This window comes from Mixophyes fleayi, chromosome 3 (assembly GCF_038048845.1).
Source record: "Mixophyes fleayi isolate aMixFle1 chromosome 3, aMixFle1.hap1, whole genome shotgun sequence".
In the NCBI taxonomy this organism is placed as follows: Eukaryota; Metazoa; Chordata; class Amphibia; order Anura; family Limnodynastidae; genus Mixophyes; species Mixophyes fleayi.
In genome coordinates this window covers 267,312,905-267,457,083 of record NC_134404.1, presented here as the reverse complement: position 1 = coordinate 267,457,083, position 144,179 = coordinate 267,312,905, and the positions used below count along the sequence as shown (strand labels likewise).

General features: G+C 38.1%; 1 protein-coding gene across 1 annotated transcript; it reads left to right on the top strand.

Moving 5' to 3' along the window:
• The first annotated feature begins 34,131 nt into the window (after positions 1-34,131).
• On the top strand, positions 34,132-90,679 carry OPRM1 (opioid receptor mu 1). Its single transcript, XM_075203577.1, has 3 exons — positions 34,132-34,659; positions 84,901-85,253; positions 88,431-90,679. The coding sequence occupies exons 1-3, from the start codon at positions 34,376-34,378 to the stop codon at positions 88,955-88,957; spliced, it is 1,164 nt and encodes a 387-aa protein (XP_075059678.1). The 5' UTR covers positions 34,132-34,375; the 3' UTR covers positions 88,958-90,679.
• Positions 90,680-144,179: the final 53,500 nt, after the last annotated feature.

Sequence of the window (144,179 nt, the reverse complement as noted above, 5' to 3'; positions counted from 1 at the left end):
ACTGCTATTGAGATTCTAGGGGGTTTGGCACGCCATATAAACTTTAAGAAGGAGGAATGCAAATCTTTAAACACGGAGTTGGGAACCCTCATCGGGAGGGTTTGAAAAAGATCTAGAAGTTTCGGGACCAAGTTCATCTTAACAGCGATAATCCTCCCCAGCCACAATATGATATAGCTCTTCCAAGTCTCCAAGTCCTGTTTGATTTTTGACAGGAGGGGGGAAAGTTTTCCCGATACAATCTATCATAGGTCGAGGTGATATAGACTCCAAGATATTTGATCTTACTCGCCTGCCAGCGTAGTGCAAAGTTAGTCTGTAAACTGTTCCTGAGGGATGGGGAAGCATGAAGGAGCATGGCCTCTGGCTCCTGAGGATTCATCAGAGAGAGAAGTATGTAGTCCGCGAAGAGAGAGACCTTAAATTCCCGCGGCCACACTGTCACACCTGAAATCGACGCCAACTGTCTAATCATTGCCGCCAAGGGTTCTATCACTAGTGCAAAGATTAAGGGCGATAGGAGGCAGCCCTGTCTCGTCCTATTGGAGAGCGAGAGAGGGTTAGATAAAGATCCGTTAACCAAGAACCTAGCTGAGGGGGAGTTATATAGGGCGGAGACCCCGGTCAGAAATTCAGCCGAGAAGCCGTACGCCTTCAGAGCAAGGGTCATAAAATCCCAAGAAATTCGGTCGAACGCCTTATCGACATCCAGTGAGAGCATTATGGCCGGGAGACGTCTTTGGTTAATGATTTGAACCAGGTCTATCGCGCGGCGAGTATTATCCCTAGCCTGGCGACCCGGGATGAACCCCACCCGATCATAATGGACCAGACCCGGAAGGACTCCGTTCAAGCGGGTGGCCAGGATCTTTGCATATATCTTAATGTCAACATTAAGGAGGGAGATGGTACGATAGCTTGCGCAGTCGCTAGGGTCCTTCCCCTCCTTATGAATGACTACAATACGCGCCTCTAACATCGATTTAGGAAAGGGATCTCCATGTAAGACAGCATTGAACAAGGTGCGTAGGTGGGGAACCAGAGTCTGGGAAAATCTTTTGTAATAAGCTGCTGAGAAGCCATCAGGTCCCGTAGACTTAGAGGTTTTTTGGGCCTTGATGACTGCTAGTATCTCTTCTGACGTGATCTCCTCATTTAGTTGTGGAGATAGGTTACTAGAAAGGGTAGGGAGATTCGCTTGTCTCAGAAAGGCTGCTATAGTGTCCGCATTGGGAGCACTCCCGGGATTTAGAGCATCCAAGTTATACAATGAGGAATAAAATTTTTGAAACTCATGCCCTATTTGGTCAGGATGGTATATGGGTGAGCCTGAAGGAGACTTTAGAGCCATGACATTGTTTTGAGATCTCTGAGCCTTCAGACGGGTGGCTAATATTCTATCGGCTTTATCTCCCCTCTCGTAGAATGTCTGTTTCAGCCGTTTCAGGGCCATAGCAGTGGATTCAGAGAGAAGGAGGTTCAAATCAGATCTCACCTTTAGAAGTTTGGTCAGCACTTCTTCATCTGGGGATAGTTTATGCTGTCTCTCCAGAGTCTGGAGTTGAATGGTTAACGATGCACGTTTGGAAATGGCCAACTTCTTACGGTGTGAGGCCATGCTAATAAGATGGCCCCACACTACTTCCTTATGGGCTTCCCAGAGGGTCATGGGGGAAGTATCGGGGAGGTCATTAAAGAGAAAATACTCCTCAAGAAGGGTCCGGAGCTCTAGGGTAAGTGGCTGATTGTGGAGAATGGAATCATTAATATGCCATGTAGCAGGGCGAGAGCAAGATGCTATGTCTGAGAGGTCGGCAGATATGGGAGAATGATCGGACCAAACCATCGGATGTATATGGGCCGCCCTGACCTTCAATGACAGATCGTGGCTAAGGAAGACCATGTCTATTCGTGAATAGGTACCATGAACCGGGAAGTAAAATGTATAATCACGAGATGAGGGTTCCCAAAGCCTCCAGGAGTCAAAGAGGAGGTGATGGGAAAGAAGGGACACCAAGACCTTAGATTTACAGGACTCTGAGCCACTGGCGGGCGGGAGCAAAGTGGACGATCTATCTATAGTATCATTTACTACAACATTAAAGTCCCCTGCCATAATCACTTCTACCTGGTGCACCTGAGAGAGCAAGTAGTCTAGTGCAACAAGAAATGAGCTCTGGTTTTGATTTGGGCCATACACATTAACTAGGGTGCATAGGGTATTATTGAGTTTACCCACGAGGATTAGAAAACAACCTTCGGGGTCAGGATGAGATGTCAAAAGCTCAAAAGTCACGTGGGATGCAAAGAGCGTAGCCACCCCCCGTTTTTTCTGTCTAGGGTCACAAGCATGAAAAGCAGAAGGGTACTGCTTAGACTTCAGCTCTGGGTGTGAATGTCGGGTAAAGTGTGCTTCTTGCAGAAAAACTAGATCTGCTCTATGTTGTTTAAGTGTGAGATAAAGTGTTGTGCGCTTTTGTGGGCTGTTCAAACCTTTGACGTTCAATGAGAAGATCCTAAGTTCCATCGAGAGGTGAAGACAGGGCCGCCTCAAGTCCCCCAGCGAGGACCGGTCGCGCTACAAAGGAAAATAAGAACAGTTTCAAGTTAACACAGATGTAATAAGAACAAGAAGTATGAAATAGTGCCTGAGGTAGAGAGAAGTAGGAAGGAAAGGAGAGGGAAAAAAGGGGAGTAGGGTAGTGGACAGGGCCAGTGTGCAGGGACACACCTGGTCCATGATGCCGGCCAGGAAAGGTAAGGGGCAATGCCAACGGCAAAGGAGGGCCGGGCAAGGGCATTATGCCCATTGTGGGTGAAATCTCAATTTTTTAATAATTTTCCTGGCGTCTAATGATAAAAAAAATAGACCTACATTTTAATCTTTTGGTTTGTATTTTGTCTAAATATTATGCAGAAATTGAAAATAGAAACATATTGTTGTTTGTGATTACACTGTTAAATCAGTGCACTGAGTCAACATAACTTAAAACACTAATGTCCATACACCAAAATTACAGTTTACAATACAAATGAACCAGCAATGTGTTTGCTAAGTCAAAATAAATTGATGATTGTTTTCAAATTGTTGGCAAGAGTGTAAACAATCACAAACACAAGCATCCCCCTATCCACACACACACACACACACACACACACACACACACACACACACACACACAAATACCAGCAAAATCCAAAGTACATTCTAAATGCAAATCACTAATTTAGGGCCCTCAAATTGTTTGAGGCACAGGGACAAGTGTGTAAAGTAAGAGTACACTAGAACTTTGAAAAGTGAGAAGCATGGATGCTTAATTGCGGCATTTCTTTCAAATAAAGATACATTTAGAGTAGAGATGAGCGGGCTCGGATATCTGAAATCCGAGCCCACCCGAACGTTGCCGATCCGAGCCGGATCCGAGACAGATCCGGGTATTCCCGCCATTTGCTAAACTGAAACCGAAGCTCTGAGTCATAATCGCGCTGTCGGATCTCGCGATACTCGTATTCTATAAATTCCCCGCTAGCCGCCACCACCTTCACTCGGGCATTGATCAGGGTAGAGGGAGGTTGTGTTAGGTGGTCCTCTGTCCTGCCATATCTAGCAATGTGCTGTGCTTTTCAAAATAAATCCAAAACCTTAAATCCGAACCAAAACCTTTCGACAGGTGTTTTGCGAAACAAATCCGAACCCAAAACCTCAAGCAAATCCGAATCCAAAACACGAGACACCAAAAGTGGCCGGTGCACATCCCTAATTTAGAGCTGTCAGTTCCTTATTGTGAGGTCCATAAATATGTGTGTATCTCTTAATGTAGAACAAGCAAAGGTTTTATTGACCTGGGGTCTGTGTTGCATGTACAGGGTTTTTTATGTGGCTAATTAAGGAAAGAAATGATTGAATCTGCAGTTTAGGCAAAACATGTTGCATTGGAGTGTGCTTTAAATTACAATGTGTTGTGCAAATGCTTAAAATATTGTGTGAATTGTGAAAAAACAGACATACTGTATTTTTTAAACAAAATAGAGTACTTATTTGTACCACTTGCAGTGTAGTTTATTTTTTTAAATTACTTGTAGTAGATTTTTTTTATAAAAAAAAAGCTTTAGGAAATCCTGGGAAGATTTTGAGTAGGGTTAGGGCTTGTCCTAGTATAATTGTATCTATCTTAGTTTGGTGTTTTAGGTGGGCTGCGTGAATATATTAGCATTGTTTGTTTATTTTGTTTGAAATAGCTTATTTTATTCACCATTGCTTTGAGACATGGTTGTGCAAAGTTTCACTTTGTCAGATTGGTAGTGCTTTGCTTTCCTTTACAACTCAGTCCCACTTGGTCATAGCATGGCCATGCAGCCAGGCCATATATATCTCACCTAGTAGTACTAGTGCTACTTAGGTAAAACCGGCCCATCCTTGGATCTACACTGCACCAGTGTGAAGTTTCATTATTACATTATTTTACTACACACACACTGCTTAGTGAAGGACGATATGTTAAAATGCACATGGTTGTAAAGCCCTATGTGTAGGGGAGGTGGAGGTTTCCAATCTCCATAGGGAATGTGTTGCAGTGGTGAGTACTCAGGGCTTGTTTGTCATTCTGAAGGGTGGACACTATGCTGTATGAGGACACTTAAATTGTTGTATGATAATATAATAATGGTAATCAATTTGCAAGTTGGTTCCAAACTTAAAATTTGAACACATGTTGAAGCTGGGTTTGGTATTCCAATGGTAACATGTTGCCCTAACTATTATTTACAAACAAAGTTTCAACTGATGCTTGCAGATATTACCATCCAGATTCTGCATTAAGTGTAAAGCATTGATATTTCACTGGACAATCTCTATGTTAATTTGTAATAAGATCCATTTCCACTACTGGTAAAAATATCCTATATAAGGGCTGTGTTTATTTACATTCAGCATGTACTAACAAACTGGTCATGTAATCCGGTTTAAACGCTAATACTGTATATTGTGGCTGGTAAAATCCTTTCCACTCTTAACTGAAAAATAAACAAAGACATATAAGGTACACCCAATACAAGCAGACCAGACAATAATGGTCATTAACCACATGGATAATTGTATCTACATAATAATTGACTACGTGTAAGAGACAAACTACAGTTTGGTTGTGATTTCATGTGGTTTACCGTAACAATATTCACCAAAATGCTAAGGTTAACTGTAACACAGAATTTTTATCACCAAGATACAGTTAAACATATGACTGGTGTGTGCAAGTCGTGACAGATAACGATGTGTCTACCGCCACCATTTAGTATGTTTTGAAATATGTATATATGTGTGGCATGAATGGAACATGGCCTAAGCTTCCATAATTCAGTATTGCAGATGTTGAGAAATGGCAAATTTTATGAAGCAGGTGAAATTTCAAAATGGTGCATAGTGTCAGTGCTTTACTGGTGGACTCAATTGGACTGTGAGAAAATTGGGGTGTGAGGAATAAAACAGAGGGTGGTCTTGCATTTGACACTATCTGGAACATTTTTGTGTGGAGTTTGTGTTTTGGATTGACCCATGCACAAGTTTGTTAGCAAAGTGCTGACTGTAACAGGATTGTCAATATTTAAATGTGGTTTTAACATATCCTGCCCTAGGAAACGTTGCCACATACAATTCTAACATTTAATGAGCCTACTTTGTCCACATTTACTGCGGTCAGGTGAAGATAGATAGATTTGATTAATATCAGCTGACATGTGGGAGTAGAGACAAATTCACCTAATGCATTGCCCAAGATAAGAGGTGTTAAATACTAATTTCAAAAATATATCTACTACAAGCAAATTTGGAACCACTAAATATAGTGTGAGTTAAGAGGTGTTTGTTGCTCAGTCCAAACCAATAAAGGATGTGTAAGAGAGATAGTGAGTCTAAATGTCTCCCAAAGGACAATGGAGTTAATGGTGTGTATGAGAAGAGGATGTACAGCAGTGTACTAAGCAGCAGAGAGATCATTAGGAATGATTGCTGAGACTAGTGCATACATTTTTTAATCTATATGATACATTAGTAAGCAATTAAATTACAATACATAGAAACTAAGACAGTGCTATTTGTTATTTCATTCCTTGGGTGATGACCAAACAATAATGACTAATTGAAGAAAAATATAGGCAGGGTTGTTTGATTTTCAAGGTAGTTATATGTATGATTGTTGGGATTGTTGGGAAAAAAAACAAAAAACATTAAATAAACTCATAAATTACTTTAAGGAATGTACTTTCTATACCCATTTGTACAGAAGAAGGTGCCTAGGGAAACATAACATGTAAAGTCTAGGATTACGATCAACACAGCAGTATTCAGAATAGTGGCTGGTGTATATATTGTTTTGGAGTGTTGGCCGTGGTGGATTGTTTTAAAAATTGATAATAGTGCCATCATATATTAAATCCGGGCAGGGACTGATGTGAATGAGTTCTCTGTACAGCGCTGCGGAATCAGTGCCGCTATTTAAATAAATGGTGATGATGATGATGAAACCTGTGGATTGCTTAACGTTGGCTAGGTGGAGAGACCAATCAACATCTGAATCCTACAGATTTTGAAAATGCCACTTGAATACTAGTCCCACACTTTTAAATAGGATTAAATGTTAAATGTAAACAAACAATAGATACTTACATTCTTCAAATGGTTCCTACTCCATGGCTACCTCCTCAGACTCCAACTGACAGTGCTCCATGCCCTTCTCCCTGCCAGCAACTTCATGATGGTGCATGTGGGTTATAGAGGCTGTTAAAATGGTCACACATTATTTCTTTGACTAATGTTGCATGCTTCTCATTTACATCAAAACATTATCAATATGTAATTTTTTTTTGCATTAGTAACACTGTCATCATTGTGTTTGGTAAAAAGTGTTAGCAATTAATTTTTCAAACATGTCATTGTCATTGCCTGCAAGTAACAATTTGAGATTTAATCAATTGATATTATAAACATAGCATATGGGTAATGAAACAAGATTTGCAAGCCTAAGTCTTTAAAAAACATTCAACATTAGTGAGATCATAGCTTGAAAAAATACATTAAGTTATTTGGTTTGTTTTGGGGTCAAAGTGCTTGTAATAATAAACTAATCTGAACTAAGGAAAAATTGGCAAACATGTTTGAGTTGGGTAGTAAAGCTTGTCTCGCCTCACACTCTTTTTTCTTACATTTATTATGGATTCCCTTTCATTCGGACAATAACACATGTATGATTTGTTATACGTTTGAGTCCAAAATGTGTATTTTTAAAATGTTACTTTAGTCATTTTAAACTTGAAGAGTATTTGTGTATCATACATTTGACATTTGAAAGGAAACACATATGCTAAATTTTACTTACATTAAAAATATGTGTCAATCACATATTGCCTGAAGTTGGCACCCTCATCTGTCTCCTGAGGTCTATATTCAGGCTTCCCCACCTCGTTCATCCTAGCAACCTCGTCCTCCACCCCTGGAGCCCCACTCCGGATAGCAATATTGTGAAACACCACACACAGAGCTATGATGTCGCATATTTTACTCGGCCCATACATCAGTGCACCACCAGACCGGTCCAAGCATCTGACACGTGCATTTAGAAGGCTAAAAGACCGTTCAATGACCGATATGGTGGCTGTATGAGCCAGGTTGTATGCAACCTCACGCTCTGTGTGTGGGCTCAACATTGGAGTGAGGAGCCAAAGGCATAAGGGATAAGCGTTATCTCCTATCTAAGCTAAAAAGAAAGACAGAAGAACCACACGTTAATGCACTCTTAGACTAACAAATGACAACCTTCAAATGCTAACATAGAAATATGTAACAAGTACATTAAAAACTTGACTTTAGCATATGTCCTTTATTAAAGTAATTCTATCATTTTAAAATAAGCATTGCTTAATCAATTGTATGTGTGTCCAAAGCACATGGTGGTTTATTTTAGCAGATGTAAATAGTCAACAATTCAATACGTTAACATATTATAATACAGTACAGTACAGCACAGCCAATACCAAAAGTTACATACATACATACCGCTGCAATCGCTGTGCTTCCAATGGAACAGTGTATCTGTTAGATAACTGTGGTCAGAGTTGACTGACCCTGATGGGGGATGCAGCTAATATATACAGTCAGTGTTTCATTGTGAACAATAGAGATGACGTAGCTTGCTTCCATAGGTCCAGGCACAGGGTGGCTTCAGGGTAAACAGTTCATAGGCTGATTCAATCTAAGGAATCCAAAGGAGGGGGTCGTCTCTCCAGGGGGTCTGCTCCGTTCATAGCCAGCATCATACAAAGGTTTATTCCCTAATATCAATAACTAAAGTATGCAATGTGCAATCTCTTCCCCGACTGCACCGGACAGCTGCTGATGATTAGGGCTTCAATATGACATAACACCTTTCCTATAACCTAAACCTTTAGTAACACTAAAATGTACATATAATCATATTATATAAACTAATAATAAACCAAATGCTATCTGCTCATAAATTACAGTGTAACGGAACCAATGTGAATTGTATAAATAACTAAATGTTGTAATGCGAGTGTGTGCGTGCGTATTTTACCGTGCGATCGCATCACGCCACGTGTTACGTGGCGTACGCTTCGCAACACGCATGGCAAACCAATATTAAACCAATATACTTTCGTTCATCCAATTATACGACTTCAACACCTTCTAGAGTTTGTTAAGTTTGCATAGAGATTCCAAAGTGGCAATTACAAAAAAACACGTAACCTTAGATGTGATTTATCTGTTTACTAAATCATGCTACATTAACTGGAGAATTTACAAACGTTTTCAAACAAATCAACCAAATTTTTTTAAAACAATTAAAATAATGGCACATGCTCTATATGACCCAATGTTCAAACATAACATCCAAGGACAAAGATCACATTCAGAGTGCAGTCACTTCGAATTTTAATGATTGTGAAAAAAAGGTTAGCGATAAATTTAGTAAATATATTATTTTAATTACAAAGAAGCCAAGCGTCTCTATGTGGCCTTGCATCCCCTTGCCTCTCTTGCAATCTGTGCCACATTCTAGTTCATGCCTAGTTCAAGCAGAATTTAGTATGGCAGATACTGCATGTGGTGTATAGACAGTTGAATCATGTCCTGTCCTAGTACTACGTCCTCACTCTTACTTACCAGAAAAGCAGTTGCTGCTACACTTCTTAAACACCTAGAGAGAGATTTTGCCACAATGTCCAATTGTGCACTGTAGTATGCTACGGTCTAGCATCAAAATGTTTCTTTGTCATGACACCTGTTGCACAACCATCAGCTACAGTATAGTGTAACTCAAAAGGTTTTTCATAATCAGGTATTCCCAGACAAGGTGCTTTAATCAGACTCTCTTTAAGGTTAAAGAATGCTTTCTCTGACTCTTCAATATGTGAAACAAGCTCAGGCATTGAAGATGAGACTAACTCCTGCAATGATAAGGCCAGAGTAGAAAAACCTGGGATCCAGGATCTACAGTACCAACACATCCGTAAGAAGGTACGGATCTATTGCCAATTCTGCGGCAGTGTCATGACTGGTATGGCCTGAATCCTGTCCTTTGTCAGGTGTCTTAGCCATTGGGTGAGACAGTGTCCCAAATATTTGACTTTGGTCTGACATGGCTGTAATTTCTCCTTGGCAACCTTGTGCTCTGTCCGTCAGAGATGAAATAACAACAGTTTAGTATCAGACACTTGTAACTTATATATACGAATCAGAACACAGCAATAAATTGTCAACATATTGAATTAGGACAGACCCATTGCTTGGTTGGAAGGATTGCAAACAGTCATGCAAGGCCTGAGAGAAAATATTGGAACTGTCAATGGATCCCAGGGGTAATCTTGTCCATGCCTTTTATACCCCTTTATAGGAGAAAGCAAAGAGGTACTGACAGTCAGACATGTAGAGAAACAGAGAAGAAGGCAGAAGAGAGATCAATTACCATGAAATGACTGGCAGATAAGGACGGCAGCTGGATTGGGCATTACGGGGATTGGCTCTCAACTACTTTATTAATTCAAGAAATGTTTGTTTTACACCAGAGACATCAGCTGTCATTGGTTCTTCCTTGAGATTTTCAGTTAACCTAACTGTTTGTAGGATACAGGTTTGACTTAACCCATAGTGATGATTATTATTCTCCCTCAAAGCATTTGCAGCTATGATGTGTGCGGGTAACTAATGGGAAACCTCAGAAAAGAGTTTATCTCCTTGTTGGTGTCTATGTGATTCTTTTCTGGGTGGCCAAAATTTTCCAGTGTTTTTATTTTTCCCTCTATTTATTTATTTACAGTTCTTTGCTATGTGTTCCCCTTTAAAACATCTGAAAAACCTCACTATCTCCTACCGCTTTCATTTTCCATAATATATTTTGCGGGTCTTTGATCATGTATTTAGTCCTTCTACTGCCTCGATACTTAATATCATTAACCTCTCACTATGTACCTCCCTCCTTTTACATATATTTTTATCATGTTCCACAGCAGATGCACTAAGAGTGTCTACTGTGATCCCTCTTCAGTTGGGTAATGAGGTTTGTTCCCTGGTTTTTAAATTCTCCTTGAGGCCATCCATTAATACTGAAACAGTTACTTCTCTGTGATGCATTACATCTTTTATATCTGATAACCCAGTGTATTTAGTCATTGCTGTCAGGGCTCTGGCAAAATAAAATACTGCAGATTCACTACCCTTTTTTATAATTGTAAAAATATTGCTCCAGTCCACTACTACTGGAAAAGTTACACCCAATTGGACGGTTATGCGTTTTATATTTGCTTATCTTCATCTGTTAAGGACTTATTATCCTCCAATTGACAATCCTTAATACATTTTTGCATGCCAATATAAGAAGGAAAGCAGGTCCTCAACAACACTCGCCAATTTTTATTAGTTGACTCATGGGCATTACCCAAATCTTAAATTTCTGAGATTTGGCCAAATCTTAATTTGGGTCTTGGAAATCATATATAATTAAATGCAATTCAGATCTAGTCCATAGACAATGCATTGCTACATGTCTAATGGGAACTACACTTTGTCCGCTTTCCCATTAGAAAATGCTATTGTACAAACTTTATGTAATGCCACCAAAACACTAGTTTCAGAACTATTTGCTGGAAGCACTGTTTCTGTACAGTGGATATTCCTCCGCCTATTGACTTCTACACCAGTCTCACTGGATTCAGTCACTGCCCCTGTTATTGGGACCAGTCCCTTTCCTTGCCTACCTGGCACTTCTTGTATATTAATTGCCACGGTTGAAACAACAGTGGGTTCATCTTCTTCTGAAACATTACCCGTATATATCTCAATATGGGATACAAGTTGCTTGTGTTATTTTTATTATTTTTTTGTATCGGTTATACTTTTCCCACCGTCCGCATATGGCAGCGGGGGCGCACTTTCACTCGGTTCCCTTTGCTTCACAATGCTACCTAGCGCTGCGCATGCTCTCTCTTGCCACATACTCTCTTACTGTTGCCATAGTTTTAAACAGTGTGTTTAACCTCAGTCTTGCTGATTTTAAAACAAATTTTATCTCTAACAGTACTCAATACCACTAGAACAAAACTACCAACTTTAGAAAAAGGTTTCACAAATTCAGCAGTGATTTTTATCCATTTATCACAGTGCGCCATTGCATACGCACCATACTTTCTATTAATTATGCGCTTTGCCGATCCTATTTGACCTGTACTCTCATAAGCCATCTCACACTTTTGTTTAGCGTCCATTTGGAAATGGACTTGTCAATGATTCGCAGTGCTAAAATTCCTGCTAGAGATGTGTTTTTGGCTGAGGACGAATTCTATAAGCTGTGTCCACTCACTTCTTCTCTACTGTGTACCACTTAACAATTTAATAATGCAATTTGAAGCATACACAGCAAGGACCCTAACACAGTCATGTTCAACTGAGAGAACGTAAATATCAATGTTCAGCGCACTTGTGAGTACGTACTCTTCACCACTTTGCAGCAGAAAACAATACACCGACTTTCCAGTGGATTTCCTGCTGAGTACTTCACCACTAGGAGCACTAAATATTGAACTCAATAATACCAGCCTTTTCAGCAAATTTCCTCTTACCATCCACAATTGCACAGCTCCAAATGTTGGTAATAACGTCTCAGAGGTTTTAACAATTTCTTTCATTATAAAATACAACAGTAATATCTATCAATATAAACATTTAAACATGGGGCAATATAGTACAGGGGATATGTGCATATGCTATGCAAAAAAACCCACGTATTAATCGCAAGTGACATGAAAATTAAACAATTTTACAAAATCAGATATTCGGTTTAGCAACACTGGATGATAAAAGGTACAGAAATATTTGCGATCTCACCTGTTTATGATGTGTCTCCACCCTTTGTTTTTTGAAATCCGGAGGTTTTGCAAATCCTTGAGTGATGTGGCATCAAATTGTAATGTCCGTCACTCTTGTCACCAATAAACATTGTCCAATGTGATTAGTGTGGTTGCAAAACACAAGAGAGATTTGATAGCAAAAAGTATAACAAAGTATTGCAAAGTATAACTGATACATATGCAGCGCACTGTGTGTTACTCTGTAACCTAGGGTGGAATTCATATGACTTTAAAGCATAGCCCTGCTCTCACAGGCTTAATGACCTGACTCAATGTGTAAAATGTGAGGCCAGTAATACTGGCTTGTTTTTATTCTGTGACCCTGCAGACTCAAGAACTACAAGATAGCTGAACAGCTTCAAAGATCTTATGGGGTGAGCTATATCCTCGTATCTGAGTGTTTTTTGGCACTAAAGAGACATCAAGGAAGCATCCTCGTAAGGGGTTTTATGCAAAGAGACAAGGGCTCGGTGAGCACATGATGTCTTGCTATATTTTATATAGACAAATGTAATTCCATTTTCAAAATACCATTTACAATCTATATAATAAGTGATCAACCACATATTCATAAATAGTATGATGAATGGCAACCCATATGTCAAATAAAGCTCTCTGTCATGCAGTGAACAAGAGGGAATGGGTATCAGCTCAACTATTTCAGTTGACCTATCTCTGTTTGATATCTGATTGGTAAATTTGTATTGAATTTATTAATGAAAAAACGGATCTGTATGACACCCCTCAGAAAATGGGTGTTACATTTAATAATTGGGGATTAAACAGGAAAGATGTAAATTGTGGCTGGAAAACTTTGCCACAGGCCCCCACTGGAGAACACTCCTAGTAGGAAGGGAAAGGTGAACAAGTGTCATTAAAAGATGAGATCACTTACAAAATACTGTCAATCAATATTTATTAGCTGTCTTCCAAGCCAATTTCCCTTGGTGTAGATTATATGTAAGTTTATACTATTAAACTTTTTACTTTTTATTTTATGTTTTGCTGTATGTTATGTCATCTTTTATTAACCGTTTTTAGAATATGTAAGAAATGTACTCTCTTTGATTATTAAATTCCAATTTAATAAGTGCTGTCCTTATGCTTTAAATGAATTCACTGCCTTTTAAAAGAGGTTAATTGCTTGGCTGTGTTAACCTTTTAATTACCAGTGATGGAAGTGTTAACTTTTTAAGCTATCAGAGCACAGAGTGTACACAATTGGATAATTATGTCACTGTCTTATATGTAGATGATGGCAGTTGAGAAGTGTGGAAGTAGATGCCTTTGTTGGGGAAGGGACCAGTTAATTCTGTAATCTTAGGGATAGGTGAGTGCAAGATTGAGTGCTGGAATCCTGTGTGTCAACTTACAGTAAACTTCCAAGTCACAAATTCGCAAAGTGTGGTTTGTGACAGTTAAAGTTTGTCAGAAGCTGTTTCCTTACAAAATAGAGGTGATATATTTTTTGAAACAAAAAATGGTGACATATGGCACCTAAAGGAAGTTGGCTTATGAGGCACTCCTGTCCCTCCCTACTCTATATAAAAAAACATATTTTATTGGTATCAAGTTAAAAGTATGTTATCCAGGTATTGATAATTGATTGATTATTTGGGAATACAACTCTGGTTGTCAATCTAAGCGGAAATCAGCCTAGACTGCTTAGAATTGTGTTTAGTTAAATATGTTATAGTGCAGGCATGCATTATTATGTAAAAAATAAATAAATAAAATAACTATTTTTAAAGGTGCAAAAATGCAACAGTCATCATTATGACTGGCATAGCATTGCTAAAGCAACATCGTTATGCTATGGCCACATTTATACCCTTTATATATATATGTATAAACTTTATTTATCCTTTGCGTCCATGTGTATTTTTTTCTGCTATAGAGGAACTGTCCTTAAGATGCATATAGCTCAGAAACACAAGTGTAGAATTTTTGAATAGACATTCTGGAGGCATTATTGCAGCCAACTGTAACCTGTAACTGTAAACTGAGATCTAGAGCAGTGATAAATTTCTTGGTATGGTATGTGGCAAAATTCAAAAAAAGTGATACAAATTGTACAAGGACTACAGGTCCCCAAGACCAAAACAGAGACTTGACATTAATTAGAGTGGTGGAGATTTGCTCCTCATCTAGAAGTGATTTTGAGATCCCTTTATAATGTTACCTGTAAAAAGACTGACTTAGGGCCCAACACAGCAAACTGCATTCATGGCAATCAGGGATGCCATCCTATAACGTTTAGGATCTATGAGGTCTGAAGCTCCTTTTCAACTGAACGTAATGGAAAAGTGTAATGTGATTTTGTGGAGCTTTTAGCAACTTGGTGAGGATAAAGTCCAGTTAGCTGTACCAATAGACTTCTGGTCCAAACAACTGTCTGGGACCCAGAGGAACTGCATACCTACTGTTTACATTGAATGCTGGATTTCGACAACCTTAAGCATACAATTGACAAACTGACCAAAGTGGGTGGATTGATAGACCCTGCTTTATTAAATCTAAACAATTGGGAGCACATCTAGTCTGGGCACATAACACGGTATTCTGGTGACTATGGGCAAAACTGTAACTGCAAACTGATCCACCTGTGGTGAGACCAAACAAGTGGTCCTTTACAAATGTATCAGAGCCAGACATGTGTAGAGTATATATGTATTGTGACATGGGCAACTTTACATGATGCATGCACGCACAAGTTCTTGATGTACAAGTAGTAATGTTATTGTTCTATCACAATACACAGCTTACACTTTCATCATGCATAGTAACACAATACAGGTTTTTAAGTTTGAGACTCCTTCCACAGCCTTAGCTTGATGGAAAGGTGATGTTCCCATCTTGCCTTTAAAAGGGAGTTCTCTGCAGGTGTTCTGTAATTGCTCTTAAATGCAGACAAACCCTGTCAGCTTCTTCTCCACAGTAGGTTTCTGTCCTCCCTAAACTCACCTCAGGACACCTGCATTATGGTTTTACAGGTGTACCACCTTAGTCAAAATCCCCACCGGCTAATGTCCTCGGAGCAGGGTGAAAAAAACACTTTCAAACCAATTTCATAGCAAGTAAGTTGTCAGGCGCCGTCCTCACGCACACATTAGTTGCAAAGGAAGGCTGCCTGCCTTGTCCCCCGTGCATCCCATTGCTAAGCAAAGGGTACTACTTCCGGTTTTTCGGCCGGAAGTTCAGGCGCATGCTAGACAACGGAGACGCCAGCTGCGCTTCCTGTCGGTGGTCAGCTCTTCTGACTGCCGATTCCATGTCCACCAATGACAGGCCACTATCATCTATTTAAACCTGACTCTGGCGTCATTAGGGTGTCAAAGTATCTAGGTCTCTAGTCTCCAGCACCTTGTTTGTCTCCTGCATGCTTGTCTCCCAAGATTCTGACCCGGTTCTGCCTGACTACTCTTTTGGATCTTCCTCTGGACCTATACTGATTTCCTGGTATTGACCTTTGGCATTCTGACTCCGCTCCTGCCTGCACCTTTGGTTCCTGTATTGTCGGCACGGTTTGACCTTGGACTTCATGGCTACTCTTGTTCACCCTACACTTCGCTGGTAGCTATCTGGGAGGGCCGCGACCTGCACGTCTTTCTCCAAAAACTCCCTTGCGGAGATCCCTGATGAAAAGCAGAGGCATGTTTAGACTCCGCGCCTCCTAGCTTAGCAGCGTCAATACCGGTAGGTAAGACCTTCAGTGCAAATCTGTTTGTTACAGTATACTCTGGCCATGTTCTCTGAAGGCCCTGGTGAACCATCACCCCGTGATTTGTTGTTCCACTTGGCTCATAAGGTCGATCAACACGACACCAAGCAGGCCTCTTTACTCCAATGTATTCAAGGGATAGCCTCCTGTCTGGACTCACTCCAGGCCTCCTTGCCTGTCTCCCAGCCTGCTGTTGTCTCCGCTTCAGGGGATGGTCCGCCCTCTTTAGCTCCTGCGACAGTCTCATCCTCCTCTTTGCGGCTGCTGACACCGGAGAAATTTGATGGAGACCCTAAAAAAATGCTGGGGATTCCTGAATCATTGTTTAATTCATTTTGAATGTAACTCTGGATCTTTTCCCTCTGAACACTCCAAGGTTGCTTTCATCATCTCGCTACTCTTCGGAAAAGCCCTGGCATGGGTGTCTCCCCTATCAGAACAAGATGATCCCCTTCGACAGAACATCTCTTCTTTCACCACACCGTTTCGGAAGATATTTGGTGAACCGGGCCGGGTTTCATCCGCAGCCTCCAGCCTCCTATCCCTGCGCCAAGGTACCCAAACAGTTGGAGAATATGCGTTTAAGTTCCGCACCCTGGTTTCTGAGATCAAGTGGAACAATGAGGCACTTGTGGCAACATTCTGTCAGGGACTCTATGATCGTATTAAAGATGAATTGGTGTCCCGCAAACTCCCTGCGGACCTAGTTACCCTTATTTCCCTATGTAATAGGATTGATCTTCGCTTCCGGGAACTAACTCAAGAGAGATCTTCTGCCAGACACTTTGTTCCATGCCTTGCTTCTCATATCCAGAACCCGAATCCTGTTAAAAACAGGCATCCTCTTCCCCCTTATTTCAGAACTGTTCGATTGGATCAGTGGCTCAAAGATTATATTGAAATTAGTTCTACGGGGAGCCTATAACTTAATCTGAATTTGTGAGGGGGACAAATGAAAGACTGCCTTTAGTACTTGGAATGGGCACTATGAGTAACTCGTCATGCTCTTCGGGCTTTGTAATGCTCCTGCAGTGTTTCAATCTTTTGTTAACAAAATCTTCGATACCTGCTCTATAAATCATTGGTAGTATATCTGGATGATATATTAATTTTCCTGCCTGATCTCATTTCCCATCGTTCTCATGTAAAAGAAGTCTTGTCTCGTCTACGTCAGAACAAACTCTCCTGTAACCTCGAGAAATGTATTTTTGAGGTACTTCAAATTCCTTTCCTTGGATACCTAGTCTCTGGCTCAGGATCGCAGATGGATCTGGAGGTTTCTGCCATTACTAATTGACCTCAACCTCTGAGGCTGAAAGTTATCCAACATTTTATTGGGTTCATTAATTTTTATAGACAATTCATCAATCAATTTTCAACACTGATTGCTCCCATCATAGCCCTCACCAGAAAAATCTGTGAACCCTAGGGTGTGGTCCCCCGAGGCATTATCAGCATTTTCCTCCTTGAATAATGCGTTCTCTTCGGCACCTGTCCTGACTCAACCTGACCAAGGGAAACCATTTTTTCTAGAAGTGGACGCTTCTTCGGTTGGGGTCGGAGCTGTCCTTTCACACAAATCTTCCTCTGGAAGCAAGTACTGAATTAGTGACAAAGAATAACTTGCCATCAAGTCAGCTTTAGTAAAATGGAGCCACCTCCTTGAAGGAGCCTTTGACCCGGTTATGGTCTTCACTGACCACAAAATTTAATCTACCTCCGGAACACTAGCTGCCTGAATCCCCGTCAGGCGAGTTGGTCCTCTTTCTTTGCATGCTTCAACCTGAAACTCACCTTTCACTCTGGCATTCTTGAGCGGATGCTCTATCTCGGTCATTTGACAAATCTGATGTAGCTCCTTCCTCTGAACCTCCCCCTATTCTCGAACCTTCCAGTATTTTTGCACTAACCAGGGCGTCTTTCTGGACACCTCCAGTTGGATGTTCTTATCTGGAACCTCATTTTCGCCTCTAAGCCCTCTGCTGAGCCCATGCTACTAAATTTGCTGGTCACGCTGGGTTTAAAAAGTCCTTCTCTTTGTTGTCCCAAGGCTATTGGTGGCCCACTTTCCGGACCGATCTTAAAGAATTCTTAGCTTCTTGTGAAATATGTGCCCAAAACAAGATTCCTAGGCACCCTCCGTCAGGTTTGAAGATAGATTCTGAAAGATGGCCCATTTTGTCCCCATGAAAGGGCTTCTATCCGCTTCCAAACTCGCTCAAGTCTTTATAAAGGAGGTGTTCCGACTTCATGGCTGTCCACAGGAGATTATATCTGACCGTGGGGTACAATCCAGATCACGATACTCAAGAGCCTTCTGTAAAATTTTAGGAGTTGACCTAAAGTTCTCCTCAGGATATCATCCGCAGAACAATGGCCAGACGGAACATGTAAACCAAGACCTTTAGCTATTTCTCCGCTGTTTTTCCTCTGGTAATAAAGATGATTGGTACAACTTACTTCCATGGCTGAATTCGCCCATAATAGTCATATACATGATTCCACTTGATACTCCTCCTTCTTTACTGTTTATGGCTCCCACCCCATCCTACCTGATATCTCTCCTCCTTTGGCGCCTACTGTTCCGGCCGCCCACTCTCTTGTTCGAGACTTCGCTCTTATCTGGACCTCAACTAAAGCAAATTTATTAAAAGCTTCACAATGGTATAAACTAGCTTCAGACCGTCATCGCAAGTTGATTCCCATTCTTTATCTGGGTGATAAAGTGTGGCTCTCCACACAGAATCTTTGGCTCCGGGTGCCATCCAAGAAATTGGCTCCACGTTTTATTGGACCGTATCCAGTGAAACATATCATCATCTTGGTAACTTACAGACTGCACCTTCCTCCCTCTCTAAAGATCCACAATACTTTTCACATGTCTTTGCTGAAACCACTGATCCTCAATAAATTCTCTTGTAAATCTTGACGTCCACGGCCCTTGTTGACGGCCTCCGCAAACGAGTACAAGAGCAGTCACATATTGGATACCCGCAGCCTGCATTGGCATTCCCGGTACATGGTCCATTGGAAGGACTATGGACCAGAAGAGCCGTCATGGGTGTATAAGGAAGATCTCCATGCTCCTTGTCTTGTGTCTGATTTCATCAAAAAACAAGCCTTGAAGGACAATTCATTCAGTGGAGAGGAGGGATACTGTCAGACGCCGTCCCTGCATACACATTAGGTGCCAGGGACGGCTGCCTGTTTTGTCCCCCTGTGCGTCCCATTGATAAGCAACGGGACGCTACTTTTGGTTTTCGGATGGAGGTTCGGGCACATGCAACAGAGATGCATCGGCACTTCCTGTCTGCGGTCAACTCTTCTGACCACCGATCCCACATAGCTATATGGGAGGGTCGCGACCTGCACGTCTCTGCAGCGAACCCCAAACTCCCTTCGCCAGGGACCCCGCAACCACTACTACCTGGTTGAACTCCTACATCCTGGTTTATCTGGGAACTGTTGGAAAAATTTATTTTAGTTATGCTGCATGGAAATGCATTTTAGGGATGCAGGGTCTCTCCTCAGGACCTTAAACTTTACAGTGGACTAAAAAATACATCCGAGTAGCGGGACTTAAATCTCTTAGAAAAGACAATGGGTTTGACAGTGGAAGGTGTTTGGCATTTTGGGTGAAAGAGTCTGGATAGCCAGACTCTTTTACTCACCTTAAAGAGACATCTCCTACGTTGATCAGCAAAAAATTTAGAGTGAAAATTTAGGGGAAACTATTGGAAGGTATTTTAAGGGACAGTATTCAGGATTACTTGGTACGCAATAAAATTATTAGTGGGAATCAACATGGATTTGTGAGGGATAGGTCATGTCAAATTAATCTAATTAGTTTCTACGAAGTTAGTTTTCTAGGAAGTTAGTGGTAACTTAGACCAGGGCAGCACAGTAGATGTGGTCTACTTAGATTTTGCAAAGGCCTTTGATACAGTGTCACACAAGAGGCTGGTTTACAAAATAAGAGAACTGGGTCTAGGAATCAACATTTGTACTTGGATCAAAAACTGGTTAGAGAATAGGGAACAGAGAATAGCCTGAAGCTTACTAGGATCCATGGGAAATGGAAGAGATCCATGAGAGAGAATAAGTGATGCTCCCAGAGTCTCAGCAGGACCTTCTTGATGTGTAGCTAGTGTAGCTCTAAGGATTGTGAATAGAACAGGAAATCAACCACATATACAACAATGAACTTGCCCAAAAAATCTTGGAGAACATCATTAATTAAGTCCTGAAAAAACGCTGGAGCATTCCATAGCCAAAATCATCATGCCTATACTGTACATCATACTTACAAACTCTCCCGGGATGTGCGGGAGACTCCCGAATTTCTAGTGAAGTGGGCATAATTAATGCCGCAATGTCGTGATTCTTTAGGGAATCGCGTCATTTTGGCCCTGCCCCTGCTGAAAATTGACTTGTTCGCTGCATTATATCAGAAGGCGGGACTAAAATGACACAATTTTCTAAGCCCCTCCCCCTCCAACCATACTCCTCCGGGAACTGCACCAGAAAAAGTAGGCAAGTGTGCTCTACATGGCCTACGTTAGATCACCTATGCCCACCCAGTAATTTCTAGTTCCTTGGTAAATTGCACATGAAGTAAAACACTACCTAAAAAAACACATTGAAGAGCCAAAAAAGACTCTGTTTCTGATGAATGCAACAATCCAATCACTCCATCATCTTAAAAGAACACATTCACCAAAATAAAAAATAAAAAGCCTTTTAGAAATTAAGAGAGTTTTGCTTTTCTATCTATGAATGTTTGTCTAAGCTAAACTCTATATTTAGTGATATATTTCTGGCATGGATTTTTACTAGTCTATTTTTCTGCCCACATTGTAATCTTTAGTGCCTTTTAGCAAAAGCATAATGTAAAACAACTAGAATAAGTACACCTTGTTGTTTATTTCATCTTATAGTTGTAGAAGAACTGTCAATGGGGAACGGTAAGCAGCTAATAATAGAGTAATGGCAAACCTACAGAGTTTACAATCTGAACCAGAACACTATTTGAAATGGATGCATGAATGAATGTCAGTATTAAAACAAATACATATATTGTGTAAGTTCACATAAAAATAGAAGAAAGGAACACATATTGAGAATTATGTACCATAGACTAAACAAAGAATTGGAATATACCCTGAGAATTACATCTACCATTAAAGTACCCTAGTGTGTGAGATAATTAAATATGGATCTATACCAAGTATTAAATTGTTTTCTCTATTTATTTTTTCCACAAAAAACATTATAAATGCAACTTCCCTATAAAGTGGACAAGTCTCTGTAGCATGCAGTATCTGCATAGCTTGATTGTTTTTGTGTGATAGGGGAGGATCCTGTTAGCCGATAAGCATTAAGAACTGATAAAAACGCTGTACTTTTTTATTAACACAATCGCTTCTGTGGTTACATCACATAAAAATTAGTCTTTGTCTTGTTTTGACTCAGGGAGGTATATTTACTAAACTGTGGGTTTCAAAAAGTGGAGATGTTATCTATAGCTACCAATCAGATTCTAGATATCAAATATTTAATACATTCTACAAAATGACAGCTAGGGCTAAATTTATCAAGCTGCGCGTTTGAAAAATTGGAGATGTTGCCTATAGCAACCAAGATTATAGCTGCCATTTTGTAGAATGTACTAAATAAAAGATAGCTAGAATCTGATTGGTTGCTATAGGCAACATCTCCACTTTTTCAAACACGCAGCTTGATAAATTTACCCCAGGGTCTCTTATATAGATCCTGGTCTGGGCTCCATTTGATTGGAATTCTGATGCAATCAGATGCAATGGAAATAATTTTTTTATTTTAGTCCCTTTAAGGCAGAACTGTGTTTATATATGAAAAAAATCTCCCATGCAGATGCAAAACAACTGGCAGTTTTTAGTTGTATATGTTGGTTACTGAGCTAACATGCATTTGATTTTTTTTTAACGCGAATGGTGAGCATTGACGTCTCCATTGTTCTAGATTGATGCCCATTCTAATATGACAAACATTATTTGGTGTTCACTTAAGTAAGTAGAGCCTTTTCCGTGGCCTAGTTTAATATGTAGGGCCTTCTCTGTTACCCTGTTTAGTATGTAGGGCCTTCTCTGTTACCCGGTTTAATATGTAGGGCCTTCTCTGTTACCCGGTTTAATATGTAGGGCCTTCTCTGTTACCCGGTTTAATATGTAGGGCCTTCTCTGTTACCCGGTTCTATATGTAGGGCCTTCTCTGTTGCCTAGTCTAATATGCAGAGATTTATCTTATTCCCTGACTATATTAGGCAGCACTTTCATTGGCCTCTATTCTAATAAGTAGAGCCTTTTCTGGTGCTCACCTTAAGATGCTGGGCACTATCTGATATCTACTGTAATATGAATAAGTATATGTGCAGAGCAGTGCTTTTCTTCCAGCAGTGGCTATTACTAAAAGGGAGGGTGCTGATGCAGGTGTAGATTTTAGGTGCCCTAACTCTGTACAGAGTTTACAAGGTGTAAAGTGTAGTGCTGTGTGCTAAACTGGAGAGTTGAGTTAAGTCTAATTGCCTAAAGCTATTGTAGGGAACATAAAGCCTTCCCATATTTGTAGAATAATAGATGTAGAAAGAAATGATCACACATGCAGTATGTAGTGTAATATCAATCATAAATGTACTGAAAAGATTTGGAATAACAGAGTATCTGTGCACCATATACATGAACAACAATGCAGGTCGAACCTGTTAGGGACAGCCACCCACCAATACTATTCTACACTCCTGTACTTTTCATTAATATCATAAGCTATATAGCTGAGCAATTATTGATGCAATGCTTTGTGATATCATTGTTAGTAGCGCAAAAGCTCTTGTAGCAATCTTATCAGAGGACATCCTCCACTGTACGAGGGGTTTTATTGTTGCTGGAGTCATAGTTACTTGACTCAGTAGCAGTCCCTGATAACCATACCCAGGTCCACCGTGAGCACCTTTCTGAGGTGTTGATGGAGTGCAAACTCCCCCTCAACAGCACTACATAGATTGCAGGCAAACGTCGGTGAGGACTTCAGAGGCTATACTGGCATATTTCCGCACTGGTTGAGCCCTGAAGGGAGCAAAGAATATACAGCAAACACAATCCAGTGATGCTAATGTCCAGTGATGCTGTAGAAGCGGAAGCAGCAGAAGATAGGATTCCTGTGATAGTGATCCTAAATTGCAGAAGTATCCTAATTAGGCTATCACAGAGAGCTGTCTTTGTCAGACACCAGAGCATAGGGAAATCTGCAGCTGATGATGCATACACTTCTATCAAAAACAATGCTTGCAGAACTACATGAATTATTCCTATGAGTCATCACTAGCAATAGTGGTGGGAAAGTCTTGACACTGTCACAAACTTGCAACAAGGTAACGGCATTACCTGATGATGTTGCCATCCTCAAAATTAGGACTATCAGATTTGAAAAGCTAAATTACTTGAAAGATCCTGAGTCTGTTTTCTGCTGTGAGATTAAATGCTTGCAGCAGCCGTAGGTAGCACAGCACATTGGCAGATGGTATAGTAGCACTGCTGTAGGGAGCATCAACAAACAACACTCAATCTGTCTAACCAGCTTCTTCGCGACGACCTCTAACTTGAGCTGAGGGAACATCTGGCCAATAGCAAAGAAGGCTCCAAGTTAACATCTGCATACTTATAAAAAAAACTACACTTATACAAAAAAAAGAAATAATGCAGAAAAGAAAAAAACTTTATTACCTTTAAACTACTATCTAAAGAAAAACAAACATTTCATTTTGTAATACATACAAAACTTAATAAAATAACAACAAAAACAATAGACTTCTCCAAATACATACAAAACTTAGCTCTAAAATGAAAACTTAACTCTACTGAAAAAAACTAATTAATAATTTTCAAGCAGCTTCCTTTGTTCCAAAATACTATTTTCTGATGCCTGCTTTGACAAAGGGTGTTAGATAACTGGAAGGATGCAGTGACGGGCTAATCAGCATTGGGATTGATGAATCAGAACAAATCACCAGAAGTTTCAATTTCACTGTTAGAAATAGAACAGGAATTATGAGACTGGATTTTGGAGTGACAAAGCAAATTTGGGAGAATCATAAATCTTTAGTGTTTACTTCTGACAAGAGTGTCCTGTATGCATAAATTATGAATTACCACTTTCCCATAATGCAGGCCTTTAATACATCTGGGTACCTTTCCAGTGAATGGTGACGTGACCATCATTTGGAGGCCTTCCAAAAATAACTGTGATTCACTTTTTGCTGGTATCAGAGGAGGGAAAGTTGGCTCCAGCTGCAGTAATATGCTGAAATGCAGCCAAGATAGAGTGAAAAGTCTCAGGGTGGTAGTGATGCAGTCTCTTGACTTATAGCAGAGCACAATTAACATACACTTATATAGAATATTTTCTTATACCATACCTCCCAACTTTTAATGTTGGGGAATTAGTATGATGTGCACATGCCCCCGTGAAGTGCACGAGAACAAGGCGCAACGTGCACACCAGTGGTAGCTATCTAGGATAAACCTACTGTGCAGAGACTAAGGGGAATTCCTACCTTCTTATCTTGAAATTTAACACACTCTATGTAGACTAGGCTGTATCCAGTTACAATTACATTTCTTCAGTCCTCCCAGGCACTCCAAAGAGAAAGTTTCTGTCTATCTCGCCCATTTTTCAGTCTCTGTGGTGTAACTACCAGTATTCTATGCAAAGAACCAGGACTAAGATCAGTGAGCAAATCATATTTTCATCTATCTAGAACTCTTGTGAGAGTTCACCTCGTGTTACAACACTTACCACCTAATGACTCACTATTTCTGATTGATACAACAAGTGAGTGCACATATAATTATTTGATATATGGATACTATCCTAATTTACTAAATAATCCTACCACTTATATAGTATTTGATTTGTTCCTTACACTGAGGGACTGCATTTAAAAGACTTTCAATGTGCATACAGACAGCATAACATTACTTGACAGAAGTAAGCATGGAAAAAGGGAACTAAGCCAGTCCAGATATTTTAAGCAGGAGAGAAGGGAAGGAGTAACTATGATATAGCAGGATTTTTTTTTGAAGGAGTCATTCAGATGTACAATGGCAGCAAAATTGCTTTGGTAGTTTCACCTTATGGTGGTCATTATTCAGATAAAGCATTTTCATTTTAGACATAAGGTGCAATCGAGTACCAGTCCTGTGGTACATAAATCATGCTGTCCATGTTTAAACCAGCTACTCTTGATATATCAGAGGGGGGTAGATTTATTGCTGCAGAATCTGGAGCATCCTCCATGCTTCTATGATCATGAACTCATGCCATACACATAAAAAAAATGTTCCATCTGTAACAAGGCATGATTTAAGTAAATAATCAACATTATTTCCACACTCCCTATACACAAAAACACAAGAGGGATAACCATTTCAAATATGTCAGTCAAATGTCCAAGCTCAGCTGACCATCCAAAAACTAATAAGAGTAGTAGTCCAGTGATTATGGACATGAGTGGGGTAATTATGAACATGAGGAGGGTGAGTATAGACATGAGGGGAGTGATTATGGACAAGGAGGGGGTGATTATGGACAAGGAGGGGGTGATTACGGACAAGGAGAAGTGATTATGGACAAGGAGGGGGTGATTATGGACAAGGAAGGGGCGATTATGGACAGTGTGATTATGGATATGGAGGGGGTAATTATGGAAATGGGGGGTGGTTATGGATATGAGTGGGTGATTATGGACATGGAAGGATGATTATGGACGTGGAAGGGTGATTATGGACATGGAGGGGGCGATTATGCACATAGATAGAGTTGCAGAGTGCCAACCCAGGAAGGGAAACTACGCTGATGAGAAGGAAGTTAAAGATACTAAGTAGGTGGGGAATGAGGAGTGAGAGGGAAGAGAGAAATGCTTAATACGGAAGAAGGATTTAGATGAAGAAGGGTATTGAGGAGTGGGATGTAGGGATATAAATGGAACACAGAGATGTATGATGTGCTTACAACTAGATTTTCAATTAATTTTAGACTTTCTCTCCATGCCATAGGGAAGTAGCATTTCTAAAAGTGGGCATTATGGAAAAATAACTAAATTACCACCACTAATGCCATTAGGTTTCCTCCTCTGGACATACTTTATTTGGAAATGCCTAACAAGGCCATGTAAGAATTGTAATATGCCTCCATGCTAGCTCTGTTGCCTTGCCACAAATCTAGGCCTACTAGTGCTTTGCTGGACTAGGCTGGTAGGCATAAGCAATATATACATACATGTAGTAAGGTAATTTGATAGTTATATTTGTCACTTGACTTGAAGGAGATTGAGTTGTCCAGGTGCAGGCTGCAAGAGAGGCTAACAGAAGAGTCTGCCTCTCCCAACACAGCTCGAATGTGTGAGGAGAGGGTTCTTAATGTAATGTGGGTAGAATGTGGGCTATTAATTTACTTGTAGAATGATGGTGCGGTATCTAATATGAGTCTGAATTTGAGGTGAAGGAGGGATATTTATTAAATGTGAATATGATTGACCTTATACACTGCATTAACACCTCCAAGACCCCGGACAATGTGCTCTCTTTGGACGCTGAGAAGGCCTTTGACCGTCTCAGTTGGCCCTTCATGTTGGAAACTCTCAGGAGGTTTGGATTTGGTGGTAACTTCTTGCATGGGATCCAGGATCTATATGAATGGAGTACTTTCCTCCTTATTCCCAATTCTAAATGGCACCCGACACGGGTGCCCATTATCACCATTTATGTTTGCTCTTGTAATAGAGCCCCTGTAGGTGAGAAATCGACTTTCTCCTGACATTAAAGGTGTTGTGGTCGGGTTTGATGAATATAAACTCAGCTTATATGCAGATGATATCCTCCTTACACTGACCTTAAATGGCAAAAAATTATAATTTTTTGACAGAATTGTCTCCCTCAAAATGAACATACTACCTCGTTTACTCTACCTATTTCAAACACTTCTTGTGAAGGTACCCAAATCCACTCTACTACAAATGCATTGTTGGTTTTCCCGATTTGTCTGGCGCCATAAACCTCCGCGTACCAGGTTTGCAACTTTATGCAGAGCTACACATAATGGAGGCAGGGTCTTTCTGGACATTAACCTCTACTATAGCGCTACCCATCTGGGCTGGGCTATAGCATGGGTCTCAGAGGACTTGTCCCATGGTGTATAGACTTGGAATCCTCCTCTTGCAGGTTGTCATTTTTGGGCTCATTATTGGAGATGCCAGTGTGTGATTGCCGCGCGTCCCCTCCTCCCCTCCGATGAATGGATCTGCCGATGACTGTCACACGGGACGTGCACCATGTGATAGGTGCCATCCCATTTGATAGAAGACACTACAGAGCGCGCCGCAGAGCGCACAAGGTAAGAGGGGGGGGGTAGTTTGTGTACAGGGGATCTATGATAGGTTTTGTGAGTGTGACAGGGGATCTATGGTATGTTTTGTGTGTGTGACAGGGGATCTATGGTATGTTTTGTGTGTGTGACAGGGGATCTATGGTATGTTTTGTTTGCAACAGGGGATCTATAGTATGTGTGCGACAGGGTATGATTATAGTGTGTATGTGTGTTACAGTGTAACTATAGTATGTTTTGTGTGTGACAGGGTATGACTACTGTATGTGTGTGGGGGCAGGTGTATGACTATAATATGTGAGGGGCGAGGGTCTTAATATAATGTGGGAGGTAGGCTATTAATCTAATGGTGAATTGCAGGTAGGGGCTAATTATTAGGTGCTATTTTATTTGTGGGGTGATGGTGGGGCAATTTAATAATGGGGCCTAACAATTTAAGATGGGGTGATTGGATTTTTTATTTAATGCTGGGGTGGTTTGGGAGCTATTAATTGAATGTGGGGCTGTTTGGGGAAAATGAGGTCTATTTATTAAATGTGATTATGAGTTAATGCCTGGGGTGGTTGTGGGAAATGGATATATTTATTAAACGTAAATGCTATTTAATTTCTTGCTGGAGTTGTTTGGAGAGAGGTAAATAGTTTTATTTTCTAAATGGGAATACTATTTAATGTCAGGGCTAGTTGGAGGGAAATTGATGTATTTATCAAATGTGAATACTAGTATTTTAATGTTGGGGCAGGAGTGATGCCTAATTTTAAAACGTGGATGCTATATTGATTTAACACCGGGGCTAAATTTCATGTACTAATTTTTTTTTCCAAATAGGGCATCCAACATTCCAGGATCCAGACAAGCAGCAACTGATCTAAAGACACCAGCAGCCACAAGTGGTGACAATGACAAGACAGGTAGGAGAGACCAGGACAGTCTGCCAACTGTTCTGAATTTGGTGGGTGACTGTCCCGCTTAGTCAGGATTTGGTCTGACTACAAGTACAGTTGGGAGATATGTCCTGCTTCACACTGTACTGCTTTTTAAGGCAGAACTGCGTGCACCTAACAGTAGTGCACACAGTATTGCCTGTGTATTTGTCAAAAATGTGTCTAATAACCAAATTACATCATAGGAGTCCTCTGACTTAAGTGCCCGGGCCCCCCGAGCCCTAATCCAGTCCTGGTCAACAGGAGGAATCTGTGCTCCCAGTCCAGGGCAGGACACAGCCTGCAGAGCAAGCCGAGGAGCTCTAAGTTGCATGAGATTTATTAATCTCGTGAGACTAAGAGCTTCCCTGCTCACTGAACAGGAATGTCATCAGCATTAGAAGCATTGATAAGTACAGTGGGCTAGGGGTGTCATAATGTGTCTGGGGGGGTGACGTAATGTGGATGGGGAGGGCCTGATAAATGTAATGTTTTATTATAATGTATGTATCAACGCACCATTTTGACCACGCCCCCAACATAATGTAGCCACGCCCTTGGTGGCGCACCAAATGCGCTGTGGCACGTGTTTTTTTTCCTGCTCTTCAACAGAGGTGGGCCTGTGTGCTTTAAATGCCAGGGCTGATTTTTAGTCCCAGTCCGGACCTGGTCTAGAGCTATAAGACTTCAACCTGTCATCTCCTTTACTTGTTACTTATGGGACCACAGCAGACTATACTTTAAGACCACTACAATACCCTCTCCCATAGCGTCTCTCTGGGATAATCCTGCTTTCACCCCAGGGCAATGTCACTCTCGTTTTGAATCTTGGCACATGAGGAGTATCAGGCTGATACTGTATTGTACTGTGTAGATATACTTGATTTCCCGGTGGTCAGCCCTTTTGCATACCTTTATGTCGAATCCCTCTCAAAACTTGATGTTGCGAGGAAGCTGAACCTACTGGAATCTATTTGTTTCAGAGACCCCCTTCAGACAGGTATTATTTCTAACTTCCATAATCTCCTTGTCACCTCCAGACAGATCCACTGCCCAGCTCACTAACTTAAATGGGAAGCCGACTTGAGCAGGCCACCAGATGAGGACACCTGGTCAATGATCAGAGAACGGATCTCAAAAACCTCTATCTACTCTCTTGTGAAAGAAATCGCCTACAAAATCTATTTTAGATGATACCTGGTTACTACTATATTGAAAACGATATACGGGACCACATCTGATCTATGTTGGCGGGGTTGTCGTGAACGGGGTCCTTCTTTCACATCTGGTTGTCAAGCCTAAAGATTGCTCTGTTTTGAGATGATGTGGGCTCTTTACTCAGTGAGGTTACACAGGTTCAGATCTCCAAGTCTCCTTGGTCTTTTTTTCTGGGCTCTCCATTAAAGACATTCGATAAAAACGCAGAGAAGCTTTCCATACAAATCCTTAATGCAGCCAGGAGCCTAGTGGCTAAGAACTGGAAAAAATCATACCCTACCTCCAGACATCTCCTAAATAAAATCTGTTTTTTGGCACCAATGGAAAAAATATCGGCCTATCTAAACAATAAATCCCATAATTTCTCCCAAATCTGGTCCGACTGGCCTTTATACAATACACACGATACCAATACTTATCCTCAAGATACTTCATCCCTCTTTTTATAATTTACGCGATCTGAGGTTAGTTGTTGATATTACTTCCCCCAAATAAAGGAACATTGGTCGCCGGGAGTCCCATGTATGCTCTCAGTCTATCCTATCCTCCACCCCCTCCCCCCCCCCCTTATGTCCCTCGTTCTTCCTTCCTCCTTATATTATAGAAAAATAGATCTCACACTAAATAAGTTTATTTATTAAATGTGTACACTATTAAGATAATGTCGAGCCTGGTTGGGGAAATAGTTCTATTATTAAATGTGATTACTATTAATTTTATTTCATTTCATATTTGACGTTTGTTGCAGGGAGGGAGGCCTAATTATTAAAGGGGGTGCTAATGATTTAACAACGGGACTGTTTGGGGGTTCCAAAACTTTATGCACCTGTCTTTTTACAAACTAGGGCCCAGACGTTCCAGGATCTACACTAGCAGCAACTGAGCATAAGACACCAGCAGCCACAGGTGGTGAAAGCGACAAGATCATGTAGGAGAGAACAGGACAGGAATGTGGGTGACTGTCCCGATTAGTCATGATTTGGTCTGACTGCAAGGACATTTGGGAGGTCCTGCTTCACACTATACTGCTTGTGAAGGCAGAACTGCGTGCACCTAATAATAGTAAACAGAGTATGCCTGTTAATATGTCTAAAGTGAAGGCAGTATTACACACTAGAGGGCCCCTCTCTTCAGTGCCCTGGGCCCCCCCAGAACCTTAATCCAGCTCTGGAGTTTGTATGTTCTCCTCGTGTTTGTGTGGGTTTCCTCTGGGTGCTCCGGTTTCCTCCCACACTCCAAAACATATGGATAGGTTAATTGGCTGCTAATAAAGTGACCCTATTCTGTGTGTGTGTGTGTCTGTCTGTGTCTGTCTGTCTGTCTATCTCTGTCTGTCTGAGTGTGTGTTTGTTAGAGAATTTAGACTGTAAGCCCCAATGGGGAAGGGACTGATGTGAGTAAATTCTCTGTACAGCGCTGCGGAATTAGTGGTGCTATATAAATAAGTGGTAATAATAATAATAATAATAATAATAATAATTCTAGAGGCTATTACAGTTTGTCTATTGTAAAATACTTGAAATTTGTTCTAGAGTGATTCAGTGATCAAGTATGGAAAATCATCTGAAATGGGGTCTATTGCTTGAGCACCACCCAAGGCATATGTCAGTGTTAATACAACAATTACCTCATGAAGTGTCACTAGGGAACACTGGATGCCACAAAATTGTGCCCTGCCAGAAAAATAGTGACTGACCTAAAAAGGGTGTGACTTTCACCAAACTAGCCCACCCTGAAACCACCTCCATGCCATTGTATGATATCATGTATGGCATGGGCACCAGTGTTTGGTTAGGGTCCGATGTCTAGATTCAAAGTGGAGCAGTAGAGAAGGGCAAGGAGTTGTAAAATAGGGTAGGAAGTGGTACTCACAAGGGATGTATTCTGGTTTCTCATTCTGACTCTGATCTCATACAAGCAATTCCCTGCATAACTTTTATAGTATTGGAGAAAAAAAAAACAAATTAAACATCTTTACTTAAGGTATGCTCTTAACTAAACAAAATAATTTAGCTGAATCAGCCCTATTCCGGTCAGAAATAAAATTGATGCCCTTCAAATTAGATCAATTTGTATTTTAGGTTTGGTAATTAGAAATGTCTTATGAAAACATGGAATGTAGCTCATCACAAACATTCAGAAAACTCTTCTCTTCCATGTACTGTATATTGTGACAATGAGGAATGCAACTATGCCTGAAAGAGTCGTTTCATTAAAATATTACCTGCCCAGCATGCTAAGCAGATCATCCATGGCACAGATTGTGATATCATAGACACATCCCTAATTACTCTGACTGAATTTCCAATGCAAGAGGGGCCAGCATTTTTTGCTTTTCGTAAACAGACTTGCAGAAATTGCTTTATGAATAATTTTGTTCACCCCAAATTTAATTTTTACTGTTTAGTGTATGCGGATAGTGATATTAAAAAATATGTACCTACCTCCCACGGCCCTGATTCTGTTTGCCACAGTGAATCAATGAATCTAACAGACGCCATGGCCTCTGATGGTCACTAGGCACCTGTGCATCGTAGCATGATAGTGATCAAACTTTTCTGCAGCATTCTATTTGTAACAGGTATATGAATTTGAAGTAGCATGACTAGCAGGCAATACAAGTAGGGAGCTATTTTCTAAAACGGCCACTATTGTAAAGGATATTATTATAATATCCACTGTAACCAAAAATCTTGGAAAATATAATGCTATATTTGATGCGTTTTCATGTCAGACCACACCAAATACAAGAATATGATTTAGAGCCCTTTGCCCCAACCTGGCTTGTCCAGTCCCTGCTGTATTTAACACATCAAGACCCAGGAAGTTGAACTATTGCAACTTTTATGATGAGGTCAGCTGTCTGGGTTCCTCTGTAGCCGTGGATACTTAAAGAAGAAAAAATGTTTTGGGTTTTTTAGGTCTAAAACAACAGTTACCAGAGGACGCAGTTAGTGATTGCCCATCTTGACAAATGTGTATTCTCTTTGATGTCATTGTGGTGTTACCTGTCATTGGCGTTACCTGTCATTTCCTATGGGATTCTGCTGAAGCCTGTTCGGTTTCGCAGAATCAGATACAGTGTTAGTGCGCACAGCACTTCTTCCTGTCCACTGCAGGGAAGTAGAGAAATTGGATCGCAGAAGAGGGGTCCAAAAGTAGCCCCGGCATGGTGCATTGCAGCGGTACATAAATGTGCATCACTGAGATGTGCATGGAAGCATATTTAGCTGTATCACATCTAAGTGATGCATAGAACCCTATATGAAGCTATTAGAGGTCACCAAGGATTTCAGTGATCTGTAGAAAGCACTTGAATTGCAGCCTTGTGGTTTCTTATAGTGATAGAACTCCACATTGACCCTAATATTGTTATATTTTACAGCAGAAGTTACATTTTTCTTATTTTCTTTGTTGACTAGAGATTTCAGATTTGACAAATAAAAGTATATTTTCTCAACTGTTTTTAAAAGTATTCACAAATGTGAAATAATTGTATATATATATATATATATATATATATATATATATATATATGACACTGATTGAGCATACTTATAATATGTTGATATTATAATATTGCTTATATATTGCTGTCTCACTAGTATTCTTACCTTTGAGTAGTGTCTTCATCATGTGCAGAGATTTAGTTTATTATTCATTGCATTCATTTATAATAACTGGAGGCCCCACATAGTATGCTTGTTTAGTATAATTGACAATATAAATATTTTATATCATCCTAAGTATCATTATTCACTCCTCAAAAACTAAACTGACATAATTTATATATATCCGAGGTGTTTTTAGAATACAAAGCTAGCTGTGCGTTTTATTTTTCTTTCAGTTGTGAAGAACACCACATTCTGCCAGGATGTAAAGCTATAGAAAAGCAATGGTTTCCATTTGGTACCCGATAATGTGTGCAGTGGGGATGAATGTTTGCCGTTAGTCCTGTCAAGCTCTATTCTTTAGTGGTGCTAGCCAAGGTACTGTGTATACATCAGCAACTGACCACCTTATCTCTACATTACATGGGTTAGTACAGGATTTATTGATCGAATACAACTGCCATTCTGGCGTTTGAGGCACTGATGTTGAAGGATTTAATATCTGCTGTACAGACGATCAGAGAATCATGAGATCTGGTCAACTATCAGGGTCACACGTTGTTTTATATGTGAAACTGTAATGCTGGAACTACATGAATTTAGGTGAGGAGAGTTAGGTCTCTGCCCTTTCTCTACCGTTGCAATTGATTTTTCATCACTGAGTGTAATAAAACTGCCACGCAGCTCTGCTAGCGTGGTCTTGTGTATATAGCCTTCCTATGCTGGTGAGCGATGCTCAGAAAGATTTATGATGATGAGCTAAGAGGCGGGGTGTGTGTGTAGATGCAGCAGGTAGCAGCAACTGTACATATCAACACATGGACACTGAGCACGTCTGAGACCACTCGTTACTACTTCAAATCTAGACCACACCAGTAGCTTGTTTTGCATCTCTGTCATTGCCTAGTTACTTGCTGGCTTAAAGGTTTCTCTCTGTGACTGTACAGAGGAGGGGGATAGGGGGAAGTAGCAAAAGAGGAGGAGAAAGATGTGTAAGAGACAGAAGAGACTATAGATACAGCAGTCACATCCTAGCCTGTCTTACCTCTGAAGTATCGTTTGCTACTGTCAAAATGGACATTTCCTTGAACAGCTCCTTGTCACCTGCCGACAGCCTAACCAACAGCACCATTGGCGGTGTAGTTAATGTCTCGCTAGCTGCCATGCGATGTCCAGTTGGTGCCTTGGGCAATGCGACCAGCCTGGATGAAAACCAGTCCTATATTTGCAACGGACGAGAGATGCCCAATGAGGACACCAACTCCATCATCATAGCAATCATCATCACAGCTCTGTACTCCATGATCTGCGTGGTTGGGCTCTTTGGAAACGTTCTGGTCATGTATGTGATTGTCAGGTAAGCACATGAAAGGGAGGGGGCCCTTTGGCCATCAGTTTTATATCTGCTCTCCTTTACCTCTCCCTCTCAATAATTTCTGAGCTAAGGTTGCACCTTGCATCCTGACAAACTTTCAGCACCAAAGCTAAAATGACCATCTGCCTCTCCTGCACTTACACGTAATTAGACACTGGCATGGTTCAAGCTTGCCACGACTTCAAGCATGTGGGAATAAGGAAAGTGAAAACAGGCGAAGTGAATAAAGAAAATGGTGAGGGAAAGATTTGGCCAGGCAATAATGGTGTTATATGATGTTAAAGATGGGCAGAGAGAAGAGGGGCAGATAGCAAATGGTTAAGTTACCGAGGCAGAATTGTGAGGCTGTGGAGTATATGAGTTGAAAAAGTGCTAAAGCAGCAGCATAAAAATCTATATTTTTTTAAATCTAGTTATACATTTACCTATAACTGCACGTTGGACTATTTTTTTTTGTGTAAAAGGGAAAATGCATGGGTCTTACTGCTGTATCCTTCTTATACAAGTTTTTTTGTGTATACAATTCCGTAACAAAATTAAACGGTATGTACAATATTTTCGTATCCCATTATTAAAGGCACAATTGCTGCTGATTGTATCAGGGTTGATACAAAACATATCAACATGTGATTAATAAAGCAACTCCTACATAGTAAAGCAAAGTTTATCTAGGTGATTCAAATACACAGACCAGACATTTCACTCTCAGCTTTCCCAACCCAAGTACTTAAATGCAGAATGTATGTGCTCCTGCTTTGATATTGCTTGTTTGAGACTGGTCAATGAGCACTCTTCTGGTAGGGAGATGACTGTATTAATCTCCCGCTGATCACATTTACAGAATCAGGAAGAGAGATTACGATGATTCTGGAACTGATGATGTTACAATGATTTTTTAGCACCAATAGTAGTAGATATATGAACATAGCAGATTAGAAGACTCATCAGTCACGGGCAGGCAGAAAATATTATAAATAATGGATAGCAAAATATGCCAAAGCCCCTTCTCTACCTTGACAGTCTGAGTAAGCAAGAATTAGATAGAAAATAACTCGCTTCGACCAAGATTGTTTGATTGTTTGGTGTTGCCTTCAGGCAGGAATGGTAGCAGCCATTTTTCATATTTGCTTAATATCAGTCTAGATTCTAGAATATAATCAATCAAAATAAACAGACCACTATCGTTGCATAAAGCATAATACAATCATATACATGTAATGCATGTACATTGTTAGTAGTTTGAGAAATAGCATTTTTAAAAACACATAGGCGACTGCAATGTTTGATTAAGCAACTTTCTTAGTAAACACCAATCCAAATGAAATGTAGATGTCAACATCACATGTCATGTTCCACGAAAACATGAGTGACTCACTCACAATACCGTTGTTTTATGCATGTGTGAACATTTATAGTTTTACATATAGTTTATAAAAAAAAAAAAGTGTCTTCATAATAACAACTTAAGAATTTAATTATACCAACCTATTAAAACCTATAGCAAAATATATTGCTAACTGGTAAGGACGACTTTAAATAAAAATCACTAAATTTTTATTAGAATTGACCAAATAGAGTTTAAAAGGTAAAACTCATAAACAGCAGAAACTTTATGTGTAAACACTGCCATCTACAGGGCATAGTAAACTCAAGCGTAATTGGAATCAAAAGAACGGTATGGACAACAATAAAAGCACATTCGTGTTATTGTAAAGAAACTAAAATATCAAAAATAAACTGCATCTGTTTTCTAACATTTGCCTCATTTCTCTGCAAAACATAAAACTGGAAGCAAAATGTTTTTACATTTTAATATAAATTGAAAAGATACAGAAAATGTTTTCCCCATTTTTTGCTCATTTCTCAAGTTAGTTTACTGTTTTATTTCAAAATAATTATGCTGCCTATATTTTGCCACTGCATACTCTTTATTATTATATATAGCATATGCAGCGAGGAAGTCTTCATATCCTTTCTACACACCTCCAATGTACCTTTGCTTTGGGATGAATAGGGCTCTGGGCATCACTATGATAAGAATAAATGTAATCTCAGCACCAGCTTGCATGAGCTAGAAATGTCCAGATTGTTTTATTCTGTTCCAAAACTGATTTATTCAGATTTTTATTCACAGTTCAGCTGCTCTCCCAGGTCGTGACAGAGTTCAGTACATAGAAAGTGTAATTTATAAAAGTGCAAATGTGCAACATATATGCATCCTCTGATGGGAAGAGCTAAGTGAAGCTTGACGTACCTTGCTGTGTGGCATAAATGCATGGATGCGCAGTCTAATGCACTCATTGCAAAACTAGATTCATTTGTGAGACTTTATAGATGAAATGAGATTCAATGGTTGAAGAGAGAGCATTCTGGCAGTGCTCTCCAATGTTTTTCTTCAGTAGGATACCTTTTGCACCATCTGAGGACACCTTGCACGGGAAAGCTTGTTTCTAAGTACTTTAGTATAATAAAAACATTCAAACATACAAAAATGCCAAGTAACAATGGTAGTCCATTAAAGATATAAATAGGTGTAAACCACGCATTATTTACGGAAAAGAAAAGTTTACATTAATGAAGGAGGTGGTCCCAGAGTGCTATCTATCTATCTATCTTATAAATAATCTTAATCACAGTTTCTGAGAGACTACCTTTATTATAGCAGGAGGTCTCTGCAACAACTAGTGCAGCTTCAGTTGACCACACACTGAGAGCCTGGTCGGTGATAGCCTGAGCTGTTTACTACTAATGCAGGGTAGCAAAGCAGCATCCAGCACCTGCTGGACTGGTCACCCTACAACAAGGAGATCTGCAGCATTGGATCCCCCGTCATATGTGCTTCAGGGGCAGATTGGTCAGCACAGTGTGGAATACCAAGGTTACGATCCCTAGTACTCTAAAAAATCTGGTTTTCCCTGAATGGGGACCTACATAAATTTGTGGGCCTAATTCCCCTAGACTGGGTCTGATTCATAACATGTCTGGGGACCCCGCACTGTTATATTGTGACCATACAGCCAGGCATAGCCTGATGCTGGTTCCTGCATTTCTAGGAGTAGCCCATGCTCTTTATCTCTATACATTAGCAATAACTACCCCAGGCTAAAAGCAATGACCAGGCTTCCGCTGATTTCACTATACATAATGTTATTTGGAAGTTTAAAGCCATGGCACTGTAGCCAGGATTGCAGAGCAGGATTGTTTAAATGGTGGAGAAACTACAAAACAGATTCAAGCTGACCTTCAGACACAAGGTACAACAGTTTCAATCCAGTCCATTGGTCACTATCTTAGTGAAAGCAGGTTTTCTGGAACGTAGACCCAGGAGGGCCCTACTGCTGAGAGAGATATAAGAAAGCTCTAATCTAGTTTGCCAAAACACACTTGAACAAACCAAATTGCTTCTTGCAGAATGTCCTGTTGACAGAAGAGAACAAATTAGAGATTTTTTGCAAAACACATCATCTGACATCATATGTTTGCAGAAAGCAAAATGAAAAGAAAAACTTCTCTATAGTAAAACATGGCGGACGTTCAGTGATATTTTGGGGTTACTGTGCTGTATCCAGCACAGGGGGTTTAGATTGTCATGACATTATGAAATCTGGAGATTACCAGGCCAATTTGGAGCACAATGTTGAAACCAGTGTCAGAATGCTGGGTCTCAATCAAAGGTCTCAGGCCCTCCAACAAGTCTATTGGCCTGAGTCATTAAGGAGAACAAAGCATAAAAAGGAGTAACTTTGCACCTGAGCAAAACCATTGAATGGAGGCAAGTTTAAAATGTGGGGACAGATATATATTTGGGATAGGGCATGTCCTAGATCAACTTTAAATATCAGTGTAAAAATCAAGCTATGCAGTATCTGTGTGCTACATGAAAATACAGCTAGTATTTAACTTATGTGCAAAATTATAATTTAATTTACACCCCTTGCATTGTTACATGGTTTGTCTCAGAGAACATTTACTCCTTTTTTGCCTTACTTTCCTTAATGACTTAGGCCATATGACCTCAATCTCACTTCACAAAGCACCCAGGAATGGTTCAAGGCAAGAAGCTGGACTGTTCTGAAGTGGGAAGCAATGAGTCCATAGACCATCCATGGAGAGATCTAAAAACAGCAGTTTGAAGAAGGCATCCTTCAAATCTGGGGGAACTGAAGCAGTTTGCGCAAGAAGAGTAGAACAATCTGCCAGTAGAAAGGTGCAGGAAGCTTTCTACTGGCTACAAAGTCCGTACTACCATATATAAAGTGAATTATCTTGTCAATGCCATTTCATTTCATTTTTAAAACTGTATACATATTAAATTCAGAATAAAAAAAACAAAGGTTCTGAATATTAACAGATAACAGTACTTGATCTCAACAATTATTTATTATTATTATCAACCTTTATTTATAGAGTGCCACATGCGGTGGTAGTCAGTTTCACAATACTGACTACCCCGACACAGAACAGAACGACATGAGGATTCTGAATGAAGACTACAGTGACCTGTGAAAAAACCCACTTACCGGAATGCACGAGACTTCACATCACAACTCCCTGTCTTGTCAGCTTGAGAAAATTACGTCATCAAGAATCGCAACTTGGATTAAAGTGGCGATGGACGGACCCGCCTGTCATTTATGTAAAGTAAGTACTCTTTAGGGGTTAAGGTTAGGGTTAGGTTAGGATTAGGGTTAACCCTAACTCATAACCCTAATATCCCGAACACCCCTAACCCCTAAAAGAGTACTTACTTTACATAAATGACAGGCGGGTCCGTCCATCGCCACTTTAATCCAAGTTGCGATTCTTGATGACGTAATTTTCTCAAGCCGGCAAGACAGGGAGTCGTGATGTGAAGTCTTCTGCTTTCCGGTAAGTAGGTTTTTTCACAGGTCGCTGTAGTCTTCATTCGGTATCCTCATGACGTTTTGTTCTGTGTCGGGGTAGTCAGTACCGATAATAGGTACTACACCCGCCTCATGAGTTCTGCAGCGCCAGACAGAGTGTAAACAACAAGACAGTACATGCTAGAACAGTACAATACAGTAAACATATAACACTACAACTCTAATCACAGCTACTGGGGTGCAAGGGGTATATTCAACGCAGGCTGAACCCAGTGCAAATTAGCGTGGAAGCAAATAACAGGTTTTAAGCCACTAAAAGAGGTGCTAAGGCAGTGGAGAATGGAGGCAATGGGCAGAGAGTCCGAGGAGAAGGTGCACAGAATAGTTGGTGAGCAAAAGTTATAGGTAATGAGAATAGGAGTGAAATGGGACCTGCTCACTAGAGCTTGCAATCTAAAGGGAGAGGAGCAGGCAAACGTTTGATACATGGGGATGGGGATGGAACAAAGTAAGGGGATCTGAGGGAAACAAACAAGAGGGGGAGAGATTGAGGATGAAAGAGGGTGAGATTGATTGTTAATTTCATCTTATATTTTGAGGAAATTGTGAGTTATTTGAAAAAAGTGTAAAAGTGCCAATATTTTTTGATCAAGACTGTATATCAACATATGGAAACTGGTCACCCCAACATTCTTACCATAGCTGAAAAACATATTTACATTTTAATGTTTTTTTGTGATGGTTGCACTTTTGTACATATTATAGGAAATGTATCATGTGAAAAAAATAATTGTGAGTGGATTTTGGTACTTCTAATGCCAAAGACTTGAATATAGCTTCTAATTATCATTTAATATATCACATTCTTTGTTTTCTTATTCTGTCCTTCACCCATTCTGAATATAATATACATCCATTAACTACTCAAAGACTGGAAGTTTTTTCCCCTTCATGACCACCAGTTTTGTCTTTGGTATGACATTTTGGGCTAGATTTACTAAGCTGCGGGTTTGAAAAAGTGGGGATGTTGCCTATAGCAACCAATCAGCTAGCTTTCATTTATTTAGTACCTTCTACAAATTGTCAGCTAGAATCCGATTGGTTGCTATAGGCAACATCCCCACTTTTTCAAACCCGCAGCTTAGTAAATCTAGCCCTTAGACTTTAGTAGGACTTTTGACACTGTCCCACATCGCAGACTGTTAAATCAACTTGATAGCTTGTGATTGGTTCTAAGATGGTTGAATGGATAAGATCTTGGTTGCATGTTAGAAAATAGTGTTGTAGTAAATGGAGTGCATTCACAGGAGGAAAAGGATAGCAGTGTAGTACCTCAAGGATCTGTACTTGGACCAGTGCTTATTAATATCTTTATTGGTGACATTGCAAATGGTATTGCAAGGAAAGTATGCATTTTTGCAGATGACAAAGATATGCAACAGGGTAGATACACCAGGAAGGGTAAAACAAATGATTTATGATTTAGATAGACTAGAGGAATGGTCAAGAGAGTGGTAACTATCATTTAATGCCAAAAAATGCTAAATCATGCACTTGGGTCTCAAAAACCGAAAAGGCTAAATATAGTATTAATGGCACTTTACTGGAAACTACTGAGGAGGAGAGAGATCTAGGAGTCACAATTTCAGGTGATTTAAAGACAGGTAAGCAATGTAACAAAGCAATGAGGAAGGCAAGTCAGATGCTTGGTTGCATAGGGAGAGGAATCAGCAGCAGAAAGTAGTAATAGGTCATTTGTACGTCCTCATCTAGAATGCTGTGTTTATTTCTGGAGGCCATATCTCCAGAAAGATATATTCACAAAGAAGGGCAACTAAAATGAAGCACAGCCTACGGTTATTTCATGATGGGAACACCAATTAAAATGCACACTTGTGGCACTACAAGCAGCATGCTAGCACTTGTAGTGGACAAGTATGCACTTTAAATGGTGTCACCATCATGAAATGATGGTTTTACGCTAACCAAAAACAATTATTATTGCCCCATTAGTAACACAACACTATTACCCCTTTAATTTAATTATAAGATAATATTTCCCTATTTATTTTTAATTAATTTTGTCCCATAACTTTACACATACATTTTGTCGCCTTAAACAATAAGTCATGCTTGCTCTATAATTCATAAGATAATGGTGCATGCTCGTATGTTATGAATAGCAAAATTAGCTGTTTCAGAAGCAACTCTAAAAAAACAGCAATTTTTGCTAAAGTAAAACCAAAAGGTGCTTACACCAGGGGCAAACGCAGGATTTGTAGAGGGGGGTTTCCACACCACGCCACCAGTGGGTGTGACCATCATGCATGGGGATGTGGCTATAATTTTAGACAGTGCTTGGCTGCTCTCCAACTCTTCCTATCCCTATAATATACATGGGCAATGCTGTGTGCACTACTGTTAGGTGGACGCAGCTCTTTCTTTTCAAACAGAGCTGTGTGAAGAGGCAGCCAGGTCCAGCCATCTCAATTATACAGTGCCCCAGGCTTAGAGGGGGGGGGGGGTTTCCATGCACTAGAAACCCCCCCCCCCCCCCCTCGGGTTTGCCTATGTACACAATGTATTAGGGTTGTGCAACAAGGATATTGTAGGTTTTTATTTTCACTTCTTTTTCCTAAAATAAAATGTCTATATGTTTTTCAATGACATTTAGGGGTAAATGTATTAAGCTCCGGGTTCTTCAACACCCGCGAGTTCGGCGTCTTCAGCGCTTAAATTTAAAGTGGCGCTGCCTTGTAAAGGGAAGTTGCTAAAGCCAGCGGCCACTTCTCCCTTCTCATCCTCCTTGACCTCTCTGCAGCCTTCGACACCGTTGACCACCCCCTCCTCCTCCACACCCTCCAGTCTCTTGGCTTCTCCGGCCCAGTCCTGTCCTGGTTCACCTCTTACCTTGCTGACCGATCCTTCTCTGTCACCACCTCTGGGTCTCTCTCCCCCCCGTCCACCCTTCCTGTCGGGGTCCCTCAGGGCTCTGTTCTCAGACCATTACTTTTCTCTCTATACACCTCTTCCCTGGGTCAACTCATCAGCTCCTTAGGCTTTAACTACCACCTTTACGCTGACGACACTCAACTATACCTCTCCTGATCTCTCTCCCTCCATCCTCTCTAGAGTGTCCGCCTGCCTCTCTGCCATCTCCTCCTGGATGTCCTCCCGATTCCTCAAACTTAACCTCGCCAAAACTGAGCTCATATTTTTTCCTCCCTCTCATACCTCATCCCCTTCTGACCTCTCCATCACTGTCGACAACTCCTCTATCTCCCCTGTCCCCCAACTTCGCTGCCTTGGTGTCATCCTCGACTCCTCTCTCTCCTTTTGCCCCCACATCCTCTCTCTTGCTAAATCCTGCCACTTCCAGCTTCGTAACATCGCTCGCATTCGGCCCTTCCTCTCCCAAGATGCCACCAAATGTCTCATCCACTCTCTGATCATTTCCCGCCTAGACTACTGCAACCTCCTCCTCACTGGCTTCCCCCACTCTCATCTTGCTCCCCTTCGATCTGTTCTTAACGCTGCTGCTAGACTTATTTTCCTTTCTCGCCACTCCTCTTCTGTCTCCCCCCTCTATCTAGCCCTTCACTGGCTCCCATTCCCCTTCAGAATCCTCTTTAAGCTCCTCACACACACCTACAAGGCCCTCGCCAACTTCACTGTGCCCTACATATCCACCCTCCTCTCTATTCATGCTGCATCCCGCCCTTTCCGTTCTGCTTCTTACCGTCGTCTCTCTTCCCCCCCTTATAACCTCCTCCCACGCGCGTATCCAAGACTTCGCCCGCACTGCCCCCCTCCACTGGAACAAGCTCCCTCCCTCCATCAGAACTTCCCCATATCTGTCCAGTTTCAATTGGGCCCTAAAAACCCACCTTTTTCTTAAAGCCTCTCAGTCTCCCACTTAACTCCCTACCTTTTCTGCTGCCTCTCCTCCTTCTTTCCCCTTCCCCGCCCCTGTCCCCCTATTCTCCCTCTCTCCCCTGCGTCTCTTTGTCTGTCCACCCCTTCCCTTAGATTGTACGCGTCTCTGAGCAGGGCAATCTCTCCTCCTGTTTCCACCACTTCTAACTCTGCTCTCCAGCTACTTTGCCCTCCTCCTCGACAACCCTCCTCCCCCCGTCCCCTCTGGGGGTCTCACTGTCTTCCGCCCCCTCCTTCTTGGGCTCCGTTGTTTGCCAATCCTCCCTCCCCCTTTCCCCACCCTCTCTAGCTGTGCATTGAGCTTACTGAGTTACTGTGCTTACTGTTTACTGTACTGTGCTGTCTCACCTTGTATTGTAATTCGTTTTGTCCCTGTATGGCGCCACGGACACCTTGTGGCGCCCTATAAATAAAAATTAATAATAATAAAATAATAATTTACAAAGCAGCGCCGCTTTAAATTTAAGCGCTGAAGACGCCTATCTCGAGGATGTCGAAGAACCCGGAGCTTAATACATTTACCCCCTAGTTGGATTTCAGGTCACACTGAGGGGCAGATACAATTAGCCGCATTTAAACGACGCAACTTTGCATTATTACCGTTACTACGGTAATTTCTCCACTGATTTTTGCTCGCAGTTCTATGAGCCGTGAGAAAAAATCATCAATTTTCTGTCAAATCCCGCGGAAAGAGTGTCATGATTTATATTAATTTCAGGGCTTACTTCACAAACAACTGCAATTTCAATATCGGTGTGCAGACTATTTATATCCACTTTTTATACTCACCCCTTTTTCCTCTATGATTCCATGTATATTATGATGATAATAAAAAATATATGTGCTAATTTTAGTGAAATTGCTAGTGAACCCAACTATTTCTAAGTATATGAAAATTGACCTAGTCATAGAGCTGGAAACCAAACCATTAAATTTCCAAGTAAAATTTTTGTAGATACGAACCATGAAGGTAACCCCCCCCCTCCTCTACACCATTACAAATAGCTAAATTCCACCCCTCCAACACATATACACACACATTTTAAAGACAGTGTTCTAGTAGAATCGGATGTAAGTAAAAAAAACCTGATGCTGCAGCCATTTGACCTGCTGTGATCTCACTGGCCCTCTCCATGTGTATGAGTCCACTGATCCACATAATGCACTCCTACAAAGAAAGTCTGCAGTCATTTTCTGTGGTCTGTATTTCCCTTCTAGTATAGCAACCTGCTGCAGAGAAGTGAAAGAGAGCAAGATGGACATATTAGTTAAGTATTAAACTGTTGTTTCTTAATATGTGTATTTCCCTTCTACTTATTTCTTCTTTTGATGATCCATTTTCTAATCAGATGTTTCTGTGCCTATAAACCCTTTAAATATATGTGACTAACATATGGTATCAACAGTACATCCCATAGCAGCAACATACGCAGTCACTGCACAGGACAGTATTTTTTTTGTACAAGTGTAAGAATTCAACATATATTTTATTGTAGAAAATCCAGAGACGTTCTTTCCTCTCTGTAGGATGCATGGGACCAATAGTGTTTGCCTCCCTCCACTGATGAAACGTTTGAATATATGTCTCTCATGAAACACCTACAGTGACAGATTTACCTCAGACAGATATTTTGTACATTTTCAAATGATGCATTATGTAAAAAAAAAGAAGAATGTCTATATACATCACCAGGGATCCTGTTTTCACAAGAACAGATGCTTTCAAATGGTTCTCTGATTATTTTCTCATTAGTGAAGTTACTATGTAAACAATGAACAATGTGAACAATGAAGTATTAGGGCCTGATTTACAGTCAGATTCAAGAACTACTGTTCAGCGCAAAAAGCACTTTTGCGCAAAGAACATGTGCACTACGACTGAGACGGATCCCCCCGTTGCTCCTCTCTGCGCTTAGAGAGGTAGAACGGGGGAGGTAGTGGGCGAGCCTAGCAATGTAAAGATGTAATTTGAGTTGAAAGCAACCGCAGATAGGTCTCTAGGAGACGTATCTTTTGTGGGTGCCCTAGGTTTATGAAAAAAATCAAGTAAAAGAAAACTTAAAAAAAAAAAAAAGTTCTGCACCCTCTCCCAAATAGCATAACCAACCCTTGTACTGTTTAGGTGGAGGGTAGGGCTGGTGCAAGGCTGCTCGGCGCCCAAGGCAAAGCTTAAGCTTGCCGCCCCCACCCCCCCTCCAAAAAAAAAAATATATAACTTCCCAGCCCCTAACACACTTGACATTTCTAAAAAAAAATAATTAATAACTCTTACCCCCTCTTGGCTGGCTAGGATGTAGTCCAGATGTCTGACGCAGCACTGATGTCTGATGCAGAATGCTGTCCAGGCTTCACTGCTGCCCAGGAGCAAACACAGGATATCTAGAGGGGAGGCTCCAAATGCTAGACTTCAGAACACAACAAACAAAAAAATTAAAACTTGACATCACTCACCTGTTACACACTGACATGTACCCCGCTGCCCACCAACTTCTCTCTCACATCTGCCCACTAGCTATTTTCACATATGTCACCCCTTGCCCATCAGCTTGTATCACATATGCTAGCCACATAACACCAGCTCTACTCACATGCCCCCCTGCCCACTACTTGGCTTTTTTTTTTAGTATTTGCCCACTACTTGGCTCTCCTCTGTTGCTGTCTATTAATGTATTCTGTAGATGATATATTAAATATACCAACACATGCAAATAAATAGAGAAAGGAAATCTAAATGACAGATAATCTAGACCGTTCTATTTTATTTGCATTTGTTAATGTATTCTGCAGATGTAAAATGTATTCTACTAATAGAAAGCAACAAAGGAGAGCCAAATAGAGGGCAAATACTAAAAAACATAAATAGTTCCTTAACTATCCTAGAGTAGCCCCAGCAAGGTGAATTAAAGCAGTGCTTCATTATGCATAGCTGCAATTTGTCATGGCACTATTTTAGTACATAGTCTCTACATAGTCTCTAATTCAAGGACATTTCTAAGTGTAATTCCCTGTCTCCCCATTTTCTCCAGCCTCCTCCCCCTCCCCAATTTTCTGTAGCATCCATTTTCCCCCTCACACATTTTCTGTAGCACCCATTGTCCCCCCCAACACATTTACTGTATGCACCCATTGTCCCCCACACACATTTACTGTATGCACCCATTGTCCCCCACACACATTTACTGTATGCATCCATTGTCCCCCACACACATTTACTGTATGCATCCATTGTCCCCCCCACACATTTACTGTATGCGCCCACACACATTTACTGTATGCATCCATTGTCCCACACACACATTTTCTGTAACACCCATTCTCCCTCTTCCCCCTTTTATTGTATCATCCACCCCCCCTCCCCCCAGTTCTCTGCAATATACTTCTCGCTCAGCCTCCCCTCCGTTTCTCTTTCAATACCCCTCCCCGTTTTCTGTACCATCCCCTTTTCTGTACTCCCCTTCACTTTTCTTCCACTCTCTTCTTGTCCGCCTCTTGTTTCTTTCCTGTCTTTACTTCTGCCTGACTCCTGTCGGCTCCTCTACAAATCTGCCCGGCGCCTGGCAGCGTCATGACGTCACGACGCTGCCAGGCGCAATCTGCCCGGATTTGAAAATGCGGTGCTGCACTGTAGCAGCATCGCTTAGGAATGTAGCATGTCTATATTGCGGGCGGCCGATACTCCCAGGGCGATCGCGCCGCCCGCAACAACTTTGATGAATATTTTTTTTTTTTTTTAATAATAATCGTCTCCTCGGCCACAGTGCCGCCCCCCAGAGGCCGGCGCCCTAGGCAGCTGCCTAAGGTTGCCTAATGGTGGCGCCGGCCCTGGTGGAGGGGGAACCATTTTTTTTAAATTATCTGCTTTACAGGGCGATGTGAATGATACACTTGCACGCTGGCCGATAAGGCAGATAAAGGGGTGTGTTTGTGCGATCTGTGCCACTCAAAATACTGTGTAAACTACAGGATGCAATTTACACTTATGATTTCAGTGTAAATTGTGTCTGACTCTAAATGAGGTCCTTAGCCTCAATTTAAAATAATAGATTTTTCATGTAGATGTGTCATAAAGACTTGCTATAATACACAGGGGTATTTTACCCCTACTGCTGCCTGAGGCAGCAAATTAAATAGCACTCTTCTAATTCCTTATTATATATTTGTATGTGTGTTATGTGCATACTGAAATGCAAATTTGTATTTTGCAAGCATTCTACATTGGCAATAATTTTCCTTAATTGTGCTGCTCCTCTAAACGTCCCCAGCCTCAGGCAGGTAAATGCCTGGTAATATCATATCATAGTCAAATAAATTTGATATTTTAAAAAAACCATGTCAAAATATGACCTGGACGTTTATTTCCACTTTTCACAAAAAAATATATGAAATAACACTCCATTAAATCCCATCAAATTGCTATTGCTATCAGGTGTAGATGTAGTACATTTCAACGTAAAGCATTTTCCCCTCTCCACAAGTGTTTTGTTTTTGTTCGTCAACACAATTTTTCGCCTGGAATACTAATCCATCAGGAAGGGGAGAGATGTCTGTGAGAGTGCGGGTGCCTATACCTAGCCTGAATTGTTTTCCTATGGTAACTGTGCTATATGACTGACAGCTATTACTGGGGACAAGAGGTGAGGAGCATGCAGCTTGCCGGGAGGGATCAAGAGGAGTTCTCTCTTCACTGATAATTCTTCTCTCCAAAGGAGCTGAAAATCACGCAGAAGGGTGTTTAACACCATCCACAGTCGGAGTTAGCTTTTCAATGCAAGCAGTGAAAAGTTAACCTTTTCACCACTTGATAAATTACTCATTTCACTGTTCCATAGAGCTCTATGGGGACAGCAGTTGTCGAAAACTAGGTTAACACCGGAGAAACCTGTGAATTCCAGTGTTAACCCTTTGATATTTTGAGTGAAATTATAAATGAGCCTTCTCCAGCTAAAACTGCTGTTAAAACTTAATGGGGCATATTCAATTCTTGGCCAAAAATCTTGTAGTGTGCGCATTATTACTGTTATTACGGTAATAGTGCACGTAAATAGGGTTATTACTGTAGTTTTCTCGCTGGATTTTAGCTCGCAGCTCCCTGAGCCGCGAGCTGAAATCCAGCTTACTATTACCATAATAATGGTAATAGTTTTAACAACGCGGGGAAACTAAAGAATTGAATATGCCCCAACAGCTGTTATTTATTAGTTATATATTTTTTATCAAAAGACTTGTTGCAGGTATATGGTGACATCCCAGGACCACATGTACTGATCGGCTTTTTATTGTGTTTTCTCGTGTTTCATCAATATCGTGATATTAGGAGGGACATTGAATTCTGTGTTCAACCCCTGCAATCCAAATAGTCTGATTGGAATATTTGTTTCATTTCCATGTATGTCTCTGTATTTCTTCTTGACCATTGTTGAAAAAATAAAACTGTAAAATGTCTATTTGGGTAAAATGATCACTTCTGACAACTTTTGTCATGGTTTCCAAATATCAAACTGAACGTCTTTATTACATGTGGCACAAAATTTAAAATGCACCGTTTCAAATAAAGAGTGTTTCATCCAAAGGGAAAAATGAATGATATACTGCTTTTGGAGCAGTTGCCACAGCTGCTATTTGCCTGGAAGTTAATGGAGCCTGTTGATACTGGTTCATACTTTCCAGAGGCGACCACTCTAATCTGCCGAAAATGCATGTACAGCGAAGCACTGTTTGGGCTTTCAGTTCCAGAAATAAAAGCCCAAATAGGTCTTCACTGCTCATGCACTGGCACCTGCTCATACTCAGAAGAGCACTATGGGGGCCTTGCCAGACACCACCTCAAATGTTGCTATGAGTCTCAGTGATTGTGCGTTAGCAAAAGTTGACAATGTCTTGATATAAAGTATTATGCTTTCTTTCCCTATCATCATCATCATCACCATTTATTTATACAGCGCCACTAATTCCGCAACGCTGTACAGAGAACTCACTCACATCAGTTCCTGCCCCATTGGGGCTTACAGTCTAAATTCCCTAACACACACACAGACAGACACACAGACTAGGGTCAATTTAATAGGAGCCAATTAGCCTACCAGTATGTTTTTTTGGGATTGTGGGAGGAAACCGGAGCACTCGGAGGAAACCCATACAAACACGGGAAAAACATACAAACTCCTCACAGATAAGGCCATGGTCGGGAATTGAACTCATGACCCCATTGCTGTGAGGCAGAAGTGCTAACCATTTAGCCTATCTGTATGTCCTGTTGTCATTTCTAAAAATGAGAATTCTGTTTGTTATTATTTGGGAAAATGGTTTTGCAATATATTTTTCCAATCAAAATGCAGTGGGAGATATTAATGAAGACTGGTGCACAGGTAGTTAATTACGTGTAACCTTCTGACACGTGTATATTGTTGAGGTGTATGGATTAGGTAGTGCACCTCCCTGTGTAGCCCAGGCTAGCTTATGGACATGGGTGTAAGTGACAAGCGCGTCCCCCGCACATGCAGGTTTTTCAACAAAGTCTATATGAAGGAATTGGGACACAGGTGTGGTAACTTAGGGTGCAGTGCAAAAAGCGGTCTCAAAAATGTGTCCGTCAGACCATCTCTATGAAATTAAAATCTTTATTCCAACTGCCTTCTCACTCCCGCACAATTATTTCATATCCGATACAAATATGGTTTCAAATATCTTTCCACATACTCCTCGTGCACAAAAACTGCTGGTGTAATTACAGAAAAAAAAGTAGATCTTATCTATCTCTTGCTGCACAAATCTTAAGCTACTTGCTTAAGCAAATAATAAAATCAAGTTATATACTAGGTCATCCTGGGCACTGTAGTTCCACACATTCTCACATGTCTGAGCCTCTCCCTGCACTGGGTTTTTCTCTAAATGGGGATCTCTTCCCATATTCATTGCAGCCCTGCTGCTTTGACAGTGCACCCCCATCCTTTTTTGTGGTCCCCTTTATTCAGGTGCTCTTCTTTATTAATATAGGGACTCCCTCTTCTTGTGGCTCTCTGAACTTGGGCACTCCTCCCCCTCTTTATATGCAGCCATGTTCTGAGGTAATTTCTCCTTCAAATCTGTCCCATTTGCTTTTGGGTACCACCAGGGGTGCTGTTTATTGTAACACCAGGTGCCTATGTTACAAGTCTCAAACTTAGTGATCTCAGGCCTTTAAATAATTGCTTTATTTTTCTTAATTTATAGCAGATGTAATGTATAGATATTGTATACGATGTATATATGTGTATTGTGGGAGCAAAAATAAATATGGTGATCTTGAAAGTGGGGCCCGGTGTTTGGTCATTTTAACACCTAGCAACATCCTTAGGTATTACATACAATAAAACATCTATACAAACCAATCACATTTTAGTTTAGTCTAGGGGAATTAAGAGTATTAATGGAATATGAATAAGTTAAATGTTTCCAGGTCCAGAAAACTGAGACGTGTGTTTTCTCGGTTCCTTTAGGTACACAGTTATAAAATGTATTACATAAAACACATTACATGTTAATTTTTTTTATTTTAAGTTTAGTAATAAACTGTGGGTTTCGAAAAGTGAAGATGTTGCCTACAGCAACCAATCAGATTCTAGTTATCATTTATTTAGTACATTGTACAAAATGACAGCTAGAATTTGAGTGGTTACTATAGGCAACTTCTCCACTGTTTCAAACCTACAGTTTATTAAATATACCCCTAAGCAAAAGATTTGTATTGGAAACTGGCATGCTGTGCCATACTTATTTCAAATTAAATTTAATATATCACAGTATTTTCTGGAGAACTTAGATGAAACACTTTCTGCCCCTACAGTGCTTGTAAGAAACGTATGAGTCATAACTTTTTGGATTTATTGCATAATCCTTTGAGATGTAGTTAATATTTTGGTATTGCTGGTGTGTGTTCACTTTATAAGATTCGACACTTGTAAGAGTGTAATCTTTCGATCGATTTTAACTTGGTGAACAATTTTCTTAAACAATAGGAACAACACTTGTTTTACAAACGGATAATAAAACAATAATAAAATCATAATAGTAATGTTGGAAGATATCAAAATACACTGACACTAAGTCACATGCATCAATATGGGTATTTTTATTCAAGCAATGAACCATTTTGTTGTTATTATTATTATTATTATTTTATTTGACTAGAAAAGTAAAAAAAACAAAGATATTTAATACTAAATGCCAAACTTTAGCTACCCTCTCAACTAAACTTGTATATGCCAAAAGTATAAAATGGCAGCAATATGAGCTTGTTGAAGCTCATTGATTCCAACATTTATTATACAAATGACACCTATTGTACAACAAGACTTATTTTGCAGAAGCAAAATTAAAAAGATGTCAATTGCATTATATAATAAAACTTTGTCTTTTTAGATTTATCTGGGTTAGTACTATATTTGTCCATGGGGTTTTTGCAACATGTGTTCAAGTAGAGAGAGAGCTAAGAGAGCAGCCTCCAACCCGAAGAATAAACAATGGAATGGGAATAAGGGTGGAGAAGAAATATAATTTACTCATATAATGACACAAATCTGTTTATATGGCATAATACAGTCTTAATATCAATGAAAATAATGTCTTTTCTTTGTCTCAATTCCAAACTGGGAAAATAGCACAAATGGATCCTGTAGATGTATTAGTTATTTAGATGTCTGGCTGTTACTCACAGTACCGTAGTTCTGCCTACTTACTCCCACTTTTTAGGAGAAATCTCCCACCAGCAGCAGCAGACAGAAATGTTTCGGAACAGGAATCCACTTTCTTACTGAAATATGTATGGTTATGACTTGTGCTGTAGCTTTCCACCTTCAAATTCCTCACTCCAGTGGGTAAATGTATCAAGCTGAGAGTTTTTCAGCGAGTTTGTAAAGTGGAGATGCTGCCTAGAGCAGCCAATCAGATTCTAGCTATCATTTTGTAGAATGTATTAAATAAATCATAGGGAGAATCTGATTGGTTTTTCAAACCCGCCGGAAAACTCTCAGATTGATACATTTAACCCCAGGTGTTTAATGGATTATACTCCACCCCCCATACAAGGAGGAAAAAAGAAACACATATGTGATACTGTAGATAAAAGTTAAGTAAAATACTGTGCTTTTATTCAACTCACATTTGAAACATTGTTAAATATACAAAAAATAAGATTTCCGTGACAACCAAGGACACAGACATACAAGAATCCATACCAGATAACGCACCATGTGCATTGATGGGGAAGACAAATTACATTCCATGAATATCACAGAGCAATCCTTATGTTCCAGTTTTGGCAGCTCTCTTTCCAGATGGGCGCTGTTTTGCATTTTGGATGCAACTGCAGTGCAAATTTTTCGGAATTTACACAATGCAAACCGGTATACTTCCAACCCAGCATAAGGTTCAAAGTCCTCAACCATAATTGAAATGTCATGAATTGGCAGATATAAACCCTGCACCTGTTTTAGGTCTCATACCGATTGGTGTTAAATTATATGTGTTTAGTATCTAGTATAATTCATGTATATGGGTCTGTCAGTGGACCCCAATGTTTCCAGTATCAGCATAACCGCTCGCTTTTTAGTTTTGTTTACTTTACTTCTGGTGCGTTGCATTGAATAGTTAACATTATGCAATTCAAGAACCAGTGGATACCTTGCCCTAATGGGGTATCTTTTGTAGGATGTGCAGATTTTTGCTCATGGAAAAAGTAATTGGAGTCCACAGTTTGTTTCCATCTTTATAGATAAGGAATGTCAGGTATTCACAATTTATCTGTAGAATCTGCCATGTCCAGCAGACGTTCTATTATAATTATTTAGAAATTTTCAAAGTAAGTTGTGCTATTCATAATGGTTTCATTAAGTAAAAAAAAAATAAAAAAAAATTCAGTGTAGCTGCGATTTAAGTCAGATTGGTCTTGCTTACTGTCCAGGAACATTGCATCCATTTTTTGTCTTCTTTTAACAATAATAGCAACAGTGCCACCATCTATTTGGCCGATAGTTAAGTGTAGAGTTGTATAATATCGTTTCTATTGAAATTAAACTATAGCTGGAATCCTCTGTCAAGACAGCATGCAGAATGCAAATGTGATGTCATTCAAGTTAGAACAAGTACATAAAGTCTAATTAGCACCTGTTACACAGTGAACCATAAACAGTATGTGGCATTTTATTTCAAATGCTGATGCTTTGAAACTTACTGTAGAGTTTGTATTACTTATTGAGACTTCTAGATTGAATAGCTGTGTTATTGTTTGGTAAAATAGGCATTTTGCCTGAAATCTGCATGCTTTTTAAAGCAAGGTTTCCCTACTGGTTTGAATTAAATTGCATTCAATTCTTGTCAAGCTCTAAAGATATTATTCTTGCTAGTAAACTGTATATATACAAGGTGACCTAGTCAATGTTATGTATTATTCCTTAAGTAGCAGGTGTATGTATTATTTATGCTTTAAGTATTTATTTTTACAATTGTAGCAATTGATTTTGACATTAATTTTCATGTAAAAATATGATGGACTAAAATTTGTACACAACATGTGTCATAACACATGATCATTTGCTCAAGGTTTTGTTAATGTTCCTTTTTTAGTAGCAAGATTTGAAAAAAGAGGACAAAGGTTTTTATTTGGTCATTCCAAAGGCACTCATTTCTTTAAAAGGGAGTTTTAATATATTTTCCTCTTTGTGAGGTCAACGTTATTAGTATTTTGTGGTGAACTTATATGTAAAATTTATACACTTATTTGTTGCAAATGATAACTAATAAGTTAAGCTACTCAAATAGGATTACAGCGTTTAGCACCACCCTCTGTATGTGAAATATTCTGCATCACAAATATTACATGCTGGCTGTGAGGAAACGGGGTGCTACTGGACTGAGAACTTTGTATTCATCACCCGTTTCTTACGGTTTAATGTACTTTTTTAATCCTTGGCCCAGTCTAAGTATATACACCAGAACATCGGTGTATTATGTGTATTATTTCATGTTATTAGGTATATTTTGCCCTTGCTATTACCTGCAATATTGTATGTAGTAGAAAGAATATTGCCATACTGTGTGAAAATAACAGGACAGCAGAAGTCATTTTGCTTATGCTAACTAAGGTAATTACCATTTGTCTGAAATGTCCATTGTTATGAGGTGCAGCTTAGATTTGGTTTGTAATCAGAACAATGTCTGAGTTAACTAGCTGGCAGACAGTGGTAATTAGCTAGGTCAACAGGTAATCTGAGAGGTAATTAGGTTAGAACTTCTAGATGATATGCAATGTGCCTCCACAGTAATATACTGGCTGAAATAGCATTGGGAAATATATCAATAGGTATAAATATAAATGTTATTGTATCAAAATGTATCACAGACTCAAGATGGCGTAACACTGCTGATACAATGTGTCAAAAGTCTTGTTTCATGTAAGCGTGCAGTATCATACCCCGATGTAAAATTGTAACCTCATGTTTAGTGTATCCAGCCAAAATAGCTAATTGAGTCAAGCCATTCCATTGTATAATCAAGGTAACACGGACAGTATGTCTAGCAGCTAAAGTGTCCACTGAGAGACCACTGCTGTAAGGGGGAGGTTTAAGATATTTGACCCTACTTCCTGTGTATACAGCGAAGAATATAGAAAGAGGAGAATGCCAAGAGAGCTATTCTAGCTTGGAGGATCCTGGTTTACAGGAGATCAGCAAAAAGGACTCTGGGCCAGGCATCGTGGTGCTGCTTGAGGAAACCCTACCAGGACAGGGTCTGTATGAGCCAGTGTCCCAGGCTGGGCTACACTAACTATTTTGCCAATTGGTAGTGGTAATATTGCGGTAGGATAAGACTCTGAAGAGACTGAGATTATTACTTTGGAGTGCTGACTGCAAGAGGCTGCATTCTACTATTTACCCTGTAACTTGTGAACGTCTTGTGGTGTTGTGCTCTCATAATAAAGTCTTATTTTGGATATATTCTGGTCTACCTGAGTGAGTTGAATCAAACAGAGGGTAACTGCCATCCCAGCTAAGGGTGGTACCCTCACACTGGCGTGTGAAAGTTAAAACCAGCAACTATTCACTGACACAGGTAGCTATTTAGGGTAGCAAGAACAAATGAGGAACTACCACTGATCAGCCTAATATAACATATCCTATGATCGCACTACACAGTTAAGGACCTGAATGCTTGTTAACAGCACCAGCAGGGCAATTTAACTCCAAAATTACACTTGCCAACTTTTCCTCGTTGGATTCAGGGAGATCCCGGGGGACGTGGGTGTACGGTTGTCACAATTTTGGCCAATTACAGCAGGGGGTGGGGCTAAGTTGACGCGATATTTGCGTCATTAAGCCCCGTCCCTTATCTATTGTGGGGGCCAGACCCGGGAGGTTGCCCTGCTCTCCCAGGAGGTTTCCCAGAAATGTGGGAGTCTCCTGGACATTCCGGGAGATTAGGCAACTATGCATTAAAGAAAAGCAGCTAATGAATCTCTAGAGACTGAAGTGCCTTTTACATTTCTGTCTCCATTACTGAAGTCATATTGTCTTACCTGTCAGTCTTTGATTAAATCTTGGTCTCCATGAAAATAACCACCTCCATAGGCATCAATACATGGACAAAGGACACAATTTCTGAACTGTGTCATCATGCCACAGATGGCGAAACCAATCACGTCTTGTACTGGCTCAGCATCAGGGAGAATGCCAGAATCTTCAGGGAGTAAGGGAGATCACCACTATTTCAGGGAGTCTCCCTGACATTCAGGGAGAGTTGGCAAGTATGTCCTAAATGCATACCTGCAGTTCCTAAAACAAGGGGAAGTCACATACGACCCACCTCAAATAGTACTACAACTTGTTTAATCTTCCAAAGCTCCCTATCTCTGATGAAGCCCTTGACATAACTATAGATGCTTCTTTGTCACCAGTCAGCCTCTCCATGCCCCCTGGCAACTTTTAACTATGACACCACTGCAGAGAAGACCCTGCAGGTAATTAAATTCATGAAACCGGTTTCCAACCCAGGCCCTGACAGCCTGACTTCCCAATTTTATAAAACGTTTGCCAACATCATAGCCCCCAAATTGACCAATTTGTTTAATGCTATCTTAGAGGGGGCAGTCTTTATCTCAACAACAACTAATACTAAACCAGGCTGTGACCCAACCTTATGTAGCAGCCAGAGGCCCATCTCACTATTGAACATCGATTTAAAATTCTATTAAAAAATTGTGTCCACCTGCCTAAACTCAAATCTTCTCTACTTCGTTCGAACAAGTTGGGTCAGACAACATGAGGAGCATGATTAATCTCACGAAATGGTCAAGTCTTCTGATAGCCCTCGACACCAAAAGGGCATTTAATCATGTCTGGTGGTCATTCATGTTCTGGACTTTAACGTCAATAGTGTTCTTTGGAAAATTCCTGTCAGCAATCTCTGCCTTGTACAATAAACCCTCCTTGACACTCTCCATGAATTGTGCCATTTATTATCTACAACTAACCCCCTGATTTTTATGTTACTTATCCAGGCCCTTGCCATTAATATCCATGCAATCCCTGAAATCTCTGAAATTAGCTCTTGCAATATAGAATATAAAAGCTCTCTAAGCCGACAAGATTCTGAGTTGGAGTTTTACATAACTAGGTACATTAAATCTACCTGGCAGGTTCAAGTACTTAGGAAGTACTTCGGAATATACATCACAAAGCTCAATCACCATCAATTAGCTGGCTCTATTTACTAAGATTGGAATTAACACGGATTTATCAGTAAGGGAACTCCATAAACTGCAGTGGAGGCCTTGGATGAGGAGGAGTGGGCCGAGATAAGAGAACACTGGCAGTAGCTCCATTTGTGTAAAAATCAAAATAAACTTGCAACAAAGATACTCATTGGTGTTTGGTACCCAAGAAGTTAAACAGGCTGTATCCCATTGCCTTAGACATATATTGGAGGATGTGCTGTCAGTTATATGCTGATTGGGGTGCCTAAATTCTTAGACTTTTGGTGTGGTATAAGGGACCTTATCTTAACTGTGTTAAAGGGGAATGTTCCTTTGCTCCTGAATTTCTTTCTGTTCCTGGCTCCCGTCAGCTTCCCAGCCTCAAAACAACATAATCAAGCACATCATTGTAACCTGCCAATTTGCTGACTATTGAAACCCATGGCCAATCAGTGATACACCTATCATATGCAGCATATGACATGCTTAATCAAAAACTCTGCAAAAACGTCCTGCAAAATCTGAGAACCCATCACAACTTGAGGCTCCCATTTACAACATAAGAGCATAAGTGAGTTTAGTGGGGATTTCTCTCTCTGGTATGGTGACTTCTCCTATATAGCACACTCACTCAATTCCAATCTCCCTCCCCCATATCTTTTTTGTTTTTCCACTTTACTTTGGCTACTCCCTTGACTTTCCTGCATTCTCTCATACTTTCCCTGCATTAGAGCAAAAATTAGCATACCTTAGGTAGAGCTAAATAATAGAAATGTCACATTCATTGTAATTAGTTTACTGCTCCATATGCTGTTTGTGTGTTTATAAGCTGTATTTACATGCCCCTGTAAATGACTCCATCAATTTTTTTATTTTATTTTTTTAAAAGCAAATCCTTTCAGTTCTATATATGAAAGTGCCAAGGAATGCTTATTAATGATAAAACTATCTAATTCATAATTTGTTTTTAAAAGTGAACATGACTTCTCCATATCTCCAGTTAAGCAGATTGGTCTAGAAAAACAGACCTGGCAAACAAATCATATGAACCCACATTTTTCCATGCTTCTGATTTAAAGATTTGATGATGTCACAGAGGACTCCCCTGGCTTGCAGTTGTGTGGTATGGTAGCTTGTCTTTGTCTTGTCTCATTCACAGTGCAGCCACCACTGTCAGAGACACTTAAAAGAATGGCTGAGAGACTCACCTGGCTAAGCACTCCAATTTAACAAACATTTGGGAGGCCAGATTAAATTGAATATATTTTTAGGTACACCAGACAGAAGTCTCTTCCTCTATACACTGACTTAAAGATAATACCAAAAATATTTTTATTTATTTTCCTATTAGCAGGCCCATAGGCCTTAGCTAAGTAAGAAAGAGGAGTATGTATGGCAAACTACTTTAATCATCAGTCACATTTTTTCTTATGTTTCCTTAATGGATGAGGTGGAAACGCTCACAGAAATGTAATGTAACTGCTCAGAGACACGCTTATTAGTAAGCCAAGTGATCATAAAGAGACAACTTCATGTGCTGTTTCTCCTAGCAGTACAAAATGTTCTTTGTACTATTCAAAGACCATGTAAGTGTGTTTGCAAGGAGAAAATCTTACAGAATAATGAGAAGACAAAGAACAATGCATAACTGTTAGAGTTTCTCATAAAGATTAGCCCATTTTGGCCATTACAACCTTCTTATCAAGATCATTACAAGCTTATTATCAAGAAAAGAGGAACATGCTAAAGATAAACAATGACAGGTTTTAACAGAACTTCCAAACTGCAAATACTATGCAACTTATTCTTAAACAGCAGAAACATGGTTTGTTACAATGCTTACAGAATGTTAGAACGTTGTTCTCAAAAACACAGTCATGTGGGCTCTATGACTTATTAAGGGTAACTAATGTTTTAAATGATTATTAAATTATACTAGCCCCTTTACCTTAATGGAACAACGGAAATAGGACTTCTCCCTGAAATTTCCTATGTAATCTTAGAAATACTCTGCTGCTGAAATATGACAGACTGGTTATTAATAATGGCCATTCCTTAGATATAGATGTAGCTAAGGAAACCATTACTGCAGGCCACAGTGTTTCCATGGTTACATATACTGCTGAGGAGAGTCAATTATTCATAATATATATGTCCAATTGGAGCAACAGTGTGTTTCTGTGGCTACAACTGCAAATTTCAGACAGAAATCTTATTTTAGGTATCAGGACTTATTCCAGTAAATTGTTAAACCCAGAATAAGAATTTAAATTAAGCAACACAATGTCATGGTTTAGAAGGTTTTTGCTTTTCATTTCTTTTTTTAATTTTAAATACTGTATTTTATATAGTTTAGACATAGTGAAAGTTGGGACCATGAATATCTTCAGCATGGAGGGAACTTGGCAGAGTGAAAGTGGATTAGGGGGCAAAAAATTATAAATCTGGGTCTATTTGCTTCCCTTAAGCTGCCCACATATTTTAAATTTGCTTGTCACTGCTGCAGTTCAACATGGTTTTGCCAAGGATTCACATCAATCCCTGCCCCTATACAAGTATGTGTAAAGATACAGTAGATAGATAGTTGCATTTCATATTACTACAAGTCTTTGAATTGAATGTTGCAGATCATAGTGATTTAATAAGCTTTATAATCTATGATCACCTTTCAACAGGAGGCACATGTACCAGTTCACATATTTTAACTGGATAAATATCTTGTGTAATCATTACTAGTAAGGTGTCATTTTGGCATTGCTGATATAGGAGTCTACAAGTGGCATTAGGCAGTGAATAATTGTGTCGCATTACAGCCAGTGATCCATGATGAAAGAGTATATGAAAATATAATTTTGATAATTTTGATCAAGGATTGCTTTTCTATCCTTGGTATAGAATAAGAACAAAAGTAAATGTTGTCCAGTGATCTAAAGCAAACAATATATAAATCACTATGAGTCAGCATATACATAAGTAGGAGAATTTTGTGCACAATACAGCTATATTGAGATAAGTTCACCTACCAACATCTAGGCATCCCCTGCAGGTGGGTCCCTAGCATGTGAAACAAATATATATTCAATGTATCACATTTAAAACCTACTCTAAACCTCAACCCTCAATAAACAAACTTGAAATTAGTGAAAAAGAAGATGGTGCGCTAATTTAAAATAAATATATATATATATATATATATATATATATATATATATATATATATATATATATATATATATAAATATTTAACCTTTATTCTCAAGCAGAGCATATTTACAGTACACAAATAGTATACATGTAAAATGTAAAAGTTTGAAATCACTTTACAGCACATATTTATATTATTATGTGCTTCTGCATGATAAAAAAAATGCTTGTTATTTCTAACCATACCCTTTTCTCAGTGATGGTGTTGGTTTTTGCAATATACTAAATTTTTAGAAATTGACATTGCAGAAACCATTCACTTAAGATAAAACACGAGCTGGGCATGAAATATTGACAGTCAATATGTTGTCAGTCAAAATGTCGACACAGTAACAGTGTCGACAAGAAATATGTGGACCTCCTCCTCAAACAGTTTAACCAATCCTAGTGCTTCCATCTAGACTGGTACTAGCAAAATCATGGGGACAAAGACCGTGGGGTCCTCAGGATTTTACTACTATCAGTACTAAGCTTTGCAAGACTGAGCTAGTGGCACCATAGCATAGAAACCCTGCCATAATGCCGAACCAGCCCCCGGCCGGTCAGCACAGAGCTGGATTAGCATTTGAATTAATGTAGAAATCCATTAATATAGAAATCCATTTTGTCCCTGAATTAATGTAGAAATCCATTAATATAGAAATCCATTTTGTCCCTGGTGCACTATAGGTCCTAGCATGCCCAGGCTGCCATAAATTGTTTGGGCATTCTGGCACTTGTAGTACTACAAGCACCAGCTTACCCATGATTGCAAGGGCATGGATTTCCCACAGCTTAAACTCAGGATTTGGTGAGAATACTAAATAACTCTGTTTATATAAATATAGATTAGCCTAGTTAATACAAAAGAAGGCATTTCACCCTGAATGGTCTGTCCTTAGATTTCACTTAACTGCAAATCCTTCCTACATGCCTCATATAAAAACTTGTAAATATAGAACTGAACACAAAAATAGATATATTTATTTTACAACTCCATATTTCACAAACCATTTTCTTAATCTTCCTGGGCTATTCTACCAGGTTACTCCCCACTACACTGTTCACTCAAAATTTACCTTTATTGTCCTTCTACACTAAAGCAACCCAAACCAACATTTCTGTGTTACTGGATCATATAGCACCACTAAGCTATTTTTCCCATTCCAATATTGTTGGCATAGGGCACTATGTGGCACTTAACCTCATTATGAAACTTTGTTTTCCTATAAATTGTTTCCTATAAATATTGGTATCTCTGTTTCTACTCCTTGTTTTAATACTGTGTTTGTTCCTAAAATTAAAATGCTGAGGAGTATACTGGCATAATATAAATACATAATAGTATTATTATTATTATTATTATTATTATTAATAATAATAAAAGAAATTAATTAAAAACATTTTCTCACTTACGTAACCCCTTTTGTCGTTCACTTGCTTAACCTCTTCTGCAAACAATTCTCTAAAGACAATTATAAACTTCCATTAAAAATGCAGGATATCACATGAATGCTCTCATTAGTGGATCCCAGCAGTCAATTACAGCTTGAGTATCTAGTGAGAGCTCAGAAAATATTTAGATTGCCTCTTGGTTTGTCAATAGCTATATACAGTGTTTAAACTGAACACTATTGACACATTTAGCAGTACAATGGAGAATTCTTCTTTTCACATTATATAACTAAGGGATTCCTAATTGGAGGTCAGAACAACAAAAGTTAAAAAAAGCCTCTAACTGTCATAAAACATAAGACAAGACTTGCCGTTTTGGAGATACTTTGACCCAGTCGTCTAGCTGTTACAATTTGGCCCTTGTCAGATCCTTACTCTTGCCCATTTTTCCTACTTCCAACACATCAACTTCTAGAACTGACTTTTCACTTGCTGCCTAATATATCCCACCCCTTGACAGGTGTAATTGTAATGAGATAATCAATGTTATTCACTTCACTTGTCAGTGGTTTTAATATTGTGGCTGATCGGTGTATAAGGAGCCAGAGATTGAAGTGGAAATTTAGAAGTGGCTGTAGGAATAAGATTAATGAATGGCATTGATAGTTCTACAAAGAAGGCAGAAGGAGAAGTGGCGGTATAATATATAACTGTATACCAGCTTAGACCACTGTAAAGAACACTTATTTGGTGGGAGGTAGACTATTTTTATGCTGAGATGATTCTATGAAATAAAATGTGCATGCAGCCTTGAAAAAGCCTATTTATTTACCTTTTTGTCACCTAAATAATGGTCATAAAATAAATTGTGGCACAAATGATAATTTAGCAAACCATTTTAATAGTTTTATCATGTTATGTCATAATGTAAGACTCTATTAAGAACAAGCATATAGCATCACCCCATCTGTTAAATTTATTTCATCACTATTTATATTCACCAAATATGAGCAAATAAATTAGATAAATATGGGAGGCAAAATAAGCGCTATAATGATATAAACCATAATCTCAAAACTTCTTATATTATATAGTGTATATGTATTGCAAAAAAAACTCACATAGTTCGAGTATGGAAATGATGTTGGCAAATAATATAGAAAAAACATAAATTTCAGTTCTTCACTCCCTTGTTAAAGCAGGGCGGTGACCTTCTGAAAAACATTGCGTGTCAAGTCCTAGGGGTATATTTACTAAACTTTGGGTTAGAAAAGTGAAGATATTGCCTATAGCTACCAATAATATTCTAGTTATCATTTATTTAGTACATTCTACAAAATGAAAGCTAGAATCTGATTGATTTCTATTGGCAACATCTCCACTTTTTCAAACCTGCAGTTTAGTAAATATACCCCCTATTTGTATGTAAAAGAAAAACAGAGACTACCAAATGGTGAAATACTTTTGTGAATTTTGTTCTCACAAATTCTAATAAAAACATATCAGATATAGGCTTGAAATTTCCCAGTTTGTTATAGTTTGTTGCCTCAGCCAGTATAATAATCCAAATGTTCAGTATATCACATAGACACAAATGTCAAATTCTATATAGCCCCTATGTCCACAATATTGCATAGCCCCAAACATAGCATTATAGTCCAAATGTACAGCATAATTACTATATTGTTCAGGTTAGCATTTTCAATATGCTGCATAACAGCACTACTATCCATCATAGTAGTAGCCACAATGTGTAGTATAATAAACCCAAACACAACTTATCCAGCAATAGTCAATACCAATGCAACTGTACAAATTCCCTAGTGTGTCAGCTGTTCTTATAACAACAGTGAAAAGCAGCCTATTCCATGATAGGTTTCTGATCCTACAGCTGTTTTTATCAGTATGTAATAGACACACAAGTAACTATCACAAAACATTGGATTCAAATTATTGGCCAGCCCGATAACTTTCGCATGAAAGATAGAAGGGGAGAAAATATATTTTAAAAAAACCCAGCAAATGCAATTTATGATTAGAGCAGATATTTTTTGGACTGGCCAGATTGAAATTCAGGCTCCAGTGTAGGGATATGTTCGACTTTTTATAATCTAGAAAGTGGCAGCCTCAGATACTTAGTAAAAATGGATGTTTTAGGGAACTTTGTTTCTCAAGCAAAAATATTTCAAAATATTATAAAATGTTATGTTAATAACTATACCCTTTAGATTCTTAAATCCTTTGTAGCCGTCATGCTTAGATACTTGCCTAGCTTTAGTAAAATAGTTGATGTATGGTATTACTTTAGCTATGCATGCTGCCTTTTTTTTCTGACCCAATAAAGAAAACTTAGCACAGACAATAATATTACTGTACATATTACTTTTTTAATTATCAAAAACAGCCATTACTCTTGCTAGTGAGTAAAAACTAACAATATGCATATAATAAAATCAAGTAACTTTAAATTTTTAGAAATGCAAACCCCTGTTTTATATTTGTGTGAATAAGGTTAACATAGTGTATTCTCTATATTTTAGATGAAAGATTAAACAGATCGGGCAAGTTTCTTTAAGTCAAACAGCTATCTTGACGCAAATTCCACGGCACATCAGTGCACTATTCTAATCTATCTTGTTCTGCCACTATTAAAATGCAATGGAGAGTTGGATTTAATGCAGATCAAATTTTTTATGTTCAGTTAGTCTTCCTCTCTGTCACCCCATGCAATGGTGTTTAACGGTTAATATTTTCCTTCCATTCCATCACTTAGTTGAACACATGGACACAAAAAGTATTTGAAAAAATGAGGCAATTATGTATTTATTTGCATGTATTGAAATATACGTGCAGCTCAGCATACTATGACAAATGTGTCTGCTGCGTAAAGAAAAATATTTTTAAAACATTTGATATGCTTTAAGCTTGTCATGATGCATCAACTTGATTAAGTTGACTGGCATCAATCTTCTTACAGTATATTTTATGTGACCCTGTAGTGTAGTGCCACATAAAGTGTACTGTAAAAAAGCAGACACTGTGATAAAATTCTTTATTTAAATAAAATCCCTCTTTTACTAATGTATTAATCTTTAAATCAACGGGGTCCTCTTTTTTTATTCAGGATTTTAATCCAAATGGAATAGAAAAATACATGAGCACCACAGACATGCACCTTGCTGAACCCAGTCGTGCATGACGCTCAGAGTGTGAGAAAGCCGTTCTGAATGGTTAGTGGCATCTAGCCCTCCAAGTGTGATCTAGTCACAACAAACTACACTGATACCATGATGTTCATTGCTATATTTTATCAGTGAACATCATTGCATTAATGCAGTCCTTTGCAGCTAGATCCTGACGGGCATATCTGTGGATGCTTCCACCTCTGCCACAATTATAAGAACATGCTCTTACTGTATATGCCACACTCTTGCTTGCTCCATCCCTCCCCTATACCATCTCTCTAAGTGTGAATATTAGCTGTGGTTGTGGCATATGGACACATGCATACACATTTCTGCACATGCCCATTATGGAAGTGTGTAGTTTATGCAAAAAATATACATTCATCCAACACTACATGAGCCCCATGATGATCCCGGCTGTATGAACACAGAAACTTTCTTCTACATGTGTGTTCAGTTGATGAACAGCTTTAACATTACTTGGAATGTGGATCAATGATCTATGCAGAGAAGATAACATGACCTTTAAACAGAGAGCTGGATGGACCATGACCACAGTACAATACAGGGAATGCAGTGATCATGGTTTGACCATTGTTTAGTATGAATGCCTTGTGTACTTCTCCACAATGCACAATGTGACTGCATGCAGCTTAGGCTGGTTGAAAATGGTGTAATATATATATATATATATATATATATATATATTTATATAATATTAATACTACTAGTACTAATAATAATAATCATAATATGAATGGAAACATTAATTTACTTCATGCATGTGTTTCCTGTTTATTTTTAATGCAAATATTTAAAAAAGAAATACAATATCTATAGTCGACTGATGTGTCACCAGACATATCTTCATCATAATTGTGATAAGCTTCATAACATATCTTATTGTTTTGTGTTTATCTATGCTATTTGAAAAACAACCATTAGATTTTTTTATGACAATACATTTTTAATGGACAGTGGAGGAAACTATGATTTGTATGAGCATTGCTTCATAAGTTAAGCAGGAACACAGCACATGTGAATTATCAATAATTGTAAATCACATAACACTGTGCATGAAACCTAGGATCTTTCCTGGAATATAATAAAATGTAGAGTGGAATGACACTAATGGTTTGAAAATAAACTAAGATTGCATGAATAGTATATATGTAGTAACACCCTTATATCACTGTAGTGTCCAGAGAAAGGAAAAACTGTTTTACATGGGACATCTGGAATGAGGATAAGATGGGATTGGGTTCCCTTGGCAACAAACAAATGTTTAGACATGCATTAAAACATTTCAACTTAGACTTAAATCCTGAGAAACCATGCAGACAAACCATGTGGGAAATAAGAAGTAATTGAACTGAACATTAGAACCACAGTGCTGAAATACAATTTGTCCTTCCGTATGCCTTGATAAATTGTCCGTGCAGGGCTTACAAATACAGCTAAAAACAAAGTGGTAACTGGTAAGTACTTTTTTTTAATTAGACAAAAAGAATGAGGCTTTTTTTTGTCAGGCATGGTGCAAAATGCGTACTATGTTTGTGCCTGCTTTTGAAATTAATGCACATATAGGTACCTGACAGCCCCCTTCGCTAGCATGTTCTCACTTCTTAGCCCACAACTTCAATTCATGTATATTTCCTTACTAAAAATGTTTAGCTATTTGTTTGGCCCTTATTTTATCACTCAAACAAATAATAATATATTTGTTTCCATGTGCACTATTGTGTGTCAAGCATTACTGTCCCCATTGAAATTCCAGATTTACTGTACCTCCAAACCAAATGTAACATGTCAGCCTGTTGGTGGCTCTGAAAACAAGCCATTGCCAAGGTATGGAATACGTGAAAAACTCCATGCTTGTCCAGTAACCTTTTAACAATCAGGGGGGATGGGTGATGCAAGTGAAATAGTATTATGTGAAATGTTATTATGTGTTTATTCCCAGGGCTATATTAACAAGGAAAAGAAGGAGCTGAAGATCTCTGCCCTCTTGTTAAATGGACCCTAAGCCAGGTCTGTCCAACCTGTGTCTCTCCAGGTGTTATGAAACTACCCAGCATACCTTGCCAGCAGCTTTCGACTGACTATCTGCTAGCAAGGCATGCTTGTTGTTTTACAACACCTGGAGAGACACAGGTTGGCCAGGCCTGCCCTAAGGCAAACAATTTCACTCGATGATGCACTACCCCCTTGGCCACACACCATTCTTCCTGCCGTCACCTCTGCTGTCATCTGCTCAGCGGTCACAGGATCATACATTGCTATGAAGGCAATGTACTTGTAGAAATTAGTATCCCCAGATTTTACATGTGGCATCTCTTCCTCCCAGTGCCTCCACATCATTTAAGTTTTGGGGTGATTTAGAGATATACACATTCTTACAAGACATTGTGGAGGTGCAGCAGGATGTTCCCATAACACAGATAACAGGACCAGAGGAGAGGTTGGAGAATCACTGTGCAAAAGAGGGCCAGCATGATGCCTATGTAATATGTGACTGGCAAGTAGGGAAACTGGCAAGTGGATACCTGTGTGTAATTTATCACTGACTGTGGGGCTATGTGTGCAGTATATGTCTAGAAGTATGAGCATTTGTGCAATATATGAATATATGGACACCAGTAGACCTCTTTGCAATTTATGATTGGCAGTGGAGTAACCTCAGCAATTGTGTCTGTGTTTTATTTACATTTTATTACTATTTTAATGGAATAGAATTGTGTTTTATGGACTCCTTACCATTATATTTTGTCTCCCTCTTTTAGTAGGAAACAAACAGGTTGTTTACCCTGGTAACTTCATTTTACTATAGTGAGGAGGACCTCAGACTTGTTGTGTAGTGCTGGAGCTAGTTGAGGAATTTGAAGGGGGCACACTGTCCAATTTTTATGATTATTTATTTAGTGAATCTTTCACATTCATTTCAATAGCCAATTCATTTCAGTGGGGTTTATGCATATAGAGCACACACTGGAACCCTCATTGAAATGAATGGGCTGTTAATATAAATGGGAAAAGCTATGTGCCACTTGCATCCTTCATGCAAACATGCGCAAATGCGTTCAGCACGTCAACTGTAGGAAACTCACAACTATGCAAATGCATGGCATTGGGTAATCTCTCTAACACTGTTAATCACAAAGAACAATATGGTCATAGAATATAAAATGATGGTCTTTTTTAAATAGAATGGGCAGATGAAAATGATATATCTACCGCAATTTGAGCATTAAAGGGGCGGTTTAACAAGTATTTGGAAATCTCATGACCAAATTTTATTCACTATGAAGCATGGGATAAGCATAGAACAATTTTCAAGATTGAAAAGATAATAATACAATGTACCTATATATTGTACCTTGCAATTTGTAGGCTATTCTAGGTAAGGACTCATGTATAGAGTCCTTTTTGTCACTGGGAAATAGCTACATTACTTCTGCTCCACTCAGCCTTTATAAAGGTGAAACTAAACATAATACAAAGATGGAGAAACACAATTGTAGAGGACAAAAGAGAAAGAGGTAAGCTTCACAAACACTAAAAAGATGTAATAGGGTAGCTACTGAAGAACTAAAAGGAAAATGGAAAAAGAAAGTCAAAGAGGGGAACTTAAAGAAGAATAGACAATAAGATACAAATAGGGTTAACAGCTATTTAGGAGACAAGGCAATGGACAAAATTAAATTGAACAGGGAGCATACAGACCATGAAAGAAAAAGTGTATATTATGATACATTTGGAAAAAAAGAGAGAAGAAAGGGTATGTTTTGAAAATAGAGTTTTCCAGTTTCAAAGCAGCATTGGATTAATAAGAAAATGATAACAGGTTGTGTGAAAACAGGCAGACAGTGTAATATCTTTGTTTCTGTTTGGGTTTTACAAGTAGCAAACACTAGCTCAAGTGAATCATTTCAGAGGAGATTAGCATGGATTATTTCTCTCATGCTAATAATTGGTGCAGGGTAAGTCCGCATAAGTGGATATGTCAACACAAATTATAGTATAATAATGAAATCCAAAACAATGGATACACTGCATAAAACTGTGATGCTGGGTAATTACTGTTTTTATACTTTATTATTTATTTATTTTTTTACGAACTTTTCTCACAGCAGTTAAATGAACACATTGGGCCTGATTAATCAAGGAGGCACTTGTTTGCATATAATGCACTTCATTACTCTGCGCATCACCAAAACCAGCTACAGGTCTAATCTAAGTACAGATGACGGCTGAGTATGTATGACAGAACATGTGTTTGCAATCAAGAGCAACTGTAAAAATGTTTTTTTTTTTTTGTACAGTAGATATTAATTACATCCTAATAAATGTTTTTCATGGAAAAAAATAAAACAGCAAAAACTTTTTTTTTTAATCAAATTTTATCAATTTGTGTCACAATTTGATAAAGGTGTCAGTATAGTTTTGTTTGTTTAATTGTCTTTGAAACAGATTCCCAGTAAAATAGAAAAAAAAATGACAGGTATAGCACAGTGATGAGCAACCAGATATAGTTCAAATGTGGCATGAAAACTTCCCCCAACCTCTGCACATTTCTCCTAATTTCAAGGATTAAAAAAACTTCAGCACTCCCACGTCACTCATCCCAAATGCACCCACATACACACCTGCTCCAAAATATCCCCACATGCCCTTAGTTCCTACATATACTCCAAATCTCCTCACATGTCCCTCAGATTTACCCACATACCCCTCACATGACATTAAGACCTCCCCACAAGCTCTCCATGCCACACAGACCTCCCCACATGAGCCTCGGACATCACCATGTTGCCCTTAGATGTCATTCTCACCACCTTCTCATGCCCATCACAACTCCTCTACACGCCGTTCACACTGCCCCCCACATATCACTCACACTTCCCCATATGCCATTCACACCTCCCAAATTGCCACTAACACCTCCCCCAGATGCCACTAACACCTCTCACACTTACCTGTACAGTGCTGCACTATCCACAGGAAGTCACATGACATGGAAGCCAACTACTTCCTTCAGTCTAATTTTCTGCTTTATAACAGAGAATGAAGCAGATTTGGAGCAGCCATCTGGGGCCTGTATATGTACCCCCTTGTATTGTTTATTTAGCAGGCATGCACCTTAAAATGCACTTGGTGGAAAAGAAGGCACACATCTTTTGTGGTTCGTAATTGTCCATTACTGTAAGTAATGCTACTACACCAGTGAGGGGAAAAATGATGAGGCCAGTATGGACAAGTATAATATTTTTTAAATTTACAATTAGATTATATTAAACATGACCTAAAATAAAATAAAAAAATAACACTTATTCAGAAAACCCAAGTCCCAAACATACCAGATAAAACATTATATACCTATAGTATAGATTTATATTTGCTTTCACAGCAAGTAAACACAGAGTTATATTTAGTAAATATTGAAAATACGGCTGCTTTTCTATTGCGGTGATAGAAAATCACTTATTGCCACAATCGATCAATAAAATGTCACAGGGCAGGTGAGTGATACTCTGCTGATTTAGATATACTAGCCTGGAGCGGTAAGAGTTAACTTACTGCATCGCCAGGTCAGTCTCAGAGGATATGCAAATGCATGATTTGACTAGCTGGCTCACACATGAGCAGTGAAAATGAAAGCCCGGGCTTGGACTTTTAGTTCCATTTTATAAAAACAAAAAACAAATTAGAAATTAGAAAATAAAAAATATATTTATATTTGGAAACTATTCCTCAATTAAAAAAAAATGTTTTATTCCAAGAATAAAGCATTTTTCCATTCATTTTTTTTCTGTGAACTCCATCATGAGATTGTGGAGGTACTTGTGCCGCCACAATCCTTGTCAAATAATCTTGCATGGGGAAGCTATTGTTGGTGAGACCTGGCAATTTTACCGCCAACTGGGGCTAACGATGGCAATAGCACTGCTGTCACTGGGAATGACCCCTTGATGTATAGGGCAGAAGCCTTTCTTTGACAAAAACACCTGTTTTTGCAAGAGATAGTGGCTTTTGCCCAACAATAAATAGACCCCATATAATTAAAACAAACTGTCTGAGGTTGTGCTAATTAAACATACAATATATAGAAACTTGTTTATTTACAGCTCTTCCAGCAGGCCCACTCAGTCCCACTTTACCACGCTTACCATGCAAATAACTATCACTGCTATTAACATCGGAGAACGTGTGGTTTCAAGTTACCAGCAGGAGGACCAGAGCCAACACACAGATCAAACAAGATCTATCGTACTTAAATGGCATAGTTGCAACATTAAATGTGGCCTATTAAAGTAATTATATAGTTTTCAAATAAGCATTGCCCAAGCGATTGTATTGTGTTTCTAACGCACAAAGTGATTTATTTTAGCAGATGTAAATAGTCAACAATTCAATACATTATTATATTATGATACAGTACAGTACAGCCAATACCAAAAGATAAATACATACCGATGCTATCGCATGCGCTCGCTGCGCACCCCCGGGACCCGGTGGACAGTATATCTGTTAGAATACTGTGTCAGAGTTGACTGAGAGCCAGGGGGTGTGCAGCTATGATTATATACAGTACAGTGTAACACAGTGAACAATAGAGATGACGTAGATTGTTTCTATAGGTCCAGACGTTGGGTGGGTCCAGGGTAAACAGATCATAGGTTGATTCAATCTAAGGAATCCAAAGGTGGGGGTCATCTCTCCAGGGGGTCTGCTCCTTTCATAACCAGCATCATACAAAGGATTATTCCCTAATATCAATAACTAAAGTATGCAATGTGCGATCTCTTCGCCGACTGCACTGGACAGCTGCTGATGAATAGGGTTTCAGTATGATACCAGACATGCCACCTTTCCCACAACCTGAACCATGTATATCACTGAAGCGTACGTATAATCATTATATATATATATATATATATATATATATATGTATATATATACTACTAATAAACCAATTATTATCTGCTCATAAATTACAGTGAAACGGTACCAATATGAATACTAATTATATAGATAACTAAATGTTGTAATGCGAGTGTGTGCGTGCGTATTTTACCGTGCGATCGTACCACGCCACGTGTTACGTGGCATACGGATTGCAATTACACGGCAAAACAATATTAAACCAATATACTTTCGTTCATCCAATTATACAACTTCGACAGGCCACAATCTTCTAAATAAGATAATCATTTTGGTCACCACTTAACAGATCAATACCATATATGAATTAGAATAGAGTATTAGCAAAACCTGGATTCACCACATTTTCAAGGGAGAAACACATTCATCCTCCATGACAGCTCAAAAGGCAAACCAGAGAGTGGACTGGCGAGTGCGGTGTTATGAGCTGTGAGATCCATATCCTCTATGATATTGTAAAATCATGGGTAAGCAGGAGACTGGTGGGTTGGCCGGTGGGCAGGGCACCCTGAGCTTGCTGCATTTATGCTTCTTAAGTCCTTCTTCCACATGCATGTATAGGATGGTAGGTGGGTAGAGCACCCCCCTGAAGCATGGTGCCCCCACCCTCCGCTTTCCGTTTTTCACTGATCCTTATCTGTAATGATCATATGGGTTATTCAGCCCATAATTTCATGTATTTTTCTCATATCCACAAACTCAATACTTTTTTGGGTTTTGTGCCTTTCTTTTCTTTAGTAAACTTGTCATTGTCTATAAAATAAATGTTAGCCAAAGTAATACATTGGGTTTTCCAATACAATAAGGGTTTCAGTTAAAGTGACTGAGTAGTGATAGTGACAAGTACAGAGAGTACACCAGTCACTGTATTGTAAAGAAAAACATAATTTGAGAATATATTGTCTGGGTATTTAAACATCTATATAGGTAATGACAAGTAATGAGACAATGGGCTAGATTTACTAAGCTGCGGGTTTGAAAAAGTGGGGATGTTGCCTATAGCAACCAATCAGATTCTAGCTGTCATTTTGTAGAATGTACTAAATAAATGAAAGCTAGAATCTGATTGGTTGCTATAGGCAATATCCCCACTTTTTCAAACCTGCAGCTTAGTAAATCTAGCCCAATGTGTTTTTGATTTATTACAGCGCTGAATCATGTAAAAAGAGGAAGATGTGAAGATATGGTAAACTTGTACAATGGATAGCAAACCCTATACTAATCTATTGGACTGCAATATATTGTGAGATGCTATAGTGCTAAATAGGATGTAAATGTGCAATGTATTCATAGAACAAAAATGAAGATAAGAATAGTCAGAGACCAGGCCACAGATAATTCACAGCTCATATCACTAGTATCAATTGCAATTAATAGCATTCACATACATTTTCCCCTGGAAAAATCCAGGATTGCCAGGTGTTCTTTAAGTTCCACTTTATAAGTCTTTAAATACATGACAATTGTCAATCTTTGCTGCTGATTTTCTTTATTTTACATGCACTGTGGTTGGCCTGTTTCTCCAAGTGGCTTAAGTTATTTGCTGTATCTGGACCAATTTATGAATCACTGAGATTCAGACACATTTCACAATTGGCTGAATCTATTCACCCATATCTACTTGAGTGGTAAATGTTTTAATGTTCTGGCTACAACTTTGGTTCTAGACTTCAAAGTAGTTGAAACAATGATCTTGTTTAATAAAAATACAATAGGTTCTTAAACTCCAATGAGATGCACCTAATAAGTGTGCATTGATATGACTGATGCATATTGATAATGTCCTATCTTTTATTGTAATTTAAATAAAAGGGATGCTGTGACTTGAGAAATTCCAGGGGTAATTTTTATTGATACCATAATGCACAGAGAGAAATATCTGTATGTCTGCAAGAAAAAGTATAGAAAACTATGGACCTTTTCTTTTATTCTCTTCTTTTTCTTATCATTATTGTGTCATTTAGTAAGAGTATTTTTGCTAAGAAAGTCTTTTACACTGTGTGGTCTTTATTTAGAGGTTAAATGTTTAAAATAGACCAAAAAGGTCTATTTTTAAAAATAAATCCCTATTTCATGTCTGTTTGTTTGCTAGGTACTGTATTTAGCAGAATGTATTTAGTACCAATCTTTCCTGCAGGCTTCCTGCATAATTGTGGGATCATGCTATACAGCTCTCTGTGCCTGCCTCCCACCTCCATGTCACCTGGCCAATATCAGCAGTTTTAACTAAGTAGCACAACTAGCCACATCACCCAGTTCAAAACAAATGATGTTGAGTTTATGGCAGACTGATAGGGTCTGACATAGCTAGAGGACTGCATATGTCTGTCCAAATGAAGATGGGCATTTGTATGAAAGATACATGTTACTTATAAATTGCTTTGTCAAATAGATCATTTGAAGTTATTTTACATATATTCCCTAGAAATTAAAAAATGTTATGCTGTTTCTACTAATAATTTATCTATCTTAATACTAGAGCATATGATACACAACTAAGAGTAATGAGATTAATAATAATACAGGATCACTATACATATGTTAAAATGTTAATATCCGCATATTTAAATCATTTTCGCACACAATGTAGAAACAATTATAGCCTAAGGAGACAATAGAGCCAACAGTTGCAAGTAGATAAATGTATTATTAATGACTCTTAGACATTTATCTTGTAAAACCAGCTGCCATAGCAAGAGGCTATTGTGTAATAAGGATAAATGTATTAGCAAATGAGGGTAGCAGAGTTGCAAATTAGATATAGCTCATTAAATAATTTAATAGCAACACTCCCAAAATGAAATCTTGTAATAACTGCACAAGGTAACAAAAATATTGTTAGGGAGTTGAAAAATGCTCATATCTAATACACTTGAACCATTGTTGCAATTTATATTTATTAAGCACATAAATCAAAGTACAATATTTACACCTCTTGTATAATAGAAGCTTTGTTATATATAAGTAAACAAACATCTGTTAAAGCACATGGAAGATAAGAAAAATATTGAAAATCAATAAATAATATAGCAATGTAAAGAACATAACAGTAAAGAATGTAACCTTGTCACATACTAAATAACAAAATGTATTAATGGTGTGACCGATTGGCTGTTTGCAATACATCAATGCAGATGCAAATTAAATTATGCAAATGGAAGCATAAATTAAACCTTAAAGTTACAAAAAAAATCAGTGGACCCGAGGTTAATAACCCTTGCTCTAATAGGTATATTTATCAAAAAGGTGTTAACAAATCAGTTCCACCGTTTTGTTATGATCAGCCAATCAAAACTGACACTAGTCAGGGAGCTGCGAGCTGAAATCCAGCGAGAGATTACCGTATTAAGGGTATTCGTTTTTCCGCGGCGGAACCCGCCGACAATTGAATATGCCCCTTGGAGTTTGTCAGAATTTGTGTGAATTTGGATTTTTGTTTGTCAATCTGCCTCTTTAAGATTGACCAGAAGTTCTCAATGGGATTAAGGTCTGGGGAGTTTCCTGGCCATGGACCCAAAACTTTAATGTTTTGATCCCTGAGCCACTTAGTTATCACTTTTGCCTTATGACAAGGTGCTCCATCATGCTGTATAAGGCATTGTTTATCACCAAACTGTTCTTGGATGGTTGGGAGAAGTTGCTCTTGGAGGATGTTTTGGTACCATTTCTTATTCATGGCTGTGTTCTTAGGCAAAATACTTTACTTATAGATCATTATCTCTTTACCTGTTGCGAGTTATCATAAGCGAGTGCCCATAAATACAGAACATACCGTGTTTCCCCGATAATAAGACCTAGTCACTTTATAAGCCCTACCCTAAATTCCCTTCCTACAGCTAAAATAAGCCCTACCCCGAAATTAAGCCCTATCACGAGCGCCATTTTCCCGACGCTCCGATACGGTACACACTGGTACCCTATTCACCCACCTTTCCTGACATGGATGCCGCGATTTTGCGCCGGCATCCAATCACAGGCTGCAGCAGTGAGCGTGCTCCTCTTCCTTCCCCCTGACGTGCCAGCGCCATTGTTGAGAGCCGCGGAGGAGAGCTGAGATGCGAGGCAGGAGGCAGTACACAGAAAAAAACAGGTATGCAGCACTGAGGGTGGGCATGATGGGGATAAAAGGAGCACTGAGGAGGCATGATGGGGATAAAAGGAGCACTGAGGGGGCATGATGGGGTTAAAGCAGCACTGAGGGGGCATGATGGGGTTAAAGCAGCACTGAGGGGGCATGATGGGGTTAAAGCAGCACTGAGGGGCATGATGGGGATAAAAGGAGCAATGTCAATGTTAATTATAATAAGCCCTACTCTGAAAATAAGCCCTATGGTGTGTTATTGACCAAAAAAAAAAATAAGACAGTGTCTTATTATCGGGGAAACACGGTATATTGATTTCTAAATTTACAAATCACCTTACTATGAATTAAGGCGCATACATAGAAATATGTGATGTCTGAAATTAATTATGTATTGTTTACACATTGTTCTTTACCTGCCATTTGGTTCCATTACGGTGAAAGCATGCACTTTCCTAAAGATTTTATAGGTAAATACATAGTAATAGAAATGCTGTCAATCTGCCAATTTTATCTCCCACCTTAATATGTGGTATGACCAGACATTATTTCTCTGCAGTGGAAACTATAATTTCTCATTTACACTTATTTTAGCTGCATCTGTACCAATTACCAGGAACGTTGTTAGTGGTGAAACACTGACACTTATTGTACAGTACACCATTTTGTCCTCTTTCAAATCTAATGAGCAAAAACCTCTTAAATCCTATACAGCAACATATGTATTTTGAAGAACCTCTCTAGTGTGTCCTCTTTCGGTAAGGAACACAATTCAGACAGCAAAAATCATAAAGATGCTAAAAAGTAAAATCAAATCACTTTAAGGCTTTATTTTTTACAAGGCCAAATGATTCCGGGCACCCTGTTTTCTCTTTCAAAAAGTAAGTGTTCATTTGAAATTACAGCTTTTTCTTATTTAACTTATCTTCTTTTTACCTGGCCTGTGTTCTAAAGCAGGAATGTCTCATAGCTACACAAATCACTGCTTAAAATCCACAGCTGTTAAGATGTTCTACTCAGCGGGTCTTGGATCTCTACAGATCAAAGGGAGCTTAAAATCATACTGATCATCCATGTTCCAAGACATGAAAAACTGGTCCAATATTCTTGCTGTCACAAGCTCATTAAACCAGAGGCAGTGCACAAATCCACAGTTTTGCTAAACCACAGACATTGAGAATCAAACTACAGCTGATCTAACAGAGATACTGTGGTGGAGCAACAGCCCATATTTTCAGTAGTCTGGTATCTAAAATATATTCCGCTGCAACTCTCTGCTTACTCCTACTGGCTCCCTCGCCCCGGTTGCCTATGCAACAACTGGGACTCTTGAGGTTCCCTGCCGCTGCGCCCGGCCAGCTGTCTAACAGCCAGACATGTGCGCGCAGATCTGTTAAAGGGGCAGCCATTCATGGCTAATTAGATGCTATGCAACTGGGCACTCTGCTTCTTCATTGAGCGGCAGTGCTATTGATTAATTAAGCAAGTCCTGGGAATACTTTCAGGCCTCTCCCCTGATTGGCTCTTAGCACTACTTAAGGCAGTGAGGACTGAGCCTCACTGCTGGTTATCAGGGGCGCACGGAGGATTTTTCAGGAAGGAGTTTCCTCCACCCCCGAAAAAAAAAACCCTAGAGAGCTGCCGCGCAGCAGCTCCGTTTCGGCTGCACTGTACTATACAGCAGCCGCGGCACTGTCAAAGCAGCGTCCGCGGCGGTGCTGTATACAATACAGCACCACCGCAGATGCTTCTTAGACAGCGCCGCGGCTGCTGTATAGTACAGTGCCGATATGTAGGGCGCTTTTAGCGGAGGGGGGGTTTCTGGTTTCTGGGTCTCCAGTTTCTGCGCCACTGGTTATAGCGTTCTGTTCCAGTCTGCTACCTGCTTTTGTGCTGTGTTGGTGTTAAAACTTTGGATTGCTTTCTTGTGTATTACCTTTGCCTGTTCCCGGACTCTGAACCCTTGCCTGTGGCCCTGACCTTCTGCCTGTACCCGGACCCCGAACCTTTGCCTGTGACCCTGATCTTCTGTCTGTATCTGTACTCTGAACCTTTGCCTCTGGCCCTGACCCAGCTTGTATCAGATGTCTCCACCTGTGCTCTCTCAGGCCAGTTGGACATTATTATCGCTGTCCAGTCCACAGACCTCTGGCCTGTCCCTACTCCGTGTATTACTTCTCATACCTGAGTGCTGCCATGTGACCATAAACTTGAACTACACTGAGTGTAAGTCCTGGGGGCATCCGAGCACCTGTGAACATAACCAGTCTTTACGAGAAAGGCGGCTGCTATAAGGGAAGACCTCTTCTGCTAAGTTCTACAAGTTTATGTCGCAGTGGTTGCCATAACAGTCACAAATGCAAATCAAGTCACACTGGGTAAAAGAGGTAACCAAAATGTACCCCATCTGGAAAAATAAAGACTATATAAAGATTAATCAAAAAATAAAGCATACAAAATCGATTTTCTTACAGAAAACAAACCAGAAGCTGCTATGAAACCACTGTGCAGCCCCAAACATCAGCAGTTCTCTCTTTGTCACTAAGAGAGCCAATGCATGTGCGAAAAACAAAAAGATCAATCAGTCCAACAAAAAATTAAAAACCTCAAACACTGCCTTAACAACTGCAGGACCATATCCACTTGCTGCATACAAACAAAAGTCATGGTTCATGGCAACTTGTAGTTCAATGTACAGGGTGGTCCATTAGTGTAAAAACACCCTTTTTAAAAGAAATAAAAAAATTAGAGTTGCATCTAAAATGGCCAACTTCAAAATGGCCACCATACTGGCCACATACCTTAAAAAGTTTTTTCATGCAACCCATATCATATGTGAAGACAGTGGATTGATATTCCCTTAATCAGTTTCACTTTAAAAGGGTGTTTCCCTAGTTATGGACCACCTTATTACAAATAAACGAGAATGAAATCCACTGTAGCTAAACATTGTAAACCTTTCAGCTAAATACCAGCACTAAATCACTCCTTGGTAATCACTGGGACCATTTTATATTGTAAATAACTCTCTCTTGGATGTGAAGTCGTGTTCTGATATACTCATTCCTTGGGTGTTTAAACAAAAGAAAAATGTTCTGTACATTATACACATAATGGTTGGTTTTACATTTGGTTGGGGTTCCATACTGCCGTTTCTAAATGTTCATACTGTCACTTCTAAATGTCCTCTTCGACCACTGCCTATAACCAATATTCAATCTACAACTGCTTGCTAACTGCTGCTGTCTTTAAGAGGCAGAGGTTGTATGCAGTTCTCTATCTTTAGCCAGCCTTTGCCATACCAATGTCAGCGGTTTAAACAGAGTGACATAGGTATTGATGAGGCAGTTGGCAAGATTTGGGTTATGGTTTGCTTATCCCCATTAAAATAAAATAATATAAATGCTTAATTTATCAGTGGGCTTAACAGTGCCCTGTTAAAGAACATTTGTTTTCCTCTTTTGTCTCCGATTTGTTAAACTTTTAGGATAAGAATTTCTGGATAAGAGATCCCATTTGTACTTTTACATTGAGTGATGAGATGTAATCTCCTTTGCTTTGTGCTTCTATTGTCTGCCCTTTTTACTTCATTTTTGCCTTTTCTTTATCTCATACTTGCCTACTTTCCCAGAATTTCCTGGAGTCTCTCGAATTTCAGGGAGTCCTCACAGATTCCCTGAAGAGCAGGCAATGGCAATCTCCCTGTCAGATCCTTGTGGAGGGGGGCATGGTGACATTGTCGTGTCACCATAGCCCCACCCCCTGTCCTCCAGTATCACTCGGAAGACAGGTTATAAAAGTAGGTGAGTGTGCTTTACCACCGAACTGCCCCATCTCTTGCATTTTCTGGTATCTTCCCATTTGTTGCCTATTTGTTCTTTTATTTGTTTCTTGTATGTTTCCTCCTTTCTCTTTTAGCTGCTTAATACTCAACTTTACTCTATTACCCACTTGTGTCTCGTATAGCTCCTCCTCATCGTTCATGTGCCATTTGTCATACCTATCTTGGAATCTGGAGATTTGTTTCAATCGTCAGGCTTCAACACAGCCTGTTCTGCATATTTATGAGGCTTTCATATTGTCAGTTTTTGCAGAAGCACTGTGCTGTGACATAATTGCACAGCAATCCAGAAATAATTTGCAAATTGAAAGTTTTCTGTAACTGACAAATAGGTTGCTGTGGAGCTAAAGGAGTGAGAAAGCTCAGATCACTGGTCTTCTAAAAAAGAATGGAAATCTAATTGGAGTAGACAACAGAGTTATAATTTGTACTACAAGGCACCAATTCATTACATTTAAATTAGAGTTGATTTATATAAAATGGTATTGGTAACAGCAATTAAAATATATGAAAACATTTTAGTGGCCTGCTTGAAATAACTATATATTCGTCATGGGTTGTATTGTAGAAGTGTTTAAAGGGTACTCACTAAGCTGTCTGGATTAAGCTGGTCGAGGAGAGAGATGAGAGGTTCTCTTTAATAGGTCTTTTCTTAAGCCTAAAACCATGCAGAAATGTCTGTTTCTGCATGGTTAGGTATAACCAAGTTGTGTTGCTGCTTAAGAGTGGACTAATGCATGCGATATTAGAAAGATCTCCTGCATTAAGCAACCAACCACATTCCCCATTATTTTCAAAGCAATCTGGACCAATTTATCAAGTTCTGAAATGCCTATTTTTTAGCACATAACCCCGACATTTAACACCATATGAAGATAGCATTAGCTGTTCTATCCTATGGGGAGAGCATCACAGAAGAGGGATCTTTGCCCCCCCCAGCATGCTTTGTGCTCCACCCCTTTTTCCTATCACAAATTATACTCTGAGAATGTGCAATGCAAAACCTAGGTCAGAACCTGGAAGTAAAGTGATCGTGAATGTGATTACTTTCCTATAGACTGTACACTGGGATCGGAGCCGCTTTCCTGACTCAAGAATTTTAATAAATACTCATGTTAAATAATTTCATGTCATTACTGTTACGAGCCGCGGCGGTGCCCAGGCGCCGCGACTCTCTTACCTGCGTCCCGGCCGTCGCTATGGCGACCAGGACGTCCCTTCCGCCCATGACCCGGCCGTTGCCGGGGCAACGGTTGGACGCTTCAGCGCTGCGTCCCGGCAATGAGAAGCCGGGCGCATGCGCTCATCAATGTTACTAGCCTGCGGGCTAATGAATTTAAGTGCAGGGGGCTGGGTACTATCAGAGCCAGGCTCTGATTGGCTGCGCTTACTATTTAAGGCAATGAGGTCTGCTACCTCATTGCCGGTTATAGCTGCTGCTTCCCAGTCTGCTGACCTGCTTTGTTCCTGTTTCTGTTTATTGAACTTCTGCTGACCTCCCGTGTATGACCTTTGGCTTGGATTTGGACTTCGCATGTGTATCCCGTGACCCTGACCTCTGGCCTGTTTACCGTTTCTTCTGTCTGCTTGTGACCCTTGACCCCGGCTCGTTAACTGGAATTGCAACCTGCTGTCGGCCCTTGACCTCTGCGTGGACCTCACTCCACCTGCCTGGGTTCTCCCCAGCCGGTACACACTTCACGACCCTCTGTCAGTCTGCAGCTCAGTCTTTTCCCACCACCAGGGGCTCCAGTGAACACCTGATTGGCAGAGAAGACTCCGGGTTGTGTTGTGCCAACTGGAGGGGTTCCTAACAATTACGATAAGAAATTATAATTCAATGTGAAGCAAATGCGATGGGTCATAAATAGACCCCTAAGTCTATTAAGGTAATTGGAAGGAGCCTTTCTGCAGGCTAATAACTATACACACAGTTTAAAAATTCTTGTAAGATATGGCAAACTTTATATAAATAGTTATTTTACTAGAACCATTTTTTTTTAAAAAAACTCGTAATTTAGATTTGATTGCTCTTTAACTGCAAAGTAGCCTTAATTAAAGGAGATGTTCATACAAAAGAATATTTTTGAATGCATATCCACTAATTGATTACAAGTAGACTTGCAAGCATTGGGCTTCATATTTTTTGCTGTCTTATAGAGGAAAAACAAAATCTATGCATATCAGCTTCTCTACAGCACCGCATATATACATTATCAGTCCCAGAATCTATGGTGTTGCTTATGATTTATGTGCCAGGAGGTTACACAGTCTGTCCAGGACTCACAACAGTGATCTTTCTACAAACTGGTATGAAGCAGATGGAAACGGTGAAAAGTAAATGTGATTCGTATAATCAAAATGGACTTTGGTCTGCGCTTGGAAACTGTAGACCTGTGAATTTAATGTCTATAGCAAGAAATATATTTATGAGGCTGTTAAGGGATCATATTCAAGAATATGTTATAGAAAATAATATAATTAGCAGCAGTCAAATAAATCAAATCAAATTTGCATTTTATGATAAAGTGAAAAGGTAATTGGATGGACAAGTTGTAGTGGATATAAAATATTCAGATTAATAAAAATCATAGGCTACTGAAGTGTGTACAATTCATCCTGACTACTTGTGAAAGGGATATATAATGCTTTTCAACAAGTTATATGCTTATAGTTGGTTTATTTGCAGGTGTGTTTATCTGAAGCCATGCAACTTTTTTGTAGCAATAAGGTATAAGGCACAAATAGTCTAGCAGTAATGAACAGTAATAAATCATGTATTTCATAGTGGGGAAAATATTCTAATTCACAGTCATTTTTTTAAATTATTTTTAATGTTTTAATTTGTGACGCAAAACACAAGAAATTATTTGATACAACCACTTGATAAGGGCTGTTGCTAGGGTTTTGTGAAAATATGGTACTGCCATATCAGGAGAAGAGAATGTAGCAATTGGGGAGAGAAGGTGTTTGAGAGAGGTGGAGAACTGTTGAAAATTAAAAGATCTGTGGGTATGAGAATGCTTTTTAGAGTTTGACAGCAGAGAGGTTAGTGGGGAAAGCTTATAACTCATGAGGTGATGATCTGAGAGTGAGAAAGTAGTGTTAAGGAAATCTGAAACTGACGATAGTCTAGAGAAAACATGATCAAGGCAGAGGCCATCCTGATGAGTAGAGGATTAAGTCCACTGTGAGAGGCCGTGGGAGGAAGTTAGAGAGAGTAGTTTGGAAGCAAATTTGGAATGTGGAATGTCAATGAGGATGTTGAAATCACCCATGATAAATGTGGGGATTTAAGAAGATAAGAAGTGAGGGAGCCATGCAGAGAAATGTTCAAGAAATTGTTGGTGTGGTCCAGGGGGGTGATAGATCACAGCATCACGCAAAGAGAATGCATTTCAAATCTGAATAGCTTGTACTTAAAAAGATGTGAACGGGTGGTGGGATATTTGGTAGAATTGTGAATGTGCAATGTGGGTAAAGAAATAGTCCAGCCCCGCCTCACTGTTTGCCTCTAGGTGTGTGTGTGAAACAGAGGCCACCATGTGAAAGGGTTGCAGGTGAGGCAGTGTCTGATTTTGTAAGACATGTTTCTGATATTGACAGAAGGATTTGAGGTTGCTTAAGAAGAAGAGGTCATGTTTGGAGATAAGTTTGTTACAAACAGAGTGAGCATTCCAAAGGGCACATTTAAAGGATTTTGTAAGAGATGGGAGACAGGTGATGTGTTTGAGGTTTGTTGGATTTTGGTAATGTTCTGATATACATGTATGGGGAATGTGGGGGGACCTGGATTAGGTTATATATCACCAGCTAGTAGAAGAAGAGAGAGAGACAGATAGGAAAGATGATTGTAAGATGTGTGGCCTTTTATTTTCTGGTGACAGTATGAGGATCTTATAGTCAGTGAATTGAAATAAGAGCAAACCTTGTCAGTGTTAACTAGAGGTGAGTGGAGTAGTGAGGGGGCAGTGTGTACAAGTGGGTGTATTACAGGAAGGGTGCAGGATGATGTAGTTCTAAGGATAATGCCATGAAAGTAGAGTAAGAAAGGCAATTTGTTAAACATTGGGATTTAAGAATAATGGGTAAATAAACAAAAACACTAGCTGCAATGTTCAGTGCAGTTAGAGAAAGAGTGAAGAATTATGTAGCAAATGCAGCTTATATCTGGATGTCTTCAGATGTGGTTCAATGTTTGTTCAACTGTGTTGTTTAATTGTATTTTCTAAACACTTCGTGAGAAAAACACTTTTTGCAGAAAACACACATCTGTCCCCCATGCTGATGTCCCTCTAGACTGAATGATAAGAAAAAGTGAGGCTGATTTCTGAACAAGTTACATCTGTCCTAATTGGTGAGCTGTTCAGAGAAGGAGAAAAGAAAACTAGTTATTTTGGCTAGATGAGTGCCAGGCCAGTGTCATAAAACTATTGTTCAGTGATCAGCAACTCAACACAGGTCATGGCAATAGATAACAAATTCCTGTTACATTTTCTTGTAAAAAAAAAAGCACAGTTGCACAGATGAGAAGTACAAATTAATGAGATGAGGTTCAGATTAGAAGAGAGTGAGATTTGGAGCAGTTGAGGGACACACCGCACAGTCGCACAGATGAGAGCAAAAGGAGAGTTGATTCTGTAAACTTAACAGCATTTTCTTCATAGTTATTTTTAAGCACATTGTTTATGCTTAGTTCAAGGTACTATGCATACAAATAAGTGTGGAATGTATTTTTGTGCAAAGTTAAAAAATAATGCCACTGAAATTGTGAAACTTGAAACCTCATGTCACAAAGTCATTAACTTATACAGTGAGGTTAAATTAATAAGTGAATTACAGTGTTTTGATGCAAATGTTTTAAAGAGGGTTTGAGTCAGGGAGGCAATGCACGGATATGTAATTGGCCCTTTGTTTTCTAGAGTGCATGAGTTGTACACAGATAAAGTTTCCAAAAAGGTCAAAACCCCTTTCTTGGAAGCCAACAGGGTCCAAAGCACAAACAAAGAGATGCAGATTTTTTAAATCTATGTGTGATTCTTGAAAAACTTTTATTCAAGATTGTTTTTCATTGTTATTTTATCATATTTTAGGTACACCAAAATGAAGACAGCCACCAATATCTACATTTTTAATCTTGCCCTAGCGGATGCTCTTGCAACAAGTACTCTGCCATTTCAAAGTGTGAACTATCTTATGGGAACATGGCCCTTTGGTAATATTGTATGTAAAATTGTTATATCAATAGACTACTATAATATGTTCACAAGTATTTTCACCCTGACTACAATGAGTGTTGACCGGTACATAGCTGTCTGCCATCCAGTGAAAGCTCTTGACTTCAGGACACCACAAAATGCTAAAATTGTTAATGTTTGCAACTGGATTCTTTCTTCTGCCATTGGTTTACCTGTAATGTTGATGGCAACAACAAAATCTGACAGAGGTGAGTAAAGAATATAATGGAGAAAAAATAAATCAAAACAAACATCATTTTTTCAACAGATGTTGTTGAATTTTTACCTACAACTTCTTCCCCTTTTGTGATATATAATTAAGAAAAAATGTATTTATTTTTATAAATAATAACATTTTACCGCATTCTCCAGCTAACAGAAAAGGGACTCTCCTGCAATATGAAGAGTTAGAGGGTGATACCACTTCAGTAGGCAGCTTTTTCGACACTCAAACTTCCCTGATTTTTCATTTGTCCTCCAAGACGGCTGCTTATATTTTTAATGCATTTGGACCATCTAAGCACTGTATATGGCAAAAGATGAGAAGGCTAAAATTAATGAAGGGAGATAAAGTAAAGTTATTATGGTTTTTGTCTGTCATGCGCAGTAAAATCATGGCCTGCAGTCCTAAAAAAATCAAGAAGAGTGTTTGTACTGGAACCAAAACCAGGAAGTGGACTTATAGGCACAGTAAATGTATAGATTATTATTATTATTATTACTATTATTTTAACAATATTTTTATTAGAGGCATTTAGTACGTAGAAAAATCACAGTATCAATTTTATGACTTACAATCATGTAAAGGAATGAAAAATGTCAATTTCAGCATAGGAAAATTATTATTTTTATTATTATTATTATTATTATTATTATTATCGTAGATTTGTAAGGCACAATTAAATGTGTTAAGTGTATTTCTAAATTGTGCTAAATAAATGAGTCTTACTGTCACTGTGCATGTTAAACAGAGTGATATACCAAGTATGTTGAATAACACCTACACAAATAGATGCATACCTAATCAACAAAGAGTAAATATTAAACAATGTCACTCTCATAACCAACATATACAAAAAGGTTTGGATCACAAATAGTGAATAATTATACTAAATCCCAACTTGCTGTATTTAGAAGTCTTGGAGAAAACTACAGACATACATTCATTCTGATTTAACATTAAGATAGATAGATAGATAGATCGACAGACAGACAGACAGACAGACAGACAGACAGACAGATAGATAGATAGATAGATAGATAGATAGATAGATAGGCAAATGCATTTTCAAGAAATGTATCATTCAATCTTATTTAATCACATAATATCCTCATTTTTTTGTAAAGTTTGTAGCACCTATAAAAGTTAGATTTTGCTTCCTGTATCGCCTTAATAGGGGACACCTATTTACTAACATTTGGCTACAATATTTCTTGAAAGTGTACTCAGTGGTCAAAGTGGACATTTAGAAGTGGCGGTATGGAAATGTAATGGGAATGTAAGTGAATTAAATTTGATAGTTTACAATGAAGGCAGTAGGAGAAGTGGTGGTATGGCACACCACTGTATATACCACTTCGACGTCTGGGCATACTATATAATTGCTTATCTCACACAAATAAATCCTTTAGGATAAGGTGGTTCCCATGCCAAGTTTATATACAGGTAAAACAAATAGTGTGATGTTTTACCTCCTGCATAAAAATTAAATAACAATTTAAATATCTAACTGGAATTAACAGTAAAGAACATTGCTGCTCCTTAAAACATTATAGAACATTTTAGCAATGCAAATAAAAGGAAGTTGGATCAATTCAAAAGTAATTATATGTTAAATTTTCTTGGTTGCAGTTTAGAGTTACTAAGGCTGATTGGCTGTTGAGGCTAAGTGCAAATTGTGCACCTAAATGCAATATTAGTAAATTAGTTCTAATAAGTATCAAATAATAATACAATTAAAATCTAGTAATCTGTAGTCATACATATGTTTCAGTAGCATAGTCCAATGTTTTATAGATTTCTTATTTACATGTTTGGACTTAAATTTAATCTTTTTCTAAATTCAATAAACAAATATAGATTTAGCCAAAATAAACAGATTTGTGAGAAACTAATCACAAATTAGCAAAATATCACGGTATGACATCAATTACAATTCTCACAGATTCACTTCAACGCTCTGCATTTAGAATTTCACAGACACTATTGTACTGTAGCTAAACTGGAAAATGAAATGAAAGATAGCAGAGCATGCTGTCCCATTAATTTCATGGATCATTCATCTGGATGTGAATCACACATTTCAGCTCTTATCTAACTTTGTACAGAGCAAAATACATTTGAACAACTAACGTAGCTCTGGTACAGTCATAAATTAATTTCTCTGAAGACTCAACTGAGTGTTATTAGATGTGTCAATATAGGATACAAAGAGCATGACAAGGAAGAGCAGCTCAATATTTATTTCACATTCTATTTAAAATGAACAACATTTTCTAAATCATATTCATCTGTATCCATGTATAGGTTAGTGATTTAAAATGTTTGGCAAAGTTATTTAATTTGAATAGAAAATGAATACAGTTAATTGAAGATGACCAAAACGGCATATAATATAGTGATATTAGTTTTAATTGAGATCCCACCAAATAGTACAAGTCTCTTTCCATTTCTTTCTTCCAAAACACACTTTTTTAAATTATTTTACTCTTTATTTTTACATTTGCTACTGTCACCATTGCCGGTAGCCTCTCCATAGTGCTATTACTAGTAGTTTACCAACAAATATTTTTGTGGTTTAAAAACCAGATTTCACAGTTAATTTGACAAATACTAGTTAGATATTTTAAAAGTACCCATGTCTTTAACATATAGTACTGATTTTATATAAGATCCAATATTCACAATAAGGATACTTATCCACTGGCATTGTGTTAAATGACATTGATGCCTCATCTCACACACATGGTGGTTAGCGAGTGCTTGCACTTGCAGTCAGGAGGTCTTTAGAAAACACTCCATTGACTTCAACATGTTTATTTGGATAAATAATAGCACATGGAGGAGGCGGTGTCAGAAAAGCAGTGTCATAAATCAAACACCCTCAGCCGCAAGTGCAAATGCTCGTGAGCATGGCATCCTTGGAACCAATGGAATACTTTCCGATACTTTTTACATACTTTTATTAGTGTTAAAAACACTAATAAAAGCACACCAGTTTGACCCATCTCCATACCGTTTACATGATTTTTGTTATTGTTAAACCCCTAATTGTTCAAGAGCCATAGAGAAGATCTGTTTTATAATTTCTGAAAAAAATACATACAATAAATAAAACTGTTATAAAAAGAAATATACTGAAACATTTCTTTTAATGTTTTTTTAGGGTCTATTGATTGTGCTGTTATATTTCCACATCCATCGTGGTACTGGGATAACCTTCTGAAAATATGTGTTTTCATTTTTGCATTTATAATGCCGGTCCTTATTATAACAGTATGCTATGGGATGATGATCTTACGACTCAAGAGTGTCCGCATGCTTTCTGGGTCCAAAGAAAAGGACAGAAATCTCAGAAGAATCACCAGGATGGTGCTTGTTGTAGTAGCTGTGTTCATTGTCTGCTGGACTCCTATTCACATTTATGTGATTATTAAAGCCTTGATCAATGTCCCTCCTTCTCTCTTTCAGACAGTAACCTGGCATGTGTGTATTGCTCTGGGTTACACAAACAGCTGCCTTAATCCAGTCCTTTATGCTTTTCTGGATGAGAACTTTAAGAGATGCTTCAGAGAATTTTGCATTCCTACATCTTCAACCATTGAGCAGCAGAACTCTGCCCGCATGCGTCACAATACTCGTGACCATGCATCCACTGCTAACACGGTGGATAGGACTAACCATCAGGTATGACTAGCCGTGGAAATGTCATCTCTAGAGTCAGGAGTTCCTGCAGGAGATGACATGACTTCAGAAGTTACTCAGATAACTACAGGGCTTTAATTTACTGATGGCATTATACGGAAGGATCAAGATTGTATTTCTGTTTGATATGCATAATGCCCAAGCACTTTTTGATGGAAGGGGAAGATTGTCACTGCTCAGAGTTTATATTTTCTCTGACAAGGTAACATCAATATGTTGCATTTAATATATTTATTACAAAATTCAAATGTAAAATAAAAAATAATATGAAGAGCGAAACATAATGCTTAAATGGGAGTGTCATAAATTATCCAGAATGAAAAAATAGTTTGGTAATATTTTATAGGGGGAGGGGGATTTACAGAACTACACATGAAGATACCTGATCAATATAGGAAAATGTTTCAGAAGGCTTGTTTGTACTTCTGTAGCCACTTAAAGACAACAATAAGAATCATGTATTTGCTGTATATAAGCTTTATATAAACACAATATGTTGTGCCAACTTATAAACTATTTTCCAAAATTGTACTTTAATTGTTGTTCTCCCATGCACTTCAATTAAATGATAAGTGAAAGTGATAGTGAAAGCATGAAAATACTACAAATAGGAATAGCCATTTTGGTAAACAAGCCAGTCTACCAAACATAGGCCAGTAACATATTGTAAATTTTATACCCTAGGATTTGTTGGTAAATCATTCAGAGAGATTATTTATAAATAACTGAAAAGCCATAATATAGGAAAAAGAAAAATACACAAAAAAATAATATCAATATGTCAAAAGATTTTAAGCAAGGACATTACAGACACATTCATCTATCACGATAAGTATATTTTGGTAACAAATGACCCTTCATATAATTCATCAAGATTTTGCGTTTACCTTAAATAGATAAAGTAAAAACCATATCACCAGTTAACATGCATGATATACTGTTGATACTGTTGGGAGGCTGGTATCAAACAAATGTATTAGAACAACAAGGTGAAAATTTGACAATATAATTGTCTCCACACCAATATCCGTGCAGATATATACAGTAATAATTTTTGCCTGCCCATGAACTACATGGGGCCATGCAAATACCTTTTGACTGTAGGAAGCTCTTACTGAAATACACGATTTATTGTTAATAGAAACAGTTGGCTCATTACTGTAAACTTAAAACTCCATAATAAATATTACATATCACTCTTTTTATATGGCCATAGCAATAGGAAACACACTTAGCCAGTTGATATTTTATAAGAGATTGGAAATGCAGCCATTAATTTTTTGAAAAATAAACCAATGTTATATGTCCAGTTTATATTTTTATTTCTTTTTGTCAATTGTGCTTATCTTATTGGTGCAGCTAATATGTTTTTCTATATACTGGCACTAACACTACTATTATATGACAATATACTTAAGAATCATAGTACATGAAAATGTTATGAACATAAAAGGAATCATTTGTTTGAGATCTATGACTATATTATTGTATTATATTGAACTTTATGACTTAATACAATGACACAAAATAAGGAAAAATTTAATCACGCTGCGTTTTGCCTTATTGACAAGATTTACCTTGTAAATATGACCAAAAGTATTTTAGTGACTCAACAATGCTTTCTGTATGATATCAACTTCAGTAAGGTATTGATGGCTAGAAAAATATAAAATTATTATGTTTAAATATGTACTTTATAGAAAATTATATACATAATACATTAATATATATATATATATATATATATATATATATATATATATATATACACATTTATGGACAAATCTAAACCTTCTTATGGTGTATTGTTATATTTTGTATTAAGTTAATCAGGGGTGGGATTTAACATTTTTTAGAGACCAAATTAATTTTGGTATGATGTTTCTCTCATACTGTATGTATTATTTATACTAATAAATGTGCTTTCTGCATAAGCATTTATTGTATTAATTGAATAAATAGATTAGCTTTGTGACAGTTAAATTGCTGTTAGATAGCAAATCATATGAATGACGCTAAATATATATTTCCTATATCAAAGTTTCAATACATTTATTTTATGACAATGACAATAAAATATTTAAAATAACACTCATATTTTTTATTTTTTTACTGGGACACATATTAGGCAAACAGTGATTTAGTGAATGGATGGGAACTGACTCATACTACTATTTTCATTATTATTATTATTATTATTATTATTATTATTATTATTATTATTTTAATTTTTTTATTATTATTTATTTAGCACAGCTTTTAACAATAATAAATTACAACTTAGTTTTTGCTTCTTGAGACATAGAGGGAAAGGGTGATTTGTCCAACATCACAGGGAGCAAACATTGATCAGCTGTTATATAGTTAACATCACTAAATATTAAGCTGCACCTGCTCCCATAATCAAAATGAAAGACAAACATGCTTGTCCCACCCTTTCCCTCTTACTGAGACGCAAGTTGTCAGTGTACACTGCGTCTGAAAAGCAGACGGAACTGCAGGAAACTGTTGCTTACTGCACATTGCCCTATCAGTGGAAACGTACAGGATACGCCTGAAATGGACTTTGCGTCCGACTCTAAATGAGGCCCATAATTGTTAAGTGGTTAGGAAAGTAAAATTATTAATAGCTAAAAGAAATACTAAATTTATTTATCTTACAGCAACATTTTTGCTTCAGATATGCTGTTTAGCAATATAGCAGATGGTGATAGGTGAGAAAAAACATAATGGTTAATTTTGTATTAGAAAGAATGCTATAAATAAATTGTGAAATGTATTGCTGAAATAGTAATAACTCTGTCCAATACACATTAAAATGCAAACATAAAGCATGCCATCATAATTTGTCCCATTATTTACATAATAAAAAGCTACAGACACAATTAATTAGTTACTCAGTGCTATAGTTCGACAATTTCTGCACAACATTGAGTCATCAACATTTGTGCCTCTGAGCTAGCTACAATTTGTTTAGTTTTTTTCATCATTGCCTTCTAGTTTGACTGACTTTTAATTGAAATTAAAAATATAAGTTAGAACAGTCCTTTCATTCACTACATTTCAGTGAAGTAGAGGTTAGCAGATTTCTTGCAGTTCATATAGCATTTTATTGTAATCAATTGGACTAACTGTCTGGCACGCTTTATACATATCTTTCCCTTTTCACAAATTAGTGCAGTCTGTAATAGTAGTATCCTTATTGTTTACATATATTAATTTATTAAGATTATGTTTATTATCTAACATCAAAACTATTTTCAAACACATAATAATTTAATTTAGCAATAGATGTACATTATATCCCAAATATGTGCAAGTTTGTAGTTTGTAGTTTTATGATTTTTATGATTTTTTTGTTTAAAAGACCACTAAAGCCCAACATGTTCAGCTATACTGTATACCATGAAAGTGAAATATATTGTCCAGTATTAACCTGACATTCCGGTTATGTTAACAAGTAGAGTATAATCTCCCCACTCCATTACACAGAGTTGAAGCCCCCCATATAGAGAATAGTGTCCCAATAGGATTTGATACCATTGAAAAGCTATAGTCATTTGATCAACTGTTACATCACTATGTGGTTGGTAAATTCGCAGTCAAGGGAGGGACGCACATACTTATGAATATACCCATACACACAATGTATTCCTTCAAAACAAGTCAGCCGTCAGTCATTGCTTGATTAGTTAAGAGACACAACACCCTACTAAAATGCCAATGCTGCAGAGAAAGAGTTATTTAACAAAGTACAAATACTCAATTTCTTTCATGTTAAATATTAACCTCAGTGATATATATATATATGCATATACATATATATACATATATATACATATATATACAGTATACACACACTCACATAAACACACACACACACACACACTCTCTCTCTCTCTCTCTCTCTCTCTCTTTCCCTACTCATAAATATATATATATATATATATATATATATATATATATATATATATTTATTTATGGACAAAAATATTAAATATTGGCACCCTTGCAACAAATAACTTGCAATAACTCACAATTTCCTCCTAACAAAAAGTTAAACATAAGTTGAACTTAACAATGGTATTTGAAATCAACAATTATTTATCTGTTAATATTACAGGACCGTTTTTTTTTTGTATAACGAATTTAATACTGTAAATCAGGAATTTTTAAAAAATAACATTGACAAATATTAAACTTATTGGCACCCCAAACTTAATATTTGTAACACAGCCTTTGATCAAAATAACATTGCATCCAACCACTTCCTATAGCCACCAGTGAGCTTCCTACACCTCTCTACTAGCAGTTAGGTCCACTCTTTTCATGCCAACAGCTCAATTTCTCCAAGATTTGAAGAGTGCCTTCTCTCATATGTAGTTTTCAGATGTCTCCACTGGTGTTTAGATTTAGATCTGGGCTCATTGCTGGCCACTTCAGAGCAGTCCAGCATCTAATCTTGAATCATTCCTGGATGCTCTTTGAAGAGTGTTTGGTGTCATTGTCCTGCTGGAAGACAGATGAAATTTGATAGATCCCCAGCTTTTTGACACTGGGTTCAACTCCAAAATGACCAGGTACCATGTACATGTTCAGGGCATCCAGTGTCAGATGTAGCTCAGTAACCCCAAACACCACTGAATATTTTCAATATTTAACTGTAGGGAAGGTGTTATTTTCTTTGAAAGTTTAATTTTACTTTTTGTAAGCATAGAGATGATGAGCTTTACCAAGCTCTAGCTGGACTTTCTTATGTATCTCGCTCAGGAGTAGGGCCCTTCTGGGCCTCCAACCATATAATCCCCTTTCATTCAGTTGGTGACAGATGGTGAAAATTAAAACTGTTGCACAGTCGCACAAAACAGGAGAATAAGTCTTTTTCTCAAGCTTGTTTACCGACAGAGTTTATACTGCAGACACCTGTCAGTTCCAATGTGAAGGAAAATCACCTGCTTGAAATCTAATTATTTGTAACTACGTCTTAAAGATGCCAATAATTTTGTGATTTAAGGATTTCTGTGTGGAATAAGCTATAAGCTTTTTTTCTGTGTTTTTGTGTTTTATTTCACTATAAAACAAATAAATACATAAGTACAAGTAAATAACAAAATATTTTTGAATTTCAACAATGTTCTGGAAGAACTGATGTATATATGTGTGTGTGTGTATGTGTGTGTGTGTGTGTGTGTGTGTGTGCGTGCGCGTGCGCGCGTGCGTACGTACGCATGTGGAATCTCAACACACATCAGATTTCAGGAAATATAAAGCAAAGTTTGACCTGTGCACAGTAGGTACAATTAAATCATCTGAACATCATAACTACACAAGATGTTGTTGGTGTCTATTTGCCTGGAAACCAACCAATTTTCCCCAATATTGCAAGGATGAACCACTCTTGCTGTGTTATATACACACCTATTATTGACCCTCCTCCCAATTATCTTTTTACTGCAAGAGTTTAAAGTTTGAGCTCTAATAGACTCAGGGGACATGTAGAATTGGAGGCAATTTACACTTACAACATGTGTAAATTGCATCCTGTACTTTACTTTGTATTCCAAGCCACACGTAACCTGAGATATGTGTGGCTTGGAATAGTATGCAAAAATAAATGATCATTAGTCAGTTAGATTTTACCCAGTGGAAGGCTGGCAAATCTTAGCCCGGGGGGCAAGACTTCACTCAGCAGGCTATTTTAAAGGAAAAAAAATGCAGGTGGCTTAGTGACCCAGCCCAAGGTAGCCCACTATGGGATGCCCCCCCTGCCCACCAGCCCAGCCTGTCCCTGATTTTACCCCAGTGGAAAAGCAGCCGCAACAGATAAGCTTCATAGAGGCATATCTACAGCTATTTCTCCCGCAGCATAATGTGTAAGGTGTGTTAGCACATTACACCTGCCTGCCCACCACCTCTCCCATTCAGCTTCTTTAAATGTAGAGAGGCATAAGGGAGAAATACATCTCAGTATGAGGGCAGACTGAGAGGTAAAGTTTGTAAAAATCGCTTTTGTTCCTAGGAGCCAGACTAAGTCTGATTCTACATGACCCCTCTGAGTTTATGTCTAAGTATCACATAACTCCTTACCAGGAGATCCAAAGCAGAGTCTCTCATTTAAACCTTTAATGATGCTGTGTCAGATATTCCTTGCCTAGCAAATCTGTAGGTGAATTGCAGAGGTCCCATCTATATTTAAGTGCTCACACCCTGTTAAATCCAACAAAAGTACTGTTATTGGGAAGATAGAGGATTATGTAGAATACATATTTATATGGTCAAACTATTTTAAATATATGTTTTCAGTGAAAAACTATACTATACACAGAGTAAAAAACTGGTATATATTATCAGTGGTATTATGAAGTTTATGTACAGTATACTTAATTATTTCATGCTGAACAAAATGAGGAAAAAGAGATTTATAGGGGTTATCCACTTTTGGGCAGGAACTGGTCAATAAAACATGTCAATTTAACAATTAAGGGTTCCCTGTTACCCAAACCAGGTAGTAAGCTCATACCAAAGCTAACGATGCTTGTCATGGATGTGCTATGATTGAATCATAGTAATCTATTTTCCTTATAGGGCCAGTGCAGGAAAAATGAAGAAACTGCAGTACAATCTGTAACTTGGCTTCATGTAAAAGGGGCAGTTTGTGGGGATCCTCTGTTTGCAATTTGCAGTAGCAAGTTTTATTGCGCAAGTGTCTGAAAGTGAACAGCCCCCTTTACGATATTGTATATACAGAGGCTTACAGTCACCTTTTGCAACTTCAAGCTAAGCTATCACAACATTAAACACATTTTCAAGAGTTTCATCTAAAAATATTGTTCCTTCTGCAACTTGTTTACAGTTGTGCTTGCACGAGTTAAAAAACAAAAACTTGCACTTATTTATTATTAATGCCCGTGGTCTTCTTGACTTAAGTTTTATAATTAAATTGTTGGTTCTTTTCCATCAATGCATACACTTAAGTGCTATATACTCATGCTGATAGTTGTATGTTTAATCACATTGAATAAAAACATTGAAACTGCATTTCAAAACCTCCATATCCTATAACCAGCAGAAAATCTTCAGCGCACATGCTTAAAAGGATTACACACATATAATTTTTGCGTTGTCACTACCCCTAGAATTTCCTTTTTACAATTCGATGGTTGAGCTGCACAAACATTTTATAAGGAACAACACTTGGACATCACACTTACCATAGATACTGTATTTCAGAATATTCTGCATGAAGTCTTCAGAAACAGATATACAATAGTTGCACAAACATTATTGTTTTTATAATTCTTTGTCACTTTTTCCACTCAGAGAGCTAATTCCATTTATTAAAGTATGATGTATTAAAATGTGTTCTTCTTACTCATTTTTTTTCTACGTTATAGCTATTACAGGATATTAATTATGTACCTAAATATTAAGTATTTATAACTAATGTCCTATATGTTTTGGAATAGATCAAGTAGAGCAATTAAAATGTTTTTGTTTTTTAAATTATTTATGAAAACAATGGATTTCTTACATCCTGAGTTTTAGGGGGCTCCACAATATTGTGTAAAATAGCATGTAGTAGACTTGAAAAATTATTAAATTATCTTTAATGTGCATCTTTTTTGTCAATCATTAATGTTTCTTGAATATTATATGTTTCACATACAAAAAAGACACTTGTTCAAGCATGTTCATTCAAGACAACATGTTGCAGCAATTGAAATATGCTATTGTAACTATGTTTACTGTAAGAATCACTAATGTGTTGTGAAATGCTAATAAACACTTTCAGGATATTTAAATGCGTCAATGTTATTTCCTTTTAGTTTGAAAATGTTTTTTTGTCTTTATATATTTTTGCATATTATATTCTTTTAGAGTATGTCTTTGGAAACTGGTCTCTCTTGCAAAGCAAGGCTTATTTTCATGTGTACAAAAATATGAAAGCTGCCACAGATGATAAATGTTTGAGCTTTTAAATGTCACTATAACACAAAAAAGAATTGCCATCCACCAGCGATTTTCTCATGAATCATAGAGCAAATCTTTACACTGGACCAACTTGAACATATCATTTTGCACTAGGTTGAATTGTTAAATCTTGTGGACAACAACATTTATTCTGGAATATCTACAGGTGGTTTTTAAGAGCCGGATGCAATGGCCACCGTTGGAATAGGAGGTGTGCTCTTGTAAGTAAGGTCTAAAAGTGAGTTGAAGGAAATACTAAAAACAGATTTTTGGGGCATCACTGACTGAAGACATAGGATACAACATTCTAGGCTTAGCTTTCTGATATATAGGCATTGTTCTTAAACTTTAGAGATTTACTATGCATATGTACCTCTATATACCTCTCTATATAACAAAATACATATAATAATAATAATAAAAATGTTGTAACACATGGTTATTTACATAAGAGAAGGATGGACATTTAGATATCCACGAGGAAAGTTGTGTTTGTGTTTCCCCTCACTTTTAGGAGACTAACAAAAGTTAAGTAAACAAGGGCAGAGTAAAATTGGAAAAATATCAACAAATCCAAATATGTAGGCGCATAGGTAAACTCACAAGCAGAGATTAGGCCTGTATATACTACAATCAGTAGTATCCTATACTTCAGTTGGCATTCATGACAGACAAACTGAACAGCCTAAAAGCCAGATAAACTGGTAAACAGCAAAATTTGTCTAGCATCTTTGATAGCAACAGACTGAAAGGTAAGCCATAAGAAACATAATGCAGACCGTTTAACAAGGAAATAACACATGGAGCTGCAGACAAAGCCAAAAGAGAAACTCAAGTCATGGTAACATTGTGCCATTAATAGAAGAACATATATCGCACCAGGTAGACTAGTCCTCCTTCCTCCTTAATTTATTCAATTCATTATCTGATCCACTTATATGAAAGGAGTCCTAGAGGATAGGTGCACCCACATAGTAAAACATTATATTCGAAAAAAGAAGAGAAAGTAGAGCTATGTATTTAGGGCACTCTTAAGTCTAAATTAAAATATATCAATTTTTATTAGTATACATTAAAATGTCCCTAAGTGAGGAACTTGTTTATTTGTTTAATACAATAGGAATAGCAAAATATTAAAAAAGGATTAATGAACAATTAGTAAATATCTGCTAAAAAGGTAGCTTAAAACTACCCTATCTCGCCGCTAAAGAGATTGTATAACAAATTTACTTATTTTTTAATGTATATTTTCTTAACCTCCTGCTTTATATAAGAGAGATCCAGACTAAGAGTATGTTAATCAGTGATCTGAGAAAAATCAGATCAAATAAGGAAGGATGGCTGCTCCTTATTATCTCCAGCCTTATCTCTGTCCCTACTATTTTTATAATGCACACTGTTTCTTTAATAGGATCAAAAAGATTTGCTATGGTAAGAGATTAACACACATGCTGTGTTTATAGCCGTCACAATAAACAGCCTAATCTCCATACACAGTTAATTAGCATCTAAACCCCAACGCCATATAGTCAGCTGTTGCTGTAATAGAGCTGACTCTCACACACTATCTGCACGTAGCACTATACAGGCGCTCTATGTCTGGATCTAATTTCAAAGATTTTTAAGCAGGGTAGCGGCGTGTTGTGCTGCCAACGCGCATTTCGCTATCTGTCTTTTTCAAGGCAACCAGATAGAGCCTAAAATCAGTTTTTTATAGTCTAAGACTCCGCCTCTAAAAAATGTCACTCTTAGAGACGTTTATAGCAACCAGGAAGTTCCTGGTTGATAGACAAGTCAGCCGACCAATGAAATTCTCTATTATTGTTTTTATGGTTATTATTGCATTTGATCTCCGTTTTCTTCAGTAAGAGGATGAAATATCTGACTATGGGCTATAGCTACATCTGTAATTATTAATATCAGGACAGTACCTCTTACATGTGAGTTCAAAAGCAATTATTTCATATACATATGTGTAATAGCGATTATAAAACCTCATTAATCCCTTGAGAATCCCCACATAGCCTGTGGTTATGATCCCTCTGAAAAACGCATTATAACACACATATCATAAAGATATAAATCTATAAATCTTAATGGATTAGATTCCTATTAATCTTATATTGGGAATTAAATTATCCAGAAATCTATTTTTGAACCATATATCCTAGATGTTATGTTATTTTGATAGCCATATTAATTCTCAGATAGCATTAATAATTCAAATATTTGTACTGTAACCAGTATAAGTGTAATTTGTTGAAGTTCCTTGTATGGATTATTGTCCAAAAGGTGAGTATATAAAAAAGTGAAATTATATGTGAAAAAAATATGTAAAAAATATTAATAGGAGTTTATAAGACACTTATATTCTCCTTGAATTAGTGATCAGGAGTGAATAACCATTAAGTAATTCCTTCCTTAAAGTTTGCGTGAATTATTTTTCTTAAATATACTTAACTAGTCATACTAACATGACTAATACTAGAAAGATTTTCTAATTATAAAATTGTGTGAATAGTAATAAGTTCCAGATAAAAACTGGAAAAATAATAAAATGTGAAATAAACCTTAATATCCTCCTGAACAAAAATGAATAAATAATTAGACACTGTGTTCAGTAACATGATCTATGTCTGGGCAATATCCAATAATATAAATACACTATTATAAATTGAACTTTATTAATTTGGTCATAGATGTTTTGACACCATACTTGAATCAGAGAAAAACCCTAAAATTATTATGGTCATTCAAGCCCCTAGAAGCAAGACTATCCATAAGAAAGATTTTTTTAGATTCTATTTTTAGTAATTCTTGATTATAATCCCCCCTCTCAGACCAGCCTTAAATTGTTCCATTGCATATGCTCTGAGTCCTGTCGGGTTTCCTTCATGGCATTTCAAAAAATGTCTAGCTACCGTTGTCAATTGTTTAAAATTCTCCTTATCCCGCTGGGCTCTTCTAATATTTCCAACATTCTCTAAGACCCTTCTTTTTATTGGTCTGCTGGTCATGCAAAGTATAGACCATATATATATAGTATAGACCACAGGGGCAAATTAGACAATAAATTACATTTATGGTATTACAGTTCATGAATCCTTTGATTTTCCATATCTTCGAATAGCGATCCCTGTATTCTTTCATTGGGATCATAAACTGGCATGCTCTACAAGTCCCACATTTAAAAAACCCTTGTGGTTTTAGGGATTGTTTTTTCTCTGGAAGTAGTGTGCTGTGAACCAGTTGGTCTTTCAGATTCCGAGACCTGCGCCTTGTCATGGCAATACGGTCCTCCAATATTTCTTTCAGATCATCATCTGATCTTAAGACATGCCAATGTCTCTGAAAAATATCCGTAATCTGTTTCCATTCAAAACAGTAAGTTCCAGTCATACGTATCTTTGAATGTTCATCTTTAAGTTTTGGGGGTGGGTAAATCAATGATTCCCTTTGTTTTGTTCTGGTGTATTTCTCCGCATTACGTATGTTCCTTGCACTGTAACCTCTATTTCTAAGTCTTCTTTTTAATTCTCCTGCTCTCAGATTAAAGGTAACCTCTTCTGAACAGTTACGTTTGGTTCTTAATAACTCCCCCTTGGGTATTCCACGGATTACCGCAGGGAAATGAGAACTGTTAGAATGTAGTAAATTGTTAGTTGCAGTTTTTTTGCGGTATAGATCCGTTACAAGTTTACCACCATCACTTTTAGATATTGTTAGATCCAGAAAATTAATTCTGTCTTGATAGATCTCTGATGTAAGTTTTAAATTTAATTTATTCATATTTAAAGAGTTGGTAAATTCCTGGAAGAGGGTAACTCCTCCATCCCACAGGATGAATATGTCATCTATATAACGTAGCCACATCTGTATGTGGCTAGTATATTGTGCATTCTCATCCGTAAAGACAGACTCCCTCTCCCACCATCCCAAAAACAGATTCGCATAGGTAGGCGCACAGGCACTACCCATCGCTGTCCCCCTAATCTGTAAAAAGAACTTTTCTTCATATATAAAATAGTTCTTTGTTAACACAAATCTTAGTAGGGAGAGTATGAATTCATTAAGGTTGTCATTTTGCCCCATACTACAGAAGTACCTTACAGCTTGGAGTCCATCTCTATGCCCTATATTGGAATAAAGGGACTCTACATCGTAAGAGGCCAACATGGTGGTATCACTCATCATAACATTATCCAGTTTGACTAATACATCCGATGTGTCCCTGACAATGGAGTCCAAACTGGTTACAAAATTTCGTATATATCTATCTACATATTTGCTGGCATTTTCGGTGAGGCTACCTATGCCAGAGACAATAGGTCTTCCTGGGGGATTACACTCATCCTTATGTATTTTAGGTAGGACATAAAAAGTCGCTACCTTTGGATTATCTTGTTGCAAAATATAAAATCAGATTGTGATATTATACCCATAGAGAGAGCCTGCTCAATCATTTTCTGGTATTGAGCATGATAGTTGGCAGTCGGATTGAAAATAAGGCGCTGATAGCATTCTTTGTTATTGAGTTGTCTATAAATTTCCTCTATATATTTTGTTCGGGGCCATAATACAACGTTACCCCCTTTATCCGACTGTTTAATTATCACATCCTCCCAACTTTCAATCTCCTTGAGTGAATTTTGTTCTTCTTTGGTAAGGTTACTGTTCTTTTTCCATTGATTATTAGTATGATGATATAATAGAGTAATAAAGTATGATGTATTAAAATGTGTTCTTGTTACTCATTTATTTTCTACGTTATAGCTATTACAGGATTTTAATTATGTACCTAAATATTAAGTATTTATAACTAATGTCCTATATGTTTTGGAATAGATCAAGTAGAGCAATTAAAATGTTTTTTGTTTTTTAAATTATTTATGAAAACAATGGATTTCTTACATCCTGAGTTTTAGGGGGCTCCACAATATTGTGTAAAATAGCATGTAGTAGACTTGAAAAATTATTAAATTATCTTTAATGTGCATCTTTTTTGTCAATCATTAATGTTTCTTGAATATTATATGTTTCACATACAAAAAAGACACTTGTTCAAACATGTTCATTCAAGACAACATGTTGCAGCAATTGAAATATGCTATTGTAACTATGTTTACTGTAAGAATCACTTATGTGTTGTGAAATGCTAATAAACACTTTCAGGATATTTAAATGCGTCAATGTTATTTCCTTTTAGTTTGAAAATGTTTTTTTGTCTTTATATATTTTTGCATATTATATTCTTTTACAGTATGTCTTTGGAAACTGGTCTCTCTTGCAAAGCAAGGCACATTTTCATGTGTACAAAAATATGAAAGCTGCCACAGATGATAAATGTTTGAGCTTTTAAATGTCACTATAACACAAAAAAGAATTGCCACCCACCAGCGATTTTCTCATGAATCATAGAGCAAATCTTTACACTGGACCAACTTGAACATATCATTTTGCACTAGGTTGAATTGTTAAATCTTGTGGACAACAACATTTATTCTGGAATATCTACAGGTGGTTTTTAAGAGCAGGACGCAATGGCCACCGTTGGAATAGGAGGTGTGCTTTTGTAAGTAAGGTCTAAAAGTGAGTTGAAGGAAATACTAAAAACAGATTTTTTTAACATTCTAGGCTTAGCTTTCTGATATATAGGCATTGTTCTTAAACTTTAGAGATTTACTATGCATATGTACCTCTATATACCTCTCTATATAATAAAATACATATAATAATAATAATAATAAAAATGTTGTAACACATGGTTATTTACATAAGAGAAGGATGGACATTTAGATATCCACAAGGAAAGTTGTGTTTGTGTTTCCCCTCACTTTTAGGAGACTAACAAAAGTTAAGTAAACAAGGGCAGAGTAAAATTGGAAAAATATCAACAAATCCAAATATGTAGGCGCATAGGTAAACTCACAAGCAGAGATTAAGCCTGTATATACTACAATCAGTAGTATCCTATACTTCAGTTGGCATTCATGACAGACAAACTGAACAGCCTAAAAGCCAGATAAACTGGTAAACAGCAAATTTTGTCTAGCATCTTTGATAGCAACAGACTGAAAGGTAAGCCATAAGAAACATAATGCAGACCGATTAACAAGGAAATAACACATGGCGCTGCAGACAAAGCCAAAAGAGAAACTCAAGTCATGGTAACATTGTGCCATTGTCTTCCATATTGTCATTGCTACAAGGTATTTTATAATTTCTTTTTTTAGTCCATCACTTAATGCATTACAGCAAAGTGGAAAAGTGTATGTCCCTGTACATGCTCATGTGGGAACACATGGATATCACTAACTAAAAAAATCAATCTAAATTAAGTAATTTGTAAAAGTGTGTGTGTGGGGGGGGGGGGGTGGAACAAACCGTGGCTTAGTTTTATATAGTTGCATCCCTTTTAATGTGAAGTTTATGGATCTTTAACTCAATATGTTATAATTTTTAAAGGTGGCAAAATTTGTATCTGTTGATCGGAGGAGCTGGGTGTGCCAGTGAGTATCTTGATGGATGTTTTGCTGGCTGGTATCCCTTGTTTAATGGTGGGCCTCAGACCATTTTGCGCAAAGCTCAGTTATTTGATTTTTTTGTTACCCAACAAATGGCAGGAACAGACCTCAATCTGTACTCAATGAGATGCATTTTATGTGCATTTTTCTTCTCTGTTTACATTTCTGACCCCCCCTTCCCCCTTCCACCCTGCCTGTAGGAGTTCCTCAGGGCTCAGTTCTTGGACCTCTACTCTTTTCACTGTACCCTACCTCCCTGGACGATCTTATCTCCTCTTTCGGTCTCCTATATGTCTACACTGATGACATTCAACTATATATCCCTTCTCCTGATCCCCCTCATCTCTTGTGTATCTGACTGCCTTTCTGCCATCTTCTCTTGGATGTCCTAACAATTTCTCAAAATTAACATTGCTAAAACTGAGCTCATTGTCTTCCCTCCTTCCAGATCCTCATCTCATCTTTATCTCTCTATCTCTGTTAACAAAACCACCATGTATTTTGATTTCCAACTTCGCTGCCTGGTCGTCACCCTCAACTCTTCCCTCTCCTTTGTCCCCCACACTCAATTTCTAGGCCAATCCTGTAGTTTCCAACTCTGCAACATCTGACACATCGCCCGAATCCGGCCCTTCCTATCGCAGGATGCCAGGAAAACCAATATTCATGCACTATTTCTCATTGTGATTATTGCAACCTTCTCACCAGCGTCCCCCTCTTCCACCTCACACCCCTCAGGTCTATACTTAATGTGACTGTGAGACTCATCTTCCTCTCCTGTCGCTCCTCTTCTGCCTCCCCTCTCTACCTTACCTTACACTGGCTTACCTTCCCTACAGAATCTCTTTCAAACTGCTTGCCCTTGCCTACAAGGCCCTCTCCCACTCCACTGCCCCATATATCTCCAACCTCCTCTCCATTCACATTCCATTCCATTCCTTGCGTTCTGCCAATGACCATCGCCTCTCCTCCACTCTGATCACCTCATACCACTCCAGAATCCAAAATTTGTCCCGGACTGCCCCCCTCCACCGGAACAACCTCGTACACTCCATCTGACTATTCCCTATGACTCCCTATTGTGCCTCCTGTCTGTTTGTCCTCCCTTTAGGATGTAAGTTCTTACAAGCAGTGCCTTCTGGCATCCTGTTTCTCTACTTTTTCTTCTCCTCCAACTCCACTGTGCTAGCTATGTATGGAGCTATTGAAGTACTGGAATTTTTGTTCACTGCTCTGTACTCCTTTACCCTGTATGGTCCTGTCTGTTTTCTGTACGGCGCTGCAGAAGTCCTGTGGCGCCCTATAAATAATAATAATAATAATAATAATAATAATAATAATTTTTATCAACATCTCAACCAATATAATGAAAACATGAAAAGGTATGACAACAACACAAATAATAAAGACAGCGCAGATGTCACCTCAATCTTATGATTAATTTAAGACATAAATGAGGCTGTAGACAAAAAATAGGAAAAGGGTATGGCCCTAAAAATAATATAAAAAATATTTTTATCGTGTGCATTTTCAGCTGGATCCAGAGTGATTTTTCAGTGGCAGTTCCAAAATTCAGAATGTGGGTTTGGACCAATGAATGCACAATTTGGATAAATGAGAACATTTGCCTAAACTGTATTGTACTGCAAGGGCATAGTTTTTTTGGTTTGTAAAATACCCTTAATGGGCATTTCCAACAAAGCGAAATAACGCCAAAGAATAGGAAAACATACATTCATACATTCATTTGCAGCAAATTAAAATATAACTAAATAGATTATGCAGAATCCCATTGAAAATCCTAACTAAATATTACACTATGACTTGTATTCAGTTGACAATGAATTTAATAAAGATGGTTCTCCTGTATTTTATTTTTTTGGATGGCAGATAAAATGAGTAAACTATTTAGATCTAATCTGGACTTTCTGTGAAAGCACAGCCTGAATAATTCTGCAACATGATTGAGTATATGTTTTGTGTAGGTTAAGCTCGGTATAATGCTGAACACTATATGGTACATTCATATAACATTAAAAAGGCTATGCTATTGTAGAAGATGCAGTTATATAAAACAAAAGGCATAGTCTGTTTCATTAATTTGCATAGTTTGCATATTTTGCTAAACTTAACATTTTGATTAGTTGTAGGGGCTAGTTGTAGGGGGATTAGTTGTAGGGGGATTAGTTGTAGGGGGCTAAACTATAAAATAAATGAAAGGTTGAGTTTCTCCTCTCTGGACAGAAGATTCCCAAACACTGTACCTAGAATAAATACCACTGGAAATAATTACACCTCTTGTACTAAAGTGTTCCCTGGGCCTCAGTAGCAATGCCTTCACAAGCTCTCACGAAAATGTTGCATATGCTTATATCTACATGCCTTTCAATTCTAAAATATATAAAATAGTGACTATCAAATCATAACTTTCACTGTCAAATTGTCTATTTCCACCAATTTTAAATTAGTTTACACATGAATAAATAACAGCAAATGAACAAAAATAGGCACTTACCTTGATAAAATATAAAAGTATAGTCATCCATTAGAGCTCGAATCATGATAAACTTTATGGACCTGATTCATTAAGAAAGTAAAGCAAAAAATTAGTAACTTTGAACCTTGACAAAACCATGTTGCACTGGAGGGGGAGGTAAATTTAAAATGTGAGGACAGATTTATAATTGGGGTAAAGCATGTCCTAGATCAACTTTTAATGTCAGTGTAAAAATAAAGCTATCAAGTATTTGTGTGCTACATGATAAAACAGACAGTATTTAAGTTATGTGCAAAATAAAAAACTAATTTGCATCCCTTGCATTGTAACATGATTTTGTCCAGGAGAAAATGTACTCATTTCTTTACCTTACTTTCTTTAATGAATCAGACCCCATACATATATAATGGTTGAAGTAGGGGTGTATATGGTGGTATGCCATTTTGCCACCTCTCCTATTGGTTTCATTGAAAATCGATCAAATTCCATTCACTTACATTACTATTAAATTTTTCATACTGCCACTTCTAAATTTCCACTTTGACCACTGTGTTTGTGTAAATCTATATTGATACCTATCTATCTGGTATACAGGGTTATGCCACTTCTCATTTTTATTTTAAACAAGCTTAAAGACTCTTAAAAAAGGTAGCATAAAAACAGCGATTATCTGAGTCCACAGTGATGTTGATACCAAGGAGGAATATTTGAAGCTGTCCGGATCAGCAGGTGTAACTGTTGCACAAATCTTGCACTGGAAGTAAAAAATCACTCTAAAAAATGACAATATTGTGAGGTCAAAAACCTACATGTTTCGTTGCCTCAAACTTCACCAGGGGTACGCTGTTTTCATGTAAGCTGCTGTCATTCAATAGTTTCATTGATTGTACATTACTTATTACATCATGAGTGCCCTTTCCTCCTATGTTTTTTGACCCTAGATTATTCCATTTTGGGTCCAGATATTTAAAAGAAAGGAGCTGCTATTTGCCTTTGTATTTTATTTCATTTTAATGGTTTATATATAATGAATTGTTTATAAATTTAGTGTATATAATTTTGAGCGCAGCAAGGAAACTAAGAGATTGTTTGTGTGTGTGTATATATATATATATATATATATATATATATATATATATATATATATTAGAGATGGTCACTGACCCCAGTGTTTTGGTTTTGGATTCAGTTTTGGATCTGGATTACCATCGTGTTTTGGTTTTGGTTTTGCAAAACCGCCATTGCGTGTTTTGGTTTTGGTTTTGGTTTTGTTTGGTTTTGTTTTGCTATTTTGATGGAAAATCAATGTTTTTGGGCCTAAAATAACCCAATTTAGTGCTCCAAATGTTTCATAGATAAGTAATCTAATTGTAGAGGTAATAAATCATCCAAAAAACAGTTTTATTCCTGGTAGGTAGGCCTTCATTTATTCTACACACAAAACAGATTGTCTTCCTCTCCATCTATGCATATTGGCAATGCAGCCATCGTCTTTGGATGTATATTACACCCTACACTTATAGTTAAATATATAAAAAAATGGAAAAAGGCAGTTTGCTTTCTGTCTCTCTAGGCCCCCTCCACTTGTCGAAAATACAAAAAAATTCAGCCGTTATATACTGTACAATATTAAGAGAAATGGACAAAGCCAGTTTGGGGTCACTCTGTCTATGACACCCTACCCTTAAGGAGAAATTGCCCAAACAGCAGCCTTTCAAGACGGTACGTGATATGGAAATGCCACAAGTCCCTTTCCTCTTTGGGGGTAGATTGCACCCTACACTTACATAGAAAGTTTTAAAAAGATGTTATCATCATCATCTTCAGCTTCATCCTCACCCTCATCAGTGTGTACATCATCATCACAGATTATCAATTCATCGCCACTTGAATCCGCCATTAGAGAACAGCCAGTGCTTGGATGTCTTGGATGGTGAAGGCCTTCCTCGTGGAAGATGTAGTTCATTTTTATAAACATCATTTTCTCCACATTTTTGGGAAGTAACCTTCTACGGCGATCACTGACTAAGTTCCCTGCTGTGCTGAACACTCGTTCAGAGTACACACTGGAGGTTGGCTGCTTAAGTATTGCAAAGCAAGTTTGTACATGGGTTTCCAAATGGCCTGCTTTTCTTCCCAGTAAGGAAAGGGACTGTCTGACATTTCCATATCAACTACCTCTTGAAAGTAATCCTCCACCATCCTTTGCATGTTTATACTCGTATTGGATAGAGTTATGGGCAAAGTGATACATTTTTTGGAAAAATCCTTCAAACCAGCCCAGATGTTAAATTGTTCTGGTCTGCCCCCTGCGTCTTCCCTGCTTCTTTTTGGGAAATTTAATTTGTTACGAGCAGCAGCAGCTTGAGAAAGTGAAGGAGGACACGTCGCCAAGCAGAGGCCCAGTTCAGCGGCCAACTTGCTAAGCAATAGCTCCTTGCAAAAGTTCACATCTCGCTCATTTACAAGTAAAGACTCAATGTAGGTTTTAAACCTTGGATCAAGCACAGTGACCAAAACGTACTGATCCGAGTTCAAGATCTTAATAACTCAAGGATCATTGTGAAGCGAATTAAGAACTTGATCGACAAGGCCAACATACTTTGCTGAATTGCTTGCTTTCAGCTCCTCCTTCATTTTCTCAAGCTGCTTTTCCAATAGTCTAATTAAAGGAATGACTTGGCTCAAACTAGCAGAGTCTGCACTCACCTCACACGTCACAACTTCCAATAGTTTCAGCACCTTGCACAGCACTGAAAGGATTCCCCACTGTGCAAGAGTGAAATACATCCCCCTTCCTTTCCCAATGTCATGGCTTGTGCAATATGCTTGGATGACTTTGCACTGTTCCTCCATCCTCTGAAGCATGTACAGGGTGGAATTCCACCTAGTTACCACCTCTTGCATAAGTTGGTGGCAGGGCAAGTTAAACTGCTCTTGGAGCTGCTGTAATCTCCTACATGCTGTGGCTGAATGCCTGAAATGGCCTGAAATTTTACGGGCCACCGAAAGCATCTCCTGCACCTCACAGTTATTTCGTAGGAAGCTCTACACCACCAAGTTGATGGTATAAGCAAAACAGGGAATGTGTTGGAAATCACCCAGCTGTAATGCTCGCACTATATTGTTGGCGTTATCAGAAATTACATACCCTGGGGAGAGTCCAAGTGGTATAAGCCAGGCATCAATCACATCTCTCAGTTTGCGTAACAAATTGTCAGCTGTATGCCTGTTAGTGAAGCCGGTGATACAAAGAGTGGCCTGCCTGTGACAAATGTTACGTAATGGTGTACATGCTGCTGCTGTTCCTGCTGGTGAAGGTGAATGACCAACCCAGTGGGCTGTCGCAGTCATATAGTCTTTGGTTTGGCCACTTCCACTTGTCCACATATCTGTGGTTAAGTGGACAGAATGGCATTTTTCAGCGCGATCTCTACATTTTTACACACTTTTTGGTATAGTTGTGGAATTGCTTTACGGGAGAAATGGAGTCGCGATGGAATTCTGTAACGCGGACACAAAACCTCAATTAACTGTGAAAAACCAGCTGCGTTTATTGTGGAGATTGGACGCAGATCTAACACTAACATTGCAGCCATGGCGTCTGTGATTCGCTTGGCGACTGGGTGACTGCTGTCATATTTGCTTCCCCTAGCAAATGACTGTTTCACAGTTAATTGCTGAAATGTAGGACTGCTCATTTTCTTGACCTACCTCTGGGATGACGATTCACCCCCAGCAGCAGCAACAGCAGCAACAGTGGGACTAACGCTTTCTTCAGAGGAATCAATAATAGTGCAGGAGTCATCCAGCCTAAAGTGGGATGCCGGGCTACCACGGATATTGATGAGGATGGTGTGGTGGGTGTATTTTGTAGCCGTCGGGATGTCGGTGAGCAGAGGGTCTTAGCTGATGATGGAGTGCTTGTAATTATTTGGGAAGAACTTTCAGCTTTTCCCAACACTTTGCTATGAACTCTCGTTAAATGGCGTATCATAGACGAGGTTCCAAGATGGTTAAGGTCCCTCCCTCGACTGACTGTGGCTTGACATACACTAGAAATGGCTATACAATTGTTGTCTGGATTTGGGTAGAAATAATTCCACACATAAGAAGTGTATTTTTTTGTTTTATGCCCAGGCTTGACAATGGTCTTTTTCTTGTCACGTGCTAGAACTGCTGCCACTGGTGCAGGACTTACACAAACAACCTCATCCTCATCAACACCCTGATTAGCGCCCTCATCGCCTACACAAATCTCCCCCTCATCCTCTTCTAATTCCAAAGTGGCATCCCCAATTTGGGTATCACCGGCTACACTCGGGCTATTAAGGCACACATCAGCAGAATGCTCACGATTAGACATCCCACTGTTGGATGGACTCTCCACAGGGATTGGTGTCATTTGCGAATCAGAGCAAACATTATCCTCTAATGCCTTACTGTTATCTTGCAGCTCGGCTTTGTAACGCGTAACAGTAGTTGTGCACCAATTGTAGGCTCGGTAACTTTTTGGGATCTGCCACTAATAGCCAAAGGTGAAGGCCTCATTCTCTCTTTGCCACTGCGTGTGTAGAATGGTATGTTGGCAATTTTTTTTTTATCGGCACTTAACTTTTGCTCAGTAACACTTCTTTTTCGCTTCAACACAGTAAAAAAGAAATTTGTTTTTGTCTTTTGGACTGATTTCAAAACACTCTGTAGTTTGACATCGCCTTGCCCAGATGACGTACTGGGAACACTAACATCAGGACTGGTGACAGAACCTGGTTGCTCTTTCTGCTCATAAGTGGACTGCTTTGAATCCATTCTCAGCCCAAAGCACTGGGGAGTGCTAAAAATTAGTTGGTGGATACTGCTGACAGATAGTAATTTTGACAGCCAGAAATATTTATGCACAATTAGGGGAGACACCCCAAAAGCACTGGGGAGTGCTAAAAATTAGTTGGTAGATACTGCTGACAGATAGTAATTTTGACAGCCAGAAATATTTGTTCACAATTAGGGGGGACACCCCAAAAGCTCTGGGGAGTGCTAAAAATTAGTTGGTAGATACTGCTGACAGATAGTAATTTTGACAGCCAGAAATATTTATGCTCAATTATGGGGGACACCCCAAAAGCACTGGGGAGTGCTAAAAATTAGTTGGTAGATACTGCTGACAGATAGTAATTTTGACAGCCAGAAATATTTGTGCACAATTAGGGGGGACACCCCAAAAGCACTGGGGAGTGCTAAAAATTAGTTGGTAGATACTGCTGACAGATAGTAATTTTGACAGCCAGAAATATTTGTGCACAATTAGGGGGGACACCCCAAAAGCTCTGGGGAGTGCTAAAAATTAGTTGGTAGATACTGCTGACAGATAGTAATTTTGACAGCCAGAAATATTTGTGCACAATAAGGGGGGACACCCCAAAAGCTCTGGGGAGTGCTAAAAAATAGTTGGTAGATACTGCTGACAGATAGCAATTTTGACAGCCAGAAATATTTATGCACAATTAGGGGGGACACCCCAAAAGCACTGGGGAGTGCTAAAAATTAGTTGGTAGATACTGCTGACAGATAGTAATTTTGACAGCCAGAAATATTAATGCTCAATTATGGGGGACACCCCAAAAGCACTGGGAAGTGCTAAAAATTAGTTGGTAGATACTGCTGACAGATAGTAATTTTGACAGACAGAAATATTTATGCACAATTAGGGGGGACACCCCAAAAGCACTTGGGAGTGCTAAAAAATAGTTGGTAGATACTGCTGACAGATAGCAATTTTGACAGCCAGAAATATTAATGCTCAATTATGGGGGACACCCCAAAAGCACTGGGAAGTGCTAAAAATTAGTTGGTAGATACTGCTGACAGATAGTAATTTTGACAGACAGAAATATTTATGCACAATTAGGGGGGACACCCCAAAAGCACTTGGGAGTGCTAAAAAATAGTTGGTAGATACTGCTGACAGATAGTAATTTTGACAGACAGAAATATTTATGCACAATTAGGGGGGACACCCCAAAAGCACTTGGGAGTGCTAAAAAATAGTTGGTAGATACTGCTGACAGATAGCAATTTTGACAGCCAGAAATATTAATGCTCAATTATGGGGGACACCCCAAAAGCACTGGGAAGTGCTAAAAATTAGTTGGTAGATACTGCTGACAGATAGTAATTTTGACAGACAGAAATATTTATGCACAATTAGGGGGGACACCCCAAAAGCACTGGGGAGTGCTAAAAAATAGTCGGTAGATACTGCTGACAGATAGTAATTTTGACAGACAGAAATATTTATGCACAATTATGGGGGACACCCTAAAAGCACTGAGGAGTGCCAAATATTGAAAAGAAAAAAACCTCTATCCTCCTTTCTTCACTAGCGATTTTTGTTACAACAATTGGAATAAGAATATTGGATTCTCTGTCCCTGCTCTAATCAGCCTGTGACTACACCCTGCTCTCTCCCTCTGTCAAATGGCGATGGATAGCTGTGGAGGCAGGTATTTATAATCTTGAAGTATCGCGAGAACCGAACCCCGAGATCTGACAACGTCATGATGACGTTCGGCATCGATTTGGATTCAGAGCGGGCGGGAGAGCTACTCAGCTCGGTACTCGGATACCCAAAGTTCGGGTGGGTTCGGTTCTCGGGGAACCGGACCCGCCCATCTCTAATATATATATATATATATATATATATATATATATATATATATATATATATATATATATATATATACATACATACAATTTAAACATGTTTATTGGTACTGGTCTTGAGGGTTTTTTTTTATTATAAAACTGGTTTATACGTCCATACATCCTAGGGACCTTCATAGTCTGCATTGTCATTTTTGATATCTGTCTTACACAGTGTCAAATTCAATGGATTGAAGTTGGAGACATTGCAGATAGACAGAGATACATTTTAGTTTCAGATGTGATATATTAGATCCAATAATCTGAAACAAGAGCTTGGAAGCATGTTATCATAATAGCCTCTGTTAGGTCTATTGCAGGTCAAGGTGTTGGATAGCAATATATAGAATAAAAAAGTACATTTTCAAATTGCAAAAATAGAGATCCAGCAACCTGGCAAAAGTAATAAATGCTGGAAATGCAGACAGACATCAGTTATTCAAAATTTATTAAAGGACATGACCAGCAATAGCACGACTAGACAGGAATGAAACATCTCTTGGGTATCATTATACCATATCCTAGCTGATGTCAATCTTCTAACAAATCGTTTTATGTCACGCAGAGCAATAGTTAAAGCGCACTTACTGTATGTCAATCATTGCACTCTGCAGTTTCAACCTGGCAGTAAACCCTCAAATTGTTAAAAGGAAATACATGACTTTAGCAGTGGCAAAGTTACTTACAAGTAGGAACCAAAATGTAATACTTCAAACAACAATAACTTCCTAATGCCATGCTAAGACTAAAGCTATCAGTATTATAAAACATCCTGCTCATGGTCAGTTTCCTCTTATTAGTATAAATACACCATTATCCAACATTAGTGGCATAATTGCCTGAATACATGTTTAATGGTTGCTGAATAATATGTCACAGATGTATATTAAGACTAAGAGTAAAGCATATTTCAGTAATAGCTATAGGCATACAGCAAATTGCCATTTGTCTGCAGCAGTTTATACATGGTTTTAATGAAAGTGATTATAATCCCAATTAAAGATACATAAAAGACAAAGGGGATGAGAAACAAAAAAATTATCAAAACTCCACGTTTTCCTTTATTCAAGCCATTACTTTATAAATAACTGACAAATGTGCATGAGTTAAAATAGATTTTATGCTATATTAAGAATACAAATGTAGAAAGTACATTGTAACATATAAAAATAATATCAAACGTGCTTTAATATGCCAGATAAGTATAATTGAATGTAGGAATATACAGTAGTATTTCATTAGAAAACAAAGGAGAGTTTTGATTATATGCATTGTGCTGTTATGATGTACATACTGTTTGATAGATGTTGATTGTTAATAATTGTTAATAAATGTTAATAACTGATATCTTTTTATAACTGGAATCTGTACTGTAAATCTAATTAATGAATTAAAAATTGTATAATCTAATACTAAAAATTCTATTGGTGAAAGCCTATTTATCATCAGTACTCCTCATTCTCCCTTCATCACTCAATACAAAGTGTCCGCCAGTGGCCTACCATTAGGTGTCACACAGGTAGCAGCAGCCACTGAGAATGACTTGGGGCTAGATTTACTAAGCTGCGGGTTTGAAAAAGTGGGGATGTTGCCTATAGCAACCAATCAGATTCTAGCTTTCATTTATTTAGTACCTTCTACAAAATGATAGCTAGAATCTGATTGGTTGCTAAAGGCAACATCCCCACTTTTTCAAACCCGCAGCTTAGTAAATCTAGCCCTTGGTCTTTGAGGTCTATGATGTCCTGCACAGCCTACTCATCTCATGCAGTCTGTCTGTGCCCATCAGAAACATGGACTCTGTGTTTCCGGCGGTCATCAACAATGTAAAAGTTTATTAAAAAATATAGTTTTTTTAAGCTCTATACTGGACCCCAGGAAGGTGAGAGGTGAAGATACAAGAATACTCATGAGAGCATACAGTGTTTATAATGCGTGTAATCTGTCTGTGGTTGTATACAATGTATACTAATAATGTGTATATGTATGTGTGTAACCTAATAGTGGGCCTTATGCTAAGTTAGATGCATATGCATAAAATGTATGCCTAAAGAGCTACACATAAAAATAGCATATTAATGCCCACATGCTGGGATGTACACATGGCAAGATGCATCCTGCTCTGCACTAGTAGCATATGCGTCAGGTTTACATCAACTGTATATCAGATATACTCAAACCTAAATGTACAAGTGCGTACTGCGTAAAATGCGCTTTTTTGCAAGAGTGCTGCGTGTGCCATATTTCTGAATTAACACTTCCTGCAATTAATAATGGACCTTTATATCATTTTCTACATTAATACAGTAATATTACATTAACTTAGGGTATTGCTGGCATGCTGCCACACCACTATTAGCAACTGTTCAGGTTTATTTTGAACTTGACTATCACTACCGTATTATGTATGTTTTCATTGTCTGTGTATTGCTCATTTACAATGTTATGTGACTGCCCTTTTTTGTAACCAATAAATTATTTTTACACACTTTACCACTATTAACACATTATTAGGTATTTGTATGGTGTACTGTCACCGCAAAGCTAATAGCTCACATTAATCACACTGTATAATAATAATAATAATAATAATAGTAATAATAATACATTAATTTAATTTGAATTGAACCATACAATATATGAACAATCAAACAATGAGGTTTAGACAAAAAGAAAATATGTATTTGGAAATCATTTTGTAAAGTTCTTTTTTAAAAAAAAATAAACTATTAAATAATTTTAATACATCAACCTAATGCATAAGATGACCCAGGCAATCAGTGACATGATCGCATCTATAGCGACATATGTTTTACTAGGAATCAATCTTCATCAAGACGTCGGATGAACGCCTAGCTATAGATGCAATCATAGCGCCTGACGTTCTTGTAAATAAATCATATCACTCTGTTTTACTAAGGGGGCATGTTTCTACTAATGAATCAATAAGGGAATATATTACATTGGGGCAAAAGAATGTTTAAATACTAATAAACAGTGCATGATAAGGGAAGCAGTTCTTGTTCTTAATGTCCTGTAATTTCAAGTATCGTCATCATCACTAGTTATTTATATAGCGCCACTAATGCCGCAGCGCTGTACAAAGAACTCCATCACATCAGACCCTGCCCCATTGGAGCTTACCGTCTAAATTACAGGTCGCTTAAGTTCAGCTATAATTAACAGCATGTTACTAAAAACAAGACGGGACATTTGCATCAGATGTCAATAGCAGAAAGTGCTGGAGATAGAAATAACATGAAAAGTGGTGGACTGTCAGTCTAGTGCAAAATGATAAGCACTAGTTTCAATAGCTGCCTGTAAAAACCAGTAACAAAATAAAGAATAAGTTAGGACATGTAATCTGCCAAGACACACAGCTGATAGTGCACTTCAAGAAAGTAGTTTGACTTGATATAGTCCTGATAAAGCTGACAACCACTGACAGAGTGTTACAGTATACTATTAAGACTAAATAGCAAGTGAATAACAATATCGGACAGTGCTGGATGATAGTGAGACTATTTCCAAGTGGTATCCTGTAGCAAATAATGCAGGATAATCAAAAAGATGTATAGCAGCAAAATTTGAAACTTGAGTGAGACATTTCAAGTAGTAGAAAGGAAATTAAATTATCCAGAATCTTTGTTGCAATTTTGAGTGATTTGTAGAAACATCCTAAAAAGGCACATGGCAGATCATAAAGGAAAGGAATTAAAATAACAGGGTGTGCTGAATTGTAACCTCAGTAGCTCCCAGGTTTAAAATTCAGATTGAAACACTGTGCAAACAAATAAAATCTATTTATGATTAATCAAGATATATTAATATCCCATTTGGCTAATGAAAAAATATATATGTGAAAGGATTAAAAGGCTGTTAGATAACAAAATTTGCCATAATTTGAGGTACAAAAAGTCATTCATAATAGGATTGCTTAATCATAGTGTGAAAGTATGCCCCAATAGGTATACCTTTATTTGAACAATAAGAATTTTGAAGCAATTGGTACACCCTGATCAAACTGGCTTTATACCAGGGAAATCAATTGCTATTAACTTGCATTGCTTATTTTGCCACTATCAGCTGAGACATAGGGAGGCTGATAAGGTAGCTCTGGACACTGCAAAACAAACATACTTCCAATCTCTCATCTATGCTCAGGCTTCTAACCCCAAACGCCTTTTTAACAGATTTAAATCTCTTCTCAATGCTCTAGAACTCAGATAATGTGAAGAAAAGTTCCTCTTTGTAGCGACATATTAACAGCGCCTCTGGAGAGATAAGATATAACAATCCCCGCAAGCAATGAGGCTAGAATAAAGTCAATCCTTAGTGGAAAAAAGGGTTAGTGTTTCGTCTGTCAAAGCAGAATTCTGCTTTTCACTTGCCTATATTGTGATAAATTTATTGTATGGCTATCATTATTTCATTATCCGAATAATTTTATTAATTTATACCAATAAATGCAAAGTTTAAGTTAATTTTAATTTCATTTTATTTCAACCAGCGCTTTTCTGTTTTTCTTCACCTGTGTACCAGATATTGACATGCATCTGACCACAGTTTTGTCTGTTTACCTGTGTAACGGACCGTGGCTTGCATCTGACCTCCACTATGTCCGCTTACCTGTGTACCATACCTTGACATGTAGCTGATCTCCTACACTGCTACTGCCTCTGTATAATCTCTGTACCACACCTCTTGGCTACAGAACTGACCATGGATGTTGACCACCTGTTGTTGTTCTACTATTGCGAGCATTGGAATACAGACTTATTCCAGCCACCAGGGTCCATGTTCATTGCTATAACACTACTGACAGAGCATAAGTGTGACAGGATGGGACAGTGAATGGTAATGGTAATAAAACCTACTGGGACTACTCTTCATACTTGAAATGGGACTTCAGCCTGATTTTATTTTGAAAATGTAAAACAAGCGGTTGCAGTACTCATTTGTCTTCACAGTTACAGATTTTGCTAAAGAAAGTAAGTTTTCCTGTCAAGAGACAGAAATCCGGTTGGAAAATTAATAACTTAAAACTGCCTAGAAGCCTAATTTCTAACCATAGATAGAGTGAGAGTTACAAAAATATCCACTAAGACCTTTATTTTCACCCTCTCCCATATTTGCCCTCAAATGGGTCAGATTAAAACCATGCAGATGACCATGCAGTTAAATGGTTGCCATGGACATTTTGTCAGTTAGCTTTCACTGCATCACTATGACCTCATAATCACTTAGTCACCTGGATGCAGCTGTAATAGAATGTTGGCTTCAGTTGGTGAGACGATGGCTGAGATGCAGGTAAGGAATCATGTTGATGCAGTTATAGTGGTGTGATGTGAAGAAGACAAATTGAGAAATGTGTTAAGGTGTTTGAAATTTGTGTTACACCACATGTGATCCAAAGATGGATAAATTAGATTAGACAGACAGACATACAGAATGATAGATAGATAGATAGATAGATAGATAGATAGATAGATAGATAGATAGATAGATAGATAGATAGATAGATAGTTAGATAGATAGATACATAGATGGAACTTGTGTCCTACATAAAGGTTCTGCTTAGTTTAATTTTTCTTAGCCATTATATTCTATATACACATATAAATACAGGCACATTTGATAGAATAGTCGTTATAGTTGAGGAGCTGATGTAAACTTAAGAAACAAATTAAAAAGTGGTAATAAATAAAAATTTAGTCAAAATTATATTATTTGAAATGTTTATATTGTTGTAAATGTTTATATGTTATTTACAGAATACTGAAATAAACGTGATAAAAGATTTCATGTTGAAGAGGTTTGATGAAATTGTAAGTAGAGTTCCTCATCTTCCCAAGTTGGACAGTACAGTAATGGGTATTATGCCTCTATGCAGTATGGCTTCTGAGAAACATAAGTCTTTCTAGATAGATTACATCTGAATCTTCATTTCGGTTCTTCCCCTCTATAAGTCCACAAATAATTGTACTTGTACCATCAGTCAGTGCTCACATGTGATCGTAGGGAACTGGGTTTAGTTTACAGGGTATATTGAACCTCACATAGGACCTGGGAGGCACAAAAAAAAGTGTAAAAGGGACAAACCTTACCTATGGGCTCAGAGATGATCAGTCTTGTAATAAATTGTCACTAGCCATTTATCTCTAGCTATATTTTTTATTTTACATTTTTGAAACATTTTTAAAAAATCTTTTTCCACAATACACAAGTAAAATAACCTAAAACATGCATCCGTTTTTGCATGGAGTGAAATATAAACTGAAAGTTCATAAATAAAGTTACAATATGTTTGTATAATATATTAAAAGCATTTAATGTCAGCAACAATACAAAGGCAGGAGCATGCCACAAACTCTAATACCATTAATAGCTATACAGACTGGTATATATCACTCAGGGAGGGGTTATTGCACTTGGACAATGCTGTAACCCATGGCAACCACTCAGCATTTAGCTTTCATCAGTTTATTTAAAGATAGTCTAATAATAGTAAGTGACTTGTTGCTTTAGGTTACTGCACTGTTAAATATTTTTCCACCCTAGGTCTCATTTTTATGTGTCTGTGCTCACATACTGCAATTATGGTAATTTAAAAATTACTCATTTTTGGTTGTACCCCCTTGAGGGACTGACAAAATACCTCTTCTCAGTAATCCATTACAGCATAGACAACCTCCTTTTGTCTGAACTGGCTGATTACAAAGAGGCCAAGATAATTGGAGCTTTTAGTTCAACACATAAAGCTCAATAAACTATTCATCTTAGGAAACAGCATATTGCATCTACAGGGCACATATTTTAATAGACCATATTACCTCCAATGTTCAATGATCTGTTCCAAAACCTTGCATAAAATTGACAGGGTAACCAGTGGGTTTTTGCTCAGCTGGGCTTGGCTCCCATTAGCTATATCATAATCATCACCATCATTTATTTATATAGTGCCAACATATTCCGTAGCGCTTTGCAATTGGGGCTATAGTCAGTAATCCTTTGGACAGTAAACACTATGCCATTCATTTAGTGTTAGAAAATCAGCTAGTCATCAGTTATTACTGTGCAGATATAGAGTAAAGAACAATTTACTTTGAACCTTTATTGTGCAGGGAAACATGAAATTTACAATAATGCAGCTTTTGTGTAAAACCACAAAAATAAAGTACAAGCATGTGTTTATTAAACTAAAATTATACTGGCATTACAGACATTCATATTTCCATGTTACCATATTTTACAGGAATATCTGAAGCCTCCAAAAATCATGGGCCTTCTCAAGAGGGCCAATCAGATTGTAAGTGTCCAGTGAGCGCTCTTTACAAATGTAGTTACAGAGTGTGTAGAGATGCTAGTCGCTAAATACAATATTCTCTGGAAATGAAAGTGTTAAAAGCTTAATAAAGCAAGAGCACCTGTCTGTATAGAAAATCTGCTAAATGGATATTCCATAATTATGGTTCAGTCAGTAAATTAAAGGTCCTATGGGCATACATATAAAGGGCACAAACTCTATTGCCATCAATAAGTCCTGTGAATGGAAATGATAATTTATTAAAGGACTTACTGCCAGCAATAGTTAATTATCAACGGCATATAACCCCTCTGGAGGTAAGTTTGCCCTGCAATGAAACTTAGATCATCCTGAAATGGCAATAACAGAACAGGTATTGTGGCGGTTCAAATACCTTTTTGTAGACTTGCCTGATGTATCGGCAAAACCCTATAGATAGTAAAAACATCCGTTTTCACTGGCCACTGGGATTTTTGTCCATTGTTAAATATACCCAATTTTGTTCTTAGTCTATATAGTGTATACTAAAATGTATTAGACTCTCGTTCAGTGGTCAGGTCATGTATTAAGAACCTAGTTCTCTACAGAGTCTAGTAAAATTTTATTACTATTATTATTATTGTTATTATTATCATTATTATTATTATTATTATTATTATTATTATATCCAGACGAAATGGTACAGTTTCTCTCCAGTATAAAAATGTTTCTTCTTTCACAGGAAAAGGATTGTAACTATGTCCTCGCTGAGGTAGATTTTAATTTTCAATGGATTGCTATGTTCATTTAATAGTCAATTAAACATAAAGCACACATATATATATATATATATATATATATACGCACACACATTCTAATTTATTTAAGTTATTTATCTATAACATAAAATCTATCTGTCTGTCTTGTGTGTTTGCTGCTTATCAATGTTCAGGAGTTCCCGTCTTGTAAGTCGATATCCTTACACAATCAAGTGAAGCCCCAAGCAGATTCAATATAAGTATTCCCCTGGTAGTCGCCACAACTTGCATTGTACTTTCACTCAGATAGAGAATCACTATTGTGTCCAGAGATGCCCACAAATTGTCTACTTCAGACATAGTCCCCATAACTATAACTTTGCTGTTATAGTCCCCACTACACTTTCTATGAAAATGAGTATAGCTCCTGGAACCTGGGTTTCTGTTTTAGAAGCAGGACATCTCTATGTATGTAGTATGAGAACAACATTTTCATTGACTGCATTTTATTGAAAATATTGTATACTGAAAAACATAAAAAGCAGGGGCTGTTACAAGTCATAATATCAGTAAGTGCTAATAATTTGTCCCTGTTTTAGTAATATCACACAAGACATTTTCATAACTAAGAAGGAAAGAAAGCTCTTCAATATGCCAGAAAATTTTCTTAATGTCTATAAAGCTCTATAATGATATTGAAGCAGATATTGAGACACAATTTAAAGGGTAATTATTTATTAAATATGCTGTTTAGCAGCAATTTGTATTGTCATGACAGCCTTCGCTAGAACCAGAATCACAAGGAGGTTCATTTAAGATAAATGATTAAGTACATTTATGGTTGCCAGCTGCTGTTTTAAGATTTCTACAATGACTAGTTCATTTGTCATGTTTCCACCTGGCACTGTCTCTCCTCATTCCACTGGTAACTTCACAGAAATGCCAGTCGCTAATGTCTGCTTTATTATTGTGGCTACTTACAGTAGCCACACACACAGTTTCCCTCCCTGCAAATACAATTGTTATTCTGCTACCTTATGTACAAAGTGCTCCCCATACCTCTAGAGGATGTAAGCTCATTTTGGAAGGACCATCATTATCTTCTGTTTCATGCAATTGTAAGTGTTTTGTAGGCTTTGTTAGAGCTTACATACATATAATGTTAGCTGCATATACTGTTGGTAGTGCTTAACGACTATGGACCTCATTTATAGTCGGACGCAAAGTCCGATTTAGGAGCATTTAACCAAAAAACACTACCACGCATGTGCAGAAAGCTGCAAATCCGCCTGCATCTTGGACGCAATTAACACTTGCGACAGCTTGCGACTCACTATGAGAGAATGGGAGGAACGCGTAATTGGGAAGGTGTGACCATGTAAACGCATCCTAGTCGCAGTGAGGCGCAGACGCAGCACACGTCAAAACAGGGCTAAAGATGTGCAGCAGGAATTAGGTGGCACAAGCGTTAGCTAGCTGCAGGAACTGCTCGCAGCTCAATAGGGTATTACGAGTGGGACACAACTGGGGTTTGCTTGCAACTCGTAATACCCTACAAAGCTGCGGCACACTGCCACTTCTACACTCCTTACACGGACTTTGCGTCCGACTCTAAATGAGGTCCTATATATACACATAATATATAAATAGGTAAAGCAAATCTGGAATGTTCCTAATCTTGTGCTGTGCCCCTGGATTCAATTTTTCTCACAACAGCTTTTGTAATCAATCAGGGATAGATAAGCATTATATAGTTCTGTTAGATATATATTTTATTTGTATTAATCCACATTTTTACTTTAACAGATTGAACTTATACGGACTAGGAGTGGTAAGTGCACAATGGCTTGTTAGTGAATATGTTAGAATAGTTACTTATTGAATAACAGTTTACCTTTTGGGTCATGGTCCCAGTGTCGGAAGGAATCCCATCCCCCCTTTCCTGCCCCCTTGTCTTCTTCTACCCACATCTGCAAACAGCTGTAGCCTGCCACCACAGTAGTTATGTCACTGTAACTAACCCAATGACAAAATGATTTGTAGGTTATATGATAATATAAAAAATATTGCATTATTGGTTCTTTGTACAGCATTATCTTTTACTATTTTATGCTGCAATCAACTACTAATATAAGTCAGGTGTGCAGTACTGTACTAAATGATCAGTGTCTTTCCTCATCAATAATTGCAGTAGCATGACCTAATGGAGATGACATGTTTAGGGACTTAGAGAACATTCACGCAATGAGGCATAGGGATCAGTCATTTTAACACATAATTAGTTCACTTCAGTGCCAATATGTCATTCCCCCAATATGTAAATGAGCCTTTAATTATATAAATTAATGTTACTACCTGTTAATACCATCTCTTTCAACCCACAGCTTCCAACTGCAAGCATTACTTGTGAGTATATGTTTACATACAGTTGTCAGTTTAAAAGGATCATAGGGGAATTACCAACAATTGTGCAAATTAATGTTGACTCATCCATCTATCATTGGAGGTGCTAAAACATTCAAATATGATTTTAACTGGAATTGCCACAGTTGCATTCTGATTATTAGATTGGGAAATATGCTTTATCTGGGATCTTTGGCCTGGTCTAGCAGTAGGAGAAGTGCTATATTTGCTTTTGAGAAGTAGTTATTGTTGTTTTTAATACCTTTTGGATTATTGAGCTGCTATTTCAACTTTGTATTCTGCTTCCTGATTCAGAGCTGAAATATAGAAAATGAGGGACCACTTCCCAACTAGAGCCACATAAAAAAGGGGTTGATATACCTGCAACGAAACTATGGCTGCAAAGCATGCAAACCAATAAGAAAGCATAAACTATTGTGGATTCCTATTAGTCTGCGAAATCACCCCCACTAGGCTATACATGTAGCATGCAAGAAATAATCGGAGGGTGGGGGGAGGGTCTTAACACTGGTCTTACTGTGACTTCCGTTTTAAGCTCTCTGTTAGTATAGTAATAATACCCAATGGCTTCTATTGCATTTTTTGAGATTTCACAAGATTTCATTAGCTGGGCAGGTATCTAATTCAGTTTATTAGATACACTTCCAGCTATGACATCAGAAAAGATAGAAACATGTACCATTCCTTATTTAAAACATAATCAGTTTGGGGTATTTCTATAACTGCAAGAATTTCACAAAGGTTGCTTCATACAGATAATGCTTATTTTACTTTTTCTAATCCTTGAGCAAAGTCCAGAGTCTTGTGTGCAAACACAAGCCAGCAGCCATTGTAATGTTGTAATTTTTACGTCTATTCAGATTATCGGCATAATAAGAAAGCAGTATTTTGCGACATTGGAAATATTTTGTAAATTACAATATATATATATATATATATATATATATATATATATATATACACATATATACACATATACACCTTTACATTATTTAATGCTTGTCATTTAATATTTTAGATCTTAGTTGCCATGTTATAGTATATGCATACATAACTATCTTTGTTACATTCTTCAGGGCTGTGGTTAGACTCAGTAGTCCTCATGCCATTTATCTTGGTGTACACTCACCTTTATTTGTAATTAAACTTTGTTATTTATGTTGTGTTACAGCCCAGATGATAACATGCTTTATAAGCAGAATCTCCGATGCCTTGATGAAAAGGTAAGACCTAGGGCTAGATTTACTAAACGGCGGGTTTGAAGAAGTGGAGATGTTGCCTATAGCAACCAATGAGATTCTAGCTTTCATTTTGTAGAATGCACTAAATAAATGATAGCTAGAATCTGATTGGTTGCTATAGGCAACATCTCCACTTCTTCAAACCCGCCATTTAGTAAATATACCCCCTAATCTGTAGACTGCTCGGTCCTGCAATGTAATGCTTTCCCAAAGGCTTGTCTATGTACAGTTTTTAGTGAGGAAACTAATAGCTCTCCATTATAGTGCTAGGATAAATGGATTTTCATTGGCGAGCAACATCTCCCCAGGAGTCACATGATGCAGTGTTATAGGAATGTGTAAGAGACAGACCATGTATACCACTTTCTATTAGATTTAGCCCTACCATAGCTCTCCTTAATTGCACCCATGATCTGTTAACTATCTAAGACCAGTTTCTACAAAATAAGAGTTTAAATACAATGAGGCAAACCATTACTTGGTGTAATCCAATCTTTCCATCTTTCGCTATAAAATTAGTTATTCTTTATCACAAGATAGACAATAATTGATTGCAGTGCTACTCCAAATGGGAAAATGGATGCTTTATTGTAATACAACCTTTAAAGCATAAGTCCCATCTAAATAATAAAATTAATTTACATCAAAAACCTATATAGCTCAATCCCACCCATTAATGCCGTTATGTTTGTCCCTATAGCCTCCCATTCTGCAGTGTTTACCCCAATGCCCCATGCATTTTTGTTACACCAATATAACAAATTTATGATGAGATTTAAAATGGACAAAACAGCTGTTGAATTGGTTGAATTTGTTGTTTTTATTGAAACAATTAAATTACATGTTAAGCTTTATTGGGATATTTGTATAGGCAAGTTGTATTCTTTGCAATAAACATTATTTGACTATACCAAATTATGCATTTTTCCCTACAATATTCTCCAGAGAAAATCTGAGCCTAAATGTATTGTTTTAATTATGACTTGTGATATCACAGTTAGCAAAGACAATGTTTTATTCTGTTTTCAGATACAAGAAATGTTTACTATTGAAGGTGAAGGTGTGTATCTAATGCAGTTGTGCAGCATTTTAGCTCAATACAAACTCTACAACATGACGATCAGCATGCTATGATATACCATAATATATTTGCAAAACATTGTAAGAGAAATTCTTCATATTTATATAAAAATAATGTGGTGTATTTGACTCCAGGGTGACTGATTGGCAGGTATGGTGCTTCCAGGTTAGGAATGATTATGCCCTTTATAGCTATACATTATATATATTTCCACATTACAGCTATAATATTCCACAGCGCTTTAGACAGAATATTGAATCCTTCACATCAGTCCCTGCCCTGTTGGACCTTACAGTATAAATTCCCTAACACACAAACACCCACACACTTTATGGTCATTTTAATATTTTTTTGCCAGCAGCCAATTAACCTACCATGTTTACTTTTGGACTGTGGGAGGAAACTGGAGCACTCAGAGGAGACTCACACAACACTGGGAGAACATACACAGTACACACAGATAGGGCCCCGGTCAGAGTCAAACACATGGCTCCACAACTGTGATGTAGCAATGCTGACCACACTGCCACCTGAAATATTTTTCAAATGAGAAATATGTGATCATATAACTAATACTGAGATGAACATAAATTACATGAGCAGGATATTTTGGATTGGATGTGTTTTCTAAACAGAAATTAGATGTCTGCTATGATACAAACAGCATTTGGTACAGTAAGCATAACACAATACACTGGCATCTTTATTGTAGCCATTTACACATGTTAACATCACTGTAACTGTCATATTATTTGTGTGTAATGACTATGACAGTGTGGCTAGGTCTAAGATAAATAGGTGTGTGTATCTTCAAACTGGGTAGACACAGGGTATGATTCATTAAGGAACGCAATTGTGCTTTTTATTTTAAAACACACATAATTTAGGCAGACACACATCCGTATTCAACTACAAGAGGATCTTAAGAAACGTCTCTTGATGAATACAGGTCTAGATACGCTGTACTTTGACAGACACAATACACTGCAGGATAAGTCCAATACATATGTGGAATAGAAAAAAAATATTCAATTATAGTCACCTGTTAATAATATAGTAAAAAAAAAAAAATTATAGTGATGTTATTAATTTCTACTGTACATAAAATGCATTTTTAGAGTTGCTCCTGATTGCAAACACATGAAGCTGGCGCAAGTGATACAACAGAAAAAAACACGTACCTTAGAGATGCCTAAAGCTAAAACTGGGCGCTGCCGCGTGCGCTCGAGCTTGGCGCGCTCTTACTGTGCATTGACTATGTGCTTACACCCATTCCCCTCACCTCTCCGTTCCACCCATGAAATTGTTACTTGTTGTAAGTGTTGTTTGCACTCGAAGATGAATTGGATGTTCTTGCGTTCATTGGCGCATAGTCCATTTGGGCATGCGCAAATACAGCCCTTATCAGCATTTATGTTCCTTAATAAATCCTGTTCACATTGTTAAATGATCTGTCAAAAGCAGCAATAGAGCCAGTGGCGCACGCAGGGGAAGTTTCTGGTTCTCCAGAAACCCCTCCCCTCCGCGAACCAACGGTACTGTACAGCAGCCGCGGAGCTGTCAAAGAAGCGTCCGCGGCAGTGCTGTATTGTAGCCCTGCTGCGGATGCTGCTTGACAGCGCCGCGGCTGCTGTAGATTTCAGACTCGCCGAAATGGAGCTGCTGCGCATGCTCCCAATCGCAATTATTTATTTTTTTTCCGGGGGGCGGAAACCCCCCCTTCTAGATCCTGCGTTCGCCCCTGAGAGGTCAAAAAGTAACCACGGGCTACAAATAGTAAAATGTATACTGAATTTGAAGGGGAGGATAAATATACCATTGCTCCCTCATTGGTGACAACTAACTTTAAGATAATTACATTTTTAAACTGTATAATACATTTCATATAATTATTTCTATATATTATTATGTTTCAGTGATGGGACTGAGTCCGTGGACAGAAGACTTGTCAGACATTTTTGTAGAGTAAGTTGCTTCATATTACATTTTAACATAGCTCTTACCGCTTGTGCAGGTATTCACATACTTAGATATCTGTATTAGAAGTAGTGTCAGACTGAGCTATCACACAAATATACAAGACATATCCCCTGTGTGCACTGCAGATATAGGTTCATATGTAAAGTTGGATAGATGCATTTGGTGTAGCATGCTGAGACAGACACATCTAAAGATGTGTCCAGCTCTGTAAGGATAGCATATGCACCAGTGTTTCCCCAGGGGTCAATGTATCAAGCTGCAAGTTTCCGTCAGGTTTGAAAACTGGATATGTTGCCTATAGCAACCAATCACATGCTAGTAGTCATTTATTTAGTACATTCTGCAAAATGATAGCTACATTCTGATTGGTTGCTATAGGCAACACCTCCAGTTTTAAAACCTGCGGGACACTTGCAGCTTGATACATTTACCCCCAGGAGAAAACAGTAGTATATGCTCCTGTTTTTTGTGTCATATACACAAGCCAGTCTGTGTTAGTAATAAATATTAAAGTGCATTTACCAAGTAAAATCAATTGCATCCAAAACAAAAATTCGCATTAAGTTTAATTAAACACAAACAATTTCAAATGTCAATTAAATAATGTGAATAGATCGTAGCAGCCACTTTGAAATATAGTAGTAATAGTATGAGTGTGAGGAATCAAGACGCACTCTGCCAATCAGAAGTGGCTGACGTTTGTCATCATCATCTATGTGTATTTTGCACTAGGCGTCGAGCACCTGCAAGTTATAAACCTCCTGACAGGTCCATATTCATCTTTGTTGTGAGCTGCATTTGCATGAACATGGCCTTACAGTTCTCGGCCAATGATTACACACATCCTCCCTTCCCCATTCTGCCTCTCTAAGAGTAGTAGAGGAGTTGTAAGCGCAAATGCATCTGAATCTATATAGGGATGGGAGTGTAAGAATTTTCTGTGAGTATGCACAGTGCAAATAAACTCTATATGAGCCCATAATGTGAACATTCTACTCATACCTCTGATGATATCACTGTTCTCCTAAGGCAGTCTGCTCACACCTCTCCATTATCATCTCATCTGTTCTCCATGCACGTTTTATAAATGAAACATAATAAATAAAATATAACATGAATTTGAACATACGGGGCCTCATTTAGAAAGAGCAAAAAAGCAAAAGAGCGGTGCAAAATACTTTCTGGTGTTGTTACAGGCAGTGATTTGCTCTGGTACACTTAGATTTCTGTCAAAGTTCATTGGCTTGTGAAGCAAGTTGGCGTTACTTGTAGAGTAGCATTGGTCAATGGCAGAAGTTGGTTGGAGCAACAACGTTCTAAGTATGCTAAGTATGGAGTAAGTGCACCAGTGTATATAGTTTTGCAGAGACATGAAAAAATAAGGTTTACTTTTGTGGAGCGAGATTAATAAATAAAGAGTCACTTTTAGTGGTGTTCCTTACTTTGTGGAAGGGCTCACAGTCATCTTCACTTGTGCTAGCAGAGATTGGTTGTCCTTTACTTTTAATGGGATTGTTTTGTAATGTTACCAGATTCTGACAAATATATATTGGGACACTAAAATTTCTAAGCAATACCCAATACAGCAAAACATGCGCTTTCAAAATACCAATTTCAAATGGTTGTGTTCAGTTAGTTGAAGAAAGCGGGACGGACTTCCCAGGGAATAGTTATATGGAGTGTATTTTCTTGGCATGTGGTGAATGGGCTTTATTATACACTGACCACCTGGGAAACAGGCTTTGTTATACACTGACCACCAGGAAATGGGCTCTGTTGGACTTGTCAACAAGGAATGGGCTCTGTATCATATACTAGGCCACAAATTGCTCTCTACTACAGTCTAGTCACCAGGAATCTATCTTTTGTAATTGTGTAATAGTATTTTATTTTATCTTTTCTATAGTAATTTTAATTTCTGCAAGTCTTTAATTCACCTTTATCTGTAATGCTTTCAGGCTGTTACTCAAATTCTATATATATTTGTAATATGATTTAATTATTGATCTCATTATCTTACAGAACATACGATCAATGGAAGGAAGAAATGGCTCTGTGAGTACTTTCATGTTGATATGCAGAAGGACAATTTTTAAATATTTTTATGTTTTTTTTAATATATATCACTACTTTTGGCATTTCTCATTGATTTCAGCAACGGAGTTTGACTGGTAGTGCCTAGTTGCAGGCATGAGAGTTTGGTATAAGTGTACCTAAAAAGATTAGACAGAATTTTTCATTACATAGAGTTACCGAGTTCACAATTTTATGGTGTAGTAGACGCATTAATATTTATCCTTACAGATAAATCAATCCTTGGCCAAATTAACTGTTTTATCTGAGTATATGCATGTGTATATATATATATATATATATATATATATATATATATGTGTGTGTGTGTGTATAAATATATATATATATACATATGTATGTATATATATATATATATATATATATATATATAGGGAATCAAATGCACTCTTCTATCTGTGTGTATATATGTATATATACACTGGATTCATCCAGTGAATAAACATTACCAGTGAATAAACATGTTTAATTTATTGCCTTAAAATTTGATTGAATACACCAGCTATGTAATTTGATCTGATGTCTTTGTTTTATTGAAGTCACATTGTTTGTTCACTGGACTTGTGTGTTCATTTGCTGGCTTTGTGCGTTCAATCACTGGTAATTTTGCACCTCTCTTGTTTTTTTAGCTGTACAATTATAACTATTACTCCCATCTTTAAACCAAAAATATATTTTAAAAGTAGTAATGATGATGGTATATGTCTCAAAATTGTTTTGAACCATTCATTTACTGGATGATTAACTATATAAAATATTTATATGGTCATCTACTCAGGTATTATGTGGTCAAACAGCAGCTAACATTAGTGGAGATGGAGCTAATCAACTTCAGATCATAATTATGTGCAAAAACCATTTTAATTGGAAATAACTCTTGTTACTGAGCACTTATCTCCCTATAAGCTGATCTAAGCCTCTGTGGTTACACTGATAGGCGTAACAATTCTTCTACTTGAGCCATCATTTTTACTGTCTTTGCAATTGGTCCTTGGTTTCTCCACTTGTTTCTACTGGTACACCACTGAAGAACCACCTTAGTGTCCTTGTCCTGCTATCTAATAATAGGGGTGCACACACTCACAAAAGTGAAAGAACAGTAGCTTCACCAACCAACACCATAAGCCTTCAGGTACTTAGCAATATGCCTGTAATGGGACCCTACCAGAGGTATAAAGAATATATTACTCTGTTGTCAGAAGGACTTAATATACTCATATGGATTCATGTTCAAGAGGCATAGCAATGTATAGACCCCGACTCTAAGGTGTACTTGAATTGTTATAGACAAGGGTGGCTAAGATAAGTCTTTTGCTAAAGGAGAAAATAATCAAGGTCAAACCTTGGAAGACTGTAACATAAATGTCTGTTTCTCCCTAGCAACAAGAGACCTATTCCAGTAATTGTAACTAACATCAAAAAGGGGTAAGTGCCTGTAGTATGTGGTTACATTACTTATGTCATTATCTCTTGAGCCACTGTGATAATGGTACAGTTAGGAGCAAAGCAAATTTGTTCCTGGACAAACTGTGTTACAATGCAAGTGGTGCAAATGCATTTATTTTATTTATTTTTGCATGCAGGGAAAAAACTGGATGATTTTGCATGAAGCACACAACTGCTGGGCAGATATTTTATCACACCACCAGTGTTGAACTAGGACACGCCCTTTACCAAATCTGTCCTCACATTTTAAATTTGCCCCCCCTCCCCCCACAGTGAAACATGGTTTTGATAAGGTGCAAATTTGCTCATTTTTTTACTTTGCTCCTATACGAGAGACAGTCGGTTCTCCAAAATGATAATTTGGTTGCAAGGCAAAGTTACTTGTAGACCTCCACAGTCATCAGTCTTCTAACCTCCCGGAGCTTGTCATACGGGAATTATTGTCTGTATGAAAGGAGTGTACACAGTAGTTAGTGTCACTTGCTGAAATACTTTGTGCATCTGCAGCTTATTAGAGATTGGTATTGATTAAATACAGAGGCCTTCTTAAGCTCTACCTCAATAAACATAAAGCTTGTATAGAGCTTAATTGAAACATATACATATACTTTAATTGGTTTCAGCTAATTCCTGGTTGTTGTCTTTTTTTAATTTTCTACATCTCCCCTGTCACAGCCTGGCATTTCTTTTATTGATATGGGTATTGTAGGAGTTGAAAGGAATTGAAGAATCTCAAGTATCTAAAACTTTACAGTCAGCATTTTGGAATATTTCAAAATTTGTGTCATGGTGAATCTATTTTCAATGCAGCAACTAGACTAATGTTCCTCGAAAAACATTTGTCTACTGCTGCTCCACTCTGCCAATTCCTATTTTCATGGCTTGTACTTCGCCAAATATAATAAAATATACTTCTACTAACATATAAAGCCAAAAGCAAAACTGCGCCAAAATACATCTCTTCTCCCAACTCAACTCCTCCGCTCTGCCCAAGATCCGCTGCTCTTATCCGCAATCATTATTTGCTCTCATTTCCTGTTGCATGTCTTTTTTAGGCTGCACCCATTCTCTGAAATTCCCTCTCTTATTGTAACAGAACTTTCCCTAGGCCTCCAAATATTTAAGTTCTCCCAAGGTTCTATTCTACCTGATGTCCATCCCTCTACACAGTTCATGCAAAACTTTTACTTTCTTTCTTTACTCAAACAACCTTGTGCCCCCCAAACCAACATTGCTGTGTGTCTGGAACATACAGCCTCGCTAAGCACTGTCAGGGCCGCCTTCAGAAATAATCATGCCCAGTACGGGCCCCCCGTGTCCCTCTGACCCCCCCGATGAGCACCCTACCCCCATGAGCAACAGCAACATATACTTATCTGGGGGCCCGCCGCTGGCCTCCGCTACTCTGTCTTCAGCCTGGCTGTCACCGTGACAGCCAGGCACCAGGATGCGATCGCAGGGGTGGAGGATTCATTCCCCCTGCGATCGCATCCTGGTGACTGACTGTCACCGTGACAGCCAGGCTGAAAACAGAGTAGCGGAGACCAGCGGCGGGCCCCCAGGTAAGTATATGTTGCGCTGTTGTACCGGGCCCCCTGGTGAGCCCGGGCCCGGTACAACAGTACCCCCCGCACCCCCCTGATGGCGACTCTGAGCACTGTTACCCATTGCAATCCAGCTGAACACATATGCACTATGTGGCACCTAACCTCATGTATTACTGTGTTTGTGCTTATTTGTAAACCAATGATAAGTTTGCTGGCTCTATGTATAAAAATGTTAACAAATAAATAATAATAGTCATTTCTTCTCTCCTCCGACATCCGTCTTGTGTTAGAGAAATGCAGAAACTAAAGGTGGTGAAGATGTAGAAATGAATATTAACTCTGCTTTTATGTAGACAAATTTGGAAAACTATTTTGTAGTTCCCGCTATATACTTTTCCTTTAAAGAACTCCTGACACCTTCTTAATCACCATCGGTTAAGAGAATATACATTTCACGTTAGTTCTACCCATTGTCAGTTCAAAGCAAAACATAAGGTAAATAAAAGTAGAAAGTATGAGGGTTATAGATGGAGAAGTCTGATATGGAACATACGTGGTATATGAGATAGTAACAAAAGTCATGGGAAAAAAAGTACAAAATGTTGCAAGGATCAATGATGATGACAACTTCTGTTTTTTTATACTATTCTAGAGAGAAGGCGAAGAAAAAATCAAAAATGTAAATATTTCAAATTATAATTAATTAACATAAGAAAAGCCAATTATGAACGTGCAGAATAACTCTTCAGTTTTTGCAAATGCAGCTATTTGTACCTCTCGCCAACACACAGATTTTGGGAAATGCCATAGAAAAATCTATCTTAGCCTACGTTTGTGGGAGTCACCGAAAATGTCACTTCCTTCTTCCACTTTAGGACCACCCCTCATTCACTTTATCTTTTCCATTTTTCTTCTATATACTACCTGGTTTTAGCCTCATCTATGTCTGAAATTAATCACCAGATAGAGGGGACATCAGGATGATCTTTTTTTGTTTGAAACAGTGTTTTACATTTCTCATGTAACTTTTACAGAGAAGGTGCAAATAGCCAACTACTGGAAGTTTAGGCCAACACCTGGATTCCACCATCACTGAGTATGTGTAAAAAATAAGTATTTTTGCAGATAATACATCCTCTGATCAGAGAACCCCTCTGTAAATGCACCTTCCCCAACCTGGGTTCTCATTTACATGATCTTCTCCCTCAAAACAAAATCTTGTATTTGCATGTGGGTTCAACTTCATAACTTGGTGCATTCATGTGCCTAGCACGCACTCAGCAAGGGACACCCGATCCACCAACCTCCTCCAATCCAAAAATACACCAATATCATTTGCACTACTGTAGATGCATTTCTGCACATTTGTAAAGTACCCTTAATGTCCGTAATGACCTTTAAATTGTGTGGTACAAGACATCACATGGCAGCGCACGTTATGACAGGTCAATATTTTAATGTTAGAGAGTACTAGAGAGCATCACAAACTTTGGGTTTCTATTTAACAATGGTCTTCATAATTGTCACAATGCGTGTATCAATGCTGGTCTTATTACACAATGAGATATGCTCGATTTTACATTACTTCAAACATGCCCACAATTATCATTTGATTACCACATTGCAAATATAAAACAGAGGGTTTTAACAGTATCCTTTCAAGTTGTAAAAATGATAAAAGTACATTGTCAATTGAAATGACATGATGACCCTGCCAACAATGATTCTTATTTGGAATACTAACATTATTTTATTGCTTAGAAATACTATTTGTACAGATATAGTCATAGCAGTTGAATTACAATTAAATGTGTTTAGCACTTTTGGGGACCCTCCTTCAATATGTCCCGCCAACACCCCCAACCACCAGCACATAATATATATGTAAAGGTAATCATTGCACTATCCATGCAGTTCTATTCAGTAGAGATGTATATAAGTTTCAAACTTCCTGTGAAGTGGCTGCCTTCATATATACAGCTTGGTTTAGCAGAGAGGGTCCCAGATGAGAGACTGACCCTAAATGCTACATCGGGATGGGGTGGTTATACAGAGGGATAGTTGTAAAAATGTGCACAACCAATTTAATAGTCTACCTCTTCCTAATATCTGCAGCACAGCAGAATTAGTGCACTTGTACCCCTACTTCATTACAAGTTCTAATAACTGTAAAATTGCATATATTACGATTGGAATAAATGCCCTCGAGAAAAGCGAAAGCATGATAATTTAGTATCAGGTGATAAGGCCTTTGAAATACACATTGAATGGCAGGTACCAAGATTCTAAAAATTCAAAAAAGAAAACTAATCCATTACTATACTTACTAAGTCTGAAATTCAGTTATCACGATATCCCACTTCCCAAATAAAAATACTAGTATATAAGAGAAGCATACCACATACACAAACATGATAATGCTGATAAACTGTCACTCTGTGCAGATCCCAAAATATTTTTCTAACAATTTTATACAAATGTACTGACAGACAACAGTTTTACTGGTGTCATATTTTACTGATATTTACATTACTAAAGGTATAAAAAATTTAAAATAGGAGAAATAAACCTATACTTATAACCATGTGATGTGACACATGCTATTTGCACGTTTCATAGTGTCACTAGCTGTAGTATTTATTCCTTCCACTGGTAGTTAACAACCATAAACACAAAGGTCTCACATTATGTACTAACATCTCTGTTTTTGTTACAGAAACTGGAGATGCCGTTTTCTAAAGTATTGGAACAGGTAATGTAGCAACAGTTTATTTTTGAAGAGTAAATGGTTCAAGTAATTAAATGTCTCAATACAATTACTTGTAGCCCTTATCCCAACTAGTTTACATGCAGTTATTGATGTTTTTAATTGTTTTAAGTGTTTTGATCTTTATACCACCAAAGACTGTCACTTGTGATACGTAATACTTGTCAATGTGATAAATCCTGATTTAAACTTAGTTTGTCCAACATGAGGGCTCTTCTCCTGCTTAGTTTTTCACTCCTGGGGGTATATCTACCAAACTGCGGGTTTGAAAAAGTGGAGATGTTGCCTATAGCAACCAGTCAGTTTCTAGTTATCATTTATTTAGTACATTCTACAAAATGACAGCTAGAATCTGATTGGTTGCTATAGGCAACATCTCCCTCTTTTCAAATCCGCAGTTTAGTAAATATAACCCCTGCTCTTTTCGGGGAGATTTTTGTTAGCCTTTATACCTTGGGGGTCTTGGAACCAAAGTGCACCCATTGCATGTGAATTGTCAGGTGTGATTCAACCACTACCATCTCTTTCTTGTTTATGAATAGGCCAAGATTGCTCTAAAAACATATTCATGTTACAAATAATTACAAAAATGTCACCATATGTGGCAGAAAGTGTGTGGTAATATAACAGGGCTCCCTAGCTTGAATAATACCCCAGGGATTTGCTTCTATCCAGTACAATATGCTACTTGCAAGGTTCACCTGAAAAGGGAATGGTTGAACTGCTTATTTGTGTACATTGACTTACACACTAGGATGAAAGCAGCCCATGTGCAGGAGGTCATTTTGGAGAGAGCTAGAATAGGTTCCCTGACACAGCATTTTTCTTTGGAGGAGGGTTACTTAAAATAAGAAAGGGAAACAAAAATATAACATTTTATTATAAATAACGAGCAAAAATATAAACCTAAGTACTGTGTTTAGGTTTTTCAGTAATAGCAATAGACAATGATGTTCCAGTTCATGAAGAAGGAATACTGTGAAATGTAAAGAAAAAGAAGAAATAAAAACGCAATTCTCCTATATCACATGGATTTTACCACCAAAATTATAACAAATCTCATATAAAGTATTAAACATTTTTTTTATTAATTCATATCAATTAATTATAGCAAGGACATAGAGTAAAACATAAAATAGAACATAAAAAAATTATATACAGAAGATTAAAATCAAAAAGTCCAACTCAGTTCTTCCAGATGGAACTTGGTAAGCTGTATTGGCAGTTCTCACTCTCCGTTGGCTACAGATAACTATGTTCCCTTGTGGCTAATTAAACCTTAGCCTCCAATACACACGGCGGTGTTTGTTACTCATAGTTCAACTTTGTTCCAAACTAGAAGATAGACAGTATAGGTAAACGATGAAAACTTCTTTCATAAAAGTCAGATTGTAGAACTAGCACTGGTCCTTTAGGTAACAGATCTTATGCATTTCTTCACGATCAATGTGGTTTCATCAGATAGTCCCATCTGTATACCTCCCTTCCGGGAAATAGATTGATTGATATCAGCAGGGGCGCACACACAATTTTTAAGGGGGGGTTTCCCCAATCCCCCCACCAACAAAAACCCCCGTAAGAAAACGAAAATAAAAAATGAAAGCATGCGCAGCAGCTCCGTGTCGGCAGCTCTGTACAATCCAGCAGCCGCTGCGCTGTCAAAAAAGCATCCGTGGCTGCTGGATAGTACAGGGGCACGTCTTTAACGGAGGGGAGGGGTTTCTGGAGACCCAGAAACCCCTCCTGCGTGCGCCACTGATCAGTTCTAGCTACCAAAGTCCAATGTAAAGTGGAGTCATGTAAGTGTATCCTAATATTAGTATTATCATCATGATTGGTAAATATGTTTTTCTAATTGACTGAGCTAATAATCATTCATTGAAGCTAGTGCAAATACATGTGGAAGTCTTTCTTATCCCTACAAGTGCACTGTTGGGTGAATTAGCAAACTATAAGATAGAATTGAGCTGTGTCCTTAATTATTTGGAAGAACTGAGTTGTACTTTTGGTTTTAGTCTTCTGTATATAATTCTTTCTTTGTTTTATTTTATGTTTTACTCTATGTCCTTGCTATAACTAATTGATATGAATGAATAAAAATTTTGTTTAATACTTTATATGAGAGTTGTTATAATTTTAGTGGTATAATCCACATGATATAGGAGACTTGCACTTTTCATTTTTCATTTTCTTTTAATTTATACTAGTTATTGTGGATTGATACACAACAATTCCACCTTGAAGAGCAAGCAAACACCTCTATCAAATGTGAAATTTCTGTGGCTATTTAATATTTTGTGTACTTTCATATTGGGATTTCACAGAATCGCTTATTGTTTTTATCCTGTGTTGGATAAAAATCGTATAATACTGTTAAATGTGTCTGCTGCTAATTAGTATTTCACTACTTAAGCAGCACACCATAGGCATAGAAAAAACAGGTATATTTACCCTCCAATGGTCACCTATTCTAGGATCTTTTTCTGTGGCTATAGCTGCAAGATAAACTCTGTTCCACTCTATGGTAAAGAGGTCACAACTTGAGACATGGATGCTCTCTCTGACTCATTTCGTCTGAGTTGTTAGACTTTCTCAAAGCTCTCTCTTTTTTTTATTGTTTAGGTTTTGTTTTCTTCTAGCATGTTAATGTTGTTTTGCTTTTTGATTATATATAGGATAGATAAGCTCTAGTATAAATTTCAACACAAACATGTCCATTATCAACTCCTTGTAAATGCAAGTTATGTGGAATACAGATACCTGTTGTACGCATATTCAATTCGTTAGTTTTGCAAGACATAAAAACTTGCATTCCGCAAATTCACTCTAAATTTATTGTTATTTATTTTTTATTGATGTTTTACTATTTAAAAATGTAAGAGAAAAGCATCTATGTTAATTCTAAGATTCTATGAAAAGGGATTTCAAATTATGAATTACCTAAACATAATAATATAAAATAAATGATAATGAAATATATTATTTAGATATCTTAATTAATTCTTAATGTTCAGTTCTAAACAAACAGCATGCTCGTATAATATTTGAACACCTTATTTCCTTTATAACAGGGTTTTATTATTAATATGTTGATTATAAGTGAACCACATGTTATCACAATATGTAACCACTATATTTTCTTTATAACAGGTGTTTCAGGAATCCCTACACCGTGATCGATGAATAATTCCATATTGTAAATAGTTTAATAAATAATAGAGCGACCTTTGTCAGTGATATTTCTTGTGTGGTCAGTGATCAGATAAGGTGTATAAATACGACCGGAGAGACAAAGGAACACACGCAGGTGGGGTGTTGCATAAACTCTGAGGTTATCATAACAAATCAACATGTATATATAATGTTTTAGTCACGTAGACATTTTAGCACTGCACAAGCGTAAATCATAAAGTCCTTCAGCAAATATTAAGCAAAAGCATATACATATCTTGAAAATACTGTTTAGAGCAGGACATAATTCTTACAAATTATAGTTGCAGTTCTTGCATGTCCCTGAAACCTGCTAAAAACAAAAGCATATTGTGACTTGTATGGTTGTAGGCCTAAACAATATTCGTTTGAACAATCTGAAATCGAGTTCATTCGTTCAATTCTTTCAATTGCTGAAAACTGCATTACTGCCACAGTGGTTCAAGAGTTGCGGTTACCCACAGAGTCATTACCCGACCTTTCTACATCATGGCAGTGGATGGAAGTCACATCTCAAATAGTATTATCACCCACCAGGCTCATCCTCAGAAGATTAGAGTGGGGATTCTGCACTCAGAACTGCTTAAGCTTCTTTTCATTCCCAAAGCTTCACATTCCTTAGTCCTAGGTTTATCTTGGTTACATGACCCCATCACAGATTGGACTACATCTCAGGTTACATCCTGGGGTATATCTTGTAAGGATTCCTGCCTCCAGGGTGTCATACCTCTCCGAACCACAGTCTCCGCTGGTCAAGAGCTTCCACCTTTACCTTACAGGGACTTCTGTAAAGGTAGTCTTCAGTAAATCTGGTGCAGACTCCTTACCACCACAGAAAGAGTGGGATTGTCCAATCAAATTGATGCCAGGGAAGACACCCCCTAGGGGGTATACCTACCTGCACTCTCTCCCCGAGACTAAATCTGTGTCTAAATACATCCAGGAAAACCTTGAAAAGGGGTTTATCCGACCATCTTCATCACCTGCAGGAGCACGATTCTTTTTTGTGAAGAAAAAAGATGGCGGTCTCCGCCACTGCATTGACTATAGAGGTTTGAACGATATTACCATCAAAAATCGGTATCCATTGCCCCTAATCACGGAATTGTTTGATCGTGTCAGAGGAACCACCATCTTTACCAAATTAGATTTAAAAGGGGCTTACAATTTAATTCGAATTTGTGTAGGGGACAATTGGAAGACCGCTTTTAACACTTGTGATGGGCACTACGAGTACTTAGTCATACCATTCGGATTGAGCAATGCCCCAGCGATATTCCAGCATTATGTCTGTCAGGGATAAGCCCCTCTAGCTACTCTCTGATTTGATATCTTATTATATATTCCAACAGTCATATAATATATCACCTCTATTTTGTCAGGAAAATGCTCCTGAACCCCTTTATCTGTCACAAAACGCCCTCTGCGCACTTGTGACTTGGAAGCTTACTGTAAGGGAACACACAGGATTCCAGCCTAAACCTCACACTCACCTCTTTTTCAGGCTAAAGATTTAGCAGGTCCTTTTCCCAACACGGACGCATGCTTCACACCTCTCAGCAACTGCCACCAGCTAACCTTCACACACTGGTTTCTAAAGAGTTAATCCAGTCAAGCAATCTGTCTCTTCTAAACAGGCAAATGGATTCGTTTAGAGCAATAAGGACAGAACTATTAAATTGTTAGATTTAATACACAAAAGGTACAATGCTTACAGAAAATTAAAAAAAAATTAGATAAAGACTTGACATACAAATAAAAAATTGCAAACAGTTATAAAAACAAATGGGATGAAAATACAGAGCATCACTTACATATGATAATCTGTATGCCTGGGGGTAGGCAGAAAAGATGGACAGTCCTTCAGTTAGATTGATCCCCAAGAAACTGATAATTTGCCTCTTCCCAACACAGGTTTTTTAAGCAAAATGAAATGCGACGGTCTTTACAGGGGCATTGTTAATTCTACTAGGGGGGCAGGGATGTCCCCTGGGTGTCACTATAATTTGCTCACAAATATTCCCAAAGTTTTGACCTTTGGGTAATTCTTCACAGATATATCCCTGAAACATAACCCCCCCTTCAATAAACCGGTCATAATCTCCTGCACATTTAAATACCAAATATGATGGAATTATGGCAATGTGACATACCTTTCCCAAAGATATATGATTATAGTGGTTCCAAAACATCACCAGTACCTGTATTTCACAACCATGGTGTGATATCTGCTCCTCAGTATGGTGTGGTACCCAGATTTCTCAAATTATGAAATATGAAGACATTTACCATATTTCTATATACCTGTATAGGCCTTCAAATGTTGCCTTTGGCTGCAAGGATGTCCAGCTGTAACCGGCCCCGCAAAGTCTATTCAGGTGTCCAAAACCTAACTTGTGTCAGGATATAGCTCACAGCAGGGGCACTTTTAAACTGATACAGGTGACACTGCTATCCTCTAACAACGGGATGTGCAGAGTCACCGAATACACAGCCATACAGACTCTGGCTTCACAGTTTACACTTTAGTAGCTCAACTTATCAATGGATACATTTGATATACCAAATTTGCACTGCAGTTATGATTTAGGCCTTATTCCCCACAATTATGTGATGGGTTAACCCTTATAAATAACTTTAAGTTCTTTCTGTTCACGACAATATCAATGAAATTTTCCGTGACCTCCTCTACAAAACAGTTGTCATCTACCTGGATGACATCCTTATCTTATCCAATAATTTGGAATCAAATTGTGGCAATGTCAAGGAGGCTCTTTCATGACTCCGTACCCACCCGCTCTTTTGTAAATTGGAGAAATGCACTTTTGAAGTCCCATCCATCTCCTTCTTAGGTTATATTATTTCTGGTACTAACTTACAGATGGACCCAGAGAAGCTCAAGGCGATTCTCAACTGGCCTTTTTCAACCACTCTCACGACAGTCAAACAACTGCGGGTCCTGGTCCGCTAGCATGCTAGCCATATACTCAGCATTATAAGTACTTTTTCAAAATACCGGAAGAGTCGCACTCAGCGCCTGGGTGATCGGAGTGCGTATGCGCCACCCTTCTATTACACCTCACAGCGGGACCCACGAAAACATCTACCCGGATCAGGATGAGTAAGTGGATTCCTGATTTGCATGAGAAGGACACCCATAGCTGACGGAACTACGACTCTACACAATTGTTAGTTTTCTAATGTACTTCAGTGGTTCTCCAAACACATAAACTGGACACATTTGGAATCCATATAGACTTGCCATCGCTTTTCTACCATCATTCACAGTATTGGAGCCATTAGAACCATAATTGCTCTTGGACATATATGCAATTAATACAAGATATACTTGGTTGCAGCTGAATATACATTTGCTCCTTGTGATATTTACAACCAATACAGGACTTACCTTGTTGCAGCTGAATATTATACACCTTGCATGTTTCAGTATTTTTTCTCATCATTGTTTTTATTGTTCTGGCCAGAACCTGTTAATGACATATTATGTAATAAAACGTAAAATTTTGGTATTTAACCTTCCAAAGCTTTATGTACATATTGCTCTGCGCCCAGGTACCTAACCCAATTTTGCATTTATTATTTCTTTCGGAGGGTGGGGACTCCCCTCGAACATCATATAGGTCCATTTGTGGCAGCACCCCTACATATCAGAAAGCGCAGCCTCACCCATATATCCCTTTTTCTGATTAAGTTGTCTTTGGAAGAATGTACACATTTGTTAGAAGGTGTCAAATATCCCATCTCTGTCGTCACAGATCATAAAAACCTTCTGTACCTCAAGGTCAGCTCAGTGTCTCAATCCAAGACACGCTAGATGGGCCTTGTTCTTTTCCAGGTTTGACTTCAAAGTAACCTAGCGGCCAGGATTCCAGAATTGTAAGGCCGACGCTCTTTCTCATTCCATGGCTCAAGATGAGAATATTTGCCTCATCCAAAAAGTCCCATCATCAATCCTGTGTCCTTTTCTACCACCAATATTGTTCCTACCCCGCCTCTAGGAAAAAATTTCGTAGCTCCAGCACTTCGCAAGAAATTGTTTCAATGGGCTCATGCTTCCAGATTTTCCAGACATTCCGGAGTTCAGAAGACTTTCAAATTTCTCCAAAGATCCTATTGGTGGCCTACTCTCAAGCAGGACATCCAAGAATTCATTGCTTCCTGTTCCAGGTGTGCCTAACATAAAATATCTCGCCAGACACTTGTCGGCCAACTTCAACTATTGTCAATTCCTCACCAACCCTGGACTCATCTGTCTATGGACTTCATTACTGATTTACCAGTTTCTAATGGATTCAACACCATCTGGGTTGTAGTTGACAGATTCTCCAATATGGCCCATTTTGTCCCTCTCACTCGATTACCCTCCACTCCAAAGCTGGCTCAATTGTTTATTCAGGAGATTTTCAGGCTTCATGGCTTGCCTTCAGAAATAATCTCTGATTGTGGGGTCCAGTTCGTGGCCAAGTTCTGGTGGTCTTTGTGTTCAGCTCTTCAAGTGAAGCTCAAGCCTTCGTCTGCCTGTCACCACCAAACAAATGACCAAACTGAAAGAGTGAATCAGGATTTAGAAACTTTTCTTCGCATATTTATCTCATCTTCACAAGACAACTGGAAAAACTATTACCCTGGGCAGAATTCTCCCACAATAATCAGTAGCACTCCTCCTCTGACTCTACACCCTTTTTACAGTCTATGGTCTTCATCCCAGAATACCTGTTAAAGGCTTCCTCCAATTACAAAACATTTCCTAATCGCAAACATTGAGCAATGACCAGTCTCAAAACAGAGGATAGAGTCTGGCTCTCCACTTGCAACCTGAGACTTAAGGTACCTTCCATGATTGATCCATTTCCCATAGAACGAGTCATCAACCCAGTAGCTTACAAACTCAAACATCCTCTCTATCTAGGAATCCCAAATTCCTTCAACATATCCTTGTTGAAACCTTTGGTCCTGTATATTCTGCACTCTCTAAGATTCCTAAAATCCAAACTCAACAAGGAGTTAAGTAGGAAGTGGAAAGGATACTCGATTCACGGATTCATCATGGTCATCTTCAGTACCTTATTGATTGGAGGGGTTACGACCCAGAAGAACGAGCCTGTATTAAAGCCACTGATGTATATTCTCCATGCTTGGTCTGTATCTTTCATGCCCAAGAGGTGTCCAGGGTCTACCCTCAAAAGAGGGGGTACTGTCACACACCAGGCTCTCAGGTTCTGTCACTTACCTCTTTGCTGCCTTTCCAAGTTGTCCCGGCTGTCCTCACGCTCTTCTAGTTTCAGACATCTCTGCAAGATGCTGTCCAGTCTGTCTCCACTCCAGAGATCCCTTCAGAATCAGAGTATGGGCATGGCCATTTTGGATTCGGTCACATGATTCCTGTCAGCCATTCAGGTGATAACAGCCTCCATTTCAGAATCCCTCTAAAATCAGTCCATGGGAGTTGCCATCTTGGATATAGTCACCTGATCGCTCTCAGCAACTCAGAGTGCTGCTTCTGCCCAGCTGATTGCAGTCTCCAATCAGGAATCAACAACAACTATAAAAGGACTTCCTGGAGCCCTTACCTGTTGCCAGTGCAAATTTTTTTTTCAGATGCCAACCTGGTTCCCAGCAGTTTGCAGTCTTGCTATTAATCCAGCTCCGACAGTGCAGTCTGCAT

Excerpts from the sequence above, each read along its gene's own strand:
- OPRM1 (XM_075203577.1), top strand. The coding sequence starts at position 34,376 with ATGGACATTTCCTTGAACAGCTCCTTGTCACCTGCCGACAGCCTAACC. Across the intron at positions 34,660-84,900 it reads GTCATGTATGTGATTGTCAG|GTACACCAAAATGAAGACAG; the intron begins GTAAGCACATGA and ends ATCATATTTTAG. Across the intron at positions 85,254-88,430 it reads AACAACAAAATCTGACAGAG|GGTCTATTGATTGTGCTGTT; the intron begins GTGAGTAAAGAA and ends ATGTTTTTTTAG.